The 144,179-nt window shown below is 31.7% G+C and overlaps 3 protein-coding genes across 7 annotated transcripts; 1 reads left to right on the forward strand and 2 right to left on the reverse strand.

The window, feature by feature from the left end:
* Positions 1-13,304: 13,304 nt before the first annotated feature.
* On the reverse strand, positions 13,305-39,049 carry LOC143058939 (kinesin-like protein KIF9). Its single transcript, XM_076232415.1, has 20 exons — positions 38,906-39,049; positions 33,328-33,487; positions 32,273-32,438; positions 31,622-31,775; positions 30,538-30,721; positions 27,811-27,894; positions 26,304-26,396; positions 25,594-25,806; positions 25,028-25,105; positions 23,977-24,045; positions 22,149-22,253; positions 20,100-20,155; positions 19,336-19,426; positions 18,644-18,822; positions 17,791-17,952; positions 17,028-17,236; positions 16,309-16,488; positions 15,870-15,994; positions 15,496-15,600; positions 13,305-14,855 (listed from the first exon to the last, which is right to left on the reverse strand). Exons 2-20 carry the CDS (start codon positions 33,472-33,474, stop codon positions 14,742-14,744), a joined length of 2,514 nt encoding a protein of 837 aa, XP_076088530.1. The 5' UTR covers positions 33,475-33,487; positions 38,906-39,049; the 3' UTR covers positions 13,305-14,741.
* Positions 39,019-99,790, forward strand: LOC143058937 (alsin-like). Of its 2 annotated transcripts, XM_076232413.1 has the most exons (35): positions 46,775-46,864; positions 46,973-47,029; positions 54,802-54,888; positions 55,293-55,379; positions 64,382-64,629; positions 65,300-66,895; positions 67,504-67,706; positions 67,992-68,066; positions 68,873-68,985; positions 69,618-69,681; positions 70,099-70,270; positions 71,482-71,564; positions 73,526-73,698; positions 74,097-74,271; positions 74,825-74,959; positions 76,064-76,192; positions 78,847-78,870; positions 81,253-81,320; positions 82,057-82,123; positions 82,585-82,778; positions 83,498-83,563; positions 86,019-86,114; positions 86,642-86,808; positions 87,273-87,382; positions 88,371-88,448; positions 88,972-89,120; positions 90,183-90,356; positions 90,985-91,111; positions 91,581-91,738; positions 92,238-92,363; positions 92,827-93,003; positions 93,421-93,528; positions 94,479-94,542; positions 96,126-96,308; positions 97,844-99,790. In XM_076232413.1, the coding sequence occupies exons 3-35, from the start codon at positions 54,881-54,883 to the stop codon at positions 97,886-97,888; spliced, it is 5,442 nt and encodes a 1,813-aa protein (XP_076088528.1). In that variant the 5' UTR covers positions 46,775-46,864; positions 46,973-47,029; positions 54,802-54,880; the 3' UTR covers positions 97,889-99,790. The 2 variants fall into 2 exon arrangements, with proteins under 2 accessions (XP_076088529.1, XP_076088528.1); XM_076232414.1 differs by lacking the exons at positions 46,775-46,864; positions 55,293-55,379 and adding an exon at positions 39,019-39,077.
* LOC143058940 (uncharacterized) lies at positions 49,135-63,326 on the reverse strand. 4 transcript variants are annotated; one of them, XM_076232417.1, is made up of 2 exons: positions 63,231-63,326; positions 49,135-50,970 (listed from the first exon to the last, which is right to left on the reverse strand). In XM_076232417.1, exon 2 carries the CDS (start codon positions 50,942-50,944, stop codon positions 49,223-49,225), a length of 1,722 nt encoding a protein of 573 aa, XP_076088532.1. In that variant the 5' UTR covers positions 50,945-50,970; positions 63,231-63,326; the 3' UTR covers positions 49,135-49,222. The 4 variants fall into 4 exon arrangements, with proteins under 4 accessions (XP_076088532.1, XP_076088534.1, XP_076088531.1 ...); XM_076232419.1 differs by lacking the exon at positions 63,231-63,326 and adding an exon at positions 57,986-58,045; XM_076232416.1 differs by lacking the exon at positions 63,231-63,326 and adding an exon at positions 57,239-57,284.
* Positions 99,791-144,179: the final 44,389 nt, after the last annotated feature.

Here is a 144,179-nt window from a genome sequence, read left to right on the forward strand (position 1 = left end):
AAGGGTCTCGAACCTGCGCTTTGAGATACTTAAAAGCAATTTACAAGTCGGATATTTTTGAAGCACTGATGAAAATAAAGAAAACATCCAATTACAAATATAACAGACATATCAGGAGGACGGAACTATGTTGACGATGTATTGATGAGAACCCTGAACAAGACCGACATGCTGAAATGGAATTGGAATGAGTTACATTTATTATTTATTCTTGTTAATTTATTGTATTTAAAAAAAATAGAAATAATTGAAATACTTTATTTCCCTGTACAGAATGCCTTTTCTGTATTTTGTACCATTTTAGGTTATTTTTTATCTCTACAACTTCCTATCTCACTTATTGTAAAGATTGTTTAAATTCTGGCGCGACATATGAGTCGTTTGTATAGCCCCAAAAGAACGTCATACGTATTAAATTATCAGACTGGTATATTTGGGAGTTTAATAAAAATTGCATCATTCCATAGCAGGTGGACACTTCGTCCCGGAAGCCTTGCTCAGTTTGGAATCAGCAATTTATGTTGACAAAAAAACGTTCTTGATCTGTTCATTTATCGTAAATTTACTGCATAAATTATGTTTAATTATTCGAAACGCTTAACTTTTTCTAGACCCATGTATAGATTAGATAAGATATATTTGACACAACTTTTTGGAATACTCGATATAGGCCGGTGACCAAAGTCGGATTTATAAGATTTTAATCGTCAAAAATGGTACACGGCTATATCATATATCATTGGATTCGGAAATATGTGTACTTTGAGATTCTTCTGGTCGTCAAATGAAAATATGGTGCAGTTTTTCAGAAATCTTGATCAAAGGTCATATGTCGTTTTCAAGGAAATTAAAATTGAATATCTAACTCCAATCTAAATACCCTTTTTACAGTAGAATGATTGAAAACTTAAATCTATTTTCTTTCTTATTCAATTTTGTATCCAACAAGTGAAAATCCATTATTATATGAGATTTCCGAACACACGTATGCGACTGTACAAAAAGGGGGGTAGTTTTCAGATTTACATGATGTATTTTTTTCAAATAATAAGAACAAAGTCTGTCAAAACTTAACAAACTTTATAGAAAATTATAGAAAAATATGTATTTATTCATATAACCATCTAGTATACATCAATGAAAGTGAAAACTAAAGTTTTTGCCATATACGTTGAACTCGGTTAATGCAAAAAAGACAACACAAATTATTTCAAAACATACTTATAGCTGAGTTTTGACAATGTCATGACGATTTCTATGAAATAAATTCCTATCAATAGGAAAATAAATCATTTAAGATAAACTTTCAAATTTAAAAAGGTAAATTTTATGAAAGAATAACCTTTTATTCAATTAAAAATGAAGGACGTTTCGGTTATTCAATCCCAAACTAAGTGACGCAAAATCATATTTTTTTTATGCGGGATATATTGACATAGCACTAAATATATCTAACTTTAATCAGTAATTCAGACCTCAAATGACTTTTGTAATGTAGGGACATTATTACGCCGTTCTGACCATTGGCTGGAATACGTATGTTCGCAAGTGGAAGTTTTAGCAAATCTCGAATGTCAGTATTGGTCCGTAGTGTTTAAAGAACACGATAAAATTCTTAAGCCACGAATCCTCTAATGATATTGCGAATATCAATGTTAAACAATTTAACGTGTTGTGCCTTGCAATAGAGTGGTGGTCAAATGTTTGTGTACCACATATAGCGAGATTTTATCCATCACCATTGGACATCATCGTCATTGCTAAATACACTTTGACCATGTCAATCTATTTTATGGGGACATAAAACAATTGAAATATCAGTGCACCTCTAGGAAAAATGTCAAAAGAACCCTGTATTTAAAGAAACGTCTTGTCCTGCTGCTTGAAACTCAAAATATCTGTAAACAAAACCCAAGAAAAAAAACCATCTGTGATCCGCATCGACAGTATACACTAGCTATGATCACATGACTGTAGTTTGTGCAATGTTTCCGATTGTCGTGGTCGTTATGCCCTACATTCTGGTCTGTATAAGTGATTTGATATCTGAACTAGGGATAACATTTATATCACACTGCTGATGGTAAAAAAAACTTTCTTCTGTGAATGATCTTGTAATTTAGAATACAACAGTTTGACTCCTAGTAAAGGTTTATAGTGGCTATATGACAAATAAGCATAAAACAACATTTACTTAAATGTTCTGTTTTAGAGAATGAGATACCAAAGGGACATTATAAGTCATTAGTCGAAATAAGCTGACAACGCCATGGCAAAAAAAAAGAAAAAAAACACACAGACAAACAATAGTACACATATCACAACCTTTGATAGCCGTGACTTTGGTTTCTTGACTTGAGCCGGCTGCCATTTTGTCTGTATGTCTCAAGGAAACACAGGCAACAGTACGTAAGTTACCGGTGGTTATGTTTAAAACAAAGCTAGGAGAATTCCAGGAAAAACAAAAAATAGTTCAGTTTGGTTGTGTCAACAAGATGTTACCCGTGGCATGCGAATCAAAAGTATCATTATATTACAAACAGAAATGGAACACAAATTAATTGCAAATTTTCAGATCTGATCTGACACTTAGTATCTCTAAAAAAATGTAAACCGCAAAAAGACATGCTAGTTAGTTGGGCCACGACAGAGCTTAAATGTATCATTATTCGTGATACGGTAATATAAAAACCTATTTTTTGTCTATTTCAGTCGCAAGTTCTTCATAATTAAGGTCATGACACCAAAATTAAATTTCCACGTTCGACACTCATGTGTTACAATTGAAACAGCTAGAATCTTCTAAACTCTCCGGGGGCACACGAGATAACCTTGTTTTTAGTATGTTTCGTGTTAATCTTTGGTTTTCTATGTAGAGTTTTGCAGAATTTTGTTTGTCATTTACGTCGTTCTCTTAATTTTACCATGCCGTTTTGATATTATCGTCGACCAATATGTTTAAATATCCCTTAAAATTTTGCGGCATGTTTTAAGTAGTTAGGGGTACACCCCTGTCTAAGAAGACTGTATTGACTCAACAAGCACCAGCATAGGGTATAATTTGAGATATGTGCACATTATACAATGGCGCAGAGGAGTGTAGTACATTGAGACCTACATTTAGCTGGGGAATTGACATTTGGAAAGATAAACTCGCCCTCTAAAGTTTTTCATAGATTTTTGTTTGCAGTCGTCAATCCGTCTCAATATCAAAGAAAAAAGGCCAAGATATGAAACGAACATTCTAATTTCTGTAGTATCCTTTATCACAAGCTAACTGGGAAATGTAAGTACTAACTGACTAAAATGTAAGTAAAAGAGAGAAAGGTAATCTTCAATATATCTGAATTTTGAAATCATAGAACTAAGCAAAAAGGTTTACTTTAGGTCTTAAAAGGTTCTGCATTTCAAATTGCATTGCGAACTGTAGATATCACTATGTCATGTAGACGTATGCATCATTCGTATCCATTTTTATTATATACAATTTTCAAGCGAATAGATGAACCCGATGATAGATGTACATCTATGAATTAAAGATACAATTGTATGCGCAATCTTGGGTGTATTGCCATATTTTATCATTACACCAATCAACTGTGTCAAAATACCTCAATTTACTGTACGTTTGTAAAAATAAATCAATTATTCTACTTCTGCATTCAATAAAATAACACTATTTAAGGTAATAAAATGAATGTTTGCTTCTTTGAAATGATAACGCAAAGTTTCAACGGACTTTCTAGTTTTGTTATCTTTTGGAGATTTTGTCGGATCCCTATTTCTTAAATAAACCATTGGAAAATTTATTTAGCATTTTACATGAATAAAATCAAAATAACACAACCTTAAAAAAGAATTACGGACACCAAAATAATTCAACGAAACAATAAAACATCAACAAAAACAAGTAATATCAAGTCCAAATATTACAGGAAAACTATGTCCCAGCCCAATCATGGACGGGACACAACTATCCGGAATATTTTTAAGTAAATGATTGATGAGAAGAGATTTTTTAAATTAAAAAAAAATATCGTTTTAAACAATATGACCTCATAAAAACAAATGTACATGAAAAGAAAAATTGTAGTTTTATTACTTTATAGTAGATACGATATAATCCATTTATCAGCGCTTTGTTGTATGATGTTGGAATCGGGTCAAAATTTTCCCGTTAACAGTAGTTTTTACCTTCATAATTTGTCATCAAAAGGCTTTGAGGTGGCACGGTAGTATTTCCTGGCCCATAAGGGATAATGATAGCCTTTTTAGAATTTTCACCACTTTCTAACACTGCAAAAAATTCTACATTCATAGTTAACTGAAGTACTTTCATTTTACCATTCAGAAATGAATTTGAATATGTATCATGACCGTTTACTTTTTTTGCTATTTTTAAAATCCTAAGGCCACTAGTACTTTTAGGTCTTTTATGGTGCAGTGAATGCAAAATTAAAACAAATTCTCAAAAATTCATTTTCATCTGTATGTAAAGTTATTTCATATTTTTCTACACCTGATTCTTCACTCAGTGTGGGAAAGTATGTTCAGTTGATACTGTATTTTTTGTCCAATCACACTGTTTAGATACATTTACCTAAGTAGGGTACACAAAAGAGCAACCTAAATTCTGGAAAGCAAATGCTACCGTGCCACCTTAACCAAGACATAACAAAGTTGAAACCAGTCATGACACCTATGATGCATAGACTTCTTATTTTGGAACATATTACAATAAAGAATACTAGTCTGCACTCATTTCTTACCCAAAAAAAATGAAACATAACATCCCTACCCCATCTGGCAGATTTTCACTTTTTTGTCATCTTACCATTTTTACTTAAGGAGTGAACAAAACCCAAATATATGATGTTTCAAATCAACACAGAAGTCAAACATGGTGATTCAGGAGGAATTAGTGGATTGCCAACTCTGTTTATGGTTAATCTGACTGAAAGAAGCAGTTTTAGCACCAAATCATGAAAACTGGTATTAAAGTCCATTCCACATTTTACAGCATGCCTTATATTACTTTAAACATTTCCAGATTATGAGAATAATACAACAAGAGTCTTTAGATTGCAATTAACTATTATTCCAAAATCTGTTTGACAAAACATGTACTAGAACACATCTCTAAGTTGACTGTTTGTCTATTTCTCATGTATGCATTAAGTTAAATTATGTCCCCTTACATAATCAATTTGCCTTTATTGTGCTTTTCACTGTCAGAAAATCTTATGGTATTTGCATGGAAAATAAATAAACCATTTAATCTTGATGATATAACATCATAAATACATTCTTTGTCAAAAATAAGGTCTATTCAATGTAAAGAAACCCCTATTTCTATCTCTATTTCAGACCAGTATGAGAGCTTAATGAATAAGTAAGGACCCCTTTACCACTTACTAGTTCCCCAAAAGCTCCAACTGGTGTCATGTTACATCAGAACTACAAATTAAACCTCAAGAAAACTTGTATAGCTGTACTTGAAAAAAAGAAATTATGCAATTTATTTATTTCAGTGAAAATAATAGGATGTACATGCAACCGAAGAATGTCGCGTCTTAAATTTCAGTGGTTGCAAATGTGTCAGACACTGCGAAAAGTCAAAGCGAGCATTTATAATTAAAAATGTAGTGCAAGTTACATAAAATAATAAATTTCTACTTTCTAGGTAAATTTTTACATTATTACCTACAGATCAGGCAAAATTTGCTGAATCAGCAGTTTTTACTCTCAGGGGTGGAATTTAAGGCTTGTTTTTATCATAGTGGCCCTTAATAAACTTTGTATTGATAAACTTACAAATTGCATAGGTAAAAAAAGTTCCTTTATTGATTTAGTGTAAAAATATATATCTCCCTTAAGGTTGCACGGTAGTATTTCCTGGCCCATAAGGGATAATGATAGCCTTTTTAGAATTTTCACCACTTTCTAAGACTGCAAAAAAATCTACATTCACAGTCAACTGAAGTACTTTCATTTTACCATTCAGAAATGAATTTGAATATGTATCATGACCGTTTACTTTTTTTGCTATTTTTAAAATCCTAAGGCCACTAGTACTTTTAGGTCTTTTATGGTGCAGTGAATGCAAAATTAAAAATTTTTCTCAAAAACTCATTTTCATCTGTATGTAAAGTTATTTCATATTTTTCTACACCTGATTCATCACTCAGTGTGGGAAATTATGTTCAGTTGATACTGTATTTTTTGTCCAATCACACTATTTAGATACATTTACCTAAGTAGGGTACACAAAAGAGAAACCTAAATTCTGGAAAGCAAATGCTACCGTGCCACCTTGAGGATTACCCTTTTTGCCTAATGCATAGAACATTATGTTTCACGTTTAAATGAAACAAAAAGGAAAGATATGCGATGGCAGCTTTTGAATAAAAAGCCAAACTGCATGCCACTTATGATCTGCATTTGATGTCAAATTTGCTGACTAAAAGCTGAAATAAAAAAAACTGCACCATACGACTTTTTGACGACCAATCTTAAATTCAAGTAAAATCATTTTTCTAGGACTGTGCCAACTTTTAGCCGTGTACCATGAAGTGAAATTAAACTCCTTTAATAATCGACTTTTTCCTATTCTGTCACTGCACTAATATTTCAAGCTCTTCAACTCGTAATATATTTGCTTACTGAATGCTTTTATTCGAGCGTCACGGATGAGTAGTCTGTAGATAAAACAAAGGGTCTGTCGTACTACATTATAAACCATAAGCCATATGACAAGGTATGTTGTGGTATTTAAAACTACTTTACATTATTAAAAATACAAATATTTTTTTTCATCAGTTCGATCCTAGATCTGTAGTGATATTTCATTCAACATATTTTAAAACCAGTCATACGCTAGTACACACTAAGGTTATATACTTTGCATAATGTGTACTGTAATCGTACTTTACCAAGGCTAGCAACAGAATACATCACATATTTTACATGATATTATACAAATCTATTTAAAGTGCGTCACGTTTTAAAGATTAATCTGCCATTTTTGAAACTAGCGAATGTTTTGATGATAAAATTTAATCATATATTCAAATTAATCTAAATAGATTAGTTTTGAAGTTCAGGTTTGTAATTAACTATAATAGCAAACAATTAATACTGCATTTGTTCAGTAACTATAAACTTGTCTAAAGGCTTTTGGTTTTTCTTTATGAGAAAATGTTTAATTATTTAAAAGAATAATTTTGAAAATATCTAGAGATGAAATTATGCAGGTATTTGCTCTTTTGTATGCATTGCCCTTAAGTTTTCAAAAATGTGCATGATGAATCAACATCAATAAATACTTCTTCGAGTACTGTAGATTCGTTTATTTTTCGTGGATACCAATTTTCGTGGATTGAGAAAATCTTACAGTAATTTGATTTCGTGGTTATTCCAATCGCTGCACAAAAGCTTATAGGAAAAACTGAAATAACAGAAAGTCCCTAATCAAATGACAAAATCAACAGCTAAAACACATCAAACGAATAGATAAAAACTGTCATATTCCTGACTTGGTATAGGCAGTTGTAATTCGTTCAACATTTGAATTCGTTTTTTACCCGTTCCCATAAAACCTACGAAAATTGGTACTCAACGAATAATAATAAATCCACAGTTTAAGGATTCAACCATACGCACGAAGTTATCTACATGGAATAACACTGATAACGTATTGTATTCACAGCATGTATTTCGGATTTTCTAAAATTCCCAATACCTGATGCAGTAGGATAACTTTATGCTTCAAATATAACATCATCGTTTTTTTTTTTGTATTTCGTATTTTTTGACGTTTTATAATTGAAATGTCCTAACTTTTTGCCAAAACGTGTATCTCAATCAGAGAGTTTAATTTTTCTTTTTTAAAGGATTCAATGATGCAAACTCAATTCGAATTGGAGACAGACTCAGTTAGACTATACAAATATCTGTGTGAAGAAGTAGTTGGTACTGAAAACATTATCAGATACAGAAGATTGTATTTCAAACTCCATGATGATATGTTAACTGACATGCATCGTGAATTTATAAGTAGTGGAAGCAAGGCTGAAGGTTTGGACCTTCCAGGGAGCGATATTGATATAATGGTACTCAGGAAATCATGGAAAGTTTATGAGATTACGCCTAAAGACAATGAAGACTTCTTAATGCTTGACACAGATAATGCTTCACCAGGTTTTGCATTATTGAAGAAATTAGAAAAATCATCCTTTCCATTTTATCCGACACTGACTGATAATGGGAATCTTATTTCCAACAAGAAACACTGGTTGGGGTTATGATGTAAGCGATGTCAACATTTTCGAAATTCATGGACCATGTACTTCAGATCCGGTTCTTTTTAATCATGACGTGGCGAATTGTTTAAAATGTCATTTATGGCCAATGATAGCAAAGCGATGGTTATTAAGGTTTAGACCCTCTGGATGGCCATCACAGAAAATAATTTCCGAAATAATTTTTCAAGGATGTTTATTAGTTCCGGTTGGAAACAAGTCATCGTGCAGCGAGGGTCATCCTTTTGAGTGGCGATTTTCCTTTTCTCTTTCCGAAAAAACTCTTGGTACATTCTTTAAATCATACGCAATTGCTCTGCTATGCTTTATTGAAAATTTGGTTGAAGGAAATACTAAATACTGACATTATTCTTAACAATAAATTATGCTCCTATTTTATGAAAACTGTGCTTTTTTTGGATTTTAGAAGAAGATGAAAAATTGAACTGGGTACCTCAAAATCTTTTGCACTGTTTTCTTTTATGCATTCACCGTCTCAATTATTGGATAGTATGTGGTTATTTCCCAAACTACTTCACACCAGAACATAACATGATTGATGGGAAACTCTCCCATGATGTTCTTGAATATCTCTCATCAACTTTAGACAAAATGAATATGGATAAAAATTGGAACATAATGTTGTCGGTTCCGTCATTAAGCAATTTTCGTAATCTATCAATATGCATTGGAAGAAAGACTCATACTTTGAGTAAATTTGACAAAGCAGTTTTGTCACTTCACACTTTCGGCGATTTAATCTTGGGTATGGGGAAGGATTTGAAAAAAACCAATTTATCTACATGTATAATTTATCGAATCATGCACAAACATCTACCAAATTCAGCACGAAACATTCTTATTTTGATGTTTCTAAAAGAGAATATGGGTATATTATCTCTTTATAATATAAATGATACAAACAAACGAGTCTACCTTGGTTACAAAGAATGTCTATCTCGCATTTTAATAAACACATTTCACGATGCTGTGTCTGGATGGTTACTTCTTGCAGCATTTTTTTACTGTACACGGAAGTATGAGGAAATGTTATGTCTATTAGAATTTGCATCAAACATATTTTCTTTTAAAAAGCGCGTCGTACATGACGAGGCAAATATTCAATCGTTCAGAGACCTGTCGAAGTTAGAGAAAATGGTATATAGTAGGTCATTTATACAAACGACAAAATACGAAATTTCACGAGTGTTATATCTAGAACTTTCGGAAAGATATAAATTTCTATCTACAGATTTTCCTGAACTTGTAAATTTTGGAGGACTAAACTCGGAATGCATGTTCTTTTTTCTTAAATTTTTATATGTATATAAACATGGAAACTCACTTGATACCGAATCTGCCTTAAAAGTACTTAAAACAATTGTTGAAGAAAAAAATCATAAAACAGCAAATAGTGTATATTTAGGTCTTTACTATATGCTTATTGAAAAAGCGTTTGAACTTTTGAATGATGAAGAAGGAGATCAAACTTGGTATTTGACATTTGCAAAAGCATTAATAAAGTCGGATCAACTGATAAAACTTGGAGGAAAAAACGATGAAATGAAAAAGGCATATAATGAACTTGTGTTTTTGATTGACAATACATCCCCTAGACAAATAAGTGACGCAGCAAAATAATTAATCAGTCATTTTTTTTTTATTGATGAAGACTTTTGTATGATGTCCTAGTATTATATTTAAAACAGTCAATAAAATGTTCACCATGATTGTACAGGTTTTTTTTCTCAGTTTCACATTTGCCGTGAATTAAAATATGTATATCCTATGTGGAAACAAAATAAATTGCTATTTGAAGGACAATACTTGATCTTATGTCTTTATTATTTTTTTATAGATCAATAATTGGGAGACATCTGCAATTAAAACGTTTTCGAAGTTGCAGTTGTCTGTAGAAGAACTATCACTGGGATGTTTACAAATTATATTGTTATTAAGAAACTTCAGAATATCGAATTTACTTTGATTTTCCAGCTGTTTTCAATCAGGCGTTTCTTATGAGTTTAATGGTGACAAAACGGACAAATTTAAATTTTGACAATTAAAAAATACCCATATTCTTCATCACTATCATGCAAACCAAAGTATAGAAAGCTTCTGTCGAAACTATTTCGAAAAAAACATTGGTACAAACATTGTAAATAGCCGATATTGTAACGTCAAAAAAAGTTGGAACTCGGTTGTGACTGGAGTATAGATATATGGTTATTGCTTTGTCTTCTCTCATCCAGCATCTAATGCTAGTTCAGAAGGGCAATTGTTTGGTTGTGCGGGATGTATAGATTTAGAGCCACGTTTGAACAGGGTCTGTATGTGTCCTCATGTTATACATGAACTTCTGTTTTATTCAATTACAATACACCACATTTTCCATCGGCATTTCAAATTTAACAATCCTCATCCCATGAGACCTCCTATTATAGGACTTTCCTATTATATGTTGCTACTTTGTTCTCGGCCTTAACATTCATGAAATATAAGTAACTGAAAATTAAGTAATCAACAAAACAGTATCAAGAACAATATTCAATAAAAGTTGCAACCCTCGCAGACATAGTTTGAGGTTCTGGCTCCAAACACTAGTACAATTTGGTCATCAATAGTGCTGATTGTATTGCCTATTTTTCTATTTTCTTTTGACTGAATGTGTTTTACGAAGGCCTATATAGACATCTGAATAAAAGATGATAGTGAATGTGTCAATTTAACAGTACCTGTACAACAATGAAACACAAAACATTTAAAAGTATTGAACTCTAAACTATGTGCATGCCATATGTCAATCATTGAATCCTCCCAAACAGAGATGCACTGCCACATTTGGCCAACGAATGTCTCTTTGGCGATGTTTGGTGTAAAACTATTTGAATTTTTAAAAAAATCTTAAAAAACAAGCTTTAATACGCCAAAAATGACAGTATGCTTAGCCAAAGCCAGCCGAGGAATCAGAGCTTTTTTTATTTGTGAATAATAATTACCAAAAGCAATCAAATATCAGCCACAAACATCTAATTTTCTTAACGATAAGACAAATGAATTACGAACCACGTTACAACATTACAATGTTTTACAATGAAAAAACACCAACCCGATCAAGATCAGACAACAACTGAAAGCCACGATTGGTTCTTCGATGCAGCTTGTAAATCCCGAAACCGGAGGTGGGCCACAGCTGGCTCCAAAATAAAAATGTGTACTAATTCAGTGATAATGGACTTCAAACTACACTCCAAACACACGAATGAACTTATATAAAAAAACATACAAGCTTTAGGCTAAGAAATAATATAGGCTCCTGACAACATGACATAGGACAGGTACAAAACATGTTTTGGTGTTAAAACATGTTTTGTGATATGTCAATCAACCCCCTTTATCTCTAGCCGGTGTAGAACAAACAAACACACAGTATACACAAAAGAAAAACTCATTTTAAAAGAAGTCATCATTATCTAAAAACAAAACGATTTCTAAACATTAAAACACATTGTTTACCAATGAACCATGACAATGGGGCACGTAAGATTCACGCATGGTATCCAACAGACCTATGAACCAAACAATGTAGATGAAAGTCAAATGAGCGGTTTTTTTCAAACGGATAAAAGCAATTACACCTGCATGTGTTATGTCCATGCAACTTCTAATATCACTCAAAATACATCAAATTAGTTGACCAATCACCTACAGACCTACTGTTCTATGAAAAACGTTCTTCATTGCGATAATCAATGATCAATTGACATGGGGTCAAACCAGATGGACAATTTCAGAAGAAACATGTCCACCAAACGAATATGGTTAGTACAAATAAAGATAACATGTTTCTCATAATAACTGACATATCAAGCTTTAAAAAACAGAATAACTTTTACTAGTCATTGAACTATAAAATTGAGTTTAAGGACAACTGTTATATACCATAAAGACATTTAGATCAAGTATTTGTATATTATATATAGATTATCTAGCTCTTCTACGTCTGAGCTTTGAAGCTGTTTACAAAGAGTTAATGCTGTTATCTCAAACTGATCTACCTTCTGCAAGTTGTGTATTTTTTTGTGGAACTCAAAGAATGAATTTCAACTGGTTATTGTGAATGAAGTTCATAGACATATATATATATGTCAAGTCCATACATAAAATGAAAGCTAGGATCTTAACCAAGTTCCATTACTCCAATTACCGCTCAATGTAAAAACACAAGTGATTTATGACTGAGTTCTATTGTTTGTATATTATAATGCAAACTGTTATAGGAAACAGTACCAAAACCACTTAAAATTTTGCACTCACAACCAATGCGGTATACTCAATAATTTAAAAGCCTGATAAAGAGTAAAAAAAAAAATATCCAAAAAGAGTTTTTTTTTTTTAAAGACATATACTTTCCTTTCTAACAGGTATCTATAGAACATCAAAACTTTTATTAGTTTTCGTGGCCCTTTGGAAGGAGAATTGCAGCTGAGTAAAGGACCATATTTTTGAAAATGAAGCACTTATAATATTTTACCAGTCAGGTTTATATAAGTTTGGCAAAATGGAACATAGAAATTTTACGAAGAGAAACAACAATTTCTGTGCTCATTGTTTCTTTTGTCAAACAAGTTGTCTATAATAGTATTGAGAGTCGATATTTGTAAAGATAAAGAAGATGTAAATGATACCAAAGGTACACACTCATATGTTGAAGAGAAGCTGACAATGCCATGGCAAAATATAAAAGACAAAAAATAATAGAAAAGTACTAAGAAACACTAACCCCATCACAAATTGGGGGTTAATCTCAGGTTCTCTGGAATAAATAAATCCTTCTCCACTAGTGTAACCAATTGTGATGGTCATGGAAAGTTTAACTTCGGTGAAAATTCTCATTCTGTGATATCATAACCGAGGAGAATAGGACTATGTTAACAACAGTTGAAACATATCTGTTGTCAAAATAAACATAATTATTCTGTGGGCTGATATATAACAAAGTAAATATATTAATAATTTATTTATAAACTAAAATAGTTTTCTGGACATAAACCTCCATAAATTTATCACAACCACAAAATACTGTGTCCATCATCAACAAGAAATATACATACATGTATATAAAATAAATAAACATAATTTTACCTTGTTGTAAATAAGAAGTTTGTGAAATGATAGAATCTATATTTGTGATATTTTCAATTAATATACAGACCAACTTTGACATTTTTATCAATAATGTGCCAGCTTACAACATCAATAAGCATAGCTTACTAAAAAAAATACATCAGTATAACAGTTAAATCTCAGATCATCTGAGACCATAAGGACAGTCCACACTAGTTATAAAAATAATCAGATTAAAAGTAAATTAAAGCTGACTTCAGAGAAAAGAAAATATATATTTTTAAATTTCCACATTAGTTCAGATACAAGTTTCTTTTTTCAAATCAATTCTAAATCACGTTCACACAGAAAATTGAATAAAACAAGATAATCTTCAAAACTAAGAATGTTTTCTAAAATGAAAAAATAAATAAAAGCAGCTTATCACAGCCATATCTTTGAAATCTATGTCATTTTTTGGACTTTGAATTAATCTTGTGAAATGACTTTTCCCATAGCACTGTATTCCTTTCATGAAAATCTTGATTAATAAAAAAAAAATATTATTAAACATGCTCCTTATTCTTCCTTCCTGATAGGATATCAGCCAGAAATAAAAATTCTATAAATACCAGCCTGATGATTTAATACGCCAGACACATATACATATTAAATTTGGTTAAGAATAAAATTCTTATGGAAAATTTCTAAAAGTATAATTGTAAAATGAGTTATCCTATAAGCCATTAAAAATATGACCTTAAATGAAATAAAACAGTTACCTAATACAAACAGATTATCTTCCTTTCAGAAACCAAGAACATTACAACATCAATTTATACTACCATTTAAACTCAAGGCTTTCATTTTTTTTTTAAATATTAACAGAAATATTTATTTAATGTTGCAAAACTTTGTGCAACTAAATTCTATTGACATGAATGAATGTGATTTTTCTTATGTCACACATCAATACAAAATTTATATAAATACTGCAAAGCTATGTCAGAACCGTATATTTCAAAACAAAGTAACGCTTTTCTACACTTTTTTTGTAGCAGAAACTCCATTTTGAGATTAACTTTGTACAATAAATTTAAAATAATTCTTCTCCTTACATAAAACTTTGCAGTCATGTAAAACATTCATACATGTCTACATTTTGAAAAATTTGCACAATTTTTTTTGCATTTTGACATCTTTTCTTTCTTTTAGCAATGTTGGTAAAATCACTAGAAAGTATACATATAATGATATTTAAAATATGCAAATGATTGTTTTCAGCAGACGACACTATCAGTCTATCATCCAATCAAAAAGTCTGTTACATATTGTTCACTGACTAATTTGTAACATGTTTGGAGGACGATTCCTGATTGAAATTGTAGGTGTTCCTGGTGACCGTCTGTAAGATGGTTGTGGCTGCATCATGGCTGCTTCATATGTTTTCTGTAAAAATAAAAGGACATTTAGTTTCATTAATTAGGCAAGGTTGGATTTTGAATTATAACTGACAAAGTTTTTTTAAAAACAATCTTTTGTTAAATTCACAAAAATCTATCCAAACAAATTAGCAACACAGAACCCAGAAAACAACCATCTATTCATAAAAATTTAAACAAGAATAACTGTTAACAAGACACCATGACTGCTCCCAATATTACATTTCCAGGGTTCAGTAATATCAAACCTAACTTGACAAGTATTTTAAGCAGTTCACTTCATAATGTGTACCATATCCAAGTTGATGTGACTCAAATCTAGATTAAAAAAAAACTTTACTAAACTTATCAGAAAACAGATGGATGGATTGATGGATGGACTAATAGACAGCTTCTCTATTTTCTTAGACTGGGTATAAATACCAATACTTCTGTAGATTTTAACCTGATACAGATTGGATAAATGGATGGACTGACTCACCAACCACAAAAAGAAAAAATATACCTCTTCTACTGTCTAAGGCTTGGTATAAAAATTCAAACCATTTTCTGAACTTTTAATCTCGTATGGAAAGGATGGAAACGCTTTCAAACCAGGAAAAAATGTAGCCCATCTACTGTGTTAGAGTGATTATAGAAATACTTACCCTTCTCTGTGTTCTGTGTTGAGCATTAAAGAAGGCAGCTGAATCAGGATTGTTCATCAACAGTTCCATCTGTAATCTGTCAAACTTTTCTTGTTCATCTTCAGGCTGTAACATAAATACAAACACAAATTAACACTCAAGCAATGTTTTCCCTATTTGCAGTGGATAAAACTTTCATGGGTGCCAATTTTCATTAGATAGTTTTGTTTCCATAGAGGAAAACTTGCAATTCCTTTGATATTTAGTTTCCTGGTTCTGCTAAAGTCTGCTTTCATTCCTATAGAAAATTTGTAATTTGTTAAACATTTTAACTTATGAATCCCCTGTACCAATGAAATCCAAAACGTTAAAGGGAGGTAACAGTTTCAACTTACCACTGTGTTAGGATTAAAGGGAGGTAACACACCAGGTCTGATACCATGGCCAGCAGCCATACTTGTTGTTGTGGTGCCATCCTCTGTCTGGCTCAAAAAGCTTTCTGAATACCATTTGTCGAATTCTACAGTTGGAGGAAATAAAAAATAACATGTGTTACTATGAAATGCTGCATCGAAAAAAATAATATTATGAAAAAATGTGATTTTTTTTCTTTTCATCTTACAAACACATATCAAAAAGTTTTGAATTTACAGTATTGTTTTGTAAACAGATGCATTTTCTTGAAATGAAGTTGCTAAGTTGTTGACTTGAAGGCAATACATCTTAAAAGTAGTCAGACAAATTTAGTCATATTGACCTACTTAAGCTTGTAATAAATTTTTTAAGTAAAAAATAACAAAAATATCAAACTCCCAAATTCTAAAATGTACTTGCCTTGTATAAGTTTTTGCCTACAGTTGTCGACCAGTCGTTGGCAGTACTGAACCTTTGCTTTAAGATTTTTCAGGTTGTCATAATCTGTTTTATATTTAGATTTCAGTTCTTTCAATCTCTTTACTTCCATGAATTCTTCTTCACTTATAATTATATCTCCCTCTTCATTATATTGTGTGCCTATAAATAGAATTTTAGATATAATATAACTATAGTGTTTTTTTTTTCAAAATTTGTAAATGCTCCTAAATGATTTCTTACTATCTTAAAAGTAAAAAAACAAAAATATTGAGTTATTGAATTCAAAACAGAAAGTTCTAAGTCAAATGGCAATACCAAAAGTTCAAACACATCAAATGAATGGATAGTTACTTTCATATTTCTGACTTAGTGCAAGCATTTTGTTAATATGTAGAAAATCATGGTTGGTTAAACCTGGTTTTATAGCTAGCTTAACCTTTCATCTGTCTACTGTTAGAACAAAAGTAAAGTTTTTTTATACATTAAGAACTTATATTTAGAGTCACCTGGAAATTGACTCCTTGATATTTAAGTCATTAATGTGATTGTTTATATAAATAATTGTATTCCGATGTCCAACCATAGAGTTTAACACACTCAGGTGGAAATCTAGTTTAACACACTCTGGGGGTAATCTAGTTTAAGACAAAGAGCATCAATTCAACCAAAAATAATAAAAATGAAAAGAAAAAGCATACCATTAGATTCTCTCTCCTCTTTTAATTTTTCTAATTTCATTCTGCATTGATCTATCTCTATTTTGTTGTGATTTATTCCTCGTGCTAGGTCAGTATATGTTTTCTTATTTGATGCTAAAATGTCCTTATTTTCCACTAAGATTCTGTTCAACTCTGTTCCTTTCTCTGACTTGAATATGTCAAAAGCTGTAGTTCTACTTGGTGGTGTACTGAAATAAAAAATGAATCATGTAAATTAAATCATGTGATTATATGGTGGTGCACTGAAATAAAAAATACATCAATTGATTATGTTTTTTTTTCGTAGTGCATCAATTTCATATTAGAAATGAACTGATCATGTATGAACATTTTTTTTGTCAAGATATTCTTATTCATATTTTTTGAGTTTTTTTAAATAAATAATCTGCACTTTCAATTAGTCTACCCTTACTTTGTACTTGCCAATAGATGTAATCTCACAAAGAAACAGACTCTGGTATAATATTTTGCGATTTTTATTGAATAAGGTATACAAAATATTTTGTCAGTTATTATTTTGGCAAATTCCAAACTTTTATCAATACCTTTGCATTTTTAAATTGGCGGAATTTATTGTGGCAATTTTGTTCTATCATTGAAAAAAATTTACACCTACTGATGAACAGTCAAATTTAGCATGCTACAATGAATTCACCATTTCAAAATCTGAAGCATTCTGGGTAGTATTTGTTCAAATGTTGAGATTAAAGGTAACAGTTAGGCATGATAAACTATCTCTTACCTAGCCCTGGCTGTTCTGTCTGTTTTGGGACCTCCCAATGAACTTGCTGGTGTTGCAGCATCTTCCTCCCTGGTTCTGTCCACTGATGGGTGTGGTGACTTCACCTCCCTCTCTCCTTTAGCACTGTGTGAAGGACTACTAACACTCTTACCCCCAGTTGGACTGTAAAACAAAATTTACATAATTATAGACAAGAGTTCACAGGAATGAAAACATGTAAATGTTTTTTTTTAAATGGTTAATGATTAAAATATATTTCACAAATTGTGACTGTTTTCTGTCTATACTAGTGTTAAGTGATTCAGTTAAATGAAAAAAAACACCCAGAATACTGAAATTTAGTTGAGCAGGATGTTCAGATATGAATATTTGCCCCAGTCAAATTAAGGTACTATATTTGCTGTTTCAGAATCTAATGCATCCTAGGTAATATTTTCAAAAGTGTACACCAAAATGTCCTGATTGGTAAAAAATGTCATGAACAATGGAAATTTAACCAATGACATGGCATTATTTTTATTTTTGGGTACGAACAATGAAATTACCCATGATTTTTTAGATTCTGAAACGGCCAATTATGACATGTAAACAAAAAGTTTAAAAAGTGATCGAGTTAAAGAATTTCAAGGGTGGAGGATGAAACAGGAATTTTCCAGTTCATACAAACTGCAATATATCCTTCTATATAAGTGGTGATAAAAATAAAAATACAAATACAAATTACGAAATGGCTTTTTAACAATGATTTTTTTTCTTTTAAAATCTATTCTGTACAATATGCATGCACAAATTTCTAAATTTACATTACATTACACCTTTGCCAATCTGCTTTTTGTATGATAACTATACAAACCTTTTTGTATCTTGTCTGGATAATTTTCCTTTCTTTGTCTCTTTTTCCTTTTCTTTCCTCTTTAGTTGTACTACAGACGATGGGTCTGCTTTAGCTGATTTAGGAGCCATTCCTACTCCAAAGCCTACCCCATCGGTCTCTCCAACCAAAAGACCATCATCTGTGACTGGCAGACCAGACTATTGAAATAGATAAAAGCAACAGATATTATAGAGAAAAGCATTTCAACAAATAAGTACAAAGTCTCAGGTTATCAACTTATTTCTAAATATGCTAATGCAATACTGTAATTAAGTCATTTGATAAATTTAATATTTTTCACCAATTTTTTTTCCATATGAAAGAATTGCTGGGAGTTTATTTGAAATTTAATGGTACATGTAAGTTTGAAATTTTTCAAACCACAACAAAAATTACCTACAGATTAAAAATTAAAATGAAAGGATTGAGCAAAGGAGTAAACAAAATGGTGGCCTCCTCATAAAATTTATTTCATCTAGATCTGACATCATTCTTATTTGCTGTTTCAGAATCTGATGCATTAAATTCTGGGTAAAGATTTAAAAGCATACATTAAAAAACCATAATTTTCAATTTTTCAATTTTGGGTACAAACAATGAAATTACTCATAGTTCTTAAACAATGAGTTGTTCAGCATCTTTGGCAATAATATAAACCATACAAAACTAACCTGTTGAGCTGCTGCAATAGCTGCTGGGTCTGTTCTGTCAATTAATGTAAATTTCTGACGTAACCGTTCCTCAACATCTTTCTCCATTTGTCTGTTATAATATAAATAATTATGTTTAACAAAAGCTTTAAAGTAAAACTCCGATATAATGAGAACATCAACAAGAAAAACTTAGATCTATTTAGTTATAATTAAAGAGTTTTATACATGGAAGAAAAATGTACTCTTTAACAAAAGGTTAATTAGAAATCAAAGTTCTTATATTAACTGATTAAATTTTTTCAGTCACTTGATAAAAGAAACAAATTTGCTAAAATTTCTGTGTACATTTGACATTTTCCGTAAAAGATGATTTTTTAAAGATTATGATCGAAGATCACTAAATTCATATTTTCAAAGATTACAGTAAAATATCTTCTAGAGAGAGCTTTTTTTCATGCTTACATACAAAGGTGATATGTATTTCAAAAATTTATTAATTTTTAAAATACCACGAAACAGTAAAGCTGTTCATCACATAATTGCAGTTTTAACAGTTTAGTTTTAGTATAGAAAAAGATGTTTTTGATGTCTGTACATTTATGTCCTGGGAATATTGAAATAACTTCAGTTTATTTTTTATGTCACAACCAAATAGAACTGTAGCCAGTATATCATCAAACACATTCATTAAATGCAGTTTTGATTTATCAATGCTATATTAAACAAATTGTTTTAAACTAAAAAATTTGAAACTTTCTGGATTCAAATTTAACATAACTTACACATAAATATCTTTAAATGAATCAAACACTCCTTGCACCTGTCTTAAATTGATTATCTACAAAAGAAAATGAATTGAAATTAAACTTATGTTGTGAAATTCTAACTTTTAACTATGTCTTAACTTCATCAGTCCTAAAAAGTTAATAAAACATTTAAATAATAATGTATTATGAAACTTTGACTAGAATAAAATAAATGCACATAGACAGTAAAATACAATCCCATTATGGTAGTCTAACAGATGGTCCTCAAGTCTATAGTTATCACATATCAAAAATTTGTAAGGGTTCCGCGGAACCCAGTGTCTCGCCTATTTTTGCTGTAAATTGCAGACTCAACAACAATGAGGGAAAAAATCAATAAAAATATTCCTCTTGTTACATGTACTATTTTATGATTGCAAGAAAATCTAAGTCCATTTAAAAGTAAATTACAGAAAAAACTGAGTAATCTTTTTACAAACTTTACTTCTGGATACAATATTATGATCATAAATAAGCTTCTGTCCAAGTTTGGTACAAACCCAGGATAGTTTAAGAAAGTTATTAAAATTTTTAAAACTTTAACCACAGAGTGAATGTAATGGTTCCCTGGAGAAAAACTAAGTCCATTTAAAAGTAAAATATGGAAAAAATGGATTTATTTATTTACAAAATTTACTTCTGGATACTATCTTATGATCATAAACAAGCTTCTGTCCAAATTTGGTACAAACCCAGGATAGTTTAAGAAAGTTCTAAAAACTTTAACCACAGAGTGAATGTAATGTTTCTCCGCAGAAAAAACTAAGTCCATTTATAAGTAAAATATGGAAAAAATGGAATTTTATTTTTTCAAAATTTACTTCTAGATATTATCTTATGATCATAAACAAGCTTCTGTGCAAGTTTAGTACAAACCCAGGATAGTTTGAGAAAGTTATTAAAATTCTAAAAACTTTAACTACAGAGTGAATGTTTTGTTTCCTCGCAGAAAAAACTAAGTCCATTTATAGTAAAATACGGAAAAAATGGAATTTTATTTTTACAAAATTTACTTTTGGATACTACCTTATGATCATAAACAAGCTTCTGTCAAAGTTTGGTAGAAATCCAGTATAGTTTAAGAAAGTTATTAAAATTTCAAAAACTTTAACCACAGAGTGAATATTTGTTGACGCCGCCGACGACGCCGGAATGTAGGATCGCTTAGTCTCGCTTTTTCGACTAAAGTCGAAGGCTCGACAAAAATCCTTATACAGAAGACCGCCTTAAGGTGGTACCTAACACTACAGGGAGATAACTCTTTAAAGTCAGCTAAACGTTTTAATTACGTTGTGTTGTAAAAGGAATATTAAGATTCTCAATGATCAAAATTGGTGTTTGTCAAATTGCTATATAACCAGTGTAATTTTTCTGACAAAACGGTTGAAAATTTTTTAATATTTTTGTTAAAGGGTCAAAGTAAATACTTTGACAAAATTTTATGAAAATTAAACGAGCCAAATTAATTTTTGTGAAAGTGTTGGGTACCACCTTAACAACAATCCATTTCAGTGTTGAATCTTAAATTCTGCCAAAAAGTTGTTACAGGTTCCCTGGTCTTGAAATAGGACTCTTTGGGTAATTAGGCACATAACTTTCTAAATAATTTCAAGAACAATGAAAAAAAATCTATTTTTCATAATATTAATGTCCTTCATCTTTTTTTAAAATGAGTTGCATTAAAACTTTTTAGGTAATTAACGAATTAATTTCATGTTACTCTGTCACCTCTTTGAAGGAATATTTTATTCATTTCAAAATATTTTTTTCTTTTTTCCACACAAAAAGGCAATTCTTAATGTGATCAACAAAACATTTATGTCTCTCTTGCTTTTGTTGATTTCAGTGCTATTAATACCCAAACAGAATATAGGATTTCTTTGTCTTCCCTTCATGGCTTTCTTCTTCAAAAATCATGTCGAAATAGCTTCTACTTCTGAATCTCAAACACAAACACAGAAAACAATATTTTTTAAAGGCAACATATATTTACATATTTAAAAAGCATAAAGAGAAAAAACTCACGTCTATTTCATCTAAATGTCCTTCCAAATATCTTCTAACTTGTTGTCTGATTTCATATCTCTGCTGTTCTGATAAAGAATCATAAGTAATGTGGCTTCTGTTTGTCTAAAAAATAGATTAATTATACATTATTCATGTTTCAGAATTCCATAAAGTATTCATTAATTATTATTTCAATTATTTGTGATTAAATTACTCAGAATATGGTACAAGATCTCTACCTTATCATAAAAAAAAACGTATTTTTCTGAAAACCTGCAAATTCAGAATTTGTGCATACTTTTATTTGTATCATGTTAAATAATGAAAAAATTTAAAAGATTAATTACTGCAACAACAATTTCTGAAAATCTATTGCAATGTTATTTTTCATTTTTCATGAAACATATCCTGTTGGAAGTTTTTATAATAAAAAAAAATTGTAAAACTTTCTTATTTATACTTTTGTGCTGGCAAGTGTTAATTAATAGGAATGAATTCATTTTTAAGTTTTAACCTGAAAAATGATTAATATAGTTTCACAAATTGTGTTTGCAATACAAAAAACTTAAACCTGTTACTTATTCAGGAAAATATGTGAATCAAAATAAAATTCATGTGACTGACTGACTGAACAATAATCATGCAGAATGACATTTCAAAACATTTCTTATTTAAATGCCAAATACAATAATGTGGTCAATTTGTATGTCAAGCTGGAAACAAAACATGCTAATTGCAAAGGTGCATGACTGTTGCCGAAAAGAGAAAACAGAAAAAGCAATGGCTTATTTTTGACAGAAAAAAATATAATTTGACTGACGACTGAATTAAGTTAGGTCTATTTTCCAACTATGCACAAGTAAAACACAGAACAGTTGGTTTTTTTTATTGTTCAAAGCCCTATTTGAAAATAAATGGAAAATATGTCAATAATGTTTTAAAGGGACATAACTAAGAACTGTAAATGTGACACCTCTCAAATTCAAGTTGGTCTGAGGCTTGTGACAGCAGGGGCATATAAAAATATTAATCAGGAATAGAAATTAGACTCTGCACCTCACAACTTAAATGATGGTTCCTCTATCAGTAATTTTAATACTATCCAATGTCAACTAAATATACAATCAAGTAAATTGCAAGTCGGGGACCAGGGACAGATCTATCCATTTTAAAAAGGGGGGTTCCCAACCCAGGATAAGGGGGGGTTTCCAACTATATGTCCCCATTCAAATGCATTGATCAGCCAAAAAAAGGGGGGTTCCAACCTCCGGAACCCCCCCTCTGGATCCACCACTGGGGACCAATGTCAAGTCCACAAGTGATCATATAAATTGTGATTCGATTCAAGCATGGATGTATGAACAGTACAAGACATATACTTGCATCATTTGCATGCATTGTTGTATTTTATTGACAACAAAAAATATACACATCTAAAAAAAACATTAAAGTGATTTTCTTCAATGATATTGACATTTTCATGTGATACATTTTTTTTTACATCATAGTGAACTCTTACTCTCTCATCATCTGCAAGTGTATTCTAAAAATCAAATTATGATTTAATTTCTTATTTTTCTTTTATGTACCAAGTGTTTTATTATGTAAATATCTCTATATCAATTAATTACAACTAAGTTTTGGTGGCACATTAAAACCCTACAGATCAAATAATTCTAAATGGTTTTCAAACAATTCTAGATATTTTAACAGAAACTTTTCAAGAAGAACTTGAGGAAATCAAAACAAAATATCCAGAAAAAATCTTTAAAATCATAAGAAAAAAAGTCAAGTATCAAAAGCACGGTACTTAATATGTAGTTCTAGCACCCTAGTGTCTACTTACCAAAGTATCATGCATGGCTAACTCATGTTTTAAATGCTGGATTTCTTTTTCTAACCTTTTGCATTGTACCTGAAAACATATATTTTGTAAATGTAAAGTTATTTTACATTGTATTACTACTCTTTGTATTACATGTGTTGAAATAGGGCAATATGATAAATTCTCATAAAAAATGAAACTATTCAATGGTGAGTTCAAATTTCCAAAAAAAATTCTCAAATTGACTTAAAAAAACAATAAAACATTTTGATAACTAAGTATTTTTATAACTGAGGAAAAGATTGCCTCAGCTGTACATGTATGTGTTTGAAAAAATCCTTTCAGAATTTTGGTTCTTGATGCTCTTCAACCTCATATTTTTTTTGGCCTTTTTAATTGGTTATCAAAGGTACCAGGATTATAATTAAGTACGCCAGACGCGCGTTTCGTCTACATAAGACTCATCAGTGACACTCATATCAAAATATTTATAAAGCCAAACAATTACAAAGTTGAAGAGCATTGAGGATCCAAAATTCCAAAAAGTTGTGCCAAATACGGCTAAGGAAATCTATGCCTGGAATAAGAAAATCCTTAGTTTTTCGAAAAATTTAAACTTTTGTTAACAGGAAATTTATAAAAAAAAAAAATGACCACATTATTGATATTCATGTCAACACCGAAGTGGTGACTACTGGGCTGGTGATACCCTCGGGGACGACAAACTTTTCGATTCCAGCATCTCTAATGAGTGTTTTGTAGACAATTATGCATACCTGTGTCTGGCATAACAAATTTTATCTTGTATCAATGATGAGTGTATCTTGTTAGAAGAAAGAAAATGGAGAAGAGCAATATAACAAGAAATATAAGAACATTATTTGGATGGAGAGTTGTCTCATTGGCACTCATACCACATCTTCCTATATCTAATTACATTTTAAGATAAATCTGTTCCTTCTATACAAAAATATTAGTTTATGTGTAAACTCCCTTAAAATGAATATACACCAAAGTTGATGCCAAAATATTTTATTTAAAGTATAAAAAATTCCTTTAAAAATCCACTTACCACAGGATCTATAATTTCATTCATAGATGGTTCACTAGCAACACACATCATTCTGGTTGCAAAACGCAATGTTGATACCTGAAAAATGATTAAATATTAACTTTTGTTTAATTTTCCGTTTCTGGATTTAGTGGCCATCCTGTTTGTAGCTGTTCTGTGAGCTTCTTTTATTATGTGATTTAATTTAACTTTAAGTTATGTATGTCTATTATTTTGGTTGTCCTGTCCAGTATTTAGTGTATTCTTAAATCCTTTCAAAGTTTTATTCTTTGAAGAAGACAATTTTAACTATAAATTATATTGTTTTTAAATTGAAAGAATATCTAAACTACACCACCTGACACTTGTTTTTAGCATGTGTAATGTGTAGAAACTTGATAAATTAAAAGAAGTTTTGTATGACCATGTCAAATCAAAATCCATAAATGATGATGCATGATGAGAGTCTTCAGGCCCTCACGATATAAAAAAGTTGATCATGGGAAAGGATGTAATTTTCAGGTTATAATCAAGAGGATTCATAAAAGATAAATGTATTGTTTAGTTTCCTTTAGCAAGCAACTTACTGATTCTTCTAACTGTTGTTTTTCTCCCCATATGTTAGCTATCAGGAGTGTATTACAATTTCCACCAATTGAATCTTTGAGACAATGTGTTAATTTGGACTGACGGAAAGGAATATGTTCTCTACGCCTATCTGCCAATGCTACAATGACTTGTTCCAAAAATGTCAATGATTTATTAATGTACATTGCCTCTTGTTGTGTTTTCCCATCAGACTGAAAAATAAAAATTATTTATTAACATGTAAAAAATATAATAACAAAAATTTAAGAAAACTTCTTATTCTTTCTTTCATTTTATAAATATTTAAAACTTTTCATTTTTTTTTTTAAAGTTCGGTAAATAAAGGTCCTTTTGTTTGCAACTATTTCAAGAGAAAATATACATAAAACTATTTCAAATGTAACTCTTGGTAAATAAAATTAAACATTTAGTATGGAGCAATTTTATAATAGAATTTCATTTTTTATTTTTCATTTTTTATCTTTTATACGTTAGTACTGATTTTATCAGCTGGAATATCAGACTGACTGTTCCAGAATCCTTGCTGATAAAGTATTTAAAAATGGCATTTTCTATCATACATGTCTAAGACCACAGTATTATACAATAAATCTCAAAAAATTATAATTAACTGCTTAGCATTCATTTCTAATAAATCACATAATTAATTTTGATAAAATCAATATTAAAGGGAGATAATTCAACAAACCTTGGTTTTACTCAATCTTTCAGATCCAGCCAAATCAACAAAATTCAATTTAGAAACTGTATATCTAGCATTAGACTGCACTCTTGATCTTGTCTGTAAATAAAAGTTAAACATCCATAAAATAAAAACAATTCCAAATTTCTGCTATATAAACAAACTACAATGATAAGAAAAGTATGCCTGAATGTTGAATATTTATTTCTGTATTCTTTAATGTTATATAGGCATTTTATATTTACCCATATTCTTTGTTTTATCACATTATTCTCCATTTTTTATAAACAAATCCAGTCCCTCAGAAAAGCAGCTCATCAAAGACAGTAATATATTAAAAGGCATCAAGTTCATTCATTTGTTATACCTTTATGTTAAAAATAATCAAATTATATCCAATAGAGTCAGTCATATAGATATCATATTTAAAGCCTGTATAAAAACAGATAGATAGATATTGAATTTTTACACCTTAGTCTAAGACATTAGATCTAGATAGTGTATTAATGCAACATCAACAATGTTCAGCTCAGCTTAGAAAATGGAACAAGACATTGATGTGCACAAAGTTTTTCAGAATTGTTTCATCTAAAGAGTTATTTGTTTCTTTCCTATTGTAAAACTGAAACAAAATGCTAGTAATGTTATTGATATGCAGGCTAGACGATGTGATTAGATTCACAAAATTTTACGACTAAAGTTGATTTTGGTATATTGATACGTTTATAACTCAACAGTCCTATGATATTTTAATATTCAGGCCAGTCTTTAATCATAAAAAGTAGTTAGCTACATAGTAGCCTTCAAAGATTAATATATAGGCGTATCATGCGCTTAGCAGTTGCTATATATTATGGTATACAATTGTCCGTCGTAATGAAGATATGGAATAACACAACTATCATACTTCTTATCTAAACACTTTATGAAGTATCAATTTTACAGGTCGCTTACAATTTTTTCTTTATCACTTTTATATAATTGATAATAAAGTTGACAGATTTCTAAGATAATTACTTAATGATGCTTAACATGAGTTTTTTATGATCAATATTGATGTTTGATTCAATTTAAAATAAAATTTGTAAACCAAGCCAAAAGAAGGGGAAATCACTCTACACACATAATTTTATTTCTTTCAACTGTTTCTGCATAAAAGATAAATCAGAATTTATACTTTTCCATGCATTTTCACAAATTTCAAATGATTTACACCAGAAAAACATGAAAAACGAGAAAGATTTCTGAAATAATTTTAACATGATAAGTTCTTAGTAAAGCTGAATGCTACAATATCCCAAATTTAGATTACAAATTATATAAAAAGGACCTGAAATAATTTTCTGCTACAAGGATTTCGACAAACAGCTCAGAATGAAGCATATCAAGACTTTGTTCAAACGTAACCTGGAGATCCCCTCCTATCAAAAGTAGCTGCATCATGACATTGAAAAGATACCAACAGTTTTTAAGGTATCTAAAAAAGGGTGGAGTGGATTAAAACATATCTTACCTCAATATACAGAGTAAATATACAGTGAGACCTAGAGGACTGTGCATTCAGTGAATGGGCTGCAATAGCTCTGTTAGTTTCTCCCTGAAAACATAGTAAAGTTAAATTATTTCTGCTCCTCTAGCAATACTAAATGTAGACAAATTAACTCATAAAAAATCCAAATATTGAAAAGAACATAACAAGCAAACTACACATTAATTCATGAATGTGCATGAGTTTCAATATTTGGATTCTTTCACTAGTCAATGCTTTTTTTATCACATTGACCATAGAATTTTTAATTGAAATTTTAAAGTATAAAATATATTGCATTTAGGAACTACATCTTTTTTTAAGACATTAATATTCTATATTTGTTTTTCAGGCACATCTGAGAAGTCAAATTAATAGATTTATTTCACATGAGAAATTATAGCTTTTATTCACACTAGGAAATCATCCTATCCATTAATTTCAACTAAAAAATCATTTTCATTTTTTTTAACTTCTTGGTAATATACATGCATGATACTGAATGTAAATAAAAGATATACTTTTTTCTAAGATGCTCAACAAATAATTAAGGGCATACGATACAGTTACAGGGGAGGTAATGACGTTGCTAACGTAAAATGTTATTTTCGCAACGTCAAACTATGACATATCGGGAAAAGATGCATTTTTCGACTATTTTTTATCATTCAAACTGATTTAATTTGAAAACGAGTGCATGGACCCCTATTTTTTAAAACGACATTTTGTTTCATTTTGCAGGGAGATTATATGTGGACCAAATTTTATAAAACTGTAAATAGAGGAATTTTTTAATTTTGATAAATATACAGCAAAAAAATACGATTTTTTCTTAATTCATGACCATTTGATAAATATGAGTTATTTCTGAATAAAAAATGCATAATTTTTTAGGATACTTATAAAATACAAAAATTAAAAATTATCTAACAAAAAACAATTTGTATTTAGGCCACACCAATTTAATTTCTTGTTCTACGGAATTTTTGGACTCCAAAATTTGGGGCGAGCGAGCGATTTGAAAATTTTAATAAAAAATATTTAATTTGCAAATTTTTGAGGCGAAGCTTTAAAAGTAAAGGCGAGGGATTATAATTTTTTTTTGTAAACATAAAATAGTAGGTTTTGACAATATTAAAGCTTGATTTATCACTTGTACTTTGACATTTCTTTAATTTCTGAAGTATTTTTTCCCTGTTCACCAAGAAATAATTAAATCTGGTCTATGTATGTGTGACTGACAATGAGACAATTCTCCATCCAAGTCATAATCATGCAGTTTGGGGACAACCCCTTAATGTTATAAATATCCCTTTAACATGTTTTATGAGGGATCAATATAAGTTATAATATATATTTGTTAGTACAAAAGGGCTCATATTTTCTCAAAGAACTACATATCTATCTGGTATTAAATGGTCAAAACATGTCCAAGAATTTTGTAATATTCCTGGACTTTAACCATGTTAACACATTTACTTTAACAGTTTAATATTATTCAAAATAAATGGACCCCTCTATTAGAAAAAGTTGTTTAAAATATAATGGAACTCTCCTCTTTTTGAGTACAAAATTCTAAGTTTTCAAAGGTTTTGTATAGAAGAACTTTACAAATCCTTGGTATTTCTATTTTCTTTTCTACATCAGTAAAATGACCCCTTGTCTGAGGTAGGGTTGTTCTCAACCTGATAATAACAAACACAAGTCAAAGTACGGCCTTTTACACAGGGCTTTGATACAGACCAAACAGCAGGCTATAAAGGACCCCAAAATTATTAGCGTACACAATTCGAACAGGAAAACCAACGATCTAATTTATATATCCGAACGGGAAAATACCAATGAACAACATCAACAAACGATAACTGCTGAACGACAGGCCCCTCAATCAATCAGGACATGTGCATAAACATGCAGCGGCTATGGATAGTTTTGTTTCGCCAGCATACAATATAATTGCAGTTGAAGGCAAATCCTTCAGAAGTTCTTTGTACTAATATTCTAACAACGAACATTTTTTGATAGGGAATATTTATAAGTAAGGGGGAAAGTAACCAATTTTTAGTTCTTTACAGGTATTTCCTCTGAACAAACATTACAAATTTATATCGGAGCACTCCCGCTTTGGATAAATAGGTTTCATGATGCTGAAACAAATATTCTCACAGATATTTACAAAGTGTGGTGGGGTGCTTTTATGTTTAAAATCGTTATATACAGGTTAGACTGTGATTTTAAAAAACAAATGTTGATATCTTTTTATAATATTTACAAAAAAACGGTGTGGGAAATGGACATGATTACATTTCCGGATGCGGGAAGCGGGAATATAAAAAAAATAAAAAAATTCTGTTTAGAAAAAAATAGGTGCAGGCGGGTCCGTCGAACAAGGAATCAGATTGGTGTGGCCTTATCTTTTAAAACAAAAAAGTTCTGGCTTTCTTTCGAAAGAGAAAATACGGCCGCAAATCCGAATTTTGAGCAAATATACAAAATTTCGACCTCATTTAACTCAAAAAGTAGCACATGAAGGTATATTTTTTATTACATATTTGATTTAAGCAGGCAAAAACTAGCCTATATGGAAATTTTCATCAAACTGTAAATACAGAATCAAAACTGTATCATATGCCCTTAAGTATTAATGTACAAACAAATCATCTACAAAATATGGATAGAAATGAAAGTATACTTTTTAGGATAGATATTAACCTCAAACAAGTAATTGAGAGCCTCTTCTTCATTCTGCGTGAGATGACAAGACAATCCTTTAACATAGACTCCATATTGATTTTCAGCTACTGTCATTGACCCACCATTTTCCTGATTAATGGCTTCTGGCAGTGTTGCTAACAAATCTACCATAGACTCATTGTAGATTTCCAAGTATGAAACTCTGTAAAAACAAAAGGCAAAAATCTTGAAAAGTGAATGTGGTGGTTAAAATATGAGCTGCTATTAAGTTACTAAGGAACATTTGCATATCTATGGCTGGTTTACATTTATAGTTTAACAATATTCTTTTTCATTTCCCCTTATAAACCATTAGACCACTGTAGATATTTTACAAAGCTTTTTTCATCTTGGTGTATACAACGAAGAAACTAGGCAAAAATAATCAACATACTAAAAATTTTACGGATGAACATCAAATTTTTGCGAGTATTCCATTAGAGTATTATCAGTATTCTTATATCAAGATACACATAGTTATTTTTGATCTTTGTGTATACAACAAAAAAGTTCGGCAAAAATATTCAACATTCTAGAAATTTTACAGTTGGACATCACATTTTGTGAGTATCGATTCAATATGAAAGGAGATCTTCTTAAATATCAAGATACCCATATACATACATTCAATAACTAATATTACAAACACTTTTATACTGGAACAATATTAACCATATACAGTGAAACCTGTTTAAACCGAACCTCATTGGGACTTAGGATTTTGTTCGGTTTTGGCCGATGTTCGGTTTCATCAGGTTCACAACCCACATAATTTGATATGACGTTGCTTACAAACATGTTTGGTTTATCCAGGTTTTTCGGTTTATACAGGATTCGGTTTAGTCAGGTTTCACTGTATATTAATAATATGGCAATGGATGTTCTGTCTTATTGTCACTTACTCTCATCTGAAATAGTTCTTTATGATAGCTATGGTTTTGGTTTGAAACCTCATGTTTTTTCTTCCCCATGATAAAATTTCAAAAAGAATTAACCATTTTGATAAAATTTGGTTAAAGATATAAAGCTCAGCTCTAAATATTATGTTTTTTTGAGAGCATACCTGACAGTGATAGAATATTCAGGTCTTTCCTCTATCTCCCTGAACAGCTGTGATATGGACCTGGGCAGAATTCCTCTCTGTTTATAGCTTTCAGTAGCACCAGTTATTGTAAATGTTTTTCCAGCTCCTGTCTGTCCATAACACATCATTGTTCCTGAAAAATTAAATATATTTAGTTGAAGTTCTATATATAAGGTTTTTTTTTAAGTAGGGTTTGTGCACTGGAATATCTTATCTTTTTTTTGCATTAGTTATAATTGTGCACTCAATGATACTTAGTTATTAGAAGAACAGCAATAATAATAATCCTGTTTAGTGTTACTTGTATACATGTTATGATGTACATTGTACAAAGATTCATATTTCTCTTAATTTCATCTTCCCCAAAACTCAAATAAATTGACTTAAAGTTTCAGCGTAAAAGAAAAGGATGGTACTAAGGGATGTGGAATCAAATGATTAGGAGTCAATTTCACAAAAATAGCTTTTTTTGTGAAACCTGCTCCAGTTAGAATAAGAAAACTTTCAGAATCTAGATTTATGTAAATGTTCTATCAAATTTCTTTCAGTCCAATTAAGCCACTTTTAAACTGTTTCAAATATTCATTCAAATTAGAAGAGCATCAGATTCAATGAATTTAAAATACTTACCATTGTAACCATCCAGAGCAGAAGTTACAATATCTGCAGCCACTGTGTCAAAGACATGGTCCTGGCTAGCATTATGAAAGATACCATCCAGTCTAAAGGACCAGTCTAGAATCTGGTTATTAACAACTCCCTTCGCAGACTCTTTCTTCTGGTGTACATTTACACTCTGTTAAACAGAAAGTTATTTTGAAATCAACAAGAGGATATGAAAATAAATTTTAGTAAAAACAGACATTGATTTACAAAAATCGAACCAGTGTTGATAGTTATATGTCGATTAAAAATTCATAAGGGTTCAACAGAACCCAGTGCCTCGCCTTCTTTTGCTGTTAATCACAGGCTCAACAAAAATGAGGAAAAAAATCAATAAAATTATTCCTGTTGATACTACCTTTTGATCGTAAAAAGCTTCTGTCCAAGTTTGGTAAAAATCCAAGATAGTTTATGAATCTAATAAATGTTTTAAAAACCTTAACTGCAGACTGTATGTAATGTTAACTGGAAGAAAAACTAAGTCCATTTATAAGTAAAATACAGATACGCAGGTACAAAATTTTAACAAAATTTCCTTCTAGATACTAGCTTTTGATCATAAAAAAGCTTCTGTCCAAGTTTGGTAAAAATCCAAAATGGTATGGGAAAAGAGTGAATATTTGTGGACCCCCGCAGCTGACGACGTTGACGGAATGTAGGATCGCTATGTCTCGCTTTTTCGACTAAAGTCGAAGGCTCGACAAAAATGTGGCCAAAATAATGACAGAAAGAATATGCAGTAAATAAGAAAATTTATCATTTCTATATTTTGCATAAAAGCTTTTTTTTTACATGTTTGTAAGAATTGTATAACTTTATATGTTTATTTTTTTTTTAAACCTAAGAAAACTGATATATCATCATTGCCCATGTAAACTTTAACCCAGCTTTTAATAATTCACAAAAAAATTACCATTTAACCAAATTCATGCATGCATGTTGATCTGTACATGTATAGGATTGATTCTAAAGAGTTTTAAGACTAATTTAGACATCAGTTTTTCAAGACTGGTCTATCTTACCTTTCCATCAGGGACTAGTTCTATATGTTCTGTATCAAAATTAGCGGTTGGTCTTACTCTACACCATACTTTAACACGTTGGTTCTTACTCGGTTTCTTTTCCGGTCTGCTGTAGGTGCTCAAACCTGAGGTCCCTCGACTATACATCCTGTCAACGTATCTAGAAAAAGAGTTTATTTGCAATGTATATAAACTTTTAGCCATACATTGTAATTATTTAAAAGACTTTTTAAGCAATACACAACAAAGGTCAAGATCAAATGGATTAATTGTTAAATGCCACTCTCTCCAATATTGACTTTTTCACTGTTTATTGTGACTTGTCAGTTTTTGGAGGAAGTCAGCTAGAGAAGGTGCTCTCTAAGACTTGTTGGAAGACCAGGACCTTCAAAAGTCAGTTCTACAATATTTTCCATGTCATGGCTTTTAAAGCCTATTATGAGGCCACACTTAAAAATATTTTGGTTTGCCCAAACCCTAACCAAACATTGAGACAGTGGGTAGGTAGAAAGGTATATTTTTTTTTTGGCAAAGAGAAATTAAAGTATCAGATGTCTATTAGTCTTCATGCCTATTTGAATGAAAAAAAATATTTGAACACCAGGTCAATAAAGATTTTGAGTAGGCAGCTGCTTTCTGGGAAGGTAGGGTTAGGGCCAACAAACCCATTCTTTTTATGGCCTGAACTTATAGCTTTTTTACAGAAAAACACAAGTATCATTGCTAGCATCCTCTTTTTACCTAGGCTAACTTTGTGTCTGATATAGCTAGGGTTTCTGCTGGCGGTCGCCATTTTCGCAATTTGCGAAAAAATAATAATTGTGGCGATTAAAATTCGTCATTGGCGAAATTATTTGGCGAAAGAAATATATATACGATTTATTTTCAGCCACCTTGTTTATTTACATTTTTTCGGGTTTCTCGGATTTTACCTGATCAGACAATATACATGGAATTCACCTTGAACTCGTTTAGATTTTGACAGAAAATCAATAATCAGCTGATTGCATTGTGTGATATCGACAACAAAGGACTAATTAATAAAGGTGTTAATTGTATTGTTGACATTATATTATGGTTAAACATGTTAAATGGCCGTTTTTTGAACGAAGGTGGAAGACAATTTAACGATGGCGCAAGACAATTTTACGATGGGGTGAGTCATTTGACGATGGCGCAAGACATTTGAACGATGGCGGAGCGCGATCGTTAAACAGGCCATGGAGATCCCTGATGGCGTCCGTCATATGTCACAAGAGTATCATTTATTAACTTCTTTGCGACGCACATGTTCGAAGCAAAGTTTTGACGTCTCCTCTCCTTATAATGATAGTCCAGAAAAGAAAACTGTTAATATGACGAAAATTTATTAAAAGCAAGAAATATCTCTGATTTAAAACTTTATCCTTTGACTTTGATATCGATAACTGATTTTAAAGAGTACTTAAAAGTCGTTTGTGTGTTACGACATGTTTCAAGCATAGTGTTACGCCTCAACTTTTTCATTTACGATGGCCTAGACTTAAAGAAAACTGTCGTTATGAAGATATCTTAGCAAAAGATTGGGAACAACCCCTCGAAAGGGAGTAACCTTCAATGTACAGTACGCCCAGAGAGTATGTAATCGCGAACTCTAATCACCGATTTCCGAGTGTAGCAGTGTGACACCGCGAATCACGGATTATACTCCCAATTTCCTCCAAAGATTCTCTCCCAACACCGCGTGGCTGTTTATTGGTTTATTGCCCATCGGATGTACTGAAAATTAATGACGCGTGACAACATCATCGGATTAGCCAGATTTATTACCTTTGTACATTTAATCTATCTTGATTGCACCTGTGTGCTTTAAAATACGTTATTTAAATGTCCTTTCATTGTCAGATAAAAGTGTGACATTTTTATTTAAAATAAGATAATTATTCTTGTATGTATATGCCCATGTCATTGGCATATGACATGCAACGTACAAACGTATAAAAATACGAATAAAACACTTATTTTGTATTTTCATTATAGTCCGATCAGGTCATAATTTTTGTTTTTTTCAACAAAGACGATTTTACCACAATTAGAACCTTTTATGACCTACTCAGTGAGCAATATTCGGTTCATTAATAGTTCAATATTATATAATTAATATCAACTGGCTTAAAACAAAATGATGTTTTTTACGGTAATATGTCCAATCTAAATTAAACCCAAGAGTTAATTTATCGGATCAACAAGTGAACTCTGTTACTTTCAATTTATTTTGAAATGTAAAATATTATGTTTCACTACCTCGGTAGATTACCGACTTGAAATATTTGAATTTAACAAAGAAACTGTAAAGTGACAAATCGTTTTGTTTGCAATGTGGCAGCTCTATATTCATAAATACTGAGATACATTCGCCGCCATGCACAACACAATAATCACAACCTTTGGCTTTAAATATTTAATTATATGGAGAAAAAAAATCATGTGTTTTTTGTCCGTTATGATCTGTTATTGATCTTTAATTATTTAAAATAAAATTGGATTGGCGCAATCCGTATTTAACTTCTCGTTATAAGTCCTCGGCGAAATATAAAAAGAAGTATTTCAACAATTATAAAATATAATATTTAAATGAAATTATATCGTGTTCTACAAGAAAGAAATATGTAAAAAAAAATGTGGATCGGATTTTTACGATCGACAAATTTTCACAGAGGATCTCTACCAACGCCCATCAGGAACTGAACGACATGCATCCTGTTTTCATCTACCATTAATATAGTGTTGACTATGGACGTATAAATAATGTCCGGTTTTATTTCCTCTGTTGACTGAGAAACGTAAAAATAAAAGGATGATGTTGGTTAATTCAGAAAAGGAATACAATTTAGAATCCGGTTAATCAATTGTAAAAGTACCTTCTAGAGCCTCAATCTTAACGCACACAAATTTATGTCAATCATTACAAAGCAAGTTTAAACCTTAAATGAATTTTCCCACGGTTATCCAGAAAGGTCACCTGAGTTTACTGTTACATGATACTTTTTCCCGCCAAATAAAAATCTCGTGGACAAAATTGATGTCACTATTTTTAGCATTCAATGTTGTGAGCAAAGTCAAGTTCAGATTCAACTACGCACTGTTGATCACTGAGATGCGTAACGTCTTCCCACGGCAATTAATTGCTTTAAAAATATTTAAAGATCACTGTTCTAAATACAACACAAAAGTTTACATTCATTGTGCGTAAATGAATATTATGCAACGACGAGTTGATGCAGCTATAGAAGTATTCCTGTTGTAGCCGACATGTATTATTTATCCTAAAGTAATGCTAACAAATCGTGAAGAGAAAATGCCGTAGACTTATTAAGCATAAGGAATGGTGAAAAGTATTTTCTTTTTTTCTTGCATATACAAGTTTTAAGACACGTAATTTTCTTTCTTTCTCACATTTTATACCTTCAGCGTTAATTTCCGTTTATTTTCACGCAAGTATGTCTCTTTTCGTAAGTTATATAAATTACCGATAAAAAAAAACCGAGGTCATAATCAAGTATAGATTTTTTTTTTATAAAACTTTAATGCAATTGAAAGCATTAACAACAACCTTTTGCTTTTTAAAACTTTTATTTTGTAATCGTAAAATGGAAATGGCGTAGACTTATTGGCATAACAGATAGTGAATAATATTTTCTTTTTTACTTGTATAAAAAAACTTTGAGACTTGTCACTTTTCTTTAAACTACCCTAATTTATTCAGCGTTAGTCTCCGTTTATTGTTACACAATATTATCTCTTTTAGTAAATTAAATATTTATTTACTGATAAAAAACGGAAGTCAAAATCAAATATAGTTGTTTTTAAAAATTGATTTAAATGTACAGAGTAATTAAAAGAATTAACAACAACGTTTTGATTTTGATTTTAATCTTTCATTTGTTCCAAGCAATCAGATATAAACTGATAATCAATAGACAGGAAATACAATTGTTTAATTACATTAGAAATCTCGCATACCTTGACTGTCGCGTGCCGGCATAGATCAGAAGGATTAGGGCAATTAATTACCTGGTGTGACACCGCGTCACTCCAGACTGGGAGAGATGTCGCTAATACAATAAACAAAAGGTAACGGATTTACGCGGAAGTCGGAGGGAATACTCCCAAATTTCTCCGAGAATTTAGGGAGTGATGTCGGAGTTTCCTGGTGTCATACCAGGAAAAAACTCGGTGTATGGAGTTTGGGATGGCTTTCGCGAAAATTGTACTGTATACCTACACCTTAAATGAGGGATCAATTCCAAGTGATAAAAGCATTTTTTCTTCTTGTAAAAACCACTTCATAGACCAAAAGGGCACCTATTTTTCTTTTGAAGAAATTTACCCAAAGAACTGTATACATCTTTCTTGTATAATATATTGGTCAAAACATGTCCAAGAATTTTGTTATATTATGGGACTGATATCTACATTATTATCAAAAGTAAGTGGCCCCCAGGCCCTCTATTAGAAAAGTTGTTCAAAATACATATATAAAGAATTTTCACCCTTTTAAAAAAAGTTCCGTTTTTTTAATAGTAAAAGTTAGAAAGTTTATTCATTACAATTTAACTGTAACAATGTAGACTCTAAGATAAGTTTGAGAGAATAATCATAGACAACGATGGGGCAAACTCATTTATTAAGGGGGGAATTAAACGAATAATTACACCTTATGTAAGAATCCGGGGTTTTGATTGGTTAATAGCCAGTGTATTTTTCACCAATTTACTGTTATCAAATGAATATCGTTCATTTTTAACGCTGCCGGGGTATTTGCTAAAAGGATATGCCTTTTTTACCCTCTCTGCTGTGGTATTTGCCAAAAAATACTCTATCCGACTGGACGCTTGTAACGTCACGATCATCAATGCGTTTTAGTACATTAACATTCGGTGTAATTAAACAGATATATCATGTTATTGAGGGGTATTTGCAAAAAATACCAGTCTTGAGAATGAATTTCTGTCGCCTTAAATTACGGCTCGTGAAATTTAACATTCTCTCGACTGGTATTTTTTCGCAAATACCCCTCCTTAACATGATATATCTGTTCAAAATATAATGTTACTTGGCGAAAAAATTAACAAAGTGGCGAAAAATATATTGTTTTGGCGTCAAATGAGGTGGCGAAAAAAACAATTGACCCAGTGGAAACCGTGGATAGAGCCAAGATCAACCATCACCATGTGTCTTCACGACTTCAAGTTTTTATTCAAGTAATCAAGACATTAATTTTTTATTCAAGTAATTATCAAGACATGAATGTGTGGCGGACAACCAATTAAGAACTATAACCCAACACATTTATTTCTCATCTCAGTGTCACTAGCCCCTTCTTATGACAAAAACAAATGAAATGGAAAAGAAACAGAAGTAGTGACTTCTGAGTTTTGCTAATTTTCATAAATTACACAAATGAACTTATCAAAATTTCCTCCCCCTTAATTTTAACTGGTTACTTATCTTCAAATTCAGGGACATTAGTCCCTAAATTGGGTGATTTTTTTGTGTAATCAAAAGTTTGTTAATATATTCGGCTTAAGAGACTTACCTGTTATTTCATAAATGTAGTTTTAAACGGTGATTATAAATTTGCCCCACACTTTGTTGACAGGTTGTTAGGAACTTAGCGCATGCGCAGAAAGGAAGCTCTCGCAATTTCTCGCGTGAGTTCAAACCAAAACAACAAATGGTTGATGTCCCTTGAATTTCAGATCCTGAAGGTATTACATGTACAAATTCATCCAAAAGAGATATGTTTATGCTATGACAATAGAGCAATAGATAGATATGTTTGTTTTCTAAAAAGAATTTTTAATATGAAAATCATGACAGTTATGGAAATTTTCGAAGTTCACGCACTTTCACTTTACTGACTTTTACTCTTAATTTAGTCTTTGAAACGATTGAACAAGTTCATGGGTTCATGTTGATATTTGTTTGCAGTTTGGGCTTTTCTTATGCGTTAGTTGTAACCAAGATCCTTTCTCTTTTGAGATGTCTGGAAATTTATTATGAGGGTGGTAAGGGAGCTACCATTTGATTTTTATGGGGGGGGCTAGGATGAAAAATTGTGTCCTGCCTTTTTTTTAATTTGTAATCTCTGTCCTGCCTTTTTATTTTTCAGTCTATTCGGTCCTGCCTTTTTTTTCTTAGCTTATCCTGACTTTTTTACAAGAATTGTCATCCTGCCTTTTTTTTTTGCCAAGTTACTCATCCTGCCTTTTTTTTTTACTCAAAATCCTGCCCTGCCTTTTTTTTCAAATTTCATCCTAGCCCCCCCCCCCCCCCCCCCCCCCCTAAAAATCAAATGGTGGCTCCCTAAAGGGTTATTTTCCTGCAACATGTTTTGCCTATATGTTATGTGCAGCCGTGAAAAATGTTTGTTTTTCAAGTGTTTCGTGAAATTGGTAAAAAGATCAATGTACAAGATATTTTTAATTATTCGTTCATTGTGAAATGGCAATTTTCTTTCACATTTTTCTGTGCAGGTACCCACCATATACAACCCTCTATTATCGTCGTTTCATATGTTTTCGTATGTCGTATGTTTTTGTATCATCCATATTTCATCGGTTTCGATTTCACACGCGTATGTTGTGGCGGGTTATTCGGTTTCTATATTTGGAACAACAACAACACTATAATTTGACATCTTTAGAACATATTCAAAGTCGTTTTAAAAGACGCTAGAACAAATTTAATAAAACTGACCAGATTAGCCATTTTTATTCAATGCCAAAAATATGGCACACTAGAATAGTTGTTTAGCAATATTCTGAGGAGTTACCAGAAGTATAGCTATATCGTCTGCCTGCCCGACATCAGATCTTCAAGACATGTGACTTTCATGTGTTTTTTTGGTCATTTTTATTACAAACAAGCGCGTTAAAATTATCATGGTTCTTATATAAAATGGCTGTTCAAAATCCATTTATTCAATATTTTATTGACAATTCTTTTTATACATCCTTGATACACGAAGATGAAAACAGTCTTAACTTTTTACATTAAGTAAACCCTAAATTTTAAAAACTGCATTTTGTTTTCAAAAAAAATAATGTCCTTTTTAGAAACCAAGTGTCAATCAGAAATAAATAAAAATGTAACAATTTCAGTTTATGAAACACCAACCTAAAACTATTTACTATTTATTTCTAGTAAAAAATGTACTGAAAAGTATTGAATAACCTTTATTATGATTCAAGCGATCACCAGAACCACGACTTTAGAAAATACTAATTTCTGGATTATATTTCATTTCTTGTCCGTGAACTGATCCAATTTTTAATTCATACGAAAACATATGACACCGTTATTTTGACAAATGAAAATCGCAAAGTAATCGGAAACGGTTAAAAATCGTAGAACGCCTTCACAAAAAAAAAATCGATACCTAAAATCATTCAATAGGACATGCTTATCAAATTTGAGTAAACACCTGAATAAAAACTCAACACTGAAAACAGTAAGCAGTGAAAATTGTTATTAGTACGAAAACACATCACATGATGATATCTATTGAATTATGAGCAACACGACAGTCCCAACTATTTGAACAGAATATGTTTACACTTCCAGAAGTTGACACTTAAGGAGGTAGACCAAGGTTAAGGGAAATAACTCTTAAAATCATCAGTACGTTTGTGTCAGCCATTTTCATAAATATGTTCTAAGCTTCTTGGATACACAGATTATTTCCAATCTGTTTCAGGTAAATGCTTAAAATTCATTGACAAAACTTGACTTTTACAAACGCATAACTGATTTAAAGAGTTATCTCCCTGAACCAAGGTCTACCCCCTTAATATCATCATTAGTTATGGTGTAAAGATTGAATGCAATCAAAACCCTATAAATGGTACTGACTTAAGGGGTTCGCGGGTCTAAATCATTTATATAGGATTTCTCTATATTTTTCAATAAATGAACTTTATCTTATAGTTAATAGAAAAATAAAATTAAAAAATGGGGTCACCGTTCATTTGCGCTCACAATCTGCCTTCGAAAGAAGCATACATCTTTGTAGAAGCGTTTTTTTTCTGTTGAACTGAGAAATAAAGGTAATTTTGAAATAAAAAAAAAAAATTATTACAGAAATCGCTCAAATTTTACAATAATTTAGTTTAAGTACAGCATATATCAAAATTATATTAAAAAATATAGGTCACCGATGAGTTAAAACTTTAAAGAGTTATTTCAATTTTAAAGCCAAAAAATTGCATTTTTCCACCAAAGGGAGATAATTTGGAACTTTTTCAATGATGTTTACATTTTAAACATGTTAAAAGTCATCTGGGGTCAACACGAATTAATTGTTTTGAATGTTTTTGTACCATATGATAAAGTAACAACTACAAAACATGCAAAAGGTAATGAATAAAATTTGTAATGAAAAACAAATGTTTAATTTTTTTCTGAAATTTTTATACCCTCGAGCCTCCTCGATGACAATACATTTGTAGCTTGTAATGAAATAATATCAGTGAAACAAAAGAAATTTGATTAAAGTCAACAAAAATAAGACACAATTTACGTTTTCCCAAGCATCTAAATCACCTCCAGTTATGCTCAGAATACAGGATTTTAAGTCTAAAATGCTCCCCCTAGCAAGTTCAGCCGGCTTTGCCGCCTTTAACCAGTGATAGTGAAATAAAGTGGGCTATTAACATGATTAACTTGTTGCCTGGGCTAACTGATTTTCAAGTCCAGTAGCCAAGCTACAAGTTAATTTTGACCCCTGGAGATACATGTAAACAAAATGTAGTGCAATGATCATTGCAAAATATTTATCAATAAAATATATGCTCATACGGTATGGGCTTTGCTCATTGTTGAAGGCCGTACAGTGACCTATAGTATGATAGTTGTTAATGTCTGTGTCATTTTGGTCTCTTGTGGACAGTTGTCTCATTGGCAATCATACCACATCTTCTTTTTTATATTAGACATTCAAATTACAAAATGATGTTACATATATATCTGTAACTTCTGTAAGGTGCAGGAATCTACATTTACATGTCATATCTGTTCTAAAAATATCAATGATGTCATTGTTAAGTAATCTTTCAAATTAGAGTTATCTTCCTTTCTCCAGAATTGTAGATGAATCACTTACTACCTGTGCTTTACAAAGGGGGGATAGGACCTTTATCAGGACTCCAGGATCGAGTGTTTTTAAGCTTGGGATATCGGGATTGACCCTTTTGGGATCTGGGAATTCTTTTTATGAATTTTCGGGATGTCAGGATTAAATTTATTTAAATTTGGGACCTCCTGATTTCGTATTTTAAAGCCCAGGATTTCAGGATCAGGACCCCTGACCTACCCCCCTCTTTATACAATGCATTGTTCAATTTTAATTCCCACTGGTTAATTCAAGCAATCTTTACCATCCAGTGCTTACCAGCACTTTAATTATATAAAAAATAATAATCTTTTGATATTCTTTTGATATTTATTTAAAAAAAAACCAAGATCATCTTTACATTCATGAAATACTTGCCACTGGATGCAAAACAAACTGTAATCAATCAATAAAATAACCAAATGAATTTTTAAATTTCTTTTGTGAACTGGGAATATTTCAAGAGTTATTAGTTTATTTAAGGTTACTGTATAAATATATGAATCAGGATATAAATACCAATTTTACCTGTAGAAATAATTATTATTAAATACATTATCATTTCAATGTGATGAAGAAAATCAACAATCCAGGATAAAAATAATCATGATAAAATTTCAGTAAGATTTTTTTTAAAACTTTTATCATGTTTATCATGTTTATGTTACTATAATGTATTTGCAGTTATGAAGATATATTATTATAATTCTTACATGTATGTACAAAAGTATAATCATTTTACTTTGAATAATCATGATAATTTCATGGTTTATATAATTACAATTTAAATTTATTGATAACATCATCATATGGAAACATCTTACTGTTTTTATAAATATTTATATGTTCAGTACGTCAAGCTTAACCGTGTTAACATAAACATGGTATAATTGAGAATGGAAATGAGGAATGAGTCAAATATTAACACTTTTTTGTTGATTTATATTATTACCATCATATAAACCATGACTCCCGCACCAGGAGGTGTCCTTCTGTTGGCTCCTAAACAAATATGCATACTAGTTCAGTGATAATGGACCTCATACTAAACTCTGAATTATACACAAGAAACTAAAATTAAAAATCTTTCAAGACTAACAAAGGCCACACTCAAATATATAGAATCTAACCCAGCTGATCTAACCCAAGCGTTATGCCACTGGACTCTTAAAACTTAATGTTTCAAAATTTAGGTTATAGAATATGTAGAATAAGAAATTTGAGTTATTAAATTGCACGCCAGTTAATTGTTTAAGAAAATTTTTACAGATAACATGTACACATCATTTGCACAAAATGTACCACTTGTACACTACACATGTTCTATTTGTTCTATTTATATTTTTTGCCGTTTTCTCATAAGCAAGGAATACTTGAATCTGGACATTAAGCTAACAAAAATCAATCAACTATATATTTTGAAAAATAACACTATACGCAGATGCAGAGATGCCTCCCTCTGAAAATAGATGCCTCCCTCTGAAAACCACAAATAGATTAAAGTACAGAACTTATATGAATCACACTCATTCTAAACTGCATTTTAGTTAAGTTAGTTAATGGTTAATTCAAATTCATTAAGATGATAATCTCGATTTTAATGAACTCTAGAATAACAAAGTCATGAAAGTGATGTTTTAATTTAGTCTCTGTAAAAACATGTATAAGGAAATGCGTAAAAGATTGATTAATTTACTCAACTGTAAAACATATTCAACCTAGAATAAAAGTACAAATTTTACCTGTAAAGTTGCGCAATCATTTGCAGCAAAGAAAATCAATGAACCACAATGCTATTGTAAGTATCTCAATTTTTTGTTGTTTACCGTTTTTGCATAAAATACATGTATGACTATTGCATTAAATAACTGGAGGCTATATATATTTAGTAATAAGTAGATATAGGAAAATGTTGTTTGAGTGCCAATGAGACAACTCTCCATCCAAGTAACAATTTATAAAAGTACACCATTAAAGGTCACGGTACGGCCTTCAACACAGGGCCTTGGCTCACACGGAACTCCAAGCTATAAATTTTACACATGTTAGAAAAACCCACAAGGGCAAACTGAGATTAGATTTTACATATTCATAATATTATTGCATTAAATCAAACCAAAAACATATTAAGACATGAGTTTTGTATGTGTATTAACAATGATTAATTAAGTGCAATGAAGTGCGTTCTGTCCTGTGTTTGATATGAAAATAAGAAAATGTGGTTTGATTGTGCATGAGACAATTATCAACCAGTCTGACCAGAAACCAAATGTGTGTGTGATGCCTTAATAAAAGTCACAAGGATTTTCATTATTTTTTTTGTCCCCTTTTACATTTGTATTATGTAAATCAAATTTGACCATTTGGAAGCAGTCTGATTAAAACCAGCCCTTAATACCCGATTGTGTTTGTACAAAAGTACAAGTGGATATAAGGGGCTGGATTTAATCAGACTGCCAGGTTGGGAAGATGCATATACATCTATAGTGCTAGTAAAAGTCTACATGCTAGTAATCCTTTGTTAATTTATAGTAATATCATTGTTATTTTTCTTGGTTTTTTTTTTGGTAACCTATTTAGATATAGGAAGATGTGGTGTGAGTGCCAATGAGACAACTCTCCATACAAATAACAATTTAAAAAGTAAACCATTATAGGTTAAAGTACGGCCTTCAACACAGAGCCTTGGCTCACACCGAACAACAAGCTATAAAGGGCCCCAAAATTACTAGTGTAAAACCATTCAAACGGGAAAACCAACGGTTTAATCTATATAAACAAAAAGAGAAACGAGAAACACGTATATATTACATAAACAAACGACAACTACTGTACATCAGATTCCTGACTTAGGACAGGTGCAAACATTTGCAGCGGGATTAAACGTTTTAATGGATCCAAACCTTCTCCCTTTTTCTGAAACAATAGCATAACATCACAACAAAGAAAAACATACGATAAAATATCAATTGGCAGACTTAACTCAATCAAAAAACGTATGATTAAACAATGAACAAATAAATTTGATCTGCAATATCTGAATACAAATGCACAGTTAATTAAATATTAGAGACAAACATTTGAACATTATACTCTGACTTTTTGAAACTTAGTTTCACTGTGCATAATGCTGTGTGTTTGTTTATAATACATTGGCTAAAGGACTTTTTTTTGGGGGGGGGCGAGGGGGTGTTGAAATTTTGCAAAACATGTTAAACCCATCCACATTTATGTGCCTATCCTAGTTCAGATGCTACTGGCTTTCAATGTCAGTCTTGTAAAATTGAGAAAGGAAATGGGGAATTTGTCAAAGCGACAACAACCCGACCATAGAGCAGAAAACAGCTGAAGGCCACCTGAATGGGTCTTCAATGTAGCGAGAAACTCCTGCACCTGTAGGCATCCTTTCAGCTGGCCCCTTAAACATATGTATAGTTGTGCAGTAATAACGGATGTACATTTTTAAAATTTTGGTTCAATTAAATAGTTCTGAGTTTAGTGTAACATTCCTTTTAGCTGAACTTCTACACATTAAGATTGGCTTGATTTCAAATACTATTTGCAGTATTATATCAATTAATGAACCCAGTGGACCAAAGTTGAAACTTTTTTTAATCCCTGGATTCTAAAATAGTAACACTTCCTTGTTCATTTAACATTACTACGTGTAATTCAAGAAAAAATCATAAGATCCTGTTGCACTGAATATAAACATGATAACCATTATAATCTCATTATAGATGTAAAACTTAACTTTTACATCTTTTATAAATTAATGGCAGCATACATACATGACATATGCAAAAAGGTAAATTATTAATGTTTTTTACATTGAAGATCATGAAGATGTAATATATATTTGTGCTGACATGAATTGTCATTGATATTGTTATATTTATAAATTTACTGTTTACAAAATTTTTGAATTTTTTTGAAATACAAAGGCTTTTCTTCCTCAGGCATAGATTACCTTAGTTGTATTTGGCAAAACTTTTAGGAAATATGGTCCTCAATGCTCTTCAACTTCGTACTTTATTTGGCCTTTTTGGCTTTTTTGGATTCGAGCGTTGCTGGTGAGTCTTTTGTAGATGAGGCGCGCGTCTGGCGTGTATACTAAATTTAGTCCTGGTTTCTATGATGAGTTTATATATAAGAAACATACAACATTGAACAAGACGGATATGTGTATATTAACACTTTTAGATATTACATATATATTGAAATATATTTTTGATGACATTGCAAGTTGCAAAATGACATTTTAACTTATTTTATTTCAGATGAATGTAGGTCAGATTAAAGATAAATTGTTTCATCAAATCAGAAGTGATCAACTGCTTTAAACTGACATTCTAAGGAATACAAGGAATCATAAACAGTGATGTAATAAATAGTGAAAAACAACCCTCATATACCCTACTGTGAATTTATTCAATAATGTTAAATTAACCTGAAAGTTGCATTGTTAATTTGTCATTCTTTCTTTTTCAGGCTGAAAATGATTATTGAAGAATTAAATGTGTAGTAAAGATTGTAAAGTTGTCTGAGGTAATTATAACTTTTTATATAAGAATAAGAAGATGTGGTATGATCATGATGATTGCCAGGGAGACAACACAGAAATTTACAACTATATCCAGTTCACTGAATGGTCGTTTGAGAAGTACCCATACTGCATAGTCAGGTTTATTGAGTCAGCATGATATAATTGATATATATTATTTATTCATTGTTTCTTATCAGTTAAAGTTTACTATAAAAAATGTATAAACAACCAGACAACAGGTGTCAGATGTGGTATGATTGCCAATGAGACAACCATCAAAACGAATCACAATGTCTTGGATTTAGCAATTATGGGTCATTCTACAGCCTTCAACCATGAGAAAAAAACCATTTGATCATCTATAAAAGGACCTGACATGACAAACAGCCCACTCGACACTGCACAGAAAACTTAAGACTGAACAGCCCAAACACTACCACACACAAGCTGTAAAGTCAGATGTTCTGGAAGTGTTGGCATTTCTGCTGCTTACCTATAGATATATAGTGACTCCATCATGGTACCTCATACTAAAATCCATTTATTTGATATGATTAGGGATAATGCATTATATACAAATTGCCAAATATATTGTTATTTTGAAAAATAATTTTTTGCTAAAAAATTATATTTGGTTATCTCCCTTATACCATTATAAAGAATTTGTCATTTGATTTTGAATATTAATAAATTTTGATAATCCATGTCTAATAATTTAATATTGTTGTAAAATTATAAATAATGTTTTTTTAGTAAATCTCAGAGGTAACATAAAGTTGTCAAAAAAAATGTATGAAAATGGTAAATAGTTCAAACAGATTCCATGACTGCCTCTTTTCCATGTTTTCTATTAAATGTATTGTCTATCCTGTTGACATTTTTAGGAAAATTGAGTTAAGCTTTTAATTTTTAACCTGAGCAAACATGACAATTTTTTGACATCTGACTTTTGAATATGTTGAAAGTTGGAATACCTTTTGTTAAAATAAATACAAAATTACATGACCACTTGCACATGTTGCATAAATTAAGTATCATGAGTAAGTATATATATATATATATATATTGCTCTAAATTGTTCCATGTAAAATATTTGATATGTTCACTACTATAAAATTGTCATAAGATCCATGAACAAGAATGAATATTATTGCATAGCAATATAATATTCCTCACAGAAAGTAACCAAAAGTTAGCGTGCAATAAATTTCAATATTGCACTAGTGCAATAAATCTTCAAAATTCATGACGTCATCAACGTTTAAATCTTAGTTTAAACCAATTTTTACTTTCAATTATTATAAAATAATATATTGCTATACAATAAAAGGGTTATTGCATGAATATAAAATTCTACTCAGGACAATATTCCCCAAAATTCGTGCAATAACCCTATATTATTAGGTCTTTGAATAGTTAAATTGGTCCTTCCTTGATCAAGTTGATAGGAAAACTTCTTGTAAATGAATAAAGCAAAGAAATATTATAGATCTTATATAACACCAATACCAACCAAATGTTTACTATTTTTGTTTTGGTGTTTTTTATGTTACAAAATATTGCTGGTATTTTGGTGTTGTATTTTTTTTAGCCATTGCACTGTCAGTTTTTTGTCTGTTTGAACATTATATATTCCTTTGGTATCTTGCCCTCTCCCTTCTTACAATGCTGTTTATTCATATTAAAATTGAAATGTCTGTGTACATTTTAAACTAGTTTCCCCCTTAACATTTTGTTGGTGTACCAAATGTACCAAGTCACGGGCTATTTGGACAATTTGTTGTTTCATTTTGTCTTTGAGCAGTTTAATGTTGATGGTTGGTTTAGTCTGATGTCTCAGTTCTCTAGCTAGTTTTGTTTGCCAATCAATTACATGTAATAAAACTTATACACAATGCTCATTACCACAGATGAAGTTCCAATGTGTGAGATGTCACAATTACTGTTCTTGAGTTATGTCCCTTTATAATTTATATACAAGCAGTGGCATCATTTGTGTCCCATAGACCCAGTCTCTCTATATATTTTTTTCTGAAGTAGAGCACTTTAAATAGATTTTTGATCCTAAAAGTTCAAAATTTTAGAAGAATATTATAATATTTTATTTTATGTGGATAATACTGTTGAATAAATTACAGTGTAATGTTATAAATCATAGTAATGTAATTCCATTTCTATTGAAAGTTTTCACAGGTTTACCGAATTCCATCATTTCCAAAACAGCAAAGTAATCCAGCACACCCTTCATGTGAAAACTTTGAATGAACATGAGGTCCCTGTTCTCCAGCTATAGATATTTTGCTATCTCCATTCCTGTTGAAATGAGGGAAGCGTACAGGTCGATTGAAATTTGGAACAGAATTGTATTTTTCTAAGTTTGAAGAACTGGTTGCAGGTCCTATACTTATTGGAATTTCCATTGTTAATTTTCCACTGCATAATTTGAATTTAATGCTTAGAAATATAGTGTATGTCACATGTAATGTCCGACAACCTGGAAGAATGCTGGGTAGAAAAGAAACCTGCGTAGGCATGTTTATGTTGTAACTCATTATTTTTTCTTTACTATGTCGTGACTTGACACCTTGAGGATTTTTATCCTTAACTGAGATTACAGTGTATGTTGCTCGATATTTATTGGCAAGAACAGTTACTTTTTGTACCAGCTCACAAGAAATACTTTTGATTTTACGGGCATATTTGTTTTGTGTCTCTAGATGTACAATGATGTTGTCGCCTGCTAAGTAGCATGTGCGATCTAGACTCATATCTATTATTGCAACTCCCGAACACGATAATTGAATGTCTTCTGTATGAATAATTGGCATGAGACCCATGGGTACAGAATGAATATCAAAAGGTCTTCTTACTGTAAAATTTAGTCTCCTTGATAGGAGCACCTTTACTAGAGTATTCAAAGAATGATTGCTTCTTGCTGAAGCGGATCCTACTTCATCACAAATCCGAACTTTCAACATATATGTTATCTCTGCACTAAATCCATTTCTATTGTCATCATATTGAACTGTTGATGGTATTCCTGATGGCAGCAAAAAGCGAAAGCTTGATACGTAATGTCCAGGGGTTATGAGTGAAGTCCATCTTCCATCTGGTGTCCCAACCATATATTTTCTTTTACACAGAAATTTGTCAACTTTTGTTTTTTTAATCTTTGTTATATTATTAACTGTCGTGATAGCACAATGTCCGATAACTTGAAACTCAATGAATCGTATTTCTAAATTCCGTGTTACGTCATAAACAACACGACCAGAAATCTCCTCCCCAGGGGAATATCTATGATTGATATGCTTATCAACTTCTATTCCAAAATGGTGGACTAAATGTTCCTTGCGTTCAGTTGCCCCTCGTCTAAAAGCAAGTGTTCCTGGTCTAGGAGTATGACCATGGGGTAGATGCCCATTTGGAAGTGCACCATTCCAAGATTTATAAGCAGGTTGATTTCGTCTTCCAGTCAATGTGCCCATGGAAGATGGCAGCCCCCGTATTGTGCCTTCATGTCCAGGATGAAAACTGGTTGTAGGTACACTTCCAACAAATGATGGTGCTCCTCTAGATCTTGTAGTACCATGCCCAGAAATCATAGATGGGGCACCTCTGAGGGAATTATGTGCTTTTGGTGAGGATTTGTTAGTGTTATCTTCGGGAACTGTAATGTATTTTGCAAACTTCCCTTTTGATCCTCCATCTCTGTATTTAGCAGCTCTTGGACTTATCTGTTGTCCACCATTTGTGGTATTTTGGCGATAGCGAGTTTTTTCATCACTAGTGTCCAATCCAGTTAGGTCTAGTTCTATCTTTTCAATGTCATCCGTCAGTTCCATTGTTTGTCCCACTGGACTAACACTCCCCTGGGTCTCTACAAGACTATTATCTTTGTATTGACTAGGTCCCATGTTTCTTTATGAAATTTGAAGTCCATCTGGAAAAAAAAAGAAAAAACTTTATTTCTTAACACAAATTCTTAAACTTAAGATATTCTTCAACCAACTAAACCAAAAATTTAAAATACCTAAATATTAAATTTTCAGTTAAATTTTCGTCTGTACTTATTTTGTGGGTGTTTGATTTCATGGTTTTGCCAAAGTCTGCATTATACAAACCTATAGAAAATTTATCTTTAAGTTAAACATTTAAATTTGTGGTTGACAGCTAAACCTACCCAAAAAAAACAAGAGAATTGGAATTCCTCAAATCATAATGAATTCACAGTACCTGAGTACGTACAATGTACCCGGTAAACAGTTTATAGAAATTGAGCAAAAGGTCAAGTCTACTTCTGACTTTTACTGGTTTCAAATGCAATGTCAAACTGTCCTTCCGTTTATTATTATTTTTTATGTGGTTAAATGTTAAAAAGTACATTAAGATGACAGAAAAAAGGAATGAAAATCAAACAAACATGCCACCATTTCTCTCCCCTATTATAGTAGCTTATAATCCCCTCAAACTTTAATTTTTAGTTCGGTTTCCAAGTCATTAATTTTTACGGCCTATTTTTCCCAACAATAAGAAAAACCTTTCATTTTTTAATTTCACATTCCAAGCCATTGTTAGCTTTGTTGAACTCACTAATGTTCTTTCGATGGATAAATACGGTGAAATACAGTTGAGGCATTTATTTGTGAGAATCTAATTCCAGTAATTGTTATTTTAGCTCATCAGAAACTTTATTTTACTATAAACAATATATAACATTTTGCATTTCAAACTTCGAGTTTATCCATTTTTAATTACATTTTTTTTATCAAAACTAAAATAAACATTTTGAGTAGATAAAAGTGTTTAGTTTATCCTGTTATCATTTTCATTCAGAAAATCTAATGTATATAAACAGGATTATACAAGGGCACAATTGTAGGTTTAAATTGCACTTTTTAAGCCAGGCTAATGAATTTTTAAAATGTGACAGCTGACTGCATTTTACATTTACTTTATTGATTATTGTATAAAAAAGAAGATGTAATATGATTGCCAATGAGACAACTCTCCACAAGAGATCAAATGACATTGATGTTCATATCTATATGTCACTGTATGGCCTTCAACAATGAGCAAAGCCATTACAGCATAATCAGCTACAAAAGGCCAAAAAATGACAAATGTAAAACAAGTTTTAAATTATTTGGATTGCTGGACAAAAAAAATAATAATTTAGAAATACTGTAGAAACATTAATTTTCGTGGGGTTAAAATTTCGTGGTTTTGTCTCTGTAAGATTTCATGGGGATTTAATTTCGTGGTTTCCTTAAACTGGAAGTGGTTTTATATGGAAGTTAAATTTTCGTGGGGGTTTTAATTTCGTGGATATATTCTTTCCACGAAATAAACGAAATTAAATCCTCCACGAAAATTTCTGCTTTTACAGTAGTCCATCAAATTGTTACAGAGTATTAAAAGTAAGCTAACGTCCTTAAAATTAAATATGGAAGCAGGAAATAAATTGTTAACTACTTAATTATCCTAAAAAATAAAAATTGAATGACAAATATTTATTTTACTAAATGTCATTCAACAATTATAGAATTAAAATATATCAATTTATTTCTACTCAAGTACAACTAAATAGTATAAGGTAAAATTAAAAGAAAGTCATGCATACCGTTAGAAGGTTGTATATAAATCTGCTTCAGTTAATTGAAAATATGTAAATATGTGTATGCACCTGTATGCAGGCATAGACTATGATGTCATGCATCACCTATTACAAGTCATTTTGTCCTTGACGTAAAATGTTTTTTCTGTGAAAACATGTTTTTGCATTTTTAATGAAGTTTGAACTGTGAAAGAGATATATATATATATATATTATTTATCTTTCAATGGGCATTTGGCTATCAGGGAGAATTCATTATTTGTGTCTAAATGGGCATTTGGTTGTGGGAGAAATCACATGACAGCTAAGTCTCTGTGAGGTTTGTTAATGTATTGATCATGTATAATGATAGAAATACTAGAGAGAGTTAAACATGTTAAAAGTATTTCAAAAACATATATAGTTTAACCCTGCAACATATTGAGGGGTCTTGTTAAGGGTTCTTCATTTATATATTCTTCAATTTTTAGGCAATTATATCATATTAAAATGAAAATATTGTAGGATTGCCAATGAGACAACTCTTCACAAGAGACCAAATTAAATGGCACAAAAATGCACAACTCTCAGCATTTCTGTTCTTAATTTCTTAGCCAGTATTCTCTATTCTATATGTTTTTCCTTTATTTTCTCTATTCCTTTAATTTTCATTTATCATGTTTATATGAAGAATTGAGAATTGAAACAAGTAATATGTCAAAGAGATAACAACTGGAACAAAGAGCAGAATTAACAGCCCAAATGCACCAATAGGTTTTCAATGCAGCTTAAAAATCCTGCACCTGTGGAAGCAATGCTCCAAAAGTTGTTCTGAGCTGCAGACTTTTATATTGTTGATATGTTTTTCCAAAGTTATAACAAACTTCATCAGTAAACTTGTTGCCTTTGTTTATACATCTTTGGTATATACATGAATTGTGAATTGTTCAATTTTAAACTTTAAAATGGCATCTATCTACATATGTTTTTAAACTGCTTAGGTAAGCAATTATTCAATGGCAGCATCACGACATCATTAATTATGAATGTGACTAATTATCGACCAATTTCCTTACATTGAAATTGTAACATATCGTTTTCAATTCTTCCCATCTATTTAACAGAACTAGTTATTTTCCCACGATAAATAATTTAAAAATTTTGACAGAATTACAGATTGGTTTTATGACAAAACGAAATCTACCTGATAATTATTGGTTTAATCTTGATCTTTGCCTTTTTGCAACATTTTTCATTTGCCTTGTGTCATTAAATCCCATACTGTGGATTCATCATTCTTTTTGGGGTACTAATTATCATGTTTTCATGGATTGTGTGGGTATAGGTACATGTGGTACAACAAAATACAGTTGAACCATGACTTTCCATACTCAACAAATGACACCTTTTTTGTAGGATTTGGAACAGAATTTGTTAAAATTATAAAACCAAACAACCACCAATATATAATTTTTATCATTCCTTGAAAATAAGTACCCAGGAAATGAAATGAATAGCAAATATATTGAAAGACTATAAATTTTTGATCAGAAAATAGTGTCAAAGTTCTTTGGATCTTAAAGAATTATTTTCATATAAATGTACTTTTCAATGTATGACCATTGGTGAAAATATGTAAGCCCATGAATATCTTGGCAATACGCTGGAGATGGGAAAGCTAAATATTCTCTTCTATATCAATTAAAGGATGTACTTAGGTGAGGTTAGGTAAAAATTAAGAAATTAAAATTGATACTATAAGCTGCTAGAGCATCTATTAAGGATAAAGATAAGCTAAAAATATTGATAGGTCATGGACCTCCTTTTCGAGATATTTGAGATTTAAAATATGGCAGGAAAAGGCTTACTTGGACTTTTACCTTATATATGCATTGGTACTATTTGGGTCTCAAAACAAAAGAAAAAAAATTAAGAATCTTCTAAAATTTTGGTACATGACCTTTCATGAGCTATTAAGTCTAATATGAAAAAATAAAAGGTACGTGTTTTGGGGGAAAATATTTTACATTGTATTGTATGGAAAAACACCAAGGAGTCCGAACATTTAACACAAATTCCAAAACCTCACCTAAGTACATCCTTAAGTTATGGTAAAATCATTCAATTTAAAATCTGATCATTCTAATTATGGAATAAGATATTTCTTTGATTTTGCAGTGTGAAGATATGATTTAAAGAATAAGATGAAGAAATACAGAAAATTGGTGCCATAGTCAAGTTGAACAATTAACAGAAAATGTCTAGGTAAATTTACATGAAGTGAAATCCCCCAAAATTGAAGACTGAAATTATATAATAAACTCATCAGATGTATTTTCTCTGTTGTATTATACCAATTTATACTTTTCAGTTTTGTATAGTAAAATGCTGTTTAAATGCATTTTAGAAATGACTATTTCATAGCATTTTGTTTCAACAAAGAATCAGTGTATAAAAAACACATTTCTGTCCCTATCCTTTACCCTCTTTTTCCAGGAGTCGCTGGATTTTCTGCATATCAACCCAATCAACACACAATTGTGGAATGTTACCTTAGTATTTATAGAAATCAAGTTCTCATCCTGAGCATGCATGAAATAGTTGCCACTGGAAGTAGGGCAAACATGAACTTATCAGTTGAGCTAATGAACATATAACTTTTTTTATAGGCCAGTTCACTTTCAAAATCATAGAAAGGTAAACCCTGCTGGCCACCCGAAATGGCCTTTTTTTAAGATCGTAACAACAGAACAGGGGTAAAATACATATTTCATTCGTTACTTTTGCATGCTCTAGATTCATTTATTTCAGAGGGTTCCAGTTTTTGTGGATTTAGGAAAATTGTATTTTCAAGGTTATTGATTTTGTGGATTTCAATAGCTTGTATACAAGCATGAAGAAAAATTCATATTTTGTGAAACGTTTAAATTTTGGGTTTCCCTATACTCATGAAAGCAACGAAAATTGGTACCCCATATGCATGAAATAATGAATCTACAATATTTTTCCTTTAATTTTATAAACACTTTTAAAGAAAGAAAGCCTATGAATGCATGCTGAGTTAACCCCAAAAGTTTTCTAAACTGAAATCCTTAAATTTATTAACTGAGTTTCAAAGAATATTTTAATAAGAATAATTCTTAAAGATGCATTTAACATGCTTAACATTGATCTCTCTGAATACAAATACTAGCTTAAAAAGAAGGATAAAAATGCAAAATGTCCGTAACAATCTATATTTTGATTAAAAAATGCAAATGACTGTGGCTTTCTTTTCAAAAATTTGTGAATGACTTAATTTTCAATTCAGTTTTATTCAAATCTTATCAAATATTCTTCCGTCTGCATGAATTTTAAAATCAATAAATCAGTAACCTTTCATCTCCCACTGTTAAAATTTTTTATGCTTCGCATATCATAAAACCAATGCAGTGAAATTTTCAATCGAAAATTTAGGAGAACAATTGAATGAGATAGATATTATCCTTAAAAATTGGAAACTGAATTAAAATCTTTTTTAAATCTATTTAGCATTAAATTGAATTTATATTTTTTTTTTGTTATGAATTATTTATAGTATTAGTTTTCAAAATCAATATGTCATATTATGTGTAACGGTACATGCACATTCAATAATTTTTTTTGCATAGAATGTATATTATTAATATACAAATCTTTTTCAAATCTATTAAGCATGAAATTGAATTTCTATCTCCGTTTGTAATAAATTAATATTCAAATTCAATATGTGTAATGGTACAGAAAATTATATAGTACACATTCAATATTTTATTACCTGCGAAAGAATAAATATATTTTAATACAAAAATATACTATACATCAAGATTATTTAAAAAAAAATCAATGTTCATATATATGCATGTACTATAAAATATTTCATTTAATAGGATTGTCAGTTTTCCTATCGAAGGTCATGGTCTCAGGAACTCCAGCTTCCCCCACCAATAAAAACTGGCCACCTTGAAAAAGCCCAAAGGTGGCACAATCAAATGTAAAAAAATTCTCATGACGTGATTGTCATTAGAACAATTGGTGATTGGCAGTCACTTTACTTTTTAAATTGATTGAATATTTGAACAAAGTTGAAACAGTAGCACACTCTACCCCCTCTGTTGGCTTAAATTTGATAATGGTGTCACTGTGATGGATGGTTTAAGATTGTCAAGTCTCAAGAGACAATTGAAATGCATATTCAATTCAAGAACATGTATTTAACATGCATTTACTAGCTAGATTTTTATTGTGCTGGTTCACAAGGTTACAGCAAATACCATTTTTCAAGTCTTATAATTGTTTGAAGTTGCTGGTGATTGAACTCCAGGACCACCTGCATTCGGATGCTGAATTTGAAGAAATTTTCATGAGAAAACATTTATACATTATAATTAGATAGCTATGAATCTAAGTGACCAAAATATTATTAATTTTATTGAATATTTAGTTTTCTTTAGGAGTTTAAGAGTTTCTCTGCACAATCCAAAATAAATATTAAATATCTTTATGGTAAATAAAGCCTTAAAAATTTTGGTTATTATAGAAAATGACTCGTAAAATACAAGATTTTTTTAAATCAAAATTTGAAGAATTTACTTACATGTAGATGTATATGAATTTCACATTTTGACACTTATCCAGTTATTATAACAAATACATAATCCAAAAAGATCATGTAGTAGTATAGCGATCTTTTGAAATTGTGTTTAAAATCATTCAAGCCAAGTTCTGAAATGAAATGTCACCACGATTCAGTAGTTTTAAAAGAACAATTAGCATAACAGGTAAAATAAATAAACATGGCTATCTTCAGATCAGAGTTAGAGGGGTACAAATATATTTGTTTGTAAATAGCTATTTGTTTCTTTAATTGAAAATATATTGTAGATAAGATTTTAAAGGGGGTATTTGGAAAACTTGTTATTTTTATGTGAATTTTTTAATTAATAAACTTGTTGATTGTTTCTTTTTTCAAAAACTAAAAGAATTTTAGTTAGCATGAAGCTATAAATTTTTCAAAAACGGAGGGTGCAATTCTCTCATAAAAAAGTGTTTTCATGGTATTTTTTATCATTCTTTTGGGTTTGGATTTTTTTTTTGTCAGGGGGTGGGGGGGTTGGATGGTAGAAAATATCTCAGGTTTATAGGGCCATATTGAAACTATGGCTCTGAACAATTAGGAATCAATTTGTATTTTTCTGTTGTTAATTAAATTTTTAAAAGCCTTAAACATTTCCAATGACAGTCATTTATATTCTAATTAGTATATAATACATTTTTTTTTTGTAGAAAAAAATCTAAAAACTATTGGAAAAAAAAAAGAAAGTGATATTGAATTTACACATACCTAAATAATGTATTGCTTTAAATATTCGTTCAAAAACATAGAACAATTGTTCACCCCACCTCAGTACACAAGTGTCCGACAAATCAGCTTGTTTAGTTCCTTCTATTGTTCGTGTGTATTAAGGGGTGTATTTGTTGAAATGTTTTGATAGAACGGTATTTAAAGGTCTTGCATGTCTATTGTTATATAAACCGATTAGTAGGTCGTTGGTCCATTTCTTAAAAAGATGTAATGAAAAAAAGAGGTAATTGATTGTTATATGTAGGTCAATGTATTTCTTTTATAATGAGTTAATGTAAATAAATAATGATATTTGTAAAGAGTTTTCAGCCACATAGAGGCTATAAGTAGCTGGACAATTCCCAGAATTATATTTTTCGTCTATCGGTATATTATTAATACATTTTAGTTACAGGTGTATTTAAAGGTTTAAAAGAATGGAAGAGGAAGATTATTAAAAAAAAAGTAATCAGATCACAATTTCAGAATGATTAAAAAGTTGAATCCTCTTAAGTTTGTTGATAAAATCAGAAAGAAAAGATTGGATAAAATGTTTTGCATGGTGTGATCACTAAAAAGTGTCTCTAAAGATTTTTTCCTCAAAAAATAGTCAGCATGAACTTGATCAGTTGTGTGAGCTGCTGATGTTGTGTAGTTATATCATGTACAAAAATGTGTGCACAATAGTTGAATTTAAAAAATCAGAATTTTGTGGCAATATTATTTCCCTTTATTTTTATTTTGGTCCATTATTATAAGTCTTGGACATATATATCAGCATAGCTTACTATTACAATCAATTTGATTTTTGTTTGTCAAAAGATGCTCAGAAAAATGTCATGTGATGCTTAACTTTTTCAACCTCCACATTGTAAACAACAGCTATCACTGAAATCTCCTATTAGAGACATGAATGTATCACCTTTGAAATATTCAGTCAGACTTTAATGTCAATAACATAGTTAACAAGCCTTTACAGACCATTTACAACCTCTTATCAAGATGGACCTCAGGGCCATTCTCTGATCGATCAATTGATACTTTTATTATAAAACAATCCAATATAGACCTATGGTATATTTATGACTTGAGGTCTTTTTTATGTAATGGTTCAGATTTTAAACACAGATATTGGTAATAATGTAGGTTCTGCGTAAACTACTTTGAACTTATAAGTACACCAAATATAAAAAAAAGATGTGGTATGATTGCCAATGAGACAACTCTCCACAAGAGACCAAATGCAGACACAGAAATTAACAGCTATAGGTCACTGTACGTCCACCAACAATGAGCAAAGCCCACACAGCATAGTCAGCTATAAATTGCCCATTGAAATGGTAATGTAACACAACTATAATGTTTCATACTACATTTCCTTATTTATATATTAAAAATATTCCGTTAACTTTTAAACTAATTGTTGAAGCCGAACTTAAATTATGTTACTTTTTAAATTACAAATCTCAAAAAAGAAATATTTACAAAAAGTTGTTGACTATATACAGTGACTATATATAAGTATTACGGTGAAAGGAAATATTGAACTACTATTAACCATCCTTCACACACGATTTGTATTCAGAACATGTTCTCACAAATGAATAAAGTCAATAGAAGCTAGTATTAACCAATTATACTGTCTGTGTCAATACCGTTTACAGTAAAACCTGCATTAAATGTCAACAATTTAATTCTATAGACAAATGTTGACACAGAGATGTTATAGACATACATTACGCCAGAATCCAGAACTTTCTGAGGGGGTCAGGTCATTTGGGGTCATGACCTGATGAATTTGATAATTTGGGGTCATGACACTCATAAAACTTAATTTGAATATCAGATTCTTGACTTGAGAAGCCTTCAATGGATTATTTTCAAGAGGGATGGTCATCTGAACCCCATGGCTTCTCATTTGCACAACATCAATAATACAGGTCACAACAACGAAAACTATCATGAAAGTTGTATAAGGCCAGTGTATTATAGTCCTCATCAATTGTCTCAATCTAATAGATATTAGAAGATGCGGTATGAGTGCCAATGAGACAACTCATCTATCCAAGTCACAATTTGTAAAAGTAAACCATTAAAGTTCAAAATACGTTCTTTAATACAGAGCCTAGGCTCACAGGGAAGAGCAAGCTATAAAGGGCCCCAATAATGACTAGTATAGAACCATTCAAACATGAATACTAACAGTCTTGTAGACATTCATTTGTCAATCAAAAATGATTATTTCAAATTTGACTTATCATGCAATTCTCTAGGCATGAATAAAAAGTTGATGTTGGATACACTGTATGATATATCAAAGAAACAGCACCAAACAATATAAAAAAAACATTAAAAAAAACTTTTATAAATGCCAACACGTGAAGTTCTGCATTATGGAAATTTCAACTGTAAATCAACCACATAAAAGTAACATACACATATCTGCATATTTCGAGGAATAAATGAACAAAAAAATATGTGTCAAATTAAACAAAATATTTGAACACTTTGACTCTTTCTTTTTTTTTCTTACATTAAAAGTAAAGTTTCTTTTTTTTCTTACAATAAAAGTAAAGTGTATCAGGAAATAATAGATCCTTACAGACCATATATGATTCTATGGGTAGATTTAGTTAACAGAAGACTGCATTTAATTGTTAAGAAAAACCATTTTATACATTATACATTAATATATAATTTTCAAAATTAAAGAAACAAAAAAACACACTAAATCGCTTTATATTATAAGATTTATTTAATCTTACACAATTGGAAAGACTCTATTTGTTACAAAATTTGTCCCCAGGAGAGAAATAAAAACACTACAAGTATTGTTAAATAAATATTGATATCACGTTTCATTTGCTTCATTTTAATCAAATTTAAATTCAAGTGTCAATCAAATTAGAGTTTAAATAAATATCAAATTTCTTATGTACATCGACATGCTTTTGCATTGACAAAATAAACTTAATTTTCTCTGCATTGGCATCCGATACATTTATCAATACAAATTACTAATGGTATAAATTAACCAGATGACCAACTTTTCATTGTTTGAATTTGTTGATATTGCAAGCTAAGTAGTGGTTCCAAGAAAGATCAAAATTCAGAAATTTATAGATAGCTAGACATAGTTTTATAGACATATATACATGTTGCATTCTTGATGTCTTATGGTTATTTTTGTTGCTGGGTTGCTGTTACTGTCTGAATACCCAATAATTCTTTGTATTTAAAAGTTTTTAAAAATACCTTTCGGGGCCTTAAAATTTTATAGCTGACTATATGCAGTATGGACTTTGCTCTTGTTGAAGGCTATACAGTGACCTATAGCTGTTAATTTTTGTGTCATTGTGGTCTCTTGTGAGGAGTTCAGTTGTCTCATTGACAATCATACATATCCTTTTTTATATTGGTGTGTACATTTCTTAAACAATTCACAATTTTAGGTGTCCTATTGTCAAATGCTATTTTTACACATTATTAAAAACGTTTCCATTTCATTTATTATGAAATGAATGAGTCTAAATAAAAAGAAATATTTGACTTGTTTCAAAGTCTATCAATTCAATGAATAAGAAATGTCATACATTGTTTCATGTCTGTAGTTTTATTGATTTTTAAAACATTTTAAAATCAGATAATGGTAAAATAATGACAGTGCATTATTATATTGACTTTTACACACTGTAGGCAGTAAACGATTAAAGAAAATTCACCTTGTTGACTATCTAAACTATCTTGAAATAATTGTGTAGGCTGTTATTTTTTTTAAATCATGTAAATTACAGAAAGGCACAATTATTTCACTTCAGATCAACTATCATTGCTTGTCTCTTAGCCTCAAGTTATCAGATGTTAGACCTGTTTTACTTATAGGACCAATTTGCTTAGGACCTCTGAAAAAGCAGTGGCGGATCTAGAACTTTTCATAAAAAGGGGGGCTGATCTGACTGACCTAAAGGTCAAGTCATGCTTCAGTGATTCCCTATATATAATCAACCAAATCCCCCCCCCCCCCCCTTCTGGTTCTGCTTATGAAAAGGTTGAATTTTTCTAATGAGGAGGTCAGAGGACTCTATATCAGTGTTGTAATAAACTATACTCAGTACATGGTATTTATAATTGAACTTCATAAACAAAACTTGTGCTTGAAACACCAAATCCAGACTTTTGAAAGGCAACAAATATTGAGTCTTGAGTATGATAATCATGCTTAAAATCTTTGTGACTGTGAGGCCTGATGATTCTTATCTTTCTCTCACATTCAACCTTTGCAAGCAAGTAAGGATTCATAAAGGCCTTTTGATCAACTGGTTTGTTATATTTATAATCAAACATTTATTAAAACCCTGGCTGCTGTTCTGAAGATCTGTCTAATTTGAGCTTCAGCTCGGAACTGTCTGCAGTGCCCTTATGAATGACACTCTCCATCTTTCAGGACATTTTTGTCATATAATTGGTCAAGATAATGCCCCCAACCTATATAAGAATGGTTATATTATAATATCTATAAAAGAAAGGTCTCTTTGAATTTTGTGAAAATTTGAAAGCTTTTAACAAATTTTATAAATACCGCTAGGTTTATAAAGTAATAGTATGCTTTTATTTTAAATTGGTTTTTTTTTGGTATCAAAAAGTATCTGTTGGCTATCATGTTTGAAATGGCTGCCAAAATACATTAATGAAATAATACATGTAGCATGAACTTGAATTTTATGAAACTTGATATTTATGTAAAACATATTCTGAATTTTCTGGTGTCATATTATTTACAAACTTGATACATTAATATTAAAAAAACATACATGTATCATGTGTATTGCTTCATTTGCATCAGTATTAATTATTTGATTGTTTTGGTGCTGCACAAAAAAATTGTGCAAGCTGGCATTCCAATATGTCAATTTTCTAGCTTATTCAAATGAGGACTTTCCTAACATTTTAGTTTTTAAACTTCTTTATGTAAATATATCATACAGACTTCTCAAAATCTTACTCAAGAAAAGTAATTCAATGGTGATATTCTAAAAAAATTAAAGACTACAAAATTGCTGGCTTCCAGGAAAATTAACATTTATATTTTCAGAAAATTACTGTGCTCTGATGTGAACCACCCCCAAATTAAGCAATGAAACTTACATAACTGTATACATTTCATTATAAATAAATCTATAATGTCCCATGCAGAAAATTATAGTAATTTTCTCGTGATGCAACACATTGCTAATGATCTACTTACCGAAATTGTTTCGCACATTTGAAATCGTTCGCCTATCTCATGACTGAAAGCAATAGTGTCAAATATCTACAATTAGATTCTACAATTTAAATTCCTCGTTTATATTATTGTCGCAGTTGACTGATTTTAATTCAGGTAATTGTATTAAAGGTCTATCGGATCAGAAGTAGAATAAATGAAAACATGTTTATATAGATTATAAATATATTAAAATATTTATTTATGAAGTGCAGAACTATCAGACAATAATCAAATTATCAATTGGAATAAGGCCATGTTATATAAATGTTGAATGGCTGATCAAAGGTCAGGTAGATATAATCAGGACTGTGTGAGGTATATAAACATGATAATATTATAAGAAGACGTGGTATAATTGCCAATAAGACAACTCTCCACAAGAGACCAAATGACTATAGGTCATTGTACAGCCTTCAACATTGAATACCGCATAGTCATAAAGTTGGGAAAGGAAATGGGGAATGTGTCAAAGCGACAACAACCCAACCATAGAGCAGACAACAGCCGAAGGCCACCAATGGGTCTTCAATATAGCGAGAAACTTGCGCACCTGGTGGCGTCTTTCAGCTGACCCCTTAAAAAATATGTATACTAGTTCAGTGATAATGGACGTCATACTAAACTCCGAAATTATACACAAAAAAACTGAAATTAAAAATCATACAAGACTAACAATTCAATTTGGATTCTATTGGCTTGTACATACCTGAAAGCAATTTTACAAGCGTTGGTTGGAGGTCTTTTGGTCAAGCCTGAAGATTGTGTTTAATACTGCACTAAATTTTAGCAGCAGACACCTTACAATGTTGTGTATTTAACATGATTGAAGGAACAAAAACCAATGTTATGCATCATACCAGCAGACACTTATGTTATGTATTGAAACATAAATTAGATACAAATCTTATGAAATTTTTTAAGGTTTATATTTGGTTTCACCAAGCATTAGGCTCATAACCTTCTGCGCTAAGAAACTGGATGACACAATACATGCAATAGCTATTATATATAAGACCATAAGAACATGCATTGATTGTCATTATAGTGAAAAGTTCTTAGTTTCCTTTACTTTTATTGTCAAAAGTACATCAGTCAGGCATTTAAAACTTGTTACATATTTTTTTTTACAGCAAGAAAGAAGAAAAAGATGGCTGCTGTTTTCTGTGGCAGGGTTTCTATGGCAGTGTTGATGTTGTGAATTTTCCCATCTTTAAGGAAAAGGAAGTAAAACAAGTAGCTTTAGGAGGGGACCACTGCCTCTTTTTGACCAAGGATGGTGGTGTCTATGCTTGCGGCCAGAACAATTACGGACAGTTGGGAATTGGTAATTTAGAGACTAAAGAAACTCATGATCCAGTGTTGGTTGAGAGTCTTACAGGTAGTTTTAGTGTGCATTTATATGCAGAATTTTACGATCACAAATTCTTATATATGTTTTTGTTCTCTTTTTGTAAGAAAACTTAAATGCAATAATTATAAAGATAAGAAGATTTAGTGTGGTTGCCACTGAGACAACTTTCCACCAGAGACTAAATGACATAAAAGTTAGCAGCTAATAGGTCATTGTACAGCCTTCAACAATTAGCAAAACTAATCTCATTAAGCAATTATAAAAATGTAATAAAATATCATTAATTAAAACTGTCTTTTGTGTCTTTCAAATACAACAAGTGAAATTTTATCACAATTTGTTGATTTTTGACAGTATTTTTTTTTAGCCCACCTTAAATGACCAAAAGGGTCAAGTGTGCTTTTTTTCACAAAAATGAAAACAGAAAAATTATTAGCGATACAAGATCAGCAAAACAGAGATATCAGTCATGAATTGTATTCTTGTTTTTAATGTTTGAGGGCTGTAATTGTTTAAAATTAACATAGGTTTAAGTTACTGATGTACAATTATATACAAATACAAAGCTATTATTAGCCCACTGTAGAACATAAAAATATCAACCTTGTGATTATGCTTAAAATTTATAAAAATTAGGAAATATTTGGTACATTTATGTAGGAATTCCAAGATTGTTTCATAAAATCTTATATTGCAGATAAAGAAATTGATTATATTGCTTGCGGATCCAACCATTCTGCTGCTGTTACCAAATATGGTGATGTCTTCTGCTGGGGAGTATCAAGTGAAGGACAATGTGGGGTACCAGAAGGGAGTGAGAAATTACATGAAGGGACTGTTCCTTTACCTCAACTTATTGAAATTGTTAAAACTTGTAATGAAGTTTGTGAACATGGAAATACGGGTCCACATGAAAAAATTGCAATTCAGAAAATAGCATGTGGGAAAAATCATACGGTAGCTCTGTCTGTTGATAATGAATTGTGGGTATGGGGGAGTGGCATAGCACTAGGAGTAAATACAGTCACAAAATCTGTTACCCCAATACAGATTGAGGCATTTAATGGAAGAAATGTCTTGGATATTGTTTGTGGGGAAATGTATACTATGGCGTTGGTCGAAAGAAGTCTTCTTGATATTGCTCCAAGAAAACGGCCATCAAATATTGAAAAAACTACACATAAACTTTTTCCATCTACTTGTTCTAAATGTAATGAGGAAATCTACAGTTACATGGAAACTTCTGATACCTGTATAATTACAGAGGATCATGTTTGTAAAGATACTGTAAAAACTAGTGTTTCGGACCAATCACAGGCCATAATAAATCTTGAAGAATTGGAAGATACAAGCCAATCACAACAAAGCTTACAAACTGTTATTTCAAAAGAAAATAAAATAACAACAGAAGAGGGCAGTACTGTAACATCAGGTACATCAATAGAAAATGTAACAGGAGATCAAAAACTTTTAAAGGGAGATAATTCTGTTAGTGAATCAGATTCTAAGGGAGATAACCCTGCAAGTCAACCAAATATACAGCGCTCTATTTCAGATGAAAATGTGTGGCAAAGACAAAAACCTGAAATTGAAAGGTCATTGTCATCAAAAAGTGATCACAGGGTTTCTAGATCAAAAAGTTTCCTTGATGGTAAAAATGCAAGACAATTTTTAGCAAAACAGCTAGATGATGACGACCTAGCATTAAACATTGATTCTAATGGCAAGGTTCTTGATGGTAGTGCTGCAAAAGGAGCTGTAACTGACATTTGGTCAACAGTTCAAACAGGTATGCAGTCTGCTTATGCTATTCCGCAGCAAATGACTGGCATGCTAAGTGGCTTTAAGACATCATTAATGGACAGAATGTCTGCTTCTGCACCTGAAGAAAAAGAAAAAGAAGATACAAATTCTAGCGTGGATTCTAATATTCATCTCGTCGGCTTTGACACATCTGACGAAGATGTCTTTCATGCAACACAAATTGTTGAAAGCCAATTGGGGAAAGATTTTAGAAAGTCAAGTACTTCAAAAACTCCTGATCCTAAAACCCCTAAAATATCAGACTGTTCTTTTGGTGAAACAACATTTATAGAGGGCATACAGACAGAGATGCTTTTCTTAGATGATAGTAAAACTGATGAGTTAGACCAAAGCAAAACTGTAGATCCAGGGGAAGTAACTCCTAAACGTAGAAGTCAGTCAGCTGAGACAACAACAAAAAGATCATCCATGAGGACCATTTTAGCCAAGCAAGAAGAATTGGAAAGAAAAGTGTCAACAAGATCATCAAGTAAGATTAACATCAATTTATTGCAATGCATCTTGTTTACTGTGGATTAATTTATTGTCATATGTACCAATTTTTTGTAGATTGAGAAAAACTCTTTTTTTCATGGAATTTCCAAAGTAAAGTCAGTATACAAACTTATAGATTGTGTAGAAACAGTGTTCTTTGTTGAATATTGCCTTCAACAATGATAACTATATATGTTGTATCGATTTCAAAAATGAGCGAAACCTATACTGCATAACACACTATAAAAGGCCTAACTGACAAATGTAAAACAATTCAAATTAGGAAACTATTGGCCTGATTTATGAAATAAACAAAAAACAAAAACAAATGTTTATATCAACAAATGACAAACACTGAATTGCAGGCTCCTGACTTGAGCCAGCCACTTTACAGCATGTGGTGCTGCGTGGTTGTACATGTCAGCTGGCACCAAATCCTCCCCTTAATTTCAGACAAAGCCTAAATGTTGTAGTTATCTGTTCAAAGTAAGAATTACAGTGACTGGTTTTGATCTTTTCTTCAGCATTCTTTGTTTTCATTTACAAATGTTTTATGATATCAAATCTAATATACATAATCTATATAATGCTTGTTTATTTCAGCCACAGAAGATGAAATGAGAAGGCCCTCCATTATCATAGATACAGAGGTGTGGTCATGGGGTAAAAATAGCAAAGGTCAATTGGGTGTTGGTGATATGGGTGACAGGCCGAATCCAACCATTGTGAAAGCCTTGTCTAACAAGCGTATAACCAAGATATGTTGTGGCACAACTCATGGGATGGCATTAACAGCTAATTCACAGGTATTTACTGTAATTCACAGGTATAAATTTTAATTCACAGTATAAATTGTAATTCATAGGTAAATTGGTATAGTCTGACATCTGATAAATTCTTATGCAATAATCATGATAATCTATTAAATTGATGTTCTGGATTTCAAAGTCTATTTGAAAATAAATGAAATACTTTAGTTCATGTGTCAAACTATAAATAAGTGAGTTTATATATCAATCCCCAATTTTTTTTTAAAGTTTCTAATCCTGTTTTTTCATCAACTGGTATCTATATTTTGTTTCTATTTACAGGTATACAGTTGGGGCAGCAATGCATCAGGACAGCTAGGGAGAAAGGAGGAGGCAGCATTACCTGGTTTAATAAAGGTTTGGCATATCAGAAGAAGTTATTCTTAGAATATACATGTATTTAATTTGTTGTATTTGTAAATATTGTTAATATTGTACCGGGGCCTCTACATTACAAAGAAGGTCTTCAATCTATATAGTCAATCTACAGTGATCGCTAGCCTGTCAACATCATGGTTGTTAGTTTGACTCCAATCTTAAATGACTAGGACATTTTTCCTGTCAGAGGTTAGTGGTTCTCTCTGGGTACTCTGGATGCCATGATCTAACCAAGTGTGTTGAAAGTAGTTTTAAACTCTAATAAACAATCTAACTATCTACATTGAAAAGTACTTGCAATGATTTTGTCCTTAGAATTTGATTGATAATGACTTTTTCTTTCACTGAATAGATATAGGAAGATGTGGTGTGAATGCCAATGAGACAACTCTAGATCCAAATAACAATTGAAAAAAAAAAAAAAAAAAAAAGAAGAATGCATTTATAGACTAAAAGGGTTAACTATAGAATTTAACATATATGTTATTACTAAAATAAATTGAATAGCAGGCTACAGTTTATATACATCCTAACAAATCCAATACAAAGCAATATGACAAATATATGTGTACAAACAGTTTAGATTCTAAGGGAAATAACTCAAATTACATTGCATCCAAAAACTTTTCACACAGCCTATATTCCACAATGGTCCTAACTATACTAATTATTGATAAATAAATATGTTATGTCAAAATTAGATGTTTGCTGAGTAATTCTAGGTGTGACATCATGAATATTCGGAAAATTGATATTGTAAACGACTTATTTCTATTTCTCTACAGATGGTGCCAGGATGTTTCATATGGGATATTGCTGCAGGAAGTTGTTTCTCTATATTCCTAATCGACAGAGCTGGATTCCAACCAGAAGTCTTTTTTGTTGGAAAACATCCAACGTAAGTATAGGATAAAGAGAGATCCAGAAAAGTGACCATCTCTGAGAGTTTGTAGTCATAAAACAGTATAGTGCAACTTAAAGAGGTGCAAAAGAGAGGAGAAAGATACGGAAAGGATAATCAAACCCATAAGTCTAAAAAAACAATGCCATGGCAAAAAACGAAAAAAAGGAACAAAACAATAATATACAAAACAAAACAATAAAAAACTAAAGACTGAATATCACAACCCAACAAAACACCTAGGATTATCTCAGGTTTTCTTAAAGGGTAAACTATTAACTTCTGTTTTTAAAAGAATATACTTGTTCTTAACTTTGGACAGGCACATAAAAAATGTGTCAGGCTTAAGGAGGTAGACCTAGGTTAAGGGAGATAACTCTTTAAATCAGTCAAGCGTTTGTAAAAGTCAAGTTCACCAATGTATTTTAAGCATTTACCTGAAACAGATTGAAAATAATCTATGTAACCTAGAAGCTTAGAATATGTTTTTGAAAATGGTTGACACAAACTTACTGATGATTTTAAGAGTTATTTCCCTTAACCTAGGTCTACCACCTTAAATATGATTGAAGGTGCCAACCATTGCAGTATTTTCAAATTTCATTAGAAAATTTCAATTTATTTTTCAGGAAAGATTTGTATGTACCTAACCATGAAACAAATAGACTGACTTCATTGAATTTTCTGAAACAGGTAATCTACACTTTCAAATGATATTGGTATACATGTATAATTTACATCGGTAGTCTCAGTATAGAAATAGGGAGGTGTGGTGTGAATTCCTATAATAAAATTGAGAGTGGAAGACAACTCTCCACCGAAGTTCATATGAAGTGGATAAAAAAAATTAAAGACAACTGTAAGGCCTTCAACATTGAGATAAACTGAGTTTACTCATACTGTAAAGTAGACTCTGAACAGGGTAAAAGTCCCTTATATGTAAAATGTGAAACAATTTAAAAGAAAGAAATAACTAACTATTTTATCTCACGAAAATGGCAAAAAATTAATAAAACTCATCTGACAAAAAAAAAATAACTGAGAATATATATAGATAATGGTATACAAAAATTAAGGCTTCATTTTACAATTACATTTTTCTGTTTCCAGGCTGGCTGGATAAGATCTATAGTGGCAGGGGGAGATAACAGCTGTTGTACTTCCTGTTATAGTTTCTCAGGGTATTTCATGACTTTGTTTGAAGTTGCTGCTACTGAAAGAAAATTTTACTTCTACCTACACAAAGTGATGAAGTTGTTGCTGGATCCATTACAAAAGTCTGGTAAGTTTTGTCTAATGGTATAACATAAATATGAGGCAGACTGGCATATCATTTTAGCATTGATCAAATTGCCCCCTTCTCATATCAAGGAGGACATAAAATTGAGAATGGAAATGGGGAATGTGCCAAAAAGACAACAACTCGACCATAGAAAAAAACAACAGCAGAAGGTCACCAGAAATTCCCGCACCCGGAGGCGCCCTTCAGCTGGCCCCTAAACAAATATATACTAGTTCAGTGATAATGAACGCCATACTAATTTCCAAACTGTACACAAGAAACTAAAATAAAAATAATACAAGACTAACAAAGGCCAGAGGCTCCTGACTTGGGACAGGCGCAAGAATGCGGCGGGGTTAAACATGTTTGTGAGATCTCAACCCTCCCCCTATACCTCTAGCCAATGTAGAAAAGTAAACGCATAACAATACGCACATTAAAATTCAGTTCAAGAGAAGTCCGAGTCTGATGTCAGAAGATGTAACCAAAGAAAATAAACAAAATGACAATAATACATAAATAACAACAGACTACTAGCAGTTAACTGACATGCCAGCTCCAGACTTCAATTAAACTGACTGAAAGATTATGATTTCATCATATGAACATCAGGCACAATCCTTCCCGTTAGGGGTTTAGTATCATACCATCATAACATATATGAGAAGAACATAACCTGTGTCATGCCAACAACTGGCTTTTGAATAAATGTGTTTAGTTCAGATGCAAAGACCCTATAAGTGAATCAATATTAACGCCAAAATAAGCAATAAAGGATATGTATACTTCATGTACTTTCTCAGATTGAATCCCAAATTTAAAAAAAAATAGCGATTTATATTTGATGGAACTTTGTTACTGTTTTAATATATATATGAAATTGGTGAGACCTTCTTAACAATTTTTGAAACAGTTAGAATATTTATATTTCATTGAAGCAATATCTAGAAATTTTGTAAATCATGTACATTTTTTGAAACTGTCAGTTATGTTAACTTTGTCAAAGGGAGATAATCCAAACATTTAAATTAAGAAACATATATTAAGTCAAGTATTTATAATTGTGAGTAGATATGAAATTTTGTTTTAAACTTGAAGACAACATATTGGCAATACAGACATAATCCCTTATTTTTCATCAAATAATAATATGTAAAATGCAAAGAATGGACTGAAAAATTAATTTTAATGCTCAATTTTTATTTTGGCAGCTTTTTATACCAGTCTTGATGTATATCCCTACAAATCAACACTTCAGAACTTGATGACAGCTTTCCAAAGAATATTTACAAAGGTAAACACTATTTAATGGCTTTATTTGATGTGACATGTTGTTGGGTAATTTGCTTGCTAAAAAAGGGAGATGTGGTATGATTGCCATGGAGACAGTTATCCACCAGAATTCAAGAGAATTGGATTAAGCAATGGTATGTCACTGTAAGTCCCTCAAGTGGGTCTCATTAGGGTCTAAGCGTGCCGTGGGATAGCTGATTTTTTGTAATCGTGACACGTGAAAGTCAAATTATTTTGCTGTGAAAAAGGCAATTGAAGTCTAATGAGACATGGGAAATTACAAAAAAATGAGCATTGCTTACGTACATAGTGTAAGCGGGATACGGGAATCTGACAAAACAGTAAGCGGGATCCGGGATCAGAACCCCCCAATGAGACCACGCCCCCAGCCCCCCCCCTAAACAATGAGAAAAACCCTTACCATATAGTTTCCTTTAAAGACATGAATTTTTTTTTAATGTTAGCACAATAAAGACTAGAGTGGGGTGCTCATTTTCGCCATATCTTTCCATGTTTTCTACAGTTTATGTTCAGGTCAATACGTTTTTGAAGTATACTGAAATTTCTATATGAAGATAACTTCAAATGCAAAATATTCTTCAGCTTGAAAACGTGTTTGTTTGAAAATATTCATCTGAAAAGTTAGATTAAAGGGTGTTTGAAATTGCCTAATGTTTTGTCGATGGGGGACACATATTCGCCGTTTTTATACATCTAATGAAACCCAAATAACTGCAGCTTTAAACAATGTTTTTCAAATCAATTTCATTATAGATGGCAATAACAGACATTTTAAAGGTGTACAGAACTGAAGTTTAGGGCAATCAGTCAAAGATTTACTAAGAAATACTTCTTTGAAATCGTGTTTTTCATTCAGGAAATTGGCCGAAATCGTTGTCCGTTTTTCAGTCCTTTGCGGTAAGTGCCGCAATTTTGTCGTAGTTTAAAAAATAATCATATTTGTTATAAAAATCTAAGTTACCGGCATATTTCTTCCATTTCAGCCATCTTATATGAAGTATTTACACCTCAAAATTATAAAACGGCGAAATTGTGTCCCCGGCGAATATGCGCACCCCACTCTACAGTTTTTGCTATAATGATACAACATTTTAAATCAACTTACTCTTTTAATTCAGGGTTTCCACCTTACCTTGAAATAAGCTTCAAAGTCAGTTATTCTATGCTTCAAACGCCTTCAAAATTCAAAAAAAACTCTTGAATTTGTTATATTTGACCCAGTGTTATAAAATTCAAGTTTTCAGCCATTATAATTATGCGCCATGTTCTAAATTACTCATATAGTGAATCGTTTGTAAGAGGTGTGATATTTTTGCTGTTGAATAAATCTTAATCATAGTTCATTGTATAAGTTATTGACTTATTGGTCAGTTTAAGGTGAACCAATTGACTATTAGAGTGTCCAATTTTCCTGCAGATCGTTGGTTGTCCTCTGTGGGTACTCTGTCTTCCTCCTTTGCTTAATTTGGTCACCATGATATAGCAAAAAGTGCAGAAAGTTGTGTGAAACACCAAATTAATCAATCAATTATTAATTTCAGATTTGTGAGAGTATGATAGAGATGACTGGTATGATTAGTAGAGGAGAAGATCTCTTACAGGCATTTTTCTTCATTAATTACAGTGCTGAAAGTGACATTAAACACCAATTATTAATAATTAATTTCAGATTTGTGAGAGTATGATAGAGATGACAGGTATGATTAGTAGAGGAGAAGATCTCTTACAGGCATTTTTCTTCATTAATTACAGTGCTTAAAGTGGCATTAAACACCAATTATTAATCAATTAATAATTAATTTCAGATTTGTGAGAGTATGATAGAGATGACAGGTATGATTAGTAGAGGAGAAGATCTCTTACAGGCAATTATCTTCATTAATTACAGTGCTGAAAGTGGCATTAAACACCAATTATTAATCAATTAATAATTAATTTCAGATTTGTGAGAGTATGATAGAGATGACAGGAATGATTAGTAAAGGAGAAGACCTCCTACAGGCTTCTTTCTTCACTAATTACAGTAGATATACCGTGGAATATAAACGTTACTATGTGGCCCTCAGTGATATGTTAGCTGTGGCAGGCTTTGAATACATTTGTAAAACAGGCAGGTTTGTAGCATTTCAGATTTTACCATTTGGATGTTGTTAGAAACAAGCTTAATGTTAGCAACTGAGAAAGTAGTGTTCTTCCAAATTTGTACTTGCCATAAGCAACTTGCTGGATGCCACTAGTGGAGCAGGAACTGTTAACCTTTTATCTGGAGAAAAACAGTTTTGGGTGTAGTAGCTGTTGCTTAATCTTTTGTTTAGTATATTGTGTTTTGTTGACTGCTGATTGTCTTTTGACCATAACTATTGTTATCTGTTTGATTAAATAATGGTTTTTGTTCAATCATTTGCTATTTTATTGTATGTGCCAATAATTGTGTCTCTTGAATCCATTCATAATTTCTCTATAGTCCCATATATCAACATATAAAACCTAATCTGAATTTTCTATATTTCAGCTCATTTTTTGACAGTGATATTGTATCTAAATCTTTGAAGGAGTTACTTCCCTCTGACACAAGGATAGAAAGACCAAATTACCATTTCTTACTGATACAGATCCTGGAATCTCCTTTGACCCACATGAAGGAATATTCCATCCTGGCAGAAAAATTATCTTCTCATTTCCAACAGGTATTTTTTCAGGGTTGCATCAGGTTTTTGGTCAATTTTGTTTATTTGAAATGACACGTTTCCCTTAGCATAATGAAAATTATTGAAAAACACTGTTTCTAACTTTCACAGGATTCTAAGTCAACTTAAAATACACTTTTTCATTAAAATATATACATACGGTAATTTGCTTACTGTGAATTCATTAATTTTTTTTGTGGATTAAAAAAATTAGACATGTTCATGGAAATCTATTTTTATGGTTGTGTTGAGGTCTGCATACAAGCGTACAAGAAAACTTTTATTTGTTTAACATTTAATTTTGTGTTTCACTTGTATCTACGAAATCCATTAAAATTGGTATTCAACAAATAATAATGAATCCACAAATTTAAAATTGAATCTTTCTGTAAGTGTGAGAATGTCTTACGAAGAATCTACTAATGTAATGAATATTTTATATTGAAATCCTTGTAAGATGGGTCTTAATATTGTTATTTTTCTTGTTTCGACATACATGTAAGATATAGAGATTTTAAAATGTAATGTATGGTTATATTTTTCTTCCTTATAGGACTCTGAAGAGTTTAACATGCTACACAGGGTGTCCCTTAATTGGAGCAGCATACGACATATGTCTACTACAGATATTGATATTGCAGAGACAACAAGGGCATTCTGGGGATGCAATAGTCTACAAAAACTGGCTGTAAGTTGTAAAGTTTGAAAGTGTTCTTCACCTGCATAACTAACACCCAAAGCAGGCCTAGTAACCACTCCATTCTGTCTGTTTTCCATCACTCTGTCAATCCAAAAGAAAAAAGAAAACTTTCTTGGCTTCTGTGAATAGGATTTTTGTCTCGCTTAAAGCGAGACATAGGTATGCTGTTTCCAGCGGCGCGTCAACAATGTATTAGTTAATGATTAGGTCTAGTTTATGGTGAACCACAAGTGGTAGGTCAAAGATATTTGGTATGCAGTTGCATTAGTATTGACACATCTCATTGCCATGGAGATTATTTGGCCCTGCCCCCTAAGTTATGGTCTATTGACTTTAAAATTTTACTTAGTTGACATGTATTAGTTTGTGATTAGGTTTGTTTAAAGGAAACTACATATGATAAGTCAATTGCATTGAGTATGCAGTTGTATTAGCATTGGCACATCTCATTTCCATTGAGAATTTTTAGCCATGTACCTTCAGTCATGGTTCATTGACTTTAATTTCAACATTTGCATTATGGAAATTACAAAAAAGCGAGACATATCTCTGATAACAGTTTATTTATTTTTTGTCAGCAGCTTGAAAATGTTGAGTTTGACAATGTAGCAATTTTACATCTACTTTGCTGTCATTCCTGCTTGCAGTAGGGAACATTTATAATACTCATTGTACAAGGGTAAATTTTTTGAAAGTTTTCTTCAGTTAAGCCTCAGTTTACATGTTTCTTCAATCAACTTCATGCAGCGCAGATCCAGTTACAGTATTGGTTTTGTGTGTGTAAAGGTTTTCAAAAAGTCCTGTAGGCACTGATTGGTTGCCTACATGCTTATTTCAACATCTGCTCTGCCTGTGTTGTATGAGTACACTTTTCTGTTTATATATTTATGAGTGGAATTTTCTCATTAAAAGAAAATCAAAATGTTTGATGAGCGACCTCAAACAAGTCAAAAACAAACTGACATGGCAAAAAGAAAAAAGAAAACTAACTAAAAGACTTTCAACAGTATGCAACACCCATCATAGAAAATTAAAGACAGCCAACATGATTTAAGGATGTTATGCCTACTTTTCTTTATCATCTGTTTTTAGGATGCAGTGAAGATTCCAAGTAGAAGGCTGGTGAAGGATAGTAAGAAGAGTCCACTTGCGTTACAGGGAGGGGGAAGGTTTTCCTCACATCTGTTCCTCTTGTTTAATGACATGTTTATACATGTACAGGTGAGATTGATTTTCCATTTTGTTTTTTAAGGCCACACCATAATATTTTTTGTGTGTTGTCCCTTCTTCTTCAATGTTTTCTAGATTTTTTTGGCTATCTTTTTACCATATATATCATTGATGATAAGGTTAATATAATGATCATTGATGAAATATATTTTCAACATTTAATTTTTTTTACATTATTGGAGAAGTGAGTTATCACAACTACTGAAATTTTATCAGAATTCCAAATGTTATAATAAGATATAAGGGAAAAAAATGAGAGGAATAAAAAAAAATCTATGCACAAATTTTTTTTTTTAAACTTTGAGCAAAACGTAGCATCATGAGTTCTGCAAATTTATGATTCGCTCTTTCAGAATATATGTGTTATTGTATTGTTCATACCCTAAAATCAAATCAATTTTTGGCTTTGGTTGAATTTTTCTTAGTATAGATTGCTGTTTAATCACTATGTTTTGCTTTACACTATTTAAATATATTACCCAGAATGCAAAAAATTCTGTAATAGCAAGTTGCAAATTATAATCGTGTTTATTATATGACCGCAAATTTTGAAAAAATTTTCGTCGTATATTGCTATCACGTTGGCGTCGGCGTTGTCGTCGTCGTCGTCGTCGTCGTCCGGCGTCCGAATACTTTTAGTTTTCGCACTCTAACTTTAGTAAAAGTGAATGGAAATCTATGAAATTTTAACACAAGGTTTATGACCACAAAAGGAAGGTTGGTATTGATTTTGGGAGTTTTGGTCCCAACATTTTAGGAATTAGGGGCCAAAAAGGGCCCAAATAAGCATTTTCTTGGTTTTCGCACTATAACTTTAGTTTAAGTTAATAGAAATCTATGAAATTTTGACACAAGGTTTATGACCACAAAAGAACGGTTGGGATTGATTTTGGGAGTTTTGGTCTCAACAGTTTAGGAATTAGGGGCCAAAAAAGGGCCCAAATAAGCATTATTCTTGGTTTTCGCACAATAACATTAGTTTAAGTAAATAGAAATCAATGAAATTTAAACACAATGTTAATGACTACAAAAGGAAGGTTGGTATTGATTTTGGGAGTTTAGGTCCCAACAGTTTAGGAATTAGGGGCCAAAAAGGGACCCAAATAAGCATTTTTCTTGGTTTTCGCACCATAACGTTAGTGTAAGTAAATAGAAATCTATGAAATTTAAACACAAGGTTTATGACCATAAAAGAAAGGTTGGGTTTGATTTTGGGAGTTTTGGTCCCAACATAATAAGGGGCCCAAAGGGTCCAAAATTAAACTTTTGTTTGATTTCATCAAAATTGAATAATTGGGGTTCTTTGATATGCTGAATCTAACTGTCATGACTGTGTATGTAGATTCTTAACTTTTGGTCCCGTTTTCAAATTGGTCTACATTAAGGTCCAAAGGGTCCAAAATTAAACTTAGTTTGATTTTGACAAAAAATGAATCAGTTAGGTTCTTTGATATGCTGAATCTAAAAATGTACTTAGATTCTTGATTATTGGCCCAGTTTTCAAGTTGGTCCAAATCGGGGTCCAAAATTAAACTTTGTTTGATTTCATCAAAAATTGAATAAATGGGGTTCTTTGATATACTAAATCTAACTGTGTATGTAGATTCTTCATTTTTGGTCCTGTTTTCAAATTGGTCTACACTAAAGTCCAAAGGGTCCAAAATTAAACTTAGTCTGATTTTAACAAAAATTGAAATCTTGAAGTTCTTTGATATGCTGAATCCAAAAATGTACTTAGATTTTTTATTATGGGCCCAGTTTTCAAGTTGGTCCAAATCAGGATCTAAAATTATTATATTAAGTATTGTGCAATAGCAAGTCTTTTCAATTGCACAGTATTGCGCAATGGCAAGAAATATCTAATTGCACAATATTGTGAAATATCAAATTTTTTTTTAATTAGAGTTATCTTTCTTTGTCCAGAATAGTAAGCAAGAAATATCTAATTGCAAAATATTGTGCAATAGCAAGATTTTTTTTTAATTGGAGTTATCTTTCTTTGTCCAGAATCAACTTAAATCTTTGTTATATACAATATACAATGTATATTCACTTTTTACTACCAACTGATAAATTAAAATAATCTTTACCATTCAGTGATAACAAGCAGTTTTTTTACATCTTAATATTTTATGATGTATTTAAATGAGTAGTTATTGTTGCAAACTCCATTAGAAATTTTAATTGAGATTAGTTTTGGAATAAGGGAAAGGGGGATGTGATTAAAAAAATTGGGTTCAATTTTTCTCATTTGAAATTTCATAAATAAAAAAGAAAATTTCTTCAAACATTTTTTTGAGAGGATTAATATTCAACAGCATAGTGAATTGCTCTAAGAGAAACAAAAATTTTAAGTTCATTAGAACACATTCATTCTGTGTCAGAAACCTATGCTGTGTGAACTATTTAATCACAATCCAAATTTAGAGCTGAATCCAGCTTGAATGTTGTGTCCATACTTGCCCTAACCGTTCAGGGTTCAACCTCTGCGGTCGTATAAAGCTACGCCCTGCGGAGCATCTGGTTTTTTTTGAAAGAAGTTTCATTTTCCCTGAAATACAGACCCAGTGCTTGCTGCTTTTTATTCCATGGAAAATTTAATGTACGATAGATTTTTAGCAGATTTGTTTACATATATTTTACAGGTTTTTAAAATATCCCATGATTTGGTATGATATATTTTTTGTAAGCATGAAAATTAAAAATATCAAAATATATTTGTACAAAATGTACTTTGTAATATAACTGTACTTATTTTTATTGGTAAATTGCTGTCCGTTTTTTTGTTATTTATATATTTTATAATTGAAAAAATGAAAAGATGACTTAAATGAAAGAATATTTGATTGTAACTTTGACAGAGCTACCGACCTCTGCTTGAAGATTTGCAGGTAATCAACATTCAAACATTCAAACAGTTGGTGCTTTAGTCTGAGGCTTGGTGCCTGGTTAGTCGAATGGCTTAAAAGAGATAAATAGAAACTTTAAATAGCAAAAATGATTAACAAATGAAAATATCAGGCTAATAGTTGAAATCGTCAGTTTTACTCTTTATAATGAAGATTTTTAATTTATTTATAGCATGTTTGCCTATTTTAAGGGCATACGATACAGTTTTGAACCTGTATTTACAAGTTGATGAAAATTTGCATATAGGCTATTTTTTACCTCATTAAATCAAATATGTAATAAAAAATATACCTTCATGTGCTACTTTTTGAGTAAAATGAGGTCGAAATTTTGTATATTTGCTCAAAATTCAGATTTGTGTCCGTATTTTCTTTTTCGAAAGAAAGACATAACTTTTTTGTTTTAAAAGATAAACACAAAATGTTTTTTTGTAAAGAATCGGTAATTTCTGTATTTTATAAGTATCATTAAAAATTATGCAATTTTTATTCCAAAATAAATAGATAGATCCAAAATTGAATAGAGGAAAAAACGCAATTTTTTGCTGCATGTTTATCAAAATTAAAAAAATTGCGCTATTTACAGTTTTATAAAATTTGGGTCACATAATCTCCTTGCAAAATGAAACAAATTGCTGTTCTAAAAAATAGGGGTCCATGCACTCGTTTTCAAATTAAATCAGTTTGAATGATAAAAATCAGTCGAAAAATGCATCTTTTCCCGATATGTCAGAGTTTGACATCGTGAAAATAACATTTTACGTTCGCAACGTCATTACCTTCCCTGTAACTGTATCGTATGCCCTTAAAAGGACAATAGATATGTTTACACTTTAAATACCAAAAATGATGAGCAAGACACAAATAAATAAACATTGCTCAAATCATCAGTCCTTATTGGAATTCTTGCTTCTCAAAGGACAATTTGTATAGATGTATTAGCATTTTTGCTATTATCTATATCAGCAATACAAAATCAACAAAAAATAGATTTCTTGTCATGCATTCTATACTTCTTTACAATTTTGGAGAGTGTTCATTATTGAAGATGCATATACATATATATATAGACCTAAATGAAAGTATAGTTTATCACAAGCTTCCCTTAATCAAGTATAAGGATCCATTAATCTTCTGTGAAATATGAAAGGCAATGATTAGATAAATTTATACCCTTACAAAATTTTTTGCAGTTGCATATGAAGAACATATTCTGTTGGAAATTGCAAACCAGTTTTATATTTTCCCAGGAGGATAATATTATTTTGTACCCTTGACCTCTTATGTACATAATTAACTGTAATGGCATTACCAAGTATATATTAAAACTGTTTCTATTGTATGACAAAATATATGTAACCAAAATATTTATTTTGTTTTACTCACAGTAGTTATAATACAGATATATGCATCAGATATCAGAATGCGAGCTCTTATTATCTCAAAAATCACCCAGTGGCAATATTTGCATTCATAAAAACCTTGCAATAATTTCTGATAGACATTATGTATGAATGTACATATATTTCAAGAGTTACTGTTCTTTATAGCATAAAGAAATAAATATTATACCCTAAGGTTACAATTACAATCACTTTATTCATTCGTTCTTCCAACAACAAAATTTTCACACCTTTGTCAGAAACTACTAGATAGTAAGATAAGTCAACAGCTTGCCAATGATGGGTTGTAACTTGTGAGCATTTTTAAGTTCTTTCAGAATTTTCATTGTCTCTCTGTTTTCAAAAACTAGTTTCACATCTGGTCATCAGATGTACAGTTATGAGTTGTAATAAGTTTGCACTTTTCGAGTTTTCTGATCTGTCAGACACCTACTTCTTGATTACCAGTACTTTGAATTCGGACTTTGAGTATTAGCAGGGCAATGCATGCCTTCTTGCTTAATTTTAAAATGCTGGTGAAAATGTGCTTTCTTTAAATAGGGTAAAAAGATTAGAAGTTATCAGCATGTATGTGTCAAAAGTGTTACCACGTCCAGTTATCTTATTTTTATATCAATTTCAATTTAGCTCTCCATTACATTTTCCATTCATGTTTTTTTTTTAATGTTTTAATGTAGGTGTTTAATAGTTCTATGTGATATTATCATCAAGAACTTATGCTTATATTAATATTTTTCAGGGTTACAACTTTCAAGTTTTTCAACTAGAAACTGCCTGGATAGAGGCTCCAACAGGAGGAAAATTAGAGTAAGGATTAATTATTGCTCTGCTAAAATATGGCAAAGTTATGTAATGAATGTTTTGATGGTACATACATTCATATTTTGGAGATAACTGTATTGTATTTAAAGCTCTGACACTATCAATTGGTGATTTGATGGTCGCAAATTAAGTTTACTGGCGACACAATAGCAGAGCCAGTAAATGGTAATGTGCGACCATCAAATCACCAATTGATGCCATTTGAGCTTAAAATACAATATTGTTATCTCCATTCTAATGAAACTGACAGAAAACAAGATAAAATCATACATTTATAAAAATTGTCATACGTTGTCTGCGCTAGCATAAACATTTTCTTATCATCAATTGTGAATTGGTGACGTTATCCAATAAAAATTAACCTTACAAATGATGTTGCATTACAATGTTCAACATACCACCTGCTTTCCAAAGCTGGCTGTATATAATGATATTAGAGTCTATCCTTTGTTCATGCTTCCCACAATTTTATCCCATCTCTACTACTGAATTAGATTGAGTAACATTGAAGGCACTAAAAACTGTCTGGATTGAGGTTCCTAAAGAGTAAGTGTTAATCATAATGTTAATAGAATTATAAGATGTTGGACATGTTATAATTGTATAAATGATTACAATCCATTCTCTATATGAAAAATTGATAAATTGAATTTATAAGGAAGATGCATTAAATGTAAAAGTAAACAGGTACAATATCTAGTATTTCATCCTTTTATTTTAGAAATATGATTGTTTTGACATTCCCAGAAGATAAAATGGTTTTGACAGCATCTAATGCTGGAGAAAGGGTAAAGTAATGACAATATATTTATACAGTGTAATTATATCTATACGTTCATTTTGATTTGACTATTTGTACATGAGTTATTAGACTGACAATTTTGTATTTAATAATATTTTAACAATAAAACAATAAAACCTAAAACAAGCAACAATAGGTCAAAGAACAACTTTTAACAAGAGTAAAAGTCAACCTGTTTAGTGAGCTATAAAATGCCCCAACATGATGAAAAGTAAAATAATTAAAATGAAAAAAAACAGCCTGATTTATGAGAAAAAATAAACAAAAGCAAATATGACTGAGTGAATTCTCCTGAATGGGAACAGACACAGAATGTATGGTCAAATGCATAGGCTTGAATCAGGACCAGAAAACAAAACATGAAATTCATCTTCATGAATAACACTGTTAGCTATATGTCAAGAAAGACAACTAGACTATAAAGTCTATCTTATTTTTCTATTCCAGGCAGAATGGCTGATGACATTAAACTCAGCAGTAAATAAAGTGTTATCGTCTCAGAAGACTGTTGGTCGTCGTGGAAGTACTGAACGTTTAACACCACCTGATATCAGACAAGCCTCCTTCACGTTTACAAAACATCCAGTGTACAAAGATGCCACCTATGTAGGATATTGGATGAATGGAAAAATACATGGCTTGTATGTAGATCTATGTTTGCTAAATTGATTTAAAGTGATTGGGTGATGCTTCAATATCTACCCAAATATTGCTCTTTTTGTCAAAACTCAATAATGTTCAAAAGACATGAATTTAAGAGCAGTTTGTGGCTCTGGTGTTAATAATTTGTTTTAGTTCATGGTTAGGTCCTTAAAAAAGAAACACTAATGATAGGTCAATAACATTTGATTATACAGTTGTATTAACATTGACACATCTCATTTTCCTGGAGATTGTTTGGCACTGCTCCCTAAGTCATGGAATATTGACTTTGAAATTTTTGCATAGTTTTCATATAAAACTCTTTATGAATTAATATTAGGATAACATTTTATCCAAGGCTTTACCCCGAAAAAGATTTATTGCTACGAGATGTATTATATAAAAATATAAATGTATGTAACATAACTTTTTGAATTATACCTTAGCCTTGGGTCTATTTTTTACATTTTTTTTGTCAAAAATACAAAAACATATATATGTGAAATGGCTATATAGGGTTTGTGACATCACAAGTGACCTTTCTACACTTAAGTGTCAAGGTGTATCAATATGTTCATATAGCATAAGATTAGCATGATTTTGTAAAGGTTGAATAATCCGATTTTTTTGTGATTTCAAAGACAAAAGGTCTCTTGACCAGAACCTTGTTATTTTTTTTCTAATTGTCATAATAATAAAAAAGTAATTTTAATTTCAGAGGAGAAATGAAATGGAGTGATGGTAGAAGGTATAATGGAAATTTTAAAGATGGCCATTTACACGGGTATGTACGACAATACATGTATTAATTTAGGTTACTATCGGAAATTATACTTATACCCCATACCCCATACCCCACGCAACAAAGTTGCCTAGTGACAATGAGTGGTTTCGAGGTTAAGGATAAGCATCCTTACAAAGCTTCTATAATTTATTATGGAAATAAATACTGATTGTTTAAAAAAAAAATTAAATGAAGGAAAAAAGCTATTGCATGAAGCGTGGAAGGGATTCTTGCAAAAATGTGAAGGGGACTGGCTTTCATTTTATATAAACATCAATGAATTTTTATATTTACTGATTTTCAAAATATATATAAAACAAGATATGTCATTCGCATGTTGAATCTGAGAGCTTTCAACACAAATCTTAGAAATTATCAGTTTGAATTTTCATCTTGTAGAAGTTATTGCCCATTACAAATTTATGTTTTTGGAAACTATAGTAGATAGACATAGCCTGAAAAATTCATTCACAATAAAAGATTTACACATAATTCAACATGATTGAGATTTTTAATTAGGGCCCCGCCTTTAGGCGGGTCGCCCTATAGTGATCAGTCTGTCCGTCCGTCCGTAACACTTTAACTTTGTGTCCGCTCTATATTCTAGAGAACCATTATGATTTCATACTTTATACTTTACATGTTTATTAACCACCACCAGAGGGCGTGTCATGATGTTTGTACAACTTCCTAGGTCAAAGGTCAAGGTAAAAAAAACTTTGGTTTCAGTTGACAACCCTGTGTCCTGTGGTGAAGATCCTGTCCGCTCTATATCTTGAGAACCGTTATGATTTCAAAGTTTATACTTGACATGTATATGAACCAACACCAGAGCAGAGGGTGTGTCATAATTTATGAACGACTGCCTAGGGCAAAGTTCAAGGTCAAAAACTTTGGTTTCAGTTGACAACCCCATGTCCTATGGTAAAGATTGTGTCGGCTCTATATCTTGAGAACCGTTATCATTTTAAAGTTTATACCTGAAATGTATATAAACCAATATCAGAGGGTATGTCATAATTTATGTACAACTTCCTAGGTCAATGGTCAAGGTCAAAAACTTTGGTTTCAGTTGACAACCCCATGTCCTATGGTAAAGATCGTGTCCGCTCTATATCTTGAGAACCGTTATCATTTCAAAGTTTATACTTGACATGTATATAAACCAACACCAAAGGGTGTGTCATAATTTATGTGCAACTTCCTAGGTCAAAGGTTAAAGTCAAAAACTTTGGTTTCAGTTGACAACCCCATGTCCTATGGTAAAGATCGTGTCCGCTCTATATCTTGAGAACCGTTATCATTTCAAAGTTTATACTTGACATGTTTATAAACCAACACCAAAGGGTGTGTTTTAATTTATTTACAACTTCCTAGGTCAAAGGTCAAGGTCAAAAACTTTGATTTCAGTTGACAAACCCATGTCCTATGGTAAAGATACAATTTTTTAATGCACATTATTCACAGGGGGGCCCACAAAGATGGCTCCCATCTCAATGATATCTAGTTACCTCTGTAGAGGAGATTTTGTCCTGAATTCCTGATTTTTAGCCTTTTTATCAATTTTGATGATATATCAATTGGTAAACATATTATAACAAGCCTTTAAAGGATCCTTGCTTGGGGAAAATATATTTCTTATGCATATAGATTTTGTACAGCTATTTAAAAATAATAAAGAGAAAGGAAATGGGGAATGTGTCAAAGCGACAACAACCCGACCATAGAGCAGACAACAGCCGAGGGCCACCAATGTGTCTTCAATGTAGCGAGGAAACTCCCGCACCTGTAGGCGTCCTTCAGCTGGCCCCTTAAAAAATATGTATACTAAAATTGAGAAAGGAAATGGGGGATGTGTCAAACCGACAACAACCCGACCACAGAGCAGACAACAGCCGAAGGCCACCAACGGGTCTTCAATGTAGTGAGAAACTCCCGTACCCGTAGGCGTCCTTCAGCTGGCTCCTTAAAAAATATGTATACTAATACAGTGATAATGGATTTCATACTAAACTCTGAATTATACACAAGAAACTAAAATTAAAAATCATACAAGACTAACAAAACCAGAGGCTCCTGACTTGGGACAGGCGCAAAATTGCAGCAGAGTTAAACATGTTTATGAAATCTCAACCCTCCCCCTATACCTCAAGCCAATGTAGAAAAGTAAACGCATGACAATACCCACATTAAAATTCAGTTCAAGAGAAGTCAGAGTCAGAAGATGTAACAAAAGAAAATAAACAAAATGACAATAATACATAAATAACAACAGACTACTAGCAGTTAACTGACATGCCAGCTCCAGACCTCAATTAAACTGATTGAAACATTATGTCTTCATCATATGAATATCTGGCACAATCCCTCCCGTTAGGGGTTTAGTATCGTACTATCAAAAAAGTTGTCACCCATTATGACAACACTCAAAAATGAATAATACTTTTGATTTTAGACATGGGAAGCTAACTATAAAACAAGATGATGGGTCAGAAAGGTCACAGGAAGGCTATTGGAAAGAGGGTCAACTTCATGGTATGGGGAAAGTCAAGTAAGTATACACTTTTATATGGATAAAAAGGTCACATCAACTTTAAGTGTATTTTTTTAAAAGATACTACCAATATTTTTGAAAAGCTGCATAGTTATTCATTTTTAAGATGATTTTAACTCCCTTGACCCCACTTATTTGTCAACATAGTCTAGCTATATTTCATCTGAGTCCTCAAAATTGGATGAATTTTGGAAAAGGAGTATATAAGACCCATTCACATAATTAATACTTATCAATGATGCAATCTGTGTAGATGTAAATAGACTAATAAAGGATTATTTCACTTTTTTCCATAAAAGGATCAATGAACAGCACAGTATAATTCATGTAAATTAGATTTTAGCAGAGTATATACAGAAATCTGATTGGAAGATGATTATTTATCTCCTTCATAAATTTTCACCCTGTGAATATATTTGATTTATAAAAACATTATACATTCAAGTACATGTAGCACTTTGTGTATTCTTGCATTTAATTGATATTTTGAGGATATCTGATATGATGCGTTTAATATCTTACAGATATTCAAATGGTGATGTCTATGATGGTCACTTCAAAGAAGGCCAGAGGCATGGGCATGGTTTATATCACTATGGAGGTCCAAGTCCAAGGTCCACCAGTATTTACATTGGAGAATGGGCAGAAGACAATAGACATGGCTATGGTGTATTGGAAGACATCATGAAAGGTAATGAACACTTTACAGGAGAAAATTTCTCAATATGATTCTTGTTCATAACAAGTTGGAAATTGGATTCCTCTAATTCTGTGACAATATAACACCTTCCAGACCCATTGTATAAAAAAGCTTCATTAATTTGTGGTTGCCAATGATCTCAGAAGATGATTTGATGAGTTTACAGGTCATAACCTTTGTCAGCTCATTGATTGAAGTAAAATTAATCTGATACTTTTACCCATGTTTATAATCTCTCCAAAAATTCTTTCAATTATACAAATATTTTTATACATACAGGAGAAAAATGTGACAGGGTTATAACCACAATATTTTATACTTGCATTTAAACAGGATTTTTCTCCATATTGCAAAAATAAAATTCGCTTTTTAGTTTATAATGACTAAATCGCAATAATAAATGCACGCAATAATTTCTGAATTTACAGTATACCAATAATTTTATATATAAACAGGGGAAAAGTATATGGGCATGTGGAATGAAGATAAGAAGCATGGTAAAAGTATTGTAGTAACTTTGGATGGAATGTATTTTGAAGGGAATTTTGACAGGGACAGCCTTATGGTAGGTGTGTTAGTAGATATAAGAAGATGTGGTATGAGTGCCAATGAGACAACTCTCCATCCAAGTCACAATTTGTAAAAGTAAACCATTATAGGTCAAATATAGCCTTTAACATGGATCCTATCCAAACAAAAATATATGTTTTGAAAAAAAAATCTGTTTGGTTTACATGGTTGGCAGTTATTGACAAGGGGAACCAAACATATGATTTTGAAACATTTTAGAGTTATTTTCCCAATGCATGTAGTTTAACAGTTTGTTCAATTGTTTGCTTAGTCTACTGTATAAATGTTAGCTCAAGCATTAAACTTAAATTCCAAAAACATATAAGTATAAATTAAAATGTATACGAGCTGAAGCTCAACTTTTTATTGATATCTATTATATGTCAATTTTAATTACAATTCTCAAGAAACCACTTATACAAAAAAGACAGTCAATCCTAACAAATCTTTTAACTACATGCATAAGGAAAATAGCTCCAAATCAAACTGTTCCACACCATCAAACGACAACAACTGAACATCAGGTTCCAGACTTAGGACAAGTGCAAATAGTTTGATTCTTTTTGTATGCAGTCTTTACAATAAAAAAACAAATTACTCTTTCATATATCAGTGCACTCATTATTTTGAAGAATAAGAACAGGCGTTTAAATTTTAAATTTACAAAGTTGATTTTATGCATTACTTTTTATATGAGCTCAAATATTTAGAAATCTTTTACTTGTAACAAGTTCCTCCAGTAGTAATATTTGTGGAAGGTTATACTTTCACATACCATGTTCACCGGCTACTTTCAGTAATAATATTAACAACATGGCAGATTTCACATACAAAACATTCAAACATTATTCAAAATTAATGGTTGTAACAAAATAGCTAAAGATAATTAGTATTTACACATTTTTTTCAGAGTTTATTAATGTGCAAACTGGACAAATTCACAAACTCCACATAATTTTAATCCAAATATTTTCTGTTTACAGGGTTTTGGATTGATGTTAACCTACGACAATAGTTGTTATGAAGGAGAATTCTATGGTATAACGCAGCTTCAAGGAAAGGTAGATAACTCAAAAAACATATATTTTTTTTTTTTAACTTTTATGAAATAGAAAAATAAGGTGCCATGGCAGCCATATTTTATAAAGACAAGTTTCAAAATAGATATCCTAAGGATAAATTTGACTATATGAAAAAGAAGATGTGGTATGATTGCTTATGAGACAAGAGACCAAATGACACAAAAATTAACAACTAATGTATATGTCACAGTACAGCCTTCAACAATAACTTTTATTCAAACTGACCATGAGGTTTTAGAGGAGATCATTTTTTATGAAAGTTATTATATCTTGCTCTGATTGAATCATAGAGAAAATTTGAATGTGATTTGTATTTCAAATTTAAGCATGTGAAAATAAGACATTTTTGCAAAAAGATATTTTTCTATGTAAACAAAAAACCTTTACAGATACAATATACAAAATAATTCCTCTTTTTTTTTAGAAATAACTAGAATTTTTGAATAGTTTTTTCCAAAAATTCTTTGAGATGAAGTTTTGAAAAATCATTATTATTTTCAAGGGTAAACTGATCATGCCGACAGGAGATTCAATAGAAGGGATTTTCTCAGGCTCTTGGAATGAAGGATTAAAAATAAATGGCATGTTTAAAAAGTCAGATGGACAACAGGAGACAAAGAAGGCAAAACTTAAAGTACAAATTCCATCAAGGTAAATTATTCCACCTCTAAAAAATGTTTCTTTAAATGTGATTTTACTGTAGATCAATTTTTGTTTAAGAGAAAGTTATTTGCAATTGGGTTTGAACAATTTCTTATAGGCTTGGATGCAGAATTTGTTAAAGATCAAACTACACTGAATTAATATTAATGAAAGGAAAGGAGATGTGGTAGGATTGACATGAGACAACTTCCACCAAAGTTTAAATTACCTTCAAGCTATAATACTGTAAATTCAGAAATTATTGCGTGCATTTTTTACTGCGATATTGTCAATTTAGACTTAAATGCAATTTTATTTTTTATGATTTCGAGAAAAATCCTGTTCAATTCATATTAAATATTTCATATTGTGTTTACAACTCTGTCGCATGTTTCACAATAATATAAACCTCGCAATAATTTCTGAATTCACAGTACATTGTTCATTTCTTCGATTATGATTTGTAAGATGATTTTTGTATCAGTCACTTCCACAAATGTTATAAATCTATTTATATCTGTCAACCTCAAGATTTTCAAAGAAACTAGTATTTTGATAGCCATAAAAAAACAATCTTTAACCCAGAAGTATTGATATGAAATGGACAACAGAAAGCCATTTAGTGTTTTAAGAGGCTTAGTCTTTATGTTTCATTGGTTATTGCTAATTCCCTACTGCATGTGGAGCAAGACTTTGGTTAGTTTGCTTGCTTTGTTTGTATATTGTATAATTGTAATTGGTATAATGTCCAATTAGATAAAATATAATATATACAGGTTTAATTATTCCTTTATATATTGTTTGAAGATGTCAATGTTAATAACAAAGCCTTCCAAAGTTTTACTTGTCAAACATTAGGAAATTAGCTGTAAAAAACAGATGTCTGTGAAAATTATTGAAGCTTGTAAAATCCGTATTTTTGGACACCTTTGAAAATGATTTTTACAAAAATTACATGTACAAGTAATATTGAAATTAGCCTAGTTTTCAACATTACTTCTTTAGAAAATTTTGAAAGTTACTTGTTTCAGTAAAACTCTCAACTGTATATGAATTTTGCATCTATTTCAGTCATTATGGAAAGATGTCTGTTCCAGCTGACAAAAAATGGGAAGGAATGTTCGTGCAATGCCGCACCGTGTTAGGGGTCAAAGGTCAAGCTAAGGCAAACACTAACAAAGCATGGGAAGGCGTGGCTGTGATGGTGTCAAAAGGTCGACAAGTTTTACATGAGATGAAGACAAGGTATGCCATATTAGGTTTTAAATTAGTTTTTTATGCCCCGCCTTAAAAGGAAAAAGGACATTATGTGTTTAGTCTGTCTGTCCATTATCAGGTTTATGTTTTTGTTTATAGTTTTATCATGAAACTGCTGTCATATCCACTTGAAAATAAGTACTTATGTATATTATGATGAGAAACATTAAAATTGTATGCAAAATTACAGTTTTGGCACCGATAACAGGGTTCACTAAACATAGATATAAGATTGTGAGACACCAGTACATAAGGAGAATAAAACTTTTAATAATTAGGAGAAAATGCAATTGTATTTTAAAAATATTGAGTTGATCTATACAGCTGATTTTAGTCTTTGTACCAAGATTTAGTGTGTCACAGTTTTGGACAAATTGTATACTCTTCAACCACTGTTCAATCCAACAAATGTATTTCCCTATACATCTTAATGTATTAGGCAACAACCGTCTTAACATATCCAGTGAACACATATATTAGTTTGAAATTGCCATCAGTGCTTTTGTAAATGTCACTTTGGAGAATCAATTTGAAGTATTTCCATTTATACTTTTTTACCAATTTTAAATCTTTGTGTAAAATTTGCATATCAATCAATTAATCACTCTATTTTTAGAAATTTGTCCAGTAAATGGAAAAAATTTCAGGGATCATTTGTGGAAGAAATAGAAAAGATTCCACCACATGATAAAGGGATGTTGACCACAGAATATTATAATGATATCAAAAGATATTTGGACAGGGTAAGGAATTGTACCTTGGTATATCACAAGGTGTAAATCTGGTCCATTTTATGCACAAACTCAGATCAAAAAAGCACTATAAAGTAAATATGATCAAACATTTTTCATATGCTTTGTTTATATAATAATAATTTTTTTTTATTTAAAGAGGTTACACAGCTAGCTATAAAACTAATCTTCCCTGAGGCCCTGATGAAACACAATGAAATATAACAAACAATTGCAAAATATCAAACAGTGAACAGATGCTCTTACATATTTTTTTCAAGGCGTTTTGTTCAGAAAACATAATAATTTCCTTCCATTTTGGATACTGTGGATTAATTTATATTCGTGGGCGTCAATTTTCTATATAGAAAATGTATTATTCATTAAACATTTTATTTATGATTCTACCTGAAAACTGTTAATCTGCAGTACGCTTCCAGATTGCCTCATTTGGTGATGATTTATTTACATTTGTTTCCAGGCATTTGAGATTTCATTTCATCCTCTTGGTAAGCTGATGGATGGACTAGTGGATGTCTTTAGGGCAGCTTATGTTGGTGTCGGAGCACATCCACGACTTCTTAATCATGCTGTAGCAGAAGTAAATTCTTATGTGAAGAGGATTTATCTCACTGTTAGGTAGTATGATTTAAAATTTGAAGTTAAACAGACCAATGTTTCAAAACTCCTTGTCGATAGATATCACTCTAAGGAAATATTAAGAATGAAGCATTTAGATTTACCCTTATGCATCATTACGTCCCATACTTCATTGCTCTAACAAATGTTATAAAACTTATACATAATTATCATAACTTCCAAACTCAGATTAAGTTCAAAATTGGGTAGCACCCCTATCATTGTTCTCTATTTATTTCCGTTTATAAATGGGAAAATTGGTGAATTTTTCATATATTTACAAGCTGCAGCAAATGTTTTCTTTGATATTCCTGGATAATCCAGGTTGCAGCTTTTATCTATCTATAGGACCAGATATTTGCTAAAAGTATTTGATGTTTCAGAATTTAATGGACTTTGGTTATTTCTTTAAAAGAAATAAGGAAAATCATTAGAATTGAAATTTGTATTATTATACATTTACTATTTATTCTTAATAATTTTTTAAATTCTTTTTCAGAATATTATTCCCTGATTTACCTCAGAATGGAGGCCCTCTACAAATCCGATCAGAGAAATACGTTGATATTGACAGTGATGACGAGACAGACGGAGTTATTGCCCTTCAGTCTACAAAAAGTGAAAAGTAGGTTATTTTGCTTATGGCTGTCATAAACTCATATTTAAAATTAGTGTGTTTAATTTATGTGACATTTTCAAAGACATACCCATTTGTTGTTTTCACATTAAGCAGGACACATTCACATATTAAACATATGCCATTGAATTAAATTAAATGAAATATTTCAAATTTTCTACTAAAGAAATCATACTTCAATCCATTATTCAGTTAATGTGTTATTTTAAATGCTTAAAAAGTATGATAGGCAATTGCTTTAATTTTTAGTCATCAAAACTGATATAATTTGTTTTCTGCTGAATTTGTGTTTTCATGTGTTTTCATTGCCAAAATTTGTAACTTTTGTTTATTAATGATCACAATGTCCTATCATCATTGGTTATTGTTGTACTTGTTGGTCTTATATGACCTTTTGACATTGTTTTAAATTCATTGCACTAATGTGACCTTTTAACCTTTTATTTTACAGACAGGTTGTGTCTGCAGGAGGTTTATTACATCCTATTTTACTGCCAAAGATTTATCCCCCTTTGTTTGACCTTTATGCCCTACACAATGACAAAATGGATGAGAAATATTGGGAAAGAGTGCAGAAATTAAATAAACAAGGAGATGTAGCTCTGATGGCTTATCTTGGAGTTGATCAGTAAGTTTTTATCTTTTGTAAATTAAAGTGACCATTGAAAAATAATTTCTTATCTGTGTCAATGAATATATAACATAATTAATCAGGCTCAGAAGATTTTTTTAATCCAAATTAGTGCTGTTTGTTGTGTCAGGTATCAGTTTTTGGGTCGTTTTTTGGGGGGGAGGAGAGGGGAAAGGACTGTTTCTGATGTAAAGAATTAATTGTTTCAGGTTTCAGGTTAGCATCCATACTGTATGATTGGGAAATGAAAATAAACTGTGGCAAGTAGGATGGTTTTAAAATGGAAAAGTATTACTCGTTTGCTTTCACATAGTCTAAGCTGTAAATCGAGTTTAATATGTCAGTTATATTTTGTTAAATTGTAATAGTATCATGACTTACCTCCCTTTAAAAATTTTCATTTTATTTCTTCAGGAAGTTTTGGTTGTTAGATGAAAGTTTTTTCAGCAAGAGAAGTTCCTCATTGTCAAACATAAGGGACCATTGTTATGTTATTGCAATAGAAAGACTTCAACAAATCAGGTCAGTATGTCAGATTTAAGTTGGGTTTGACAGAGTAGAGAATGTTGGGCCAAAGGACAGAAAAAAGGCAGAAAATATGAAGAATACAAAAATTGCCTAAAAAGATAAACAATACATAAATTAAGAAACCCCATCCAGATCCTTGTTTATTTGTTTACAATGGAAATTTCATTGGAAAATAATGTGAACAGGTTTCTTTTCATAGTTCGAGATTTTATGTCATAATTAAATTAAATAACAATAAAGAACCGAGATAAAACATAAAATGATTATGGAGACAATCAAATGGCAATTCTAATGCAATTTGTATGTAACAATTTTTTTCATTGGCTAAAAGTTGCCGTCAAATCCACAGTTGACCAGGCGTAACTAAGGAGGGACCCGCCATTTTGAATTGACTGAATCAACATATGTTCGATTACTACTATATAATCGAAAATAAAACAACACCTACCTCGAATTCGCCGTTTTAAAGTTATTTTTTCCTAATTTGAAGCGTACAGGTAACATAATAACCTCCAGTTTGTAAGTTTTCATTTGTATGACGTCACGTTTAGCCATGACGTCTTTGTGCAAAAATAATTCATGAAGTTTCACGGATTTTTTTCTATTTGTCAAATTTAGACGTTTTTTTAAAGTTTTATCGTACTTTTCTTTTTGTAATGCATTAGAATCGATATAACAGTACTGTAGTTGAAGAGTTGCCACTGTCAATTTTGATTTGACGGTCGCAAATCTCCGTTTTACTGTCTCTGCTACGCATCGCCAGTAAAACTGCATTTTACATTTGACAGTGGCAACTCTTCAACTACAGTACTGTTATTCCTTAAGTAAAAAGTATCTAAGAATAATTTAATGCTAAACAATTTTTTTTTTATTTGAATGAATATCATGAACTTGTTCAATATCACTTGATCCAGGAATTCTAAATGTTTTATCATATATTTCAGTACTGCCTTTAGTCCAAAAGAAAAGTTACAAGTAATAAGAGACTCTTTTACAGAAATAACTGAGGTATGTCATTTAGTAAACTGAAAATAAAAAAAATATATGAACATTTCTAGGGGGTCTCATTGGGGGGTTCTGATCCCAGATCCCGCTTACTGTTTTGTCAGGTTCCTGTATCCCGCTTACACTATGTACGTAAGAAATTCTCATTTTTTTTTTCATTTCCCGGGTCACGCTAGACCTCATTTCCTGTTTTCATGCCACAACAATTTGAATTTCACGTGTCCCGCTTACAAAAAATCGGCAATCCCATGTCATGCTTAGACCCCAATGAGACCCACTTTCTAATCACAATTGTTGGACAAATAACAAAATTAATTGCGATTACAGGAAATGGTATATACAAATAGTGTTTTAAAGATTAAAATGCCAGTTTTACTTTTGGAAAACCTCACTCGTTGCAATTTTCATAAAATGATTTTTTGCAGTCCCGCAAACTGACCTGGTACACTAAAATACAACACATGCTAAAATAGAAAATTTTAAACAGGTGTAACTGTAAAAAAGAAGCATTAACTTCTTAAAAATATATTGCAAAGCTAAAATCCGGGAACCATAAGTTGATTAAATATTTGAATTTGTTTTGATTAAAAAATTTCTATAAGTTGTATATTTATGATATAGAGCATGTGAACAACACAGTTGTTATCTACCTATCAATCCTTAACAATCTTATATGTGGTATACAGTGTAATTATTAACCATTCAATGTTCCTGGTTTATACATTTATAGTTGTTAGTGAACCTGATAAGCTTAAGGGATCTATGAATAGAACATGATAAGCTTAAGGGATCTATGAATAGAACATGATAAGCTTAAGGGATCTATGAATAGAACATGATAAGCTTAAGGTATCTATGAATAGAACATGATAAGCTTAAGGGATTTATGAATAGAACATGATAAGCTTAAGGGATCTATGAATAGAACATGATAAGCTTAAGGGATCTATGAATAGAACATGATAAGCTTAAGGGATTTATGAATAGAACATGATAAGCTTAAGGGATCTATGAATAGAACATGATAAGCTTAAGGGATCTATGAATAGAACATGATAAGCTTAAGGGATCTATGAATAGAACATGATATCACGTAGGATTTGTGACAAGGAGACAGTTACACAACGGAGCAGGAATCTTATTATGTCACATAAAGTCATCATTTGTCTACAATGATGAACTCATGTCTATACTTTATACAGCTTCTCATGTATATGGTACTTTTTTTGAGGCCCCTCATGGGGGGTCCTAGTAATCACATAATCACCATTTTTTTGCCAATATAATCACATAATCATTAAATATTTGCTTATCTTTAGTAATCAAATAATCATAAACTAAAAATACAGTCCTAGGTAATCAAATAATCATGAAATATTTGGCTTAATAATCAAATAATCATTAAAAAAAACGGCCAAGTAATCACATAATCAAAAACCCCATGAGGGCCCTCTTTTTTCAGACAAAATATGAAAAATTCAATAGTGTTATGTTGGTTTTATGTATGTTTTGTAACCACAAAATTCATGAAGCCAAATGTGGACACTAAGATCTATACTTTAATCAGGTTGTTATGTATTTTTTAGACTGTTCAGACAACTTTAGGGGAAGAGCACATATGGTGTATGGATGAACTTTTTCCAATCTTCCAGTATGTGGTTGTGAGGTCTAAAATCAGGCATCTTGGAGCTGAAGTACATTTTATTGATGATTTGATGGAAAGATATTTAGAGAACGGAGAACTTGGAATAATGTTCACAACTCTTTATGTAAGTTTGCCTTGTCAGTCAATTGATGTATTAATTTTTTTTTTTAAATCTTTGAAATAATCTCCTCATAAATACCTGGAATGAAATTTTTGATTTTTGCCAGATGTGCATTTCATCTACAAAAAAACTTGTCAGTGACGCTTGAATAAAAAAAGTTTAAAAGGCCAAATAAAGAATGCAGTTAAGGAGCATTGAGGACCAAAAATTCCTAAAAGTTTTGCCAAAAACAGGTATTAAGGTAATCTATTCCTGAGGTAGAAAACCTTTGTATTTTAAATGTTCAAAGTGTTTGTGTTTTTTTTATAATTTTATAAGGCCATCAATGAAAGAAGTCTGTTGTGTTTTTTGTGCATGAAAACTGAAGTTGCTTACTCTATATGTTTACATGTTTACATATCGCATAGATGTGTATCTACCAATAGTGAATAATTCTTATATGATCAACATATTTGGGAATATGTTGATATAAAATTGAGAATGGAAATGGGGAATGTGTCAAAGAGACAACAACCCAACCATAAAGCAGACAACAGCAGAAGGTCACCAACAGGTCTTCAATGCAGCGAGAAATACCCGCACCCGGAGGCGTCCTTCAGCTGGCCCCTAAACAAATATATATACTAGTTCAGTGATAATGAACGCCATACTGAACTCCAAATTGTACACAAGAAACTAAAATTAAAAAACTAACAAAGGTCAGAGGCTCCTTACTTGGGACAGGTGCAAAATTGCGGCGGGGTAAAACATGTTTATGCGATCTCAACCCTCCCCCTATACCTCTAGCCAATGCAGAAAAGTAAAGGCATAACAATACGCACATTAAAATGATATGATTGGTTGAGAGGACTTCCGGTAGTTGATCTTGACGTTGGTTATTTTTTTATAGACAGTGTTGACCGAACTTCTTTTCGTAACCAATGTAACCAAGATGGCGGCGATAATAACACAGACGTTAACAAAATTTATTTCACTGCACATTAATCGTTAAATAAAATAACAAAAACAAAAAGATTCGTTTAGTTTATTTTTATCAGATTGCAAATTTCAAGGAGTATATATTTTTGAATAAGCCAACAAATAAATTCATGCGCCAGGCCTATTCAATGACACAAATATACAACTTACGTGGAATAAAGGTTATGAGTGTGAAAACATGTTTTCCCTATTTCCAATTTTAAAGAATTATAAGGATTAAACGCCTTTTTATAGGAATTTATTGGTGTATAAACTGGACCAAGTCACTCACAAACATATTATAAAAGTCCTTGTCTGTGAGTGAATTGGTAGAGTTTATACAACAATAACTTCCTTTAAAAAGACGTTTAATCCTATAATATTATTCAGAAAGACAAAAATTGTGACACAAATAAAATCTGTTATATAACATAAATGACAAGTATTCTGAGGTTAGATACATTCCTTTGGTAAATTTCTTCAACTGAAGCGCAGTCTTTTCAGTATCTTCTTTGAACAGTAGTACTAGACATACAAACGAATATGTTACTAACAAGTCAATTGTTATATCTCATTTTCAGGCTTGTTATTACCAAATCCAGAATGAGAAAATACCAACACACTAATTAGTCTGTAGAAGTGACATAATAGAGAAATCAAGAAATATGAAAATGGCAACAAATTTTAAATATTTATATATCAAGCTGTATTATTTGTGCTTATTATCTTGCCATTGTCATGATTGTGTGAATTATTTATTGTTAAGGGACAATAGAAGAACAAGATATTATTAATTTGTTTACCTCTAAAGAATGTCCATTGCATCAGCATCTAATGTTAGAATGTGAATTGTTATTGAATTTTTCGGGTAAGAATGTTTTCATTTTGTGTTCATATGGCTTGAGTTTATCATCACCTCACATTAGCTGTTGTTTTTATCATTTTTTTGTTCAAAATCTTGTCATTCAAAACCACTTGAAATATAGCAATCAAACTTAACCTTAGGATATCTAGTATGTGTATTTGTTAGAAGAAACTGGATATTCAAGAACAAAATTTTAGTAATTTTTATATGACTAAAGAATGTCCATTGCATCTGCATCTAATGTTAGAATGTGATGTTTTACTGAAATTTTATTGGTAAAATGTTTGCATCTCATGTTTTTATGGCCTATAGATCATGTGAGCTATGAATATAACCATAGTTTAACATAAGCTATTATTGTTAGATTTGTTTATGTTCAAAACCTTGTCATGCAATACCATTTGAACCATAAAAATGAAATTTACAGAGATTTAAACTTGGGGCATCTATAATGTGTATTTATTTTTACCAACCAACCAACATGGTTATCATGGTTGAAGGCTGTTATCCTTTTATATTCTGTTTTTGAGCTAAACAGTCTTTTTTTTTTCTTACTCCTTATAATGTGAGCTTAGCCAAATAACAGAAAATACCAATTTTAAAGTCTAGTTTCAACTTGCCCAGAATAGAACAATCTCAGAGAACCTCAGGCAACAGAGGATAGACTAGAAAAGAACCCAGAACCTCAGAAACTAGAGGAGAGCAAGCTACTTTTAGAGCATTTAGTATAGATGTTGGCCATGTAACAAATAAACAATACATTTTATACTGGAGTTATTGTCTTGTAATGATTTTTGTTTTGTGTCATGTTGATTGCAAGCAAAGTAATATCATTAATAATTGTATGTTAAAACAGTGAAAACAAAGAAAGTAACTTTAATATCAAATGATATTTCAAAAGTCTGATATTATAATAGCTGTATTGTAGCTTCTGTCAGGCTGTAATAATTTGTGGACATTCTTTTGTAATTTATCAAATTTATACACATTAAAACATGTTGTATGGTGGTAGTAAATAAGAATAATTTTTATCAATTTTTTGTGCATCACTTGACATCAGTCATCACCAAGTATATATGGATTAAATCAGAGATAATGTTTATGATAGTGTTAGGACATATATTATACTGTTTGTATATAAGTGATTTTATGTGGTTCAAGACATGTAAATGCAATTGCTATTATTTCTGAAATTCTTGTAAAATAAAGTTTAGTTTATTTGAAATAATACATGATTCATCAGCAATTTTAACTGTAATTAAAGTTTGAATTTTATTCAACAAAACCTGCTTTATGTTAAAAATTTATGACGTCTAAAAACAATTTTAAGATTTGCCCACAGTAGAAGTTTAAACCAAGTATTATTTCAATTATTTTTTAATCTTTTCCTAATTTAATGTACATGTAGCATCATATGCAGAAATTGTTAATGTTTATGCAAATTTTGCTAGTTGTTAATAAAAATGAATTCATTTTGTTAAGTATCGTAATAATAGATGCATATTGTATGTTTATTTATTTATTTATAAATTGTTTTGTTTGTCTTAAAGACAATTTTCTGTGTATAAAGTTATTAATTGTAAAACATGTGTATATTAATTTCATATATGAATACAATATATATTGCTTATGAATATATAATAAATGGCTAATAAAATTTTAACACTTTTGTCCTCAAGGCTAGCCCAGTGGCTGGAACAGTAAAAGTCTACCTCTGTCTGTACCTCTAATACAACAAACAACAAAATTCATATAAAATTAAGAGAAATGGAAAATGTGTGAAATAGACAACAACCCACTAAAGAGCACAAAAACAGTTGAATGCCTGACCAATGGATCTTCAACTAAGGGAGAAAATCCTGCACCGGAGGAGGGCCTCAGCTGGTACCTAAACAAAAATGTGTTCTAGTTCAATGAAAATGGACTGAAAACAAAATTTGCTAAAATTTAAAGCCATTTTTAAAAATCTGGAAGAAAAAAAGTATGAAGCCCCCAACACAGTTTAGTTTTATCCATATAATTTTCTGTTCGAAGGGAAATTACTCAATATGAATTAGTTATAAACAGATAGTTTTTGTCGAGCCTGCAACTTTTGTTGCAGAAAGCTCGACATAGGGATAGTGATCCGGCGGCGGAGGCGGCGGCGGCGTTAGCTCACTTATTAAAAGCTTTATATTTTAGAAGGTAGAAGACCTGGATACTTCATACTTTGTATATAGATGCTTCATGTTACGAAGTTTCCGTCAGTTACATGTCCAATGTCCTTGACCTCATTTTCATGGTTCAGTGACCACTTGAAAAAAAAGTTCAAATTTTTTGTAATGTTGAATTCTCTCTTATTATAAGTAATAGGATAACTATATTTGATATGTGCGTACCTTGCAAGGTCCTCATGTCTGTCAGACAGTTTTCACTTGACCTCGACCTCATTTAATGGATCAGTGAACAAGGTTACGTTTTGGTGGTCAAGTCCATATCTCAGATACTATAAGCAATAGGGCTAGTATATTAGGTGTATGGAAGGACTGTAAGGTGTACATGTCCAACTGGCAGGTGTCATCTGACCTTGACCTCATTTTCATGGTTCAGTGGTTATAGTTAAATTTTTGTGTTTTGGTCTGTTTTTCTCATACTATATGCAATAGGTCTATTATATTTGTTGTATGGAATGATTGTAAGGTGTACATGTCTAGCGGGCAGATGTCATGTGACCCTGATCTCATTTTCATGGTTCAGTGGTCAAAGTTAAGTTTTTGAGTTTTGGGGCTTTTTATCTAATACTATATGCCATAGGTCAACTATATTTGGTGTATGGAAATATTTTATGATCTTTATGTCAGTCACGCAGGTTTTATTTGACCGTGACCTCATTTTCACAGTTCATTGCACAGTGTTAAGTTTTTGTATTTTGGTCTATTTTTCTTAAAACTATAAGTAATGGGTCAAATATATATGTTGTATAGAAGCATTGTTAGCTGTACATGTCTGCCTGGCATGTTTCATCTGACCTTGACCTCATTTTCAAGGTTCATTGGTCTTTGTTTAGTTATCTTGGTTAATGTTAAGTTTATGTGACAGTTGTAATAAAGTTTAGCTTTATACCTAGGACTATCAACATAATATCAATGATTAGTATAGAAGGCGAGACATTTCAGCGTGTGCACTCTTGTCTAAAATTAGATATGATGTAATATATATCTATTTTCAAATTATAATCATTGAAATTAGATATGATTTAACAACTAACACATTTTGGAATCTGCATATCAAAGAACCCCAAGAATTCAAATTTTAATGAAATTAAATTTAAACCAGAAATCTAAATATATGCATTACCATTAAAACATTTAATCCCGCTGCAAATGTTTGCACCTATCCTAAGTCAGGAATCTGAGTACAGTAGTTGTCGTTTGTTTATGTAATTTTTACGTGTTTCTCGTTTTTTTATATAGATTAGACCGTTGGTTTTCCCGTTTGAATGGTTTTACACTAGTTATTTTGGGGCCCTTTATAGCTTGTTGTTAGCCAAGGCTCCGTGTTGAAGGCCGTACATTGACCTATAATGGTTTACTTTTTGTCGAGCCTGCAACTTTTGTTGCAGAAAGCTCGTCATAGGGATAGTGATCCGGCGGCTATGGCGGTGGCGGTGTTAGCTAACTTCTTAAAAGCTTTATATTTTAGAAGGTGGAAGACCTGGATGCTTCATTCTTTGTATACATATGCCTCATGTTACTAAGTTTCCCTCAGTCACATGTCCAATGTCCTTGACCTCATTTTCATGGTTCAGTGACCACTTGAGAAAAAAGTTCAAATTTTTTGTAATGTTGAATTCTCTCTTATTATAAGTAATAGGATAACTATATTTTATATGTGCGTACCTTGCAAGGTCCTCATGTCTGTCAGACAGTTTTCACTTGACCTCGACTTCATTTCATGGATCAGTGAACAAGGTTAAGTTTTGGTGGTCAAGTCCATATCTCAGATACTATAAGCAATAGGGCTAGTATATTTGGTGTATGGAAGGACTGTAAGGTGTACATGTCCAACTGACAGGTGTCATCTGACCTTGACCTCATTTTCATGGTTCAGTGGTTATAGTTAAATTTTTGTGTTTTGGTCTGTTTTTCTCATACTATATGCAATAGATCTTTATGTCAGTTGCGCAGGTTTTATTTGACCGTGACCTCATTTTCACGGTTGATTACACTGTGTTAAGTTTTTGTGTTTTGGTCTATTTTTCTTAAACTATAAGTAATAGGTCAACTATATATGTTGTACATGTCTGCCTGGCATGGTTCATCTGACCTTGACCTCATTTTCAAGGTTCATTGGTTTTTGTTTAGTTATCTTGGTTAATGTTAAGTTTATGTGACAGTTGTTATAAAGCTTAACTTTATACTTAGTACTATCAACATAATATCAATGATTAGTATAGAAGGCGAGACATTTCAGCGTGTGCACTCTTGTTTAAATTGTTATTTGGATGGAGAGTTGTCTCATTGGCACTCACACCACATCTTCATATATCTATTAAAATACAATTAATATAAACTTTTAGTTTTTAAAGGAATTCACTTCATAAAAAAAACATTTGACAGGCGTAAAAAAGTTCATCCAAGTTTGGCAGCTGTCTGCTGTACATCTACAAATCAATAACCAATTTTTCCATCAAAAATCTTGTTTAAAACTGCAAAATTTAGGACTTTGATTTGGATCAGCTAGAAAACTAGACACAAAATCAGTAATCTAAATATATGTTTATTCAACTTTATTAATAGACAAACTACGCTTAGTTTGAACAGGAGTTTGGTTCATAACAGTCTGCCAAAAGTTTAGCACCACATAATTATAGATGCGAACTTTTCCAAAAACAAACCTTAATGTTAGGTGTTATGAATTGCCTTGAACATACAATAAGAAAATTCATTTCAATTTAAAAGATTGAACTCCTATAAACCAGTCAAACACTTTTTTTTAAAGGTCATCTGTACTTTTACAAATACATTGTTTTGAAACCTTTAAATCATTTACTATTGTCCAGGTGAAATTTGACCTTCATCAAGAAATTATGAAATATGGCAAGACGTAAGTTATCTTTGACAGAACGTTGGCAAGACATTGGCATGTCAAATGCTGGTTGGAGCACTAGGGTCATGGGTAACCATTTTAATGATAATCACACTGTCATTGTCATACTTTTACGCCATGTTGACACAGCAACTGTAAATGATAGACCAAGGTCTGGAAGACCCTTTTTAACTACTTGGCGTGCTAAAGCTAGTCCATTTTCTCCCGCCATCCACGTGTTATTGTTTGAAAATTGGTCTATCAACTTCATAGATGCAACTTAAGAGCAATTCGTATTGTCAAGAGACCTGCACTAACAGTCAGGCACTGTATTATCAGGTTTAAACGGGCTAATGACCATCGAAGCTGGAAGACAAGACTGTTTTTAAAAAATAAAATGGCAGTGAAACTTGAATTCTGTTTCTGGTTTGTGTAATTTGCACTATTTCTATGAACACACAATTTTAATGCACAGAACCTGCACAAGTGACCAAACTAGCCAATCTTAAGTTTATGGTTTGTTTATGGTATATGTTAGAAAAATTGCTACATGAATGTTTTCTCTTTTTCAAGGAATAGTGATTTTTTTTAAATTAATAAATTTCCATGCAATAAAAATATTAGGTGCTTAACTTTTTGCAGACTGTATATATATATCATTCAGAAAATAAGTTTATCTGAATAACATAATATTAAATTCTTTAAACAATTTACAAAAGAAGATAAAAAATCTAAAATATCATTTATCATTAATACAATATCTATTAAAATCTACAAAACTTAACTGTAATCATCTTCAAAATGTCTAATAATGAACAGTAAATTTTAAACTTTATTTATACTGTCATACAGATCTTATCATTAACACTTGGGAAACATAAAATTTTCCAATAAATCAGTAACTCCAATTACAATTGATATTTACCAAATGCTTTGTTATCTATTAACAGGTAAAACTTATTTTAAATGCTTAATTACTGTTATCAAACTTTATATATATATAATTAATAATTCCCAATATTTTTCATTCATTTGTCACAAACTAATTAATTTAGATCTGCAACTGACTGCTGACTGACCTAAGGGGGGCGGCTCCAGTCATGCTTCAGTGATTCACTATATAATCAACCAAAATTTTAGCCATAAAAGGGGGCCCAGGCCCCCCAGCCGATATGCTAACTTGAGCTATACTTTGTCGTGGTGTAACCTAAATAACAAATATCAAGTCAAGATCTCTTAGCTTTACCAGAAAGTGTGGAAAACTGATTAGTTTAGTTAATTTTCTAAGGCGAAGGACCATAACTTTGCGCAAAACAAAGTTTAATTTTGTCTGTTACATGTCATGATAAATCTGTATACTTTTAAAAATCAAATCAATATCTTCAAGCAAAAAAGGTGTGGAGAATACCAATTATCAAATCTTAATCATCAGGCATGACGAAACAAAGTGTGGAAAACCGAATATTTGATTGAATTTTTGAGGGTAGGGACCAATACTCTGCACTATATTATCAAAACAGAACAAAAGTCAACTTGATCTGTAACTTGTCATGATGAAACAATGAACCAATTATCAAATCAATATCTTCAAGCATGTGGGAAACCAAATATATGTTGTATTTGAGAAAATTTTCTAAGTCCAAAGACCATATATAACTCTGAACAAAATTATCATAAGGCAGCAACCATTTGATTTTCTGGGTGGGGGGCTATGGGGTTTTTTTCTGGACAAATTTTTTTCGCGACAAGTCGAAAACAATTTTTTTTCTTTCAATTTCAGCATTACATATAGTGGCAGCTGAGGGTGAAACAAACATTTTTTTTTTCTCAGAATCAAAAACAAATTATTTTTTTCTCCAAAAACTGGAAACAAACTTTTTTTTCCAAAAAAAAACATAGCCCCCCCCCCCCCCCCCCCCCCCCGAAAATCAAATGGTTGCTGCCTAACGGATCTGTAACTTGTCATGATAAACAATATACTAAATATCAAATCAATATCTATAAGAAAAAAAGTGTGGAGAACTGATTTGTCGGACTTCAACTTCGTCGGTAGGGGAATAATAACTGATTTTTCTTCGTAAATTAGGTTAAAAATGTCAAAAATAAGAATACATGAATTATGAATATTGTGATATAATCTTAATCACTATGAAAACAAACAATTAAAGACAAAGAACATCAGCAGAAATCAGACAAGCATTCAAAAATTAATCACAGCGCAATAACACAATGATGGGATGTACAGATCTAGAGTCGTACACATCATATGTAACAAAGAAACACAACTAGAGGCTCTTAAGAGCCTGTGTCGCTCACCTTGGTTTATGTGCATATTAAACAAAGGAAACAGATTGATTCATCACAAAATTGTGTTTTGGTGATGGTGATGTGTTTGTAGATCATACTTTACTGATCATTTTTGTTACTTACAATTTGCTCTATCTGTAATGAACTTGGACTTTTAGTTACAGAGAAAAAACTTTGTAAAAACTTACCAAAATTTAACAAATTAATGAAAAATGTTAGAACATGACTATAAAGGGCAATAACTCCTTAAGGGGTCAACTGACCATTTTGGTAATGTTGACTTATTTGTAGATCTTAATTTGCTGAACATAATGGCTGTTTACAATTTATCTCTATCTATAATAGTATTCAAGATAATAACCAAAAACGGCCATATTTCTTTACAAATTACCCTTGGGGGGGGGGCAGCAACCCAACAACCAGTAGTCCAATTCATCTGAAAATTTCAGGGCAGATAGATATTTACTAGATAAACAAGTTAACCCCTTGTTAGATTTGCTTTAAATGCTTTAGTTTCAGAGTTATAAGCCAAAATCTACATTTTACCCCTATGTTCTATTTTTAGCCATGGCGGCCATCTTTGTTGGTTGGCTGTGTCACCGCACACAGTTTTTAAACTAGATACCCTAATTATGATTTTGGCTAAGTTTCGTTAAATTTGGTCCAGTAGTTTCAGAGGAGAAGATTTTTGTTAAAGAGAACAAAAATTTATGAAAAATTGGTAAAAAATGACTATTAAGGGCAATAACTCCTTAAGGGGTCAACTGATCATTTTGATCACGTTGACTTATTTGTAGATCTTACTTTGTTGAACATAATTGCTGTTTAAAGTTTAAAATTGAGAAAGGAAATGGTGAATATGTCAAAGCGACAACCACCCGACCATAGAGCAAACAACAGCCGAAGGCAACCAATGGGTCTTCAATGTAGCGAGAATTCCCGCACCCGTAGGTGTCCTTCAGCTGGCCCCTAAAATATGCATAATAGTACAGTGATAATGGACGTCATACTAAACTCCGAATTATACACAAGAAACTAAAATTTAAAATCATACAAGACTAACAAAGGCCAGAGGCTCCTGACTTGGGACAGGCGCAAAATTGCGGCGGGGTTAAACATGTTTATGAGATCTCAACCCTCCCCCTATACCTCTAGCCAATGTAGAAAAGTAAAACAATAACAATACGCACATTAAAATTCAGTTCAAGAGAAGTCCGAGTCTGATGTCAAAAGATGTAACAAAAGAAAATAAATAAAATGACAATAATACATAAATAACAACAGACTACTAGCAGTTAACTGACATGCCAGCTCCAGACCTCAATTAAACTGATTGAAAGATTATGTCTTCATCATATGAATATCAGGTACAATCCCTCCCGTTAGGGGTTTAGTATCATACTATCATAAAATATATGAGAAGAACATAACCCGTGTCATGCCAACAACTGTTTTTTTTAAGAAATAAATGGGTTTAGTTCCGATGCAAAGACCCTATCAGTGAATCAATGTTAAAGCCAAAATATGCAATCTTTAATGACCTGACAACAGTATCGTAACTATATCCCCTTTTAATAAGTCTATTTAAAGGTTTTGTTAGTTTCTGAGGAGAATACTGACATTTTTGTGCTTTATAAAGAATATTTCCATAAAATTTTGGATGTGAAATACCTGAACGTATAAGATGTCTGCATGTTGAGTTATATTTACGAATTATTTCCTTATACCGGTGATAAAATTTAGTAAATGTTTTGACCAGTTTGTGATATCGAAAACCCTGGTGTAATAATTTTTCAGTAATACATAAATTTCTCTCGCTAAAATCTAATACATTATCTTTATCTATAATAACTTTCAAGATAATAACCGAAAACGGACAAAATTTCCTTAAAATTACCAATTCAGGGGCAGCAACCCAACAACCCATTGTCTGATTCATCTGAAAATTGCAGGGCAGATAGATCTTGACCTAATAAACAATTTTACCCCCATGTCAGATTTGCTCTAAATGCTTTGGTTTCAGAGTTATAAGCCAAAATATACATTTTACCCCTATGTTCTTTTTTTAGCCATGGCGGCCATCTTGATTATTTTGGCGGGTCCCCGGACACAATTTTTAAACTAGATACCCCAATGATGATTGTGGCCAAGTTTGGTTAAATTTGGCCCAGTAGTTTCAGAAAAGAAGATTTTTGTAAAAGTTTACGGACGCCGGACGCCGGACGACGACGGACGCAAAGTGATGAGAAAAGCTCACTTGGCCCTTTGGGCCAGGTGAGCTAAAAAGGCATATATTATAGACAAAACACATTAGCTAAAATGAAAAACAAAAATACAATTTTTTTACCATAGAACAATGACACAAAAATTGATATCACTACACAGTTATATTAGTAATATTCATATGTTTATAAAGTATGTAAGTAATGAAGGATAAAGAAATATTAAAATAAAAAGGAAATAATATTTGTATTAAATTTGAAGTAAATTTTATAGTTCTGACACTTAGAAATACAATATTTAATGTAAAATAAAAATAAAAGATAAATATGTTGCATTAGTGCTAGGCCAACAACATAAGCAAATATGTAATATGGTGCATGAATGATAAACAATAAAATTACACCACTTTAGTATATTCCCAGTATTATTAAATAGTTTGTTCCACCTCAAAATGCAAATGTGACATATAAAAAACTTAGTATAATGAACATAGTTGAATTAATCAACACACCCACTTTGGGACTCTGTATTTCTGATGACAATCATTGTTACTGCATATTAAGTTTAATTCATTCACCAGTGCACAGTTGACAGAAGTTAGCATCTACATGACACTGTACGGTCTGCAACAATGAGCAAAATACTTAAGCATTGTAAGCTGTAAAACACCCAGAAATGACTAATGTAAAACAATTCAAACAAGTAAACCAGTGTACTGAATTATATATATATACAATGATATATGTACATGTATCGATAACATGAATAATGAAAAACAAACATGATATACAGCAACAAATGACAACTGCACTGAATTACAGGCTCAAGACTGGTTGGGACAAGCACATGTATACAGAATATGGCAGGGTTAAACATGTTTAGTGGCACCAAACCTTCCCCTATCCTGGGACAGTGTAGGAACAACTTCTCTCAGACATTGAATCTTCAAAAGTATACATATTTAAAGTAATTTCAATTAGATAAAAAATGAAATATCAGGGGAAAAGATATAAGCAAGTTAATTAATTGCCAATGCTAATGAAATTTGGCAATAGTGCTGATCCTAAATTTAATATAAAAAGGTTGGGCCCCTAGTTGGGAAATGTAAGTCTTATTCCATGTATATTGGAGAAAAGTGTGTAGGTCTAGGATAGTGGATATCAGTGCATAGATCAGGTAAAGAAATTTAAATCCCGACATCCCGAAATTTGAAAAAAGAATTCTGAAATCCCGAGCTTAAAAACACTCAATCCCGGAGTCCCGATAAAGGTCCTATCCCCCTCAGTGCAGTACATGTACAAAATAAATCTGATCCTTTAGATACATGTATAACAAGCTGTGGTAAACAGTTAAAGCAACACTGTCACAGTTTTCATCATTACCTTGGTTTTTGATTAACTGCATATAGCGCGTATACACTTTACAGTACTTTTTTCAAATCCAGAATGAGAGACGAACAGGGGAGGCCAATACGCACCCCTGATATTTAGGAGCAAGAGAATACAAATTTATAATATGCAAGCATCATATTTTAATCAGGAAAAATTACTTTACCAATATCTAGGTAGTTTGAAAAGGATTAAAAAAAAAAAAATCCCAAAAGCCCATGCATACCAGCAGACATCCCATGATTTATGACCCCTGATAAATAAAAACCATTTGTATGGGTCTTAACAAATGTAGACAGATGTTCTTTACAAGGACGTTAATTGATATTGATACATGTATGTATCTTGGAAAAATTCTGCAAATGTACACAAACATGACAAAAGGGTTCATACATGTCATAAAAGTTACCATATATATACAATACTATGTCTGTGGAATTTAAAAGAAAATTGTCAGTTGAAATGTATGAATACATGGAATACTGAATAGGACAAGAATTTCTATGGAATTCCATAAAAAAAAAACTTTGAAAATATGTGCTAAAAATACAGTAAGGATCAACATTATACAATTTCTATTTTTGACAAAGACAAATTGTTGCTGTTGAAAATGTAAATGTACTGTAACATAATTTTCTTAATAATGTATTCCGTACTGTATGTAAAAAAAATATTTTCTATTTTTGCCTGCAAGTCTTCTCAAAGTTTTTAAGATTAATCTGCAATTTCAATTCTACCAGCAAGAAATGTGCTTAGTTTTCACGGACAGATTCATTTATAGAATAAATGAACTTTTGTAAAGTTCATGCCTAAGTCATGACAAATAAAACCAGATGACTTATTAAAACTAATAAACCCAGGCATTTCTAGTCCATCTTCTTTAGTAAGCAGCACTTTACTATCCTGTCCATCTTTTGATATTACTATTATTTTTTCAGAAATGCAGTCTGCTACAATAATATTACCATAAGTGTCAAAACAAAGTCCCTTTGGTCCTGATAAATTCTGTTTATATCGCCAGATCTGTTTACCTGATCCGTCAATACAGGTAACTGCTTTACCATGATAGTCACTAAAGATCACTCTGTCATTACAGTAAAGTAGATGACACAGTTGTAATTTTTCATGCATAGAGAATCCTATAGACTTCAGTGTTTTTCCTCCCAGGTCTATAATCCGAATTTCATCCCGAGCCAAGCCTACAAAGAGAGTGTTATTAGAGAAATATAAACCCCAACATGATTTTTCTAATGTAATAACTTTAAAATGGGTTTTCGTCTTTAAATCGAACATAATAATGGTCTTCTCAAGAGGATAAGTTACAGCAATAGTGTCCTGTTTCATTTCTGTGACACTCCAGGCTCCATCAGATGTTGTTAGCCGTTTCTGATCTTTGTAATCCGAAGAAAGTATGTGAACTTTTCCATACTGTTCAACTATTATAACTCTTCCATCCATCAAATGAATCAAATCACTAATACTGGTAATGCTCTTTAAGTTGATCTGTTTCTCCGATTCAATATTCATCACCATGTTTTTTATGTTTGGTTGCTCTTGTAATTCTACGATTGGTTTCCTTTTTATACTTGTTTCCTTCCCCAAGGTTATTTCTCCGAAGGACATTAATGATTGGACTTTGCTTAGAATCTGTTTTATCTCATCATTTTGCTTGAGCTTGATGTCAACATCTCTAATTGCCTCATTCTGTTCTTCAAAATATAGCTGACATTGATGCATTTCCTGGTTAATCTGATTTATTCCAAGAAATGATTGGAGTGTCGATGCTGGTTTTGTAAATGTATATAATCTATCTTTCATTTCCTTTAAGCTTTTCTGTTTAACTTCAATTTCCCTTATGAAACCTGTTACTTTTGATTTCTCCTGACCCCATACAGTATCTGCGTCTTTGCATATTGTCCTTTCTAAGTTGTCCAAATTTTTATTTATTTCCATCCGTATTTTACTTATTGATTGCTTTATGCCTCTGTACTGTTGCTCTCCTCTATTTATGTTTTCTGATTTGTTGTTAGCAAGTTTACCCAGGAAATTTAAGGTTGAGTTTATATTTTTTTCTGCAGATACCCTTAATTTTTCAATATTGGTTTTCTCCACTTTACTCGCTAAACTCTTTATTCCAGTACATTTTAAATGACTCTGAGAAATGCATTCATCACAGCAAGGCATTAAATGGGTTTGGCAGTAAAGTCTGAGCTGTTGACCATGTGTCTCACATTTTGTTTGATAAGAGCCAAAGGGAGGTTTAAAGGCTTGAATATCAATGATCTTGTGATCATGAGCTAATTTAAATCTTTCATGATGGCTTACACATGAAGAGCACAATCCTTCACCACAGTCATAACACCAGATATCAGCTTTACCATTCACTTTACCTTTTTCACATGGTCCACACCTGATATTTTTATGTGATGACATGACCTGAAAAACATAAATTTGTCAATGGCTTGAGTTATTTCTTTGTTTTATCCTTTAATCTATTGTGTTTTTGCATTTTGATGATCTCTGTCATGTCTGTTCAATGTATTTTCCACAGCAGTTTTAATTGCATACATATGACATGGTTTGAACAAAAGTAAATTGAACACCACGTCATATATTTTTTTGTATGTGTTACAAGTTTGTTTGCTTTTGCAAAATGTGGCTTTTTCAAGTGTGTGGGGTAGCTTTATAAAACTAGTCTTTAAACTATGGAAAGCCAACGGGATCAAAATTCTTAATTCGTAACTTGTCAATTTGTAATTTGTAACTGTGTAATTTCTAAATTCTTAATGCCTAAATTGTCAGTTTGTAACTTGTATATTTGTAATTTCAAATTTGTTAGTTCGTAAATTGTCAATTTGTAACTTGTTACTGTGTGATTTCAAAATTCTTTATCGGTAAATTGTCATTTTGTGTATTGATGTTTTGTAACTTGTAACTTGTCGATTCGTGAAATGTCGATGTGTGAAATGTCAAAGTGTTAAATGTTGTCGTTGTATTATGCTAACGATCATTATGACGACAGATGGCGCTCGGTTTCTTCTTCTGTAAGTAGGAGCACCTCCATATTCAAGGAAGACATTCCTAACTAATTTAAATCAATTATAAGGAGCACATACATATTATAGAAACAAATAGACATAAAATACATTATTAGACTTCACGTTAATTGATCATCAATTGGCTCATACGAGGGTGTTAATTTATTCTATTACAAGGCTGAGCGGGTGACAATTTTTTTTAATGTCACCCTCTCGTCCAGACCAATCACAAATCGATAATTTAAAGGACAATGAATTGAATTTACATCAAGTTATTAAAGACAATTTTTAAGTCCTACGTTTTGGCTCAGATATTATTATTTGACTGTCAAAATAGAAAAAAATAAAACATCTTGTTTCACTTCTGTTGATTTTTCTAATATCCATAATGTCATAGAAAATACTTTTAAATACAATTCATCTGTAAAAGACAATATGATAGGACATTCAGTATAATAAATTGAATATTACATAGCTGAGAGGGTGATAGAGCAGATTGGCACCCCTCGAAAAAGCATTGTCAACCTTGGCTTAGCCGCGTTTGACATTTTTTTCTTGGGTACCAATCTGCTCTATCACCCTCTCGGCTATGTGATATTTATATATTGTTTGTTTTATATGGCATGACTACCAGGTACTCAGTTTAATATAGACACAAATGGGTGACCTTGAATAAACATGTATATTTACTTTACTCGTCACCAAACATGGGAGGGTGTGTCACTTCTTGTATTAAGGTATCATAGATGTGTCGCTGGAATGGGCTTCCGAGCCAATCAACCTCGCAAATATATTACTGTCACAGGCTTTTTGAGCTGGAAAATTCATACTAAAAACAGTGTTCTGGGTCTCAAAATTTTGACTAAATGTATGATATTCCTTAATATTATAATCTCAATATTAAAATTTCCGAAAATAATTAAATTGTCTTATGTCTTATTTAATACAAGAAGCAAATGGGCGAACATTCTTTATTTATTTGGCTCATGAGTAATGAAGATAAAAAATGTTTTATATCATATTTGTACTTTGCATAACAAATTTAATGAAGTATTTTTTTAAATAAGTCACTTAGTTAATGTATACTAGATATCAAAACTGTATTGAATATGAAATATTTTGTAATAAAGTCTTAAGGAACCAGAAAACTAAACGAAGACCTAAAATGGCCTTTCATATTTCCAACGAAGCCAAGAAGGCCAACTCAACACTAGGATTCCTGTCAGATTAGAAATTTGAGATATTGCCCATCCCAATGCAAGAAACCGCATATATTTCACTGGTCAGGTTAATAATGGGTTATGGTCAATAGTATGGGACCCCTACACATCTACGAACATCAACAATCTTGAAAGAATACAGCGACAACCTTCAAAACTTATAACCGGGGACTACAAATCCAGAGAAGATTGTTGCGTCTCACCAAATTGAAAATACACAACATACAGACAAGACGCTTAAGACAGAAGCTAATATTTCTGTACAAGGTGGTTGAGGGGGTGGTTTCTGCTATATAACCAGACAGTTTAAAAAAAAGTTCGTCCAAAAAGAACCATTGCTGCCAATCGATGAAATATTAGATTTGGTACGGTTGCCGGGCTATAAGAAGGCGGTGGCAGCAGTTGAGGTTCTTACGGAGAGTACTGGGCATTAAGCAGAAGTTGAAAGGGATAGATGGGGAACATTTTGGTCTGTTTGGTTGTAAATTTTTATAAAACAAAAACTCAGGTAGCGGCATTTCTTAAGCTACGTGACAAGAATTATAGTTCTGTTGGCATGTATATGGCAGATTTTACAGTATTGTGTTCTGTCTCCTACTTTCATGTTGCTAACGTGACAGAGACAAAAATGAGTAACGTTAGCGACATTTGGACATGTCACATGAGCAACAACATCTTTAAAAGTTAAAATGTATGCACACAGTGATGTTTAATATATGCCTGGAGTAATAAAATTGTACAGTCTGGTTTAGAATTTCTAAATATACAGAATGTCATTTGCAGGTGTACTTTATATCAAATGAATACACAAGAAACCAAAAAATGAGTAACGTTAGCGACATTTGGACATGTCACATGAGCAACAACATCTTTAAAAGTTAAAATGTATGCACACAGTGATGTTTAATATACGCCTGGAGTAATAAAATTGTACAGTCTGGTTTAGAATTTCTAAATATACAGAATGTCATTGGCAGGTGTACTTTATATCAAATGAATACACAAGAAACCAATTCGTAATAGTAACATTAGCAACATCTACTATCATGACATTACATTTTGTTGCGAACGTCTTTTTGGTGGACGGAATACATTTAAGGTCCTCTTGTAACGATATTACATACAACTTACCTTCTTTGCTTCCCCATCATGTGAAGGAACTGACTCCAAATCTATTTCTGCAAAGGGCGATATCGTAACTCCTATACAGGAGAGTTACAGATCTAAATATATGTTGCTCACGTGACACTGATTTGGACGGAAACGTCGAGCAGTAACGTTCGCAAAAAATAAAACAGCCAATGATATTGATTCCTCAAGTCCTTTGAACCCCTTACGTCATCCAAATTTAATATGATTGCTATTTATAAAACCCGGGATAAAAATAACTACAATGGGCTGTCTGAGAACCATTAAGAAAATTGCGATCGTGACATACCACAATGGACGGAAAAGACGTGACGTTAGCAACAATATTATTAAATTACCTTTTTTAGCCTTTACCAATAAAAATCTGCCTTAAAGTTATGATTAAAACACAAAAGAAGACTTTTTATTAAAATAGAAGTCCATGTTATTAGGCTCCACTTATAAATAATACTTCAAAATTCCACTCCAAATAAGCTGGATGTCAGTAAAGTAGGTCATGATGTCTATTCCATGTCCAATATTTTGAAATTGAAAATCCTCTAATTCTAACAAAAAACACAAACACAGAGTAATTTTTATTTTTATTTACTCAGAAAGACACATTTTATTCAATACCATAATGCATTACTCCATTACACAGTCTGTTTCACAGTTTCAGCAATTGCTTTTTTGATGGATACAAAAAAACAATATTTCCTTCTTATTGTAAAATCTGCCATATTATAAAATTGAGAATGGAAATGGGGAATGTGTCAAAGCGACAACAACCCGACCATAGAGCAGACAACATCCGAAGGCCACCAATGGGTCATCAATGTAGCGAGAAACTCCCGCACCCGGAGGCATCCTTCAGCTGGCCCCAAAAAAAAAAATTAAACAAAAAAAAAATTAAACAAAAAAAAAATTGCGCCTGTCCCAAGTCAGGAGCCTCTGGCCTTTGTTAGTCTTGTATTATTTTTAATTTTACAGTGAGTTGCTTATAGGTGTTACTGTAAAAGTTTACCTATAGCTCAACCTGTTTTTAAAATTGACAACACAATAGGGACTTTTAAATTGACCAGTTGGTATTGTTAGATTTAAATCTACCTTGATGCTACCTGTAAAGATTTTTATTCGACTAACCCAAAGTTTCAGCATGCTTTTTTCCTGAACTTTTTCTTACCTAGGATTATTCTATTAAAAAATTGATAGGGAAGAAAATAGTTTTGGTTTTCATTGTTTTAAATCCCTGATATATATATAATTTATCTATTTTTTACCTAAAATTCTAAATCAGTAAAAGATTAAATTAAATATGTATTACTATGTTTGAAAATTAAACTGTTTTTACACACTAAATGCTTCTTTAAAATTCTAACCCTTATATATAGTATTGTCCAGCTGCCAGTGAAACAAGAAATAGCTGTTCAGGTGTTTGCAGTTTAAATTTTCAGATGGATATGTTGTTCATTTCTTCACATGTCCCTTCAAGATTCTCATTTTGGATTATTATTTGCAATGTTTGAAATCTTTTGGTGTCATTGTGCATGCATACAATATTGGATTTATTTTATTTGAATTCACTTCTTAGATTTTTTATAGCAATTTTGCTTCTTAAAATGTGATGTGTTTTTTTCAAGATTTTATTGTCATGAAGGACATCAAGGAGGAAATAATTCATTCAAACTGTTTTGTGGGGCTTACATATGATGTTGTACATGTAAAATTCGAAAATAAGTTTGGAGTATACCTTGCTGTGTTTTTTCTTTGAAATCTATTATAATATTAGTGGGACTTTTGTGCATAAAATGCTGTGTTTGCTCAAGGAAATTCAAATTTTCATACGATGGGATTTAGTTATGTAAAGATTAAAAAATTTCAAAACTGGAATTCAAGTAGGAGATATAGTGTGAGTTCATCCAACATGTTTCTGTGGCTTTAAATGTGATTTTAAAAACATTCATTATTAATTTGGGATCTATTACAAACTTAAGATGATTTACCATTTAAATGGGATCTTGAAAATGAAATAAAATGTTGAATTAATGCAGTGGATATAGTCTAATCTAGTGATAAAGTGAAAAATGAAAGTAAAATATTCTAAAATATTTCTAACGTGGGGAAATGTTTTAAGTGAATGTGAAATTGGAAATAGTCATTATAAAATTCTGGATCAAATATTGTTTGATTTGGAAATTTATAATAGGAAATGAAATAAAATGTTTACTGTGGATATAGAAAAATCAAGTGATATATAGTAAAAATATAAATAAAATATTACAAAATATTTGTAAAGTGAGGATAACTATTTGGAATATAGTAATGGAAATGATAAAAAAAATTTACAAGATTCTGAATTATGTATAGATTCTGCACCTGTTAAATTAGGATGTATATCATGGGAAGTTAATCAGAATTTATACTATGGATTTAGAAAAAAATCTAGTGAAGTAGTGAAAAATGAATAAAATTGGGAATTATTTAAAAACTTTGGAATTCTGGATGAGATGTCAAATATCAGTGTAAAAAAATAAATGAAATTGTTTATTCAAATATGATTTTGATGTTTCATAAAGTGAGTGAAATATTACGACTGGATTATTTAGGGTATTAAACACTGCTAGTAGTGGCTATGCAAACATTAAGATGAAATGTAGTGCATTTTAGGCCATGCAATTTTAAATAAACTGCAAGAAAATAACATATATGATATAGTCTTTCTTGTTTGGCTTGATAACTCCTAATATTTTGAATGACAGTAAAATAAAAATCTCTCAATAGAATAATCCTAGGTAAGAAATAGTTCAGGAAAAAAGCATGCTGAAACTTTGGGTTAGGTGAATAAAACTTTTTACAGGTAGCATCAAGGTTTACATCCCAGCTCCTTTGTTCTAACAGGGGTGATCTGAGCCGGATCGCTCCTACCAGATCACCCCAGTTTGAGTTTCTTTGTTATGCATGCTTTCCTTTGTTCTGTAACATTTTGGCGGGAATGTCAAATCCACTATAAAACTTATAATTAATTATACGGAAAAGACTATCTATCAAAATTCAAGTAGAAAAATTCCAATGTATATGCTGGGATTCGAACTCAAGACCTTCAGCATACCAAGCCACGACACTTACCACTACACCAGGACGACTTGATACGAACTAACAGGAATTTAACATACTTTAAAAGAAGCAAGATATTTTTATAAGCGGGGCGAGTTGGCAGAACTTTATACAGTGGGGTTTGTCAGACTGATTGTTCAATTTAATTTTACACTTTTAGGTGGGGCGAGTTTCGGTAAACAAGAGTGCAGATTTTTTATAAAGTGGCGATATAGTATAGGCCGACTGGCAGGTGGGGCGAGTTGACATTGTTTGATATCTACTCATCGTGTTCAGGGGTCATAAAGGGTATACATCATATAGTAATATATAAAGTATATTATAATGGTTGTGTGGCGTTCTAAAATAGATTTTATGAATTGTAAATGTTTTTTCGTCAAATCTAAAACAGCTGGGATGTAAAATAAGTATCCCATTCAGACTTGGTGTGTCAGTGTTAGATCACCCTCTGGCCTCCGGCCATCGGGATGATCTTACACTGACACACCGCGTCCTTGTGGGATAACTATTAAAGATTTAAATCTAACAATACCAACTGGTCAATTTAAATGTCCCTATTGTATTGTCAATTTTAAAAACAGGTTGAGCTATAGGTAAACTTTTACAGTAACACCTATAAGCAACTCACTGTAGTTTCTTGTGTACAATTTGGAGTTCAGTATGGCGTTCATTATTACTGAACTAGTATATATATTTGTTTAGGGGCCAGCTGAAGGACGCCTCCGGGTGCGGGAATTCTCAATTTTATGTATACTATTTCAGTGATAATGGACGTCATACTAAACTCTGAATTATACACAAGAAACTAAAATTAAAAATCATAAAAGAATAAGAAAGGCCAGAGGCTCAGGACTGACTTAGGACAGGCGCAAAATTGCGGCAGGGTTAAACATGTTTTTTGAGATCCAAACCCTCCCCGTATACCTCTAGCGAATGTAGAAAAACAAACGTACAACAATATGCACAGTAAAACTCAGTTTAAGAGAAGTCCGAGTCCGATGTCAGAATATGAAACAAAAGAAAATAAATAAAATGACAATAATACATAAATATAAACAACAGACTACTAGCAGTTACTGACATGCCAGCTCCAGACCTCAATTAAACTGATTGAAAGATTATGTCTTCATCTGACATATGACGTTTATTACTAGTACCTGCATGGGTTTTCAAGTAATGATGTAGACTTTTACAGACGACTATATGGTATTTGGTATTTGCATTGTTGAAGTTGACTATATACTTGCTTACATCGACTTTTTGAAGTTTGGTGGATAATTGTCTCATTAGCAATCATACGGTTTATTAACACATCTCCTTATTGTATTTACCTGAATAATTCAGTCGTTTTATTCCGCCGTTACATTAACATCGCAATATTAGGAGAGATGGGTAACGTGGAGGGACTGAACTATTCGGGATGAATTTTTATATAGTTTCTGCTTGAACGAAACGCAGCCTGTCGTCTTCAGTAAACAACATAAAACTGGGATCCTGTAATAATGCATTTTTTTTGGTTTTGATTTCTTTTAACGGCAATTGCTAAACATAATTGATTTAAATTACTAGGTATATACCGGTACTCCATATGAAGGTGCTCCTACTTATAGATGACTTACACTCGAAGAAGAAACCGAGCGCCATCTGTCGTCATAATGATCGTTAGCTTAATACAACGACAACATTTAACACTTTGACATTTCACGAATCGACAAGTTACAAGTCTCAAAACATCAATATACAAATTGACAATTTACCGATAAAGAATTTTGAAATCACACAGTAACAAGTTACAAATTGACAATTTACGAATTAACAATTTTGAAATTACAAATATGGACCATAATTTGCTATTGGGCTCAGTTTCCTATAACTATAGAAAAGTGATAAAATGTGAATTACTGTAAGAAAAGTTGTAACTACATCTAAAGATGCCATTATTTTTATCAACATACAAGTGTGTGCTACTCTTCCCTAGAAAAAAATTGAAATTAACAAATTTCAAAGATTATACGACCGTATTTGTGTGTCGTTTCTCGCGTTACTTTTCGCGTCCGAAGTGCATAACGCTGACTAATTTATAGATAATCGTCACCGGCAAATTCGTAATTTTGCTTTAAAATAACAAAGAACATCGACCAATAAGAATAGTGAGAAGAAAATGCGGAGAACTATAAGTATTTCTGTAGCAGGTGTAAGAACACTGTCGTTATTTTGGTTTCCCATTTCGTAACGCACATTTTAGATGGTTTAATCTGCTTTGTTGTAAAAGAATTCTTTGCAACAATATGCAAATACGAACTCTCGCGAGATGTTCAAACAGGTAAATCAGAGATGATTTACATTCTTGTTTTGTTCTTCGTAATAATTAAGTTAGAAAATGACGTTATCGTTATGCGTTACATTTCACACGAAACAGAAGTCCAGTTATTTCCTTTTTTTTATTAAAATTGTTTTTGTGGTTAAGTTCTAATCATTTCCGGTCATACGTGAAACATGTGACTAACATGTGATCACGCCCATACAGCCGGATATACGAAATACTAGGTCTAAACATTGTATTTGTTTCCAACGGGATGTAAGCAAACATAATCTGTAGGCTTGTTTCGTCTTGTTTAAAAAAGGAAAATACAATTTTCAAAGAGATTGCGCCGGGGGTCTATTATTTTTCCTATGTGCATAATGTTACATACGATCTTGTGTGAAAATAAATGCCCAATGACTTGACAAAATCGATTTCAGATTTGACCGACGTTTTAACACACTTCGTTTCCCAATAACGATGTAAAGGGTCCTTGGAAAATTCAATCGAAATTACGTCTCCTATCATGGTGCCGATGTTCGTTGGATTGATTTAGCTTCAGCAGTAAATATTACTGGATATTTTAAGTGAATAAAGATAATTTAATAAAAAATACATGTTAATGTACCGTTACACTTGGAATGTACAAAGTTGGTATCTTTGTCACAATTTTTAATTAATTTTTTTTATTCATGTTCTGCAAACACTTATCAGAAACGCAATAAACTTGTCAAAGGAAAAGTAAACTTTTACCATGCATGACTTGAAAGGAACTACTTTATTGATTTTAGCCCACTAAAGTAGGTTAAAATGTGGAAACCATGTAGATGGTGTACAGGTCACAAATATCACATGGTGCCTATTTTAAAGATGCTAATTCCAAGTTAAAAGTTGTTTTCTTTACTGGATTTAAAGAATTTTACATTACCAATGATTTGGAATAAATTGTATATAACTGGAATTTCAAAACCAAATATAAATTTTTATACATTTTTTTGGCTAAAACATCAAGATACAACGATTATGGTATCCTGTATCAATAAAGAAAATACGGAAATTCCTGAATAAATTGTACTAATTGTTTTCAAAACAAGCACATATTTAGGAGTTTTATAATACTGTTACATTTAAGATGGATTTTAAGAAAAAGTATACTGTTCAGATCATTTTAAGCAGATTTTGCAATAAAATAAAACTAAAAAAATGCTTTCGGTTTCTTATGGTTTCCTGTCGCGTTTAAAAAAAACTTTAATTAAACATTGAAAATAGATTTTAAATATTAACATGAAGCAAGTAACACTAGTAATGGTGTTCATTTATGTCTTTTGAAACATATTGTGCAAAATAAAGAAAATAAAGATTGGTTTCCTGTTTTGTTTCCTGTCACGTAAACGGAGAATCAAAATGTATTAATTTTTTCTCGAAAAACTCAATTGTTCCATTAATACTATTCTAACATCAACACAACCCACAGAATAAAAGTTAAAGTTTTAGAACTTATAAAAAAGGATACAAAAAGAAACCAAAGGCCGAATACCAAATTATGGTCCATATACAAGTTACAAACTGATAATTTACGCATTATGAATTTAGAAATTACACAGTTACAAGTTACGAATTAAGAATTTTGACCCCGTTGGCATTCCATATTAAACAAAGGACACTCTCCTCCAACATCTGCAGACAAGAATAGAATTAATTGTTATTGCAAGTCATGCAATGTCAAGGTTGTTAAAAACTTTCATTTGTTGTTGAACTGATGACGATGAAACGTTCCATCACAGATTTTTTCCCCGCTAAGCGACACAAAGGTGTGGATTTTTATGATAAAACAAGTTATAACGTTTGCATGCATTATTTTTCAATTTGTTCTGTTGTGTTTTATTAATAGTCGCGAATGAATCGATGACATAATTGTCAATTTGGTTCAAATGCACTACGCTGGATCGAAGATTCGACAGCTAGTCAATATTCCCCGATCTGGAGACAGCCTCCAGATCTAGAGATATCTCTAAATTGGGAGACATGGAATACATTATTTGTCTCCTGATTTGATATGACCCAACAGGCCTGAATACTTCAAGCAAATACGGAAAATTTCCTATGATAAAGGAATATTTACAAATCAGATTTGCTGTCAGACAGAATCAAAAATATAATTTAATTTTGAAAAATTAAGTCACACTTAACAAGAATACATGTAATCATGACACTAAGACTTAGTAGTTGGAAAACATCAATTGAGGGGCATTAAATATAGATGTAAAATTAAAACCCTAATTTTGAAATAAAGCAAAAATATAAATGTTACTTCTTGTGATCATTAACATTTGGCTTCATACTTTTTTAAAATATTTTTTATCCTTTTTTATGGAAATCGTTACTAATGAAACTGAAGTCAGACAGACATTAAATGAAGTTCGAAATCCAATGAAAATCCTAGAACTTGATGAAATGGATAAACTCTCCGAAGATGATTATTCCTCTTCTGATGATTTAGATTAATAAATTTCATTTAACCAAATTGATAGTTTGAATTTTACCCGTCATGTTGTGTTGTCTAAAGTCTATTTGGTTATATGAGTTCTAAAAACAAGAAGATTTTCATTCTTTTATTTGTATTTCTATTACAACTTAAATATATTACAAAATTATTTCAAAACAAAAGCTTAAAAGACATGATTATATAAAATAAAGTGTGCATCGTATCTATTATTACAATTTCTAATAAATGAAATTGCTGTATCCAAAACAGAATTTGAACAGTATGCTCAGTTTTGTCAACATTTAAATTATTAGCAGTATTTAAACTCTTAAAATTGTGCAGACAAAATTTTTTAGAAAAAAGTTCTGCTGGTAGTATGTCAATTTGACAAGCATGAAATATTGTCTTAAAATTCACCAGATGCCAGGATTTTGAATTTAGAAGCCCCCCCGGACCCCCCTTTCTTTCCGGTGACCGCCTACTTATTCATTTTGGCCTGTTAGGTCAAAATGAATGGAAAACCCTGCCTGCTACAGAAATACTTATAGTTCTCTGCATTTTCTTCTGACTTATTGGTCGATGTTCTTTATTATTTGAAAGCAAAAGTTACAAATTTGCGAAGTATGTCCAGTGCACGATGTTTTGTCGATATTGTCAACATCGCAATGTCAACTTTATAGTGTCGTTATTGTGTTTACATTGTATCCTATCTTTATGTTCTGTACTTTTGTGTTTACATTGATCACATCGTATATTCGTGATGTTAACAATGTCGTGTCAACATTGTGTTTATGTTGTATATCGGCTCTATAACTTTCTGTTTACATCGTTCACATCGTATACATCGTGATGTTGACAATATCGTTTTTACATTGTCAGCATTGTATAGATGTTGTGAACCAAGTCTTTACTTTTGTGTTTACATCGTTCACATCGTATGCATCGTGATGTTGACAATATCGTTTTTACATCGTCAACATCGTATAGATGTTGTGAACCAAGTCTTTACCTTTGTGTTTACATCGTTCACATCGTATACATTGCAATGTTGACAATATCGTGTCAACATCGTGTTTATGTTGAATATAGAGTCCATACCTTTCTGTTTACATCGTTCACATCGTATACATCGTGATGTTGACAATATCGTTTTGACATCGTCAACATCGTATAGATAGATGTTGTGAACCAAGTCTTTACCTTTGTGTTTACATCGTTCACATAGTATACATCGCAATGTTGACAATATCGTGTCAACATCGTGTTTATGTTGTATTTCGACTCTATAACTTTCTGTTTACATCGTGATGTTGACAATATCGTTTATACATCATTTACATCGTCAACATCGTATAAATAATGTGTACCAAGTCTATACCTTTGTATTTACATCGTTCACATCGGGTACATTGTGATGTTGACAATACTAAAAAAAAAGTTTTTTTATTCATTTATATAATAATTATTCAATGAAGTTTGTCGATTACATGTCTACAGTTTACAATGTGATGTTATAGCTCTAATTTGACACAAAATAGTGTTAACATAGTTTATATGGCGATGTAAACAATGTAAACACAAAATCTTTTTAACATTGTATACATCACGATGTTTACGATGTCAACGATGTTAACAATACATAAGAGTTAAGACAATGTAAACGATGTTGACACAACATCGTGTTAACATTGTATACATCGCGATGTTAACGATGTCAACGATGTAAACAATATATAAGAGTTCAAACAATGTATACGATGTTGACACAACATTGTGTTAACATTGTATACACAGTCTGCACCAAAAACTTTTTCAACTACTAGTCCGAAGAACAATATTCTGACATTTTTCTTATTTGGCCAAACAAAGTTTTGCAAAAACTTACTAGTCCGAATGAAATTTTACTAGTCTGGGGCATCGGACTAGTGGCTAACCGTGCAGACTGTATACATCGCGATGTTAACGATGTCAACGATGTAAACAATATATAAGGGTTGAAACAATGTATACGATGTTGACACAACATCGTGTTAACATTGTATACATCGTGATGTAAACAATGTAAACACAATATATTTTCTAGATTGTATACATCGCAATGTTAACGATGTCAACAATGTAAACAATATATAAGGGTTCAAACAATGTAAACAATGTTGACACAATATAGTGTTAACATTGTAGATATTGCGATGTCTACAATATTGATTAATCATCGTACACTGGACATGAATGAAATTTGCCGGTGACGATTATCTATAAATCAGTCAGCGTTATGCACTTCGGAAGCGGAAAGTAACGCGAGAAACGACACAAAAATACGGTCGTATAATCTTTTAAATTTGTTAATTTCAATTTTTTTTCTAGGGAAGAGTAGCATACACTTGTATGTTGATAAAAATAAAGGCATCTTTAGATGTAGTTACAACTTTTCATACAGTAATACACATTTTTATCACTTTTCTATCGTTGAAGGAAACGAGCCCAATAGCAAATTTTGGTCCATATAGATCATAAAATATTTCCATACACCAAATATAGTTGACCTATTGCATACAGTATTAGAAAAAAGACCAAAAACTCAAAAACTTAACCTTGACCACTGAACCATGAAAATGAGGTCAAGGTCAGATGACACCTGTCAGCTAGACATGTACACCTTACAGTCCTTCCATACACCGAATATACTAGACCTACTGCTTATAGTACCACTTGACCACTAAAACTTAACCTTGTTCACTGATCCATGAAATGAGGTTGAGGTCAAGTGAAAACTGTCTGACGGGCACGAGGACCTTGCAAGGTACGCACATACCAAATATATTTGTCCTATTACTTATAATAATAGAGAATTTAACATTACAAAAAATCTTAACTTTTTTTTCAAGTAGTCACTGAACCTGAAAATGAGGTCAAGGTCATTGGACATGTGACTGACGAAAACTTCGTAACATGAGGCATCTATACATGTATACAAAGTATGAAGCATCCAGGTCTTGACACCTTCTAAAACATAAAGCTTTTTAAGAAGTTAGCTAACACGGCCGCCGCTGCCGGATCACTATACCTATGTCTAGCTTTCTGCAACTTTTGCTTGACAAGTATAAAAACTTTAACGGCAGTCGATTTGTAAGTTAAATACAGAAAATGGATTATTTTTTTTTACAAATTTACTTCATGGATAGTTTAAGAAAGTTATTAAAATTTTTAAAACTTTAAAGACTTTAACCACAGAATGAGAGTGAATGTAAATCCTGGCAGAATAATTAAGTCATTTCTTAAAAATGCTTATTTAGTGGCATCAACAATGGGTTGTTCAATTCTTTTCAAAATTTCGTGCAAGGCTGATAAATCTTTACTTATTAAATGAACATTTTAACCATGTATGTCAGAAAATATTGCTCTAAATGCTTTAAATAGTTTTTGAGATATACAATGTAAGCCAAAACTGAATTTGACCCTAATGTTCTATATTTACCCATGATGGCCATGTTTGTTGATGGATCAGTACTTCGGATAAAATATATAAACTAGATATCCTAAGGAACATTCAGTTAAAGTTTGAAGGATTTTGGCAAAGTAGTTTCAGGAGAAGATACTTGAAATAGTTTAGAAGCTGACAACAAGTTTAATGTAAGCTTCTGGCCTGTAGAGCTAAAACACAGAGACAGATCCAGGGTTAAAGCATACGTTAAGGAGAGGGGAGGCTTAATTGTCAAAATAAATAAACATACCACTGACAGCGGTTTATTTTAGAAAATCACACAAAAAAAAACTCTGCGGTATGTTTATTTTTTTTGTGATTTTTAAGCAAACAGTTAAGGTATACTTTTCAATCAAACATGTCAAAAGGGCCCTCTAAACCACCCTCAATGATTTTCAGCTATGCACACATACTCATTATATCAAACGATCTTGTCAGGTATATTTCTATGGGTTGTTCCTCATCATATACAGATTTTGTTCTGTTTCTTTGTGCATGTTTTGTTTCTCAATTTGCATGTTTATTTTTGTTTCCCTGATGCATGTGGTTGGTTTCATTTTGTTAAGTTTTGTTTCTGTTCCATTTCTCAGTTTTATACAGGGACCCCACAAAAAGCAATAAGGTGTATATAGTTATTTTCTCATGCAGAAAGCTAACATAGCAAGTGGCAGAGTTAAGTTTCTTGTTAATGTAATGGCTTGTGCAGTGGAACGATATTCTTTCTATACATTTCTTCTTCATTTACATGTTTTAGGTCAACAAGGCTTCAATACTGAAGAATACATATGTAGAATAGAACATGTAGAACATTGGGGTCAAATGCAGTTGTTGGCTTACATCTCAAAAACGAAAGGGTTAAACTTAAGTCCTGAAAGTGGACCTGAAAGGACCTGAATAGACCTGAAGATATACTACTAAATTTATTTAAATTGTAATAACTTTTTTATTATTCAATGGAATTTCCTCAAGTTAGAATTTTATTAAATGTAAGTATCCATATATCCATTATACAGTCAGGGGGTACTACTTGTACAAGTTAATTTTATTTACTTGAAGAAGTAAAAAAAAATATACACATACATGTATAACTTATAATAAGTAAATAAATAATGTTTGAATAATCTCCCCTTATTTGTATAAGTAAATTTTTCTTACCAATACCATGTACCACAAAAGTCTTCAAGTTTTGAGATGTAAATTCATGACTAATGATTTTTCCCAGGTTTGCTCATTTTTAGCTCACCTGGCCCAAAGGGCCAAGTGAGCTTTTCCCATCACTTGGCGTCCGGCGTCTGTCGTCGTCCGGCGTCGTTAACTTTTACAAAAATCTTCTCTGAAACTACTGGGCCAAATTTACCCAAACTTGACCACAATCATCATTTATAGGGTATCTAGTTTAAAAAATGTATTCGGTGACCCGGCCAACCAACCAAGATGGCCGCCATGGCTAAAAATAGAACATAGGGGTAAAATGCAGTTTTTGGCTTATAACTCAAAAACCAAAGCATTTAGAGCAAATCTGACAGGGATAAAATTGTTTATTAGGTCAAGATCTATCTGCCCTGAAATTTTCAGATGAATCGGACAACCCGTTGTTGGGTTGCTGCCCCTAAATTGGTAATTTTAAGGAAATTTTACTGTTTTTGGTTATTATCTTGAATATTATTATAGATCTATAGAGATAAACTGTAAACAGCAATAATGTTCAGCAAAGTAAGATTTACAAATAAGTCAACATGACCGAAATGGTCAGTTGACCCCTTTAGGAGTTATTGCCCTTTATAGTCAATTTTTAACCATTTTTCTTAAATCTTAGTAATCTTTTACAAAAATCTTCTCCTCTGAAACTACTGGGCCAAATCAATCCAAACTTGTCCACAATCATCATTGGGGTATCTAGTTTAAAAAATGTGTGGCGTGACCCTGTCAACCAACCAAGATGGCCGCCATGGCTAAAAATAGAACATAGGGGTAAAATGTAGATTTTGGCTAATAACTCTAAAACCAAAGCATTTAGAGCAAATCTGACATGGTGTTTAATAATCTATTAGGTCAAGATCTATCTGCCCTGAATTTTCAGACAAATTGGTCAACCCGTTGTTGGGTTGCTGCCCCTGAATTAGTAATTTTAAGGAAATTTTGCAGTTTTTGCTTATTATCTTGAATATTATTATAGATAGAGATAAACTGTAAACAGCAATAATGTTCAGCAAAGTACTAAAGATCTACAAATAAGTCAACATGACCAAAATTGTCAGTTGACCCATTAAGGAGTTATTGCCCTTTATAATCAATTTTTAACCATTTTTCTAAAATTTTAGTATTCTTTTAAAAAATCTTCTTTTCTGAAACTACTGGGCCAAATTTAACCAAACTTGGCCACAATCATCATTTGGGTATCTTGTTTTAAAAATGTGTGGCTTGACCCTGCCAACCAACCAAGATGGCCGCCATGGCTAAAAATAGTACATAGGGCCCGAGAACACAGTTATTTCGTAGTGCATTTCTTTTAGACAATAAATTCAAATTTAAAAAATCGCACCTTCTCTTTCTCAAAAAGAACTTTACAGTGTAGTGTACTACCAGTGAGACAAATAATATCAAAATTATAGAAACTTCTACCAGCTCTAACTCAAAATATTGACAATTCTGTGTTAAGGGGGTGTAAAATTCAGTTTGACAGCTTCAGACGTGATAAAATTTGACCTTTTTGAACTGGACCAAATCACTACATTTTTACTTAACATTAAGATTCAGCACCCAAATTTTTTTAACATGTAATTACATTCCCCTACATAATATTTCATGCATTTAATATCAAGAAATAAATTGTGAAAGTGTATCAAATAAAACATGCAAGTTATAAACTGTTTACACTAGGGACTATATTCGTAGACAACGAAAACCAAAGGACGATAACTGTGTCCTTTGACCATAGGGGCGAAATGTAGTTTTTGGCTAATATCTCTGAAACCAAAGCATTTAGAGCAAATCTGTCAGGGGATTAATTGTTTATCATGGCAAGATCTATCTGCCCTGAAATTTTCAGACAAAACAGACAACCTGTTGTTGGGTTGCTGCCCCAGAATTAGTAATTTTAAGGAAATTTTGCTGTTTTTGGTTATTATCTTGAATATTATTATAGATAGAGATAAACTGTAAACAGCAATAATGTTCAGCAAGATAAGATCTATAAATAAGTCAAATGACCAAAATTGTCAGTTTACCCCTTAAGGAGTTATTGCCCTTTATAGTCATTTTTTAACAATTTTCATAAATTTTTGTAAATTTTTGTAAATTTTTAGAATATATTTTCCACTGTAATTACTGGGCCAAGTTCATTATAGATAGAGATTATTGTAGCAACAAGAATGTACAGTAAAGTAAGATCTACAAACACATCACGATCACCAAAACACAATTTCGTCGTGAATTTATCTGTCTCCATTGTTTAATATGCACCAAGGTGAGCGACACAGGCTCTTGAGAGCCTCTAGTTTTTTATTACAGTTCAATGTTTCATCTCATTTATTCAACAAAGAAACTAATGAAACTGATTGCCAAATTTCTAAGGTACAAAAATGTATTTGCACAAGGCCTTCAAAAATTGCTCATTGGGGGCTTGTAAATGAGCAGTGTTCTGAAGATAACAGACAATTGGGATTTTCATTGTCCATGAAATTACATCTAAATGATTAGTAAAGTCATCTGCAAAGGGCAGATAATTTAAAATTAGAGCAAAGAATTTAATAATTCAATAAAAGATAGGATGACCTTTTTACTTCTACAAGTACAAAAATCTGAATGTCTAAGGGACATAACTCAGCCAATACTTTTTTTACCTACATGTTGTATACAAGTTTACACAAATAAAATTCACTTGTATAATTAAGTATCCTACAAATTTACTTATAAGTAAGTATATTAATATAACTAATACTTCTTCAAGTAATTAAAAATAACTTGTACAAGTAGTACCCCTGACTGTCATACATGTTATATATAAATATGTTGTATGATTGCCAATGAGACTACTCTCATAAGCGACAAAATGATAGAACAGGAAACATTGACAACCATATTTTTTCGTCTGTTTTTATTTTTGTTTTAAAAAAATATTAGCGGAATTTTAAGCTCATTCAGATTTATAATTCTTCATTCATGTCTGTATTTTTACACCCCAACAATATTTTTCATAATTATTTTTTTAAATTATCATTATATTGAACTTTTAATTTTACAAAATCAAAAGTTGAAAAGATATATCCATTGAATATTAAAAAAGTTATTGAAGTTATATCATTAGAATAAGTCTGACCATGGATTTTCATGTCGGTTCCGACAGGTCTTTTATTTCTCCATTAAGGTCCATCTTTAGGCATAAAAAAATGGCTTTAATTTAACTTAAAACATTTAAATTTTAATGAAATGTAACAGGACAGCATGTATCTACTCTACAAATTTATATCGTCACCACCGAGATTCGAACCCCGGTCGCCTGCGTGACAGTCAGTGGGTTAACCCACTGAGCCAAAGAATCGATACCCTAGCTCAGTTGATTAAGACTGGCTTTATATGTTTTACCTACAGGTACTAATAAGGAGGGGGAAGCAACCCCCGCTAACTTATTCCCCCACCACAAGAGTCATCATATCTTTATATGACTCTAAACAACACAAACCCTAGCTATACTCCAGATAACCATCATGGATTTTTTAGTCGGGCGCCAAATGTAAAGGGAGAGCATGTATCTACTCTACAAATTCATATCGTCTGACATCACCACCGAGATATGAACCCTGGTCGCCTGCGTGACAGTCAGTGTGTTAACCCACTGAGCCAAAGAATATCTCTAGATTCCCTAGCTCAGTTGATTAAGACTTGCTTTATATGTTCTACAGAACTAAGGAGGGGAAGCAACCCCGCTACAGAAAAATTGATATTTACAATTAATCAAATTCTAACTGTGAGCAAATTCCATTGAATAATAAAATTGAATAATTTTAGTTGTATATATATAATCTTAAAGTCTTTACAGGTCCACTTTCAGGTCTTTATTGTTACCCAAAACTGTAAGCATACATGTAGGCCAGTTCCAGGATATGGTTTTCAGACAAATCTGTCATGTGACTTCCATCACCATGTGACAAAAATGTATGCATAGACGTTTTCAACACATGTTGAGCAAACGGGTGAAAAAGTTTTATTTTATACTGCAGAGGTGGATTTAGAGGGGTTTTCAGGGGCCCCAGGCTGTGGGAAAATTTTGTTGATTATATAGGGAATCCCTGAAGCATGACTGGAGCGGGCCCCTTCTTACCTGCCAACTTTTATTTTTCCATATTTTAACAGTTTTCACAGAGACCCATCGATTTCTGCATTTTGACTTTCACTTTCAAATGGACGTCAAGTTACGAGAGAGTTTGTGGCCTCGAGACTCAAATATGCAAATTTTGTAGGAGATCGATGTTTAACATTTAGTAGCCAACCACGATTTTTCACCTCCTTTACAGGAGATCGGTATTAAACATTTAGTTCCGACCACAAGAACAATCGGAAGCTCTCGGACATTTAGATAACTTGCATCGTAAATGAACGAGGTGTTACATTATGGTCATTTGCATACATGTAAATCATCACTGTTTTCTCGTGGTCACGTGATAATCTTTGAAAATGAAAGGCAAAATGCAGAAATCGATGGGTCTCTGTGAAAACTGTTAAAATATGGAAAAATAAAGGTTGGCAGGTAGGTGAAACTTACATAAATGAAAAATGAACAGATTGATGCCCGATTTATATAATTCCAAGGCCGTCAGTCGGCACCAGAAGCGACAAAGCAGCGCATCTATTTTGGTTGGGCAAATATCCATTTTTTGATATGGGACGAGCTCTGACGTCCCACGGCCCCAGCTTGTCTGGCAAAACAGCCGTCATGGCCGTTGGACGTCAGAGTAATCTCGGACTAATGGTAAGCGTGACGCAGGAAAGTAAAATTAATGTGTCGTGAAAACGGAAAATGAGGTCACGGGACCTCATTGTTGCTGCCCATACCCGTAGCCAAGAGGGGTTCGGGGTCAGAACGCACGCCCCCCCTTTGAAAACAAATAAGCACTGTTAAAGTCGACGTTCTGTTCGAATTGTGACTGTTAAAGTCGAGTTTGTGAGTCCAAATACCCCCCCCCCCCCCCTCCCACTCCATTGGAAATTTCTGGCTACGGGCCTGCTGCCACTGAAAAGGTAATTATAAGAAAATTTTGCATTGAATATTTATGTGTCTTGGAAAAAAAATATACAAAATAAAATCCCGCCAAAATTGCGAGAGGTTTAAACTCATATTATAACAAAGTTATTTGACAAAAATTACATTTATACATACATGACACTCAAACAACATATAATATATGTGTAAAAAAGTTAATGTCAAACCTTTCAAAGACAAGAAAAGGCTGAAAACTATCGACAGATCTGTTCAAAGTTCATAAATGCCGCCGGTTGTCTGTTTTCCGGAAATTCATCAATCGAAGTATCGGGTCCGTTCGCCCTGATAACATGTTCGCCCTAGGTCAGTTCGCCCTGAGTTCGTTCGCCCATAGTTCGCCCTGCATACTTTTATTTCAAAATATTAATATTAAGGGCATAAAAGTTTAACAAAACTTATTCAGATTTTTGTATGGCATAAATTCTTGACATTCATGAAAAAACATGGAAACATTTAAAAGTTGATGGCTTTTGGACTGTGAGCATTAATTGTTCCATAATATAATAATAATTCTCACTGTTTGTTTAATACTTGTCTTTGTTGGATAAATAATACAAATAACGTTTTGTTTTGATAAATTAGTCAGCTTGAAATGAGTAAAGACAGTCATTTACGAATTGTAAAACATGGAAAGAATTTACAATAAAATTGAGAAAGGAAATGGGGAATGTGTCAAAGCGACAACAACCCGACCATAGAGTAGACAACAGCCGAAGGCCACCAATGGGTCTTCAATGTAGCGAGAAACTCCCGCACCCGGAGGCGTCCTTCAGCTGGCCCCTTAAAAATATGTATACTAGTACAGTGATAATAGACGTCATACTAAGGACTACTAAACTCCGAATTATACACAAGAAACTAAAATTAAAATCATACAAAATAAACAAAAGCCAGAGGCGGGGTTAAACATGTTTATGAGATCTCAAGTCTCCCCGGCCCTATACCTCTAGTCAACTTGATGTAGAAAAGTAAAGGCATAACAATACGCACATTAAAATTCAGTTCAAGAGAAGTCCGAGTCGATGTCAGAAGATGTAACAAAAGAAAATAAGGGGACGACCATTTGATAGTCTGGGGGGGGGGGGGGGGAGGGGGGGCAGGAGAATTTTGAAAATAAATAACTCAGCCTTGATAATCACAAAAATAAATGGTTTGTTCTGTGATAGTTTGAAAATAAATAAATTACCTGACTTGCAATGTACTGAAAATAAATAACTCAGCAGGTCTAATCGAAAGTATGAGATAGTACCAGATTCTTGATAAATTCATCTTTTTCAGTCCCAAAAAAACGGGAAACACTTCCCATTTTTAATGATAAAAGTATAAATATTATTATTTAAATATATTTGAAATGTCTGAAAATTGGTTTCATTTCAGTGATATTGTTTGCCTTAAATTAATGGAGAATCAAAGCTTTTTTCCCTGGAGAAGAATCCCAATTTGAAAAAAAAATTGCTTAAAATTATTCCAAAAAAAGACCACTTTTTTCCAAAAAAGTGCAGTTTCAGTACTGTAGTAATTGTGCATGAATTCAAACTGAAAAACACTCATTTATACTTTTTTCATGCCTAAAATTACTACATGTGCAGATTTGAGGGTCTATTTATGTATCATTACTGACAAAAAGGGGTCTTATTTCATAACAGGGTTTGACTCTTGAAATGGGGTCTGTACATTGAAGTTTCAGTCAAATTCATGGTTTATTCTACAATTCCCAATTTGATGAAAATTACGCATATTTTCCCAATAAAAAGGGTAAAGGTAGTTTTGAAAAAAGCCAATAATATCACTGGATTTAACTTGAGGTAAATTATCTCAGGAAACCTTACCTCACTTTTATTTTAACAGGGCCGTAACTATTTGCCTCATGTATGAAATTTCAAAACCAAAGCAAATTGTGTTCACGGCGCAAGAGGCAAGTTCTGTTTTCCCTCAGACGTAGCCCTGATTTTTCGGGATCAAACTATATAAATATACATATAATACAATATCTTCTTATATCTATGTAACACAGCAACAAACGACAACCCCTCAATAACAGGCAACGGACATGGAAAAGGCACTATTTCTGAATTCAAGGTTATGAATCAATCCAAACAATTTAGCTGTACATGTGTAGCTACTTTCTTTCATTACAATATGTATCGTGAAGTTAGATGGAGAAGGGTTGATTAATAAAACCGAAAAGGTCCGCATCTAGCCATTTGTGGAAAAAGTGAGGTATAAATCGAACTAAATCCTTACAATATGCACACCCTTAGTATATATACTTACACATTTTGGTTTATATCAGGTTAATTAGTGTAAATGTGTATTCATGTGGTTTTTTGTTTAAATGTACTTTAATCATTCTAATCATTTTCTGTGCTTTTTTTTGTAATTCATTTGATTGTATAGCTCAAATTTTGGGCACCATAATTGGTTAATAAAATTATCTATCTATCATAATAGATATATTTCTAGCTTTAGATTTGTATGAAAACCGTAGTTAGCCAAACCAAAGATCTCCTCTGAATGCATTATTTAACAATAAAACAAGCTGTAATTTGTGAAAAGTTTAAAGAAAATCAAAATCATGACACTATGCACATCTTTATTATTGGTATTAATATCCACACGAGAGACACAAAATGCATTCAATTTTATATATCTAGTGCACTGCATGAAATGATGCATTTAATATAAAATTAAATGCATGCATATGTTATGCATATTAAATTTCAAATTACAAAAGATATTATGCATTTACTTTGCTGAAAAATTTCTACGTGGATGCCAGGCCTCAAAACTTTTCCAACTGTACAGGTAAGTATGTACACAGAGTAGTTTTTGAGGTGAAAATACGGCCATATTTGCTCATTTGTTATGATGAACCTCAAATATATCTACATCTACAAAAGTCTTCAATTTTGTGAATATCAAAAATTTTTTTTTTTAAATGCAATATTCATATTGAGGTCATTTTGTAAAACCAGATCCTGGCTTGGAATACAAATGCATAAAGTGTGGGATTAAATATGCCCAAGAGAGCACAACCATACCTTACCGTCTTAAGCCTTGGACAGTGGTGTAATAGCATAATAACAACAAATACAAATATCTCTTCAGGCTCTTGAGTCTCCAGTTTGGGAAAATTTAAAGCTTGATCGCTACATATCTTTTAAAGTTTAAATGTGTGATATTGCTGTAACTGGTGTTTACACCTTTGTTTTTTTATATTGAAATAATGTACATCTTCATCTACAAATCTGTTCAAGTTGTTTATCTGTAGAACACTTACATGTTTTCGTGTCTCGATGTTTGGTTTTCTAAATGATATAATTTATCTAAATTTTTGTATTCATATTTGTACAATTTCACAACAGTGTTTTGGTGAAACAAGAGTGTACTCGATAAATGCCTGTCGTTTGGTGTATTTATCTATATACATAGTGGAAGTATGCTCTTAATACATATTTAAAGGAAAGGGGATGATTAGAAAAGCCACGATTTTGACCCCTTGATTTTTAAAATATATATTTTTTTATAAATCTACGCTAGAAACACTGTTGATGTTGACAAGAAATTCGTTAGTCAGATATCTGTTGCATAATATTTTAGTATTGCATTACATGTATTCTTTAGGGAAAATTCAAAATTCTCTGCCTAAATAGCATCATTTTTGGATCTTTTTATTGATATTACGATCATGAGCAAAGGCTATACCCATAAGCAAATCTGCATGCATGGTATCTCATACACAGATGTTAATTTGAGTAAACATATCTCGAACGACTTCCCCTCATAAATAATTTTAGCAAAAACTTTGTGTGAAATAAACAATTTCAACATATTTATGACATCATAGTGACATCTTAAATGACTTTTTAGAATCCAGATTATTCGGTTTGTTCTCTTGATTTGTGATTCCGAACACACATGCATACATATATCGTGGTACCCAGTTCGACAAAAAGGAAAGATAGAAAGAAAAGGAAGAGACAAAATATGTATGCCGTCTCTTGTCCCAAAAGTGAGTCATAGCAATCCTACATTCCGTCGTCGGCGGCGGCGGCCAGAAATATTCAATCTGTGGTTTAAGTGTTTGAAATTTTAATAACTATCTTAAACTATCAGGGATTTCTACCAAACTGAAACAGAAGCTTGTGCACCAGACACAAGTTGTTTCCTTTTTCCTTTTTCCTTTTTCGATATTCAAACTTTGAAAAATATTTTGAAAAGTCCAAACTGAATTTTTTTTTCCATCAAAATTTTTTTTCACAAATTTTTTTTTTTACTATAATTGTTTTTTCCTCAAAATGTTTTTTCCTCAATTTTTTTTCCCTTATTTTTTTTTTTTTCGTTTCCTTATTCGTTTTCTATTTCCTTATTCGATTTTCATTTCCTTATTCGGTTTCTTTTTCCTTATTCGATTTTCATTTCCTTATTTCGTTTCTTTTTCCTTATTCGGTTTCTTTTTCCTTATTCGGTTTCTATTTCTTTCCTTATTCGATTTTTATTTTCCTTATTCAATTTTCATTTCCTTATTCAGTTTCTTTTTCCTTATTCGGTTTCTATTTCCTTATTCGATTTTCATTTCCTTATTCGGTTTCTTTTTCCTTATTCGATTTTCATTTCCTTATTCGGTTTCTTTTTCCTTATTTGGTTTCTATTTCCTTATTCGATTTTCATTTCCTTATTTGATTTTCATTTCCTTATACGGTTTCTTTTTTCTTTTTCCATATTCATTTTCATTATTCGGTTTCTATTTCCTTATTCGATTTTCATTTCCTTATTCGGTTTCTTTTTCCTTATTGTAATTTCTTTTCCTTATTTGATTTTCATTTCCTTATTCGGTTTCTTTTTCCTTTTTCGATTTTCATTTCCTTTTTCGGTTTCATTTTCATTATTCGGTTTCTATTTCCTTATTCGATTTTCATTTCCTTATTCGATTTTCATTTCCTTATTCGAATTTCATTTCCTTATTCGGTTTGTGTCTGGTAGCTTGTTCATGATAATAATTAAGATAGTATCCAGAAGTAGATTTTGAAATAAAATACTGTTTATCCGTATTTTACTTCCAAATGGACTTAGTTTTTTCTGCCAGTTACTTTGTGGTTAAAGTTTTAAAAAGTGTAATAAGTTTCTTAAAATATCCTGGAGTTCTACCAAACTTAGACAGAAGCTTGTTTATCATCATAAAATATTATCCAGAAGTTAATTTTAAATAACTGGACTTATTTTTTTCTGCCAGTTAACATTTCCCATACACCCTGTGGTTATTTTCTGCCAAATCTGTTTTATGTAATTTTGACTATGAAGCAAAACATTTCTCTAATATGCAACTGCAGTGTTATTTTCATAATCCTTTTTTCTTGTATTAAATATTTTAAAATTCTTGTTTGAGCCCTTAATTTGTCTTTATATGTTCTACCGAATTACGATTAATTTCCCTTTTAGATTCTACATTATCCATCATACATGCTGTTATATTACTGGCATACATTGTTTTCGTGTATTTAGGACATATTTATTCATAAGATAAATTGAATGTTGTAACGCGATTGCTTGGTACATGTGTTTGCAACAAATTATGCAGCAACCATTTGATTTTCTGGGGGGGGGGGGGGGGGTAGGGGGGCTATGCTTTTTTTTGGAAAAAAAAGTTTGTTTCCAGTTTTGGAGAAAAAAATAATTTGTTCCCCCCCCCCCCCCCGAAAATCGAATGGTTGCTGCCTTACAGATAAAACCAGATGACCCATTAAAACAAATACACCGAGGCGTGGTTATTCCATCCTCTTCGTGGATCAGTACTTTACTATCCTGTCCATCCTTTGATATAACTATCATTCTATTAGAATCCCTATCTGCAACAATAATGTCACCATAAGTATCTGCACAAAGTCCCCTTGGTCCTAATAAATCATGTTGATATTGCCATATCTGTTTTCCTGATCCATCAACACAACTGACTGATTTGCCATGATAGTCACTAAAGATTGCTCTGTCATTAAAGTATACAAGATGATACAGTTTTGATTCAGACCGAACCTCTATTGACTTTTGTGTATTTCCTTCCAAATCTTTAACACGGATTTCATTCCTATACAAACCTACAACAAGCGCATTCTTATAGAAATCGAAACCCCAACACATTTTGTCTAATACTATAACTTTGGTGATGGTTGCATTGTCCATATTGAACATCCCAATAGACTTCTTACGAGGAAAAGTTAAAGCAATAGTTTCCCGTTTAATTTGTGTGACACTCCAGGCTCCATAATCCATAATAGGTAGTTTCTCCTGAAATTTCACATCTGAAGCAAGTATACTAACGTTACCCCACTCTTCAACTACTATAACTCTTCCATCCAACAGACAAATTATGTCACTACAACTGTCATTTTCCTCTATGACGATTCGTGTTTTTGTTTCAATAGTCATTGTCATATTGTTTACGTTTGGTTGGTATTGTAATTCTACTTGTCCTTCCCTGCCAAAACATGTTTCTTTCTTCAATATTACTTCGGTTTCATCAACCTTTACTTCTCATAAGGACGTTAGTGATTGTACTTTGCTTAGTATCTGTTCTTTCTCATCATTTTGCTTTAACTTGATGTCAACCTCTCTAACCATCTCATTCTGTTCGTCAACATATAGTTGACATTGATGTACGCGTTTTTCAATCTGATGTACTTTTAGAAACGATTGAAGTTTTGAAGTATGGTCTTGAACTATACGTAAATCATCTTGCGTTTTCTTTAACCTTTTCTTTTGTTCTTCGACTTCCTTAATGAAATCTGTTAATTTTGATTTTTGCTGCCCCCATATAGTATCCGCTTCTTTGCATAACTTCTAAATGTTTATTGATCTCCACCCTTTTTTCACTGATTGATTCTTTAATCCTTTGGTATTGTTTTTCTCCTTTTTGTATGTTTTAAAATTTGTTGTTAGCCAATTTATTCAAGAAATACAAGATCGAGTTTATTTCTTTTCCTACAGATTCTTTTGACTTTTCAATATTAGTCTTCTCCACTACACTTACTAAACTTGTTATTCCGATACATTTTGAATGACTCTGAGAAATGCATTCCTCACAGCAAGGCATTAAATGATTTGGGCAGTACTTCCTGAGCTGTTGACCATGTGTCTCATTTTGTTTTATTTGAGCCAAAGGGAGGTTGTTGAGACGGTCCGCGTGACACATTTTTACTTGTTGCCATGACCTAAACAAGTACATAAATTGAAAATTGGCTTTATATGTAGTTTATCCGACAAGTAGTTCATTTGATGTTTTTTCAAGATCAAATCGGTCACAATTTTTATTGACCATGTATCGTTTTGGAGACAAGAGGGAGTTTCTTGGATACAATCTTATCGATGAATTTTTATGAGACTGTCATACAAGTGAGATGTTTAGCGCTTTAAAAGCAGTTTTATCCACCATTTTCTACATTTGAAAATGCCTGTACCAAGGCAGGATTATGATAGTTGTTGTCCATTCGTTTGATGTGTTTTATCATTTGATTTTGCTATTTGATTAGGGACTTTCCGTAACATTACTTTTACTGTTTACATGTAATTTTGTCATTTAAGCTGCATTTTTAACATTGCCATTAAGCAAGACGTTTGAATTGCCATCAGACGAGATTCAATCCTCATGTTTTCTGAAAATGTCCTGTATCAAGTCAGCAATACGTAGTTGTTATCAAATAGTTTTTTATGTATGTTGCATCGGCGTTTGTTTTTGATGCATTTTAGTGTTTCTGTTGTTCCACTGTTTCCCTCGGTTTTAGTTTGTTACCCGGATTTTTTCTCTCTCAATCGATTTATGACCTTTGAACCCAAAATACTACTGTTGCCTTAAATAGTCTGTTTTTGACGGTATTCATTTGACGTGGCTTTGTACCTATAATACATCCCCTCATTGTGTTATTTTCTATGACAATTTTTGTCATTCAGTTTTGCTTTTTCTTTATGCCCTTTGTGTTTCTTTGTTACATATGACATGGCTCTGTAGTTCCCGTCATTGTGATATTGTGACATGGTAAATGATTGTTTACATATTTGTTTGTTTTATAATAAGATAAAAACAATTGTAACTTCTGTACTCCTATTTGTGACATTTGTTTTGTTCAAAATCGTTGTCAATATTATGGCATTTTATGAGACTGTTATACCAGTGAGAAGTTTATCTAGCTTTATAATCAGATTTAATCACAAGTAAATGCATGCACCAAATCAAAAATAAGACAGTTGTTGTCCATTCGTGTGATGTGTTTGAGCTTTTGATTTTGCTATTTAATTAGGGACTTTTCGTTTTGAATTTTCTTCGGATTTTTTTAGTGAATTTACTTTTTGTTAATGTATATTATATTTAGCGTTCCTTGTTTTGTACATAATAGTTATCAAAGGTACCAGGATTATAATTTAGTACGCCAGACGCACGTTTCGTCTACATAAGACTCATCAGTGACGCTCATATCAAAATATTTATAAAGCCAAACAAGTTCACAGTTGAAAAGAAATTAGGCTATTAGTTTACTCGTTTTAATTGTTTGTCATTTGTAATTTTTGAGTTACAAGATGACTATGCGGTATTGTTTCTCCTAATTGTTAAAAGCTATACGGTGACCTAAAGTCGTTAATTTCCGTGCAATCCGTGTCTCTGATGGAGAATTTTCCCATAGGCAATCATACCAAATCTCCTTATGTTTATTATGATAGTTATTATATCACTATTTTTACCGAACAATGTCAGTGATAATGCATATTATCGCTATTCTAACCATTTTTTACTTTGATCTTACTGACTGATAATTTCCTTTTTCAAAGAAATCGAGCGATATTAAAAACTATCGCTAGTAAATAATGGGGCACGCGGCGTCGCTAATGAAATTGACATAAAATTGACAACGTCGTCATAGGTAAAATTGCGATAAATAGATTATCATTGGTCATCTCAACTATAATCTATAATTACATCATTGTGTAACCCCCCGCTCGTTTGAGAATTATCAGTCGAGCATTTTGATAATGATAAAGTTATTATGTGAAGAACCACATTGATTCTACCAGAAAATGTACTGAAGATGATATTATCAAAATGCTGGACTTTTTGATTGACAATATATTTGTTGAGTTTGTATGATATATATTTCCATAGACAGTCGGTATTCATATGGATACTAATTGTACACGACTAGTTTTTTTACTACGATTTGTTTTTTACTCGTATGAAGCAGAATTCATTTAAAACCTTCTAAAAGACAAAAAGAAAAAGCAATTTGCGATGTTGTTTAATTTTACTTTCAGATATATTGATGATGTCCTATCGCTGAATAACCCATATTTTAGCCAGAACTTACATCTCATATATCCCACTGAACTTTAAATTAAGGATACTACTGATACTAGAAGGAATGCTCCATACCTTTATCTCTTTCTCAATATTGACACAGACGAATGACTTCACACGAAAATCTATTACAAACGGGACGATTTGAACTTCCCAATTATCAATTTCCCATTTTTCAGCAGTAACATACCCTCTGCCTCGTCGTAAAGTGTTTACATATCTCAATTGATACGTTATGCTCGTGCATGTTCATACTATAGGACTTCATATACAGGAGTGTGCTCCTTACGCAGAAACTGCTCCAACAAAGGTATGAGGAGGGCGGATTTAAAATGACACTCCGTAGATTCTATTGACAAACACGAATTGGTTGATTCATACGATGTGTCGGTGTCTAAACTAACTAAGGACATATTTTCTACGTCTTAGAATGTGGTTTAGTATTTACGTCGTCTGGTCTTTTAAGTACTGGACGTGACCTATCCCCGAATATGACTGTTCTGCTGAGTGTAAATTCGTTTTAGTATGATACGTGTCCCGATATTTGTTTATCCATTGTTCATGTATTTAGTTACGAAGTTTCATTTGTAATTATGATAGGATATTGTTTTGTGTCTTATCGCTTGTAGTTGTGATTCTATTTGTTTTATCTTTGTCTGTTCGTATACATAAAAGTAAAGATAATCAATCATCCAGTTCATTAATTGTGTGATTTTAATTTAAAGAAACTATGTGCACAGGATTTATTTGTTTCACTAAGTTTGATTTGGGAGAAAGGTTACCTTAGTTAGTCGCACTTTTACTGACACAATTGTATATTAATATTCTTTTATTGTTATATAAAATACATCAAATAACATAATAAGAAAATAATTCTTGATTTTTATATATTTTTTTTTAAATGTACCTGTTACCTTTTGTTGTGTTGATCCATTCGTGTTAGAGACACACACTTCATAATTCTATTAAGCTGTTTGTGTGTACTGTCCTGATTAGCTTTAGTAATTCTTTGTTATTCTGTGGTTAACATTTTCGAAATGTACAATTTAAGAGCAATTCTCTGTAACCACCAACCATTTTATATAGGGGTGCCGGCACGCATAGTCACCGATTTTCATGAAACTTAGCCAAAACATGTGATCATGTAAAAAAGTAAGAAAAATGCCCACCCAGATGTTGCTAGGTCATGGTTGCCATGGCAACCAAGTGAATGAGATTTCCCGCAAATTTTGAGGTATTTAGTCATTGAAAGGAGTATGACTTTGGAACGGTAATCGGTCCTGTGGCACAGAACTCGTTAAGAAGAGACGCAAACATGCCCATCCCAACAAATACGAGATCACTAACAGAATGTGATATTGACCAGTATGCAACAGAAGGAGCTTGCACACAATTTTTTTTTTAACAATTCTTTGTTTATAACCGCATTTCTTCTAGTGGGATTTGTGTTGACTCAGTCGTTTTTTTTAATTATTTCTGTGTCGGAAAACATTAGATTGACTTTCCCCTCTATGTTCAATATGCAGAAACTGCTCCAACAAAGGTATGAGGAGGGCGGATTTAAAATGACACTCCGTAGATTCTATTGACAAACACGAATTGGTTGATTCATACGATGTGTCGGTGTCTAAACTAACTAAGGACATATTTTCTACGTCTTAGAATGTGGTTTAGTATTTACGTCGTCTGGTCTTTTAAGTACTGGACGTGACCTATCCCCGAATATGACTGTTCTGCTGAGTGTAAATTCGTTTTAGTATGATACGTGTCCCGATATTTGTTTATCCATTGTTCATGTATTTAGTTACGAAGTTTCATTTGTAATTATGATAGGATATTGTTTTGTGTCTTATCGCTTGTAGTTGTGATTCTATTTGTTTTATCTTTGTCTGTTCGTATACATAAAAGTAAAGATAATCAATCATCCAGTTCATTAATTGTGTGATTTTAATTTAAAGAAACTATGTGCACAGGATTTATTTGTTTCACTAAGTTTGATTTGGGAGAAAGGTTACCTTAGTTAGTCGCACTTTTACTGACACAATTGTATATTAATATTCTTTTATTGTTATATAAAATACATCAAATAACATAATAAGAAAATAATTCTTGATTTTTATATATTTTTTTTTAAATGTACCTGTTACCTTTTGTTGTGTTGATCCATTCGTGTTAGAGACACACACTTCATAATTCTATTAAGCTGTTTGTGTGTACTGTCCTGATTAGCTTTAGTAATTCTTTGTTATTCTGTGGTTAACATTTTCGAAATGTACAATTTAAGAGCAATTCTCTGTAACCACCAACCATTTTATATAGGGGTGCCGGCACGCATAGTCACCGATTTTCATGAAACTTAGCCAAAACATGTGATCATGTAAAAAAGTAAGAAAAATGCCCACCCAGATGTTGCTAGGTCATGGTTGCCATGGCAACCAAGTGAATGAGATTTCCCGCAAATTTTGAGGTATTTAGTCATTGAAAGGAGTATGACTTTGGAACGGTAATCGGTCCTGTGGCACAGAACTCGTTAAGAAGAGACGCAAACATGCCCATCCCAACAAATACGAGATCACTAACAGAATGTGATATTGACCAGTATGCAACAGAAGGAGCTTGCACACAATTTTTTTTTTAACAATTCTTTGTTTATAACCGCATTTCTTCTAGTGGGATTTGAGTTGACTCAGTCGTTTTTTT

Source organism: Mytilus galloprovincialis, chromosome 14, assembly GCF_965363235.1.
Source record: "Mytilus galloprovincialis chromosome 14, xbMytGall1.hap1.1, whole genome shotgun sequence".
Taxonomy (NCBI): Eukaryota; Metazoa; Mollusca; class Bivalvia; order Mytilida; family Mytilidae; genus Mytilus; species Mytilus galloprovincialis.

Excerpts from the sequence above, each read along its gene's own strand:
- LOC143058939 (XM_076232415.1), bottom strand. The coding sequence starts at position 33,474 with ATGTATAGTCGAGGGACCTCAGGTTTGAGCACCTACAGCAGACCGGAA. Across the intron at positions 26,397-27,810 it reads TATTTACTCTGTATATTGAG|ACAAGATCAAGAGTGCAGTC; the intron begins GTAAGATATGTT and ends TTTTATTTACAG. Across the intron at positions 25,807-26,303 it reads AAAGATTGAGTAAAACCAAG|TCTGATGGGAAAACACAACA; the intron begins GTTTGTTGAATT and ends TTTATTTTTCAG.
- LOC143058940 (XM_076232417.1), bottom strand. The coding sequence starts at position 50,944 with ATGGGACCTAGTCAATACAAAGATAATAGTCTTGTAGAGACCCAGGGG.
- LOC143058937 (XM_076232413.1), top strand. Across the intron at positions 76,193-78,846 it reads ACATGTTTATACATGTACAG|GTTTTTAAAATATCCCATGA; the intron begins GTGAGATTGATT and ends TATATTTTACAG. Across the intron at positions 94,543-96,125 it reads CTTTTACAGAAATAACTGAG|ACTGTTCAGACAACTTTAGG; the intron begins GTATGTCATTTA and ends TGTATTTTTTAG.